This window comes from Lepus europaeus, chromosome 17 (assembly GCF_033115175.1).
Source record: "Lepus europaeus isolate LE1 chromosome 17, mLepTim1.pri, whole genome shotgun sequence".
Lineage (NCBI taxonomy): Eukaryota > Metazoa > Chordata > Mammalia > Lagomorpha > Leporidae > Lepus > Lepus europaeus.
In genome coordinates this window covers 84,419,613-84,563,791 of record NC_084843.1, presented here as the reverse complement: position 1 = coordinate 84,563,791, position 144,179 = coordinate 84,419,613, and the positions used below count along the sequence as shown (strand labels likewise).

At 43.2% G+C, this 144,179-nt stretch overlaps 1 protein-coding gene and 1 pseudogene across 1 annotated transcript; both read left to right on the top strand.

Moving 5' to 3' along the window:
- The first annotated feature begins 46,995 nt into the window (after positions 1-46,995).
- On the top strand, positions 46,996-49,402 carry LOC133775857 (palmitoyltransferase ZDHHC5-like; annotated as a pseudogene).
- Positions 49,403-77,508: 28,106 nt separating this feature from the next.
- Positions 77,509-131,438, top strand: LOC133775746 (zinc finger protein OZF-like). Its single transcript, XM_062214251.1, has 5 exons — positions 77,509-77,602; positions 98,390-98,441; positions 125,855-126,046; positions 126,272-126,364; positions 129,111-131,438. The coding sequence occupies exons 3-5, from the start codon at positions 125,893-125,895 to the stop codon at positions 130,289-130,291; spliced, it is 1,428 nt and encodes a 475-aa protein (XP_062070235.1). The 5' UTR covers positions 77,509-77,602; positions 98,390-98,441; positions 125,855-125,892; the 3' UTR covers positions 130,292-131,438.
- Positions 131,439-144,179: the final 12,741 nt, after the last annotated feature.

The following is a 144,179-nucleotide window of genomic DNA, read 5'->3' as shown; positions in this document are numbered from 1 at the left end:
AAGTTTACTCAGCAATGCAATGTATAAACCCACTGAGAGTCATTCGGAGTTGGAGTGCTGAGGAGTCATTGGTGTTTAGCCCTACCCAAAAGGTAAGGATAAACCCTGGGATGTATGTCATTTATGTGTGTGTTTACCTATTCAAATATCCCAAGATATCAATTACAGTTATTAAAAATATATTTTGGGTCCACTGCCTGCAGTGATGACACCCTATATAGGCACTGCTTCATGTACTAACTGCTACACTTTTTTTCTCTTTTTTTAAGATTTATTTACTTATTTGAAAGGCAGAGCTACAGAGAGGCAGAAACAGAGGGAAAAAGAGGTCTTCCATCCATTGATTCACTCTCTAGATGGCTGCAATAGATAGAGCTGAGCTGATCCAAAGCCAGGAGCTAAGAACTTTCTCCGGATCTCTCACTCAAGTGTAGCTGCCTGATGACTTGGGCCATCTTCTACTGCTTTCCCAGTCAGAGAGCAGGATCATAAGTGGAACAGCCAGGAATCAAACTGGCTTCCATATGGGATGCTGGTACTGTAGGTGGTGGCTTTATCTGCTACACCACAGCACCAGCCCCTTCTGCACTTCTGATCTAGTTCCCTGCTAATAGGCCTGAGAATGCAGTGAAAAATGACCCAAGGCTTTGGGTCTCTACACCCTTGTGGAGACCTAGATGGAGGTTAAGACTCCTGCTTCAGCCTGTGCTTTGACTCACTAGGATAATCCTCCACCTGTGGTGCCGGCACTCCGGGTTCTAGTCCAGATTGGAGCGCCAGATTCTGTCCCGGTTTCTCCTCTTCCAGTCCAGCTCTCTGCTGTGACCCAGGAAGGCAGTGGAGGATGGCCCAAGTGCTTGGGCCCTGCACCTGCATGGGAGACCAGGAGGAAGCACCTGCCTCCTGGCTTGGGATTGGCACAGCGCGCCACCGTACCTGCTATTTGGGGGCTGAATCAGTGGAAGGAAGACCTTTGTCTCTCTCTCACTGTCTAACTCTGCCTGTCCAAAAAAAAAAAAAAAAAAGACTCCTGCGTGTGTGTGTGTATGTTCGTAACTCTGCCCTTCAAATATATATATATATATGTATATATATATATATATATATATATATGTACATCAAGCTACTGCCTAAAAAAGAAAAGCACTCAAAATCAATGGCTGCCATTGTGGCACAGTGGGTTAACCTACCAGTTGTGATGCTGGAGTCCCATATCATAGTGCTAGATTAAATTCTAGATGATTGACATTTTACCCAGTTCCCTGTTGTTCCACCTGGGAAACCCGCAGAAAATGGCCCAAATACTTGAGTGTCTGACATTCATGTGTCAGAACGAGTTGGTGTTCCTGTCTGATGGCTTCAGCTAAGTCCAGCTTGGTTTTTGTCATCATTTGAGATGGGAACCAATGGATGAAAGTTCTCTATCAGTATGCCTTTCAAATAAATCATTAAAAATAAAAGAAGAATAAAATGCATGAATATTTAAGCTAAATTCTAGAGAGCATTTGATTAAATTCAGCATCTAAGCTTTAAAAAAAACTGTTAGCAGGCCAGCGCCGTGGCTTAACAGGCTAATCCTCCACCTTGCGGTGTGGGCACACCGGGTTCTAGTCCCGGTCGGGGCACCGGATTCTATCCCGGTTGCCCCTCTTCCAGGCCAGCTCTCTGCTATGGCCCGGGAAGGCAGTGGTGGATGGCCCAAGTGCTTGGGCCCTGCACCCGCATGGGAGACCAGGAGAAGCACCTGGCTCCTGGCTTCGGATCAGCGAGATGTGCCAGCCGCAGCTGCCATTGGAGGGTGAACCAACGGCAAAGGAAGACCTGTCTCTCTGTCTCTCTCTCTGTCCACTCTGCCTGTAAAAAAAAAAAAAAAAACTGTTAGCAGAGAAGTAAAATACCAGAATTTTCTTATTATAATTTGTCTCTGAGGAGCCCATAATAATCAGCATAATTAAGATAAGATAATGAAAGCTCTTTACCCTGACAAAGCTACCTCCTTCCATTCTATTTCTGCAACATTGTACTAAAACTGTAATCAGGAAAATGAAACAAAATGGAAGCATTAGATAAATTGATCAATTTTTAAACAACAAAATTTTATTTTGTATTTAGAAAACATTTATTTAATAAATACAAATTTTGAAAGTACAACTTTTGGATTATAGCAGTTTTTCTCCCCATAACCATCCTCCCACCTGTAAACCATCCCATCTCCTACTCCCTCTCCCATCCCATTCTTCATTAAGATTCAATTTTATTTATCTTTATATACAGAAGATAAACAGTATATACTAAGGAAAGATTTCAACAGATTGCACCCACACAGACATACAAAGTGTAAAGTACTGTTTAAATACTAGTTTTACCATTAATTCACATAATATAACACATTAAGGACAGAGGTCCTACATGGGAAGGAAGTGCACAGTAACTCCTGTTGTTGATTTAACAATTGGCACTCTTATTTATGATGTCAGTAATCACCCGAGGCTCTTGTCATGAGCTGCCAAGGCTATGGAAGCCTCTTGAGTAAACAAACTCTGACCTTATTTAGACAAGGCCGTAATCAAAGTGGAAGCTCCCTCCTCCATTCAGAGAAAGGTACCTCCTTCTTTGATGGCCCATTCTTTCCACAGGAATCTCACTCACAGAGATCTTTCATTTAAGTCATTTTTTGCCTTAGTGTCATACCTGGGAAACTCTCATGGGCTTTTTAGCCAGATCTGAATGCCTTAAGGGCTGATTCTGAGGCCAGAATGCTGTTTAGGGCATTTGTGATTCTATGAGTCTGCTGTATATCCTGCTTCCCATGTTGGACCATTCTCTCCTTTTTAATTCTATCAATTATTATTAAGAGGCACTGATCTTATTTATGTGATCCCTTTGACAATTAATTCTATCTTTATGATCAATTATGAATTTAAACTGATCACTTTGACTAGTAAGATGGCCATAGTACATGTCAACTTAATGGGATTTGGAGCCTCATGTCATGTTTCTAGCTCTACCATTAGGGGTAACTCCGAGTAAGCATGTGCTGGACTGTACATCTTCTCCCTTTCTTATTCCCACTCTTATTTTTAACAAGGGTCAATTTTCAGTTGAATTTAAATACCTAAGAATAATTGTATGTTAATTAAAGATTCAATTAATGGTGTTAAATAGAAAAAGGAAATACTAAAAAGAATAAAATAATAAGCTATTCCTCAACAGTCAGGACAAGGGCTGATCAAGTCATTGTTTCTCATAGTGTCAGTTTCACTTCTACAGGCTTCCTTATAGGTGCTCAGTTAATTGTCACAGATTAGGGAGAACATATATTTGTCCCTTTGAGACTGGCTATGTTCTCTAATAACTTGATGGTGTCAGATAGTAGGCTTAGATCTTTAATTCAGGTTGAGTGGACTTTTGTGTAAGATAGGGGTTTTGCTTCATACTTCTGCATGTGGAAATCCAGTTTTCCCAGCACCATTTATTGAATAGACTGTCCTTGCTCCAGGAATTGGTTTTAGCTCTTTGATCAAATATAAGTTGGTTGTGGATGTTTGGATTGATTTCTGGTGTTTCTATTCTGTTCCACTGGTCTATCCATCTGTTTCTGTACGAGTACCATGCTGTTTTGATTATAACTGCCATGTAGTATGTCTTGAAATCTGGTATTGTGATGCCTCTGGCTCTGTTTTTGTTGTACAAGATTGCTTTAGCTATTCAAGGTCTCCTGTGCCTCCATATGAATTTCAGCATCATTTTTTCCAGATCTGAGAAGAATGTCTTTGGTATTTTGATTGGCATCACATTGAATGTATAAATTGCTTTTGGGAGAATGGACATTTTGAAGATATTGATTCTTCTAATCCATGAAGATGGAAGATTTTTTCATTTTTTGGTATCCTCTTCTATTTCTTTCTTTAAAAGTTTTGTAATTCTCATCATAGAGATCTTTAACATCCTTAGTTAATTTTATTTTAAGGTATTTGATTTTTTTTGTAGCTATTGTGAATGGGATTGATCTTAGAAGTTCTTTCTCAGCCGTGATATTGTCTGTGTATACAAAGGCTGTTGATTTTTCTGCACTGATTTTATATCCTGCTACTTTGCCAAACTCTTCTATGAGTTCCAATAGTCTCAGTGGAGTTCTTTGGATCCCCTAAATAAAGAATCATATTATCTGCAAAGAGGGATGGTTTGACTTCTTCCTTCTCAATTTGTATCCCTGTAATTTTTTTTTTTCTTGCTGAATGGCTCTGACAAAATCTTCCAGTACTATATTTAATAGCAATGGTGAGAGTGGGCATTTCTGTCTGATACCACATCTCAGTGGATATGCTTCCAACTTTTCCCCATTCAATATGATGCTGGCTGTGGGTTTTTCATAAATTGCCTTGATTGTCTTGAGGAATGTTCCTTCTATACCCAATTAAACAACAAAATTTTCAATATATGTGATTGACTCTACAATCTACAGAGATAATCCAAAACAAACTATAAACTGATAAGAGAATTAAGTGATATTAGTGAGTACAAGATCAATATATATCAAGTGGCTTTCCATGTAGCAGCAGGAAAAAATAGAAAGCCATTTTAAAGGACAAAATACAGACTAGAAAACTTCTATAGAGTATCTCTAAATATTTTTCAAATCATTAAAAAAAATCAAAATGTCCTAAAATAAAGTTAATTCAAAAACATGAAGAAAATGAAAAGCTTAGAATTCATTAAATTTTGAGTAAATTTCATCTCTTGTAAAGGAGTTTATTGGAAGCTCCAGGTCATAAGATCCCAGAAGAATCACAGACATTGGAGGGTGGGAGAGATCCCCAATATCATGTGGTTGAGTCATCAGGAAAGTGATAGCAGCCCCTGCTCTTAGGAGAGCTAGGCTCTAGGAGGGTGAGCACCTCCAGACCTGAGCCCAAGACTCAACCCTCACTACCCCCATCAGCATAGCCTGGATGAATGGCTTGCCTTTTCCCCACCCCTCACATAAATGTAGTAGGTACGACTCTGGTTGCATCTTCTCTGACTTGATGCCTGCTCACTGGCTCAGCAAACTGTCCAATCAGACACACTGGATCAACAATGAAGAGCAACATGAAGTCTTTTTCTTCATGCTGCTAAATACAGCTTCTCCAGTCTGCTGCTTAAGGGGGTTCCACGAGGCTCAGTCTTTGTCATCTGTGAAGTTCTCTCACTACAAGAGCCATCAGAAGGATGCCTGGACAGCTCAGAATCTGGAGTATGGTGAGTTTGTGGGGTTAGTTGCCTCCTACTTGCAGGATGGCAGCTAGCATGGGACACTGGATATCTTCTCAATCCTGAATGTGGTGCCTTTGGCTTAGCCCTAAAGCTCTGTATTTTTCCAAATTGTGTGGTTAGAATATCCAGGTTCTCAGGGAGAATCCTGATTTCGTGCATGGAATTTGGGGGAGAAGCCATGATGTGTGGGATCCCCTGTCCCTTGTTTCTCCCCCTGGATGATGTAATTCCCCTCAGTTAGGAAACAGGTCACTAAATCCACAACCCAGTCCTCTTGGCACAGCTCTTCCTAAGGGTGTGTGGCTCTCATGCTGTGGTTGCTGGATATGAGCTGAACCTGGGGCAGGGATTTCAGAGACAGCCCAAGCAGCTGCCAAGAATCCTTTCTTGGGGACTCACCCTTTTCTCCCTGCCTTGGCATCAGCTCCCTCTGAATATTTGTTGATACAAAGAAATGGTATTTGCAGGGGAGTTGAGAAGTTCCAAAATGGCTTAGATTGAGAAGGCACCTGCACAACCAGCTTTTACTATGCCCTTATTATCCATTGTACTAGTGCTATCATTATTTTAATGTAACCTAAAGTGTAACCACGTTAGCTTGTTAGGCAACCATTAGTAAAAAGAAGCAATGCTAGATGTCTTTGACTTTAATATATGTATTATGTTAATGTTGAGCTAAGTAATCCAGTAACTATATTAAGTTGATTATTGTATGACCCGAACCGCTGCCCATTCCTGGCACTCGCTATCATACACTCCCCTTCCCTCCATCTGGCCAGCTGTGACCCTACCCTGACCCAGGTCCAGGAATGTAAAGTAATTATCTATACCTATAGGGTTCAAAGCTTTAGATAACAACCAGCCACTACCCCGGAGTCAGCAGCTGTGATGTTGGGACTTATCAGAAGTGTCAACTTGATCTACAGCATCCCCTTAACACTTGCTTGTACGTGATAATAAAAACTCTCTAACAATTAGGCTCAGGGCTTCTCGGGTGGGGTTCCTCTCCTGGAGGCACTGAGAGGCTCGAGTTCAAACTCATAATAAAAACGACCCTGCTTATTAGCTTCAACTTCAGTCTCTGGTGGTGTGACTTTCGGGGGACCACGGAGGACTTGGGGGCATAACAAATCCTGGGGGCTCATCCGGGAATCGCCGAAGCCCCCCCAGACACCTTGTTGAAGGGTCGTGGAAGGACGGGTCTAGGTGAGTTTGCTGGCATTGTCTTTGTGTAGTCGACTGTGTTATCTGAGTTGCCTATAGGTTCTGTATCTGGGCCATCGAAAAGTCCTGGCGGACGTGCTATAGGACTGTCAGCAGGGCCATTGGGAGACGTTCCTCGGACCCCATCTGGGACTATCAGTGTAAATTGTAGTCCATCTGGTCTGGCAGAGACTGCCCAACGCGCCTGCGATCTGTATCTGTGTGTCAGTGTGGTTGCTGTTCTGCCGAAGGCTTTCAGTTTGAGACTGTTACTTTTCAGGTTACTGCCTTTGGATGAGAAAAGAGGACAGCCACTCTACATGTTCCTGCTTTGTTCCTTTATCTGACTAATCTAACCCTCCTTCTGAAAAAAAAAAAATCCCCCCCTTTTAACCAGGGATTGTAGGTCCACGATGGGGCAGACGCAGACCACCCCCCTCACCATCATAATGGATCATTTCAGAGACGTGAGGAATAGAGCTTCTAATTATGCGTGGAAATCAGGAAGGACAAACTTGCCACTCTCTGTAGGTCAGAGTGACCAGCTTTTGGTGATGGATGGCCTCCAGAAGGCACTCTCGACCAATCAGTCATACGAAGGGTTAAAGAGAAAATCTTTCTCTCAGAACCGAATGGCTACCCAGATCAAATCCCCTACATTCTTGTCTGGCAAGATCTAATAAATAACCAGCCAGCCTGGCTGGCACCTTTCCTTCCCGCAGCTAAAATCCTAGCTCTACAGCCCACAGGAGTGGGTAAGTCAGCAAGAACCACACCCCCAAGGGAGGCTGCTGCTAAACCCCGAGCCACTAAACCCTCAGCCCCTTCTTACCATCCTGCCTGACAGCTCAGACCCCCTACCCCTTGATCCTCCTCCATACCTTCTGCCTCCCCTAAATCCTAGGCCTGCAGAGCCAGTGAACGAGGGAGCACGGGCAGCCCCACTGGAGGGAGAGAGGGAAGCAGGGGCTGACTCAGAGGGACCAGCAGAAAGGACGAGGGGTTGCACCCAACGAGCAGCGAGCCCACGCCATCCTGACTCCACTGTGGCCCTACCATTACGAGAAATCGGGCTGCCCGATGGCACCGGGAACCCAGACTTCAGTATTGGCCCTTCTCCACCAGTGACCTCTATAATTGGAAGACACAAAATGCCCATTTTTCTGACAATCCCAAAGATTTGATTTCTCTTTTAGATAGCGTTATGTTTACTCACCAGCACACCTGGGATGACTACCAACAACTTCTCCGAATCCTGTTTACCACAGAGGAGCGAGAACGAATCCAGTTAGAAGCCAGGAAATTGGTTCCTGGTGATGATGGTCAACCCACTGCCAACCCAGATTTAATCAATGATGCTTTTCCTTTGACCAGACCCCCACAAGATGGCTGGGACTACAACATGGCAGAAGGTAGGGGACGGCTACAGGTTTATCGCCAGACTCTAATGGCAGGTTTCCGGGCAGCGGCACGCAAGCCCACTAATTTGGCTAAGGTATATGCAGTTAATCAAGGAAAGACAGAGTCCCCTTCAGGGTATTTAGAAAGATTAATGGAAGCCTTTAGACAGTTCACGCCTATGGATCCAGAGGCCCCCGAGAACCAAGCAGCAGTAGTTATGTCGTTTGTAAATCAGGCTGCTCCTGACATTAAAAAGAAGTTACAGAAACTAGAAGACCTGGAGGGAAAGAACATTCAGGATTTACTTAGGATTGCTCAGAGGGTTTTTAATAATAGGGATGCCCCCGAAGAAAAGCAGTTGAGGGCAACAGAAAAGATGACGAGAATACTGGTGGCTGCAGTTCAAGGGAAGCAACCCACACGCCCAAAAACACCCTATACAAAATTAGATAAAGACCAGTGTGCCTATTGCAAGGAGATCGGCCATTGGGCTAGAGACTGTCTGAAAAAGAAAAGGGCTGAGCCAGGCCGATGGCAGGAAACACCTTCCACGCAACCCCCTGCTGTACTAGTGACCCAAGATTCTGAAGATTAGGGGGGACGGGGTTCGGGTCCCCTCCCCGAACCCAGGGTAACTCTACAAGTGGAGGGGAATCCTGTCCAGTTTTTAGTAAACACAGGAGCCCAGCACTCAGTTCTCACTAGCCCTAGAGGGAAGCTATCAGCCACCTCTTCTTGGGTGCAAGGAGCCACAGGAATCAAAAAGTACCCGTGGACAACTAAAAGAACTGTGGACTTGGGCACCAACAGAGTGTCCCATACTTTCTTGGTCATCCCTGAGAGTCCATACCCCCTTCTGGGGAGAGACTTACTAACTAAAATAGGAGCCCAAATTTGCTTCCTACCTGATGGGCCAAAGGTGACGGATTCACACGGTGGACCAGTTTCAATATTAACTTCATCCCTGGAAGATGAATACCGCATTCACCAACAACCTGAGGAGCCTGGACAAGAAATTGACAAGTGGGTCCAACGCTTCCCAGAGGCATGGGCGGAGACTGGGGGAATGGGACTGGCTGCCCACCGACCAGCCATATTCATAGAGACAAAACCTGGGGTGGATCCGGTCCGGGTTCGACAATACCCTATGCCCCTAGAAGCAAGAGTGGGAATTACACCCCACATTCGGCGCCTCCTAGACCAGGGAGTTCTGCGACCATGCCAATCGGCCTGGAACACGCCTCTATTGCCAGTGCATAAGCCCACCACGGGGGACTATCGGCCTGTACAGGACTTGAGGGAGGTTAACAAAAGAACTATTGATATCCATCCAACAGTGCCAAACCCCTACACCCTCCTTAGTGCTCTCAGTCCTGAAAAACAATGGTATACTGTTTTAGATCTAAAAGATGCTTTCTTTAGCTTACCCCTAGCACCTAAGAGCCAAGAGTTTTTCGCCTTCGAATGGATGGACCCAGAGAGAGGCATCAATGGACAGCTAACTTGGACACGGCTGCCACAAGGGTTTAAATACTCTCCCACCCTATTCGATGAGGCTCTTCATGAAGACCTGAGTGAGTACCGACAGACACACCTAAACCTAACCCTCTTACAATATGTAGGTGATCTACTGATAGCAGCACAGACCCTCGAGGAATGCACCCGAGGAACGGAGGACCTCTTGCACACTTTGGGGAGCCTGGGCTACAGAGCATCTGCTAAGAAGGCCCAACTCTGCAAGACTGAGGTAACATACCTGGGGTACCTATTGAAAGGGGGGCAACGATGGCTGACCCCTGCACGCAAAGAGACTGTGCTCCGAATCCCACAACCGCAATCACAACGACAGGTTCGGGAGTTTTTGGGGTCAGCCGGGTTCTGCCGATTGTGGATCCCTGGGTTTGCTGAGTTGGCCAAACCCCTCTACCTGATGACAAAAGATCAACAGCCCTTCCAATGGACAGAGGAGGCTGAGCAAGCCTTTCAGCAGATAAAAACAGCGCTGCTCTTGGCCCCGGCACTGGGACTCCCTGATGCCTCCAAGCCTTTTCAACTATTTGTGGACGAGAGCAAGGGAGTAGCTAAGGGAGTCCTGACTCAGCCCATAGGCCCTTGGAAACGGCCTGTAGCGTACTTATCAAAGAAACTTGACTCTGTAGCCGCCGGATGGCCCCCTTGTCTCAGAATGATAGCAGCTACTGCCCTGATGGTAAAAGATGCAGACAAGCTAACCATGGGGCAAGAACCACACCCCATGCTGTTGAAGGCCTCCTAAAGCAGCCTCCCAACCAATGGCTCAGCAATGCACGGCTAACACACTACCAAGGGCTGTTGCTGAACCCTCTCAGAATTTTCTTTCAGCCACCAACCACCCTAAACCCTGCCTCCCTGCTCCCTGACCCAGATCTGGAAGCTCCACTCCATGATTGTGTCGAGATGTTAGCCCAGGTGCATGGAGTAAGGGAAGATCTACGGGATCAACCCCTGCCCAACACTGAGGTAACCTGGTTTACTGACAGGAGCAGCTTCGTGCATCAAGGACAGAGGTATGCGGGGGCAGCGGTGGTTTCAGAGACTGAGATAATATGGGCCGAGCCCCTGCTGGCAGACACCTCGGCACAGAAAGCGGAACTGATAGCCCTAACCCAAGCTTTAAAACTGGGAAAGGGAAAAAGACTTACGGTCTACACTGATAGCCAGTATGCCTTTGCCACTGCCCATATACATGGGGCTATATATCGTGAAAGAGGTCTCCTGATAGCAGAGGAAAAAAAAAAAAAAACAAAGAAAAAATCTTAGCTCTCCTAGCTGCTTTATGGGAGCCAAAAAGATTGGCAATTTTGCATTGCCTGGGCCACCAGAAACCTATAGACCCCATGTCAAGGGGCAATTATTTCGCTGATCAGACTGCTAAGAAAATAGCTATGTCCCCAATTCAGGCTGTAGTCGTGCAACAACAATTCCCTGATCCAGGACCCAGGAACTTGCCTCCAACGCCCAAGTACACCGAGGAAGATCTGCAATGGGTAAAAACACTCCCTGAGGCACAGCTCCTTGATGGGTGGTGGAGAGACTCTAAATGTCGCATCATACTCCCCGAAAAACTAGGAGAAAGAGTATTACAAAAAATCCACCACAGCACTCACCTACGCACCAGGAGGATACAGGACTTAATGAGACAAATGAAACTACGAATAAAAGAGGCCCCCAGCAAAACTGACCAAATTGTTGTCAAATGTAAAGTCTGTCAACTCACTAATGCAGGAAGGAATGTTCAGAATTCTGGAACAAGACAGCAAGGAGATAAACCAGGAGCCTATTGGGAAGTAGATTTTACTGAGGTAAAGCCAGAAAAGTACGGGTATAAATACTTATTAGTTTTTGTAGATACCTTTTCAGGATGGGTAAAAGCCTTTCCCACTAAGAATGAAACAGCCCAGGTGGTGGCCAAAAAGATACTGGAGGACATCTTACCCAGGTATGGATTTCCAGTAATGATAGGCTCGGACAATGGACCGGCATTTGTCTCTAAGGTAAGTCAGGGGTTGGCTTCCATACTCGGGGCGGATTGGAAATTACATTGTGCATACAGGCCCCAAAGTTCAGGACAGGTAAAAAAAATGAACAGAACATTAAAGGAGACCTTAACCAAATTGACCATGGAGACTGGCACAAACTGGGTAGCCATCCTCCCCTACGTTCTGTATAGGGTTCGCAATTCCCCATACAAACTAGGGCTTACTCCCTATAAAATTTTGTTTGGCAGGCCACCTCCCATTATACCTAATCTTAAAGAAAATCTGATTAAAAATGACGACGATTTTGAACTCCTGTCTTCACTCCAAATCCTGCAGGGGGCCCACGAACAGATGTGGCAAAAACTGAAAGACCTGTACGAGACAGGGCCTCCTCCGGTGCCCCACAGCTACTGGCCGGGCGACTGGGTGTTCGTGAAGCGCCACCGATGGGAAAACTTGGAACCCAAGTGGAAGGGACCCTTCCAAGTCATCTTGACAACCCCCACTGCCCTCAAGGTAGACGGAGTGTCCTCCTGGGGTCATCACACTCACGCTAAATCAGCGGACCCATTCCAGGACCTCATAGAACCTCTTACATCCAAGTCGACTTGGAGGGTCGACAAAGCCCAAGATGAAAGTCACCCCCTGAAGCTTAGATTGTGTCGTATCCCGCAGGCCACTGATCACCCGAGAAATGAGTCCTGACCTCATAATCCTACTGATTCTGTCTGTGGGGGGAAGAGTGACTTTGGACATCATTCCTCACCAACCTCCACCAGGCTACTGGACCTTGAGTGTGACGGGAAGAGTAATTGACCGCTATAATGGCACAGGACAGCCCACGTTCACCGTAGATCTCTGCACCCTGTGGCAGGAAGTGGACACGAGGCTGATCTCCAGGCCCGGAGTTAAGACATTTACCTCACTAGCCGATTGGCATTGGAATCCCGGGGTAAGGTTGGTGGGGTGTGGGCAAACTGGTATAGAGGCCAACTTACAACAAACTAAATGGTATGTCTGTCCTGCAGAAGGCTCCCCAGGCTGTGGGGGGGGGGGGGCAGGCGATTATTACTGCCATCACTGGGGATGTGAGACAATAGTCCCATGGTTGACTCCTAGGGACAAAAATCTGGAGATGGCCAGAGTGGGTGGGTCAAGTCCTCAGGTGGGAAAAAGAAACCCAATCCAAATTAAGGTAAAAACATGGCAAGGAATACAGAATTCTCAACGGGTTAAGGGGAAATCATGGGGACTGAGACTATATGTCTCCGGGTCTGACCCGGGCATTCAGTTTACAATCCAGTGGTGGTCTCAACCGAGCCTCACAATTGGGGTGGGGCCGAATAAGTTCCTTATTCCCGAGCCTGAGCCCTCACCGACCCAAAGACCCAGACCCAACACAAGTCCTCCTCCCCAGGTAAAAAAGGGCAAGGACCGACGCATTATGACCAGCTGAGGCAAAGGTTCAAAATCAAAAGAGGCACGCAAAGACAGGGCCCGACCTGCCTCAGCCAGTAACAGAAAAAAGTCAAAACCCCAACAATCTGGTCCGCTGTGGCGACTCTTAAATAGTGCTTATGTGGCCCTGAACGCTTCTTTCCCTAACTTAACTAATTCCTGCTGGCTATGTTATCAGGCCTCGCCACCCTATTATGAGGCGTCAGCCGTGACAAGTCTCTCACTCTCTGGGACAACCCAAGAGGGCTGCCGCTGGCAGAGACAGATGGAATCTGGGACCACCTTACAGGTTGTGCGAGGTCGTGGAACATGCATATCCCGCACGGTTTCTGCTGGATCCATGTGTAATCACACTGTCCTCAGCAACGCCTCCCTGTTCTACCCAGCACCGGGAAATACGTGGTGGGCCTGTAATGCTTCGGGAGTGACCCCGTGTGTGTCAGGGACAGTGTTGCAAAGCAATAATGAATGGTGCCTTCTAGTTAGATTGTACCCTCGAATAATATATCATCCCTATAAGGAACTCCTGTCCAGCCTGAGGCCCACCACGTCACTCAGCAGAGTGCCGGGAAGTGGCAACTGCTATAATCACAGTAGCTGGACTGTTAGGGCTGGCAGGGACAGGGTTGGGAGCCACTGCCATAGCCAGGCAAGGAAGCCAGTATTCAGCTCTCCGAATGGCGATAGATGAAGACTTAGCGAGAATTGACCGATCTATCGCTGGCTTAACCAAGTCTCTCAGATCCCTGTCAGAAGTTGTCCTCCAAAATAGGCGAGGACTGGACTTGCTGTTTCTACAGCAGGGAGGACTGTGTGCTGCCTTGGGGGAGGAGTGTTGTTTCTATGCCGACCACACAGGAGTAGTAGAGGACTCCATGGCTAAAGTACGTGAGGGGCTAGAAAAAAGAAAACGAGAAAGGGAACAACAAGAGGGATGGTTTGAATCATGGTTTAATTATTCTCCTTGGCTAACAACTTTATTATCAGCTATAACTGGCCCTTTACTTCTGTTAATAATAATCTTAACCATAGGCCCCTGTGTTATCAACAAACTAGTAACATTTGTTAAAGACAGGATAAACATGGTCCAGCTTATGGTGCTGCGGACACAGTACCAACCCTTAGATAAACAGAAATTATAAAGCTTAAGGCCTATAAAAGAGCCAAGATTGGCTCCAAATAAGTCTCATGTGAAAGGGGGGAATGAGAAGGCACCTGCACAACCAGCTTTTACTATGCCTTTATTATCCATTGTACTAGTGCTATCATTATTTCAATGTAACCTAAAGTGTAACCACGTTAGCTTGTTAGGCAACCATTAGTAAAAAGAAGCAATGCTAGATGTCTTTGACTTTATAATATGTATTATGTTAAATGTTGAGCTAAGTAATCCAGTAACTATATTAAGTTGATTATGGTATGACTTGAACCGCTGCCCATTCCTGGCACTCGCTATTGTACACTCCCCTTCCCTCCATCTGGCCAGCTGTGACCCTACCCTGACCCAGGTCCAGGAATGTAAAGTAATTATCTATACCTATAGGGTTCAAAGCTTTAGATAACAACCAGCCACTACCCCCGGAGTCAGCAGCTGTGATGTTGGGACTTATCAGAAGTGTCAACTTGATCTACAGCATCCCCTTAACACTTGCTTGTACATGATAATAAAAGCTCTGTAAAAATTAGGCTCAGGGCTTCTCGGAGGGCTTCCTCTCCTGGAGGCACTGAGAGGCCCGAGTTCGAACTCGTAATAAAAACGACCCTGCTTATTAGCTTCAACTTCAGTCTCTGGTGGTGTGACTTTCGGGGGACCATGGACTTGGGGGCATAACAAGATCAAATGTGATACCCACTGAAAATCTTTCTCTGATATTTAGGTTTCATGTCATTTGGACCTGGTTTAGGTCATTTGTTCCTGTACCAAATGGTGTAGATAATATTTCTAAAAAGATTTTTATTTATTTATTTGAGAGGTAGAGTTACAGAGAGAGAGGGAGAGACAGAGGGAAAGGTCTTCCATCCTCTGGTTCACTTCCCAAATGGCTGCAACAGCCAAAGATGGGCTGATCTGAAGCCAGGAGCCACAGAAACCCCTGGTGCAAATGACAACAGAGAACAAGAATCATAAAAATAATGCAACACAAAGTATTTCTGCCAACTGAATCTGAAATGAAGATGTTATTTTCTTTTTACGTGTGTATATTCAACTCCTTTACTAGGATGACTAAGTTATTTTCCAAACTAAATGCTTAAGTAAAGCTTTTATTCTTGCCAGTCCCAATTGAGAAAAAAATATGGTTAATTAAGATTATTAAGAGGAAGAAGTAATTCTGGTATGTAGATAATTTTCAAAAGTAATAAATATTTTAAATAGCTGTTACAGAAGTGACTTTATTCTGTCTCATGATTTTTGTTATATATGTGTATATGTTGTATATTATGCCTTAATGGTAAAAAAAAAATTCCTTTAAGAGCTCTGTTTTAACTGACATAGGTAAATGAGTGCTCACATAAGTTAAAACTATTAAATTAACCCAAATATCTTTTGATTCTGTAGCATCAAAATAAAAGTGGAGTAAGTATGGCAAAGAGCTAATTGCAGATCTCTTGCTTCTGTACATATTAGCTTTGCTTGCTAAAGGCTAAGGGTGTGTAAGACCCCTTAAGCAGGTGTCCCACAATCCGGACCCCCAGAAACACAATCTCCACTCCAATCGCTGCAATAGCAAGAGGAAGTTTATTGCATTTGCGCAAATGGGCCGTCTCAAAGCACAACAACACCCTCGGGTGCAGTGCAAAAAGAGAGGCCCCGATCATCAATCGCACAGAGTATTTAAGGCTTAAAACCACAATATTAGCATATTTCCACAGTATTACAAAAAATCACAGGGTAAAGGGACTTTCCAGGGTAAAGAGGAACAAAGTACAGGGGGTTTCCAAAAGGGAACAAGTTACATGCTGTACATGCCTTGGGGTTTTCCAGTTTTTTTACTTGAGCAAGCAAGGATAAGGGGTCAACGTGGTGTTACAGGACATAGGTTGGGTACATTTTCGGTTAACTTCTGTCTTTATGGTTCCTAAAAATTTAACATAGTTCCTAAAACGATTATTACATGCTACAAGTTCAGCTAAAATTCAGTTATCTTATGAAAGCATTTTGCAAGCCCAGCCATTTTGTACAGAAGCAGAACAGTATGCAGTTAGCTCAAGCAACTCCATTTGAAATCTAACCAGTTTCATTCTTTCAGGTGTATCTTGTGAAACTATGTGGGACCAAATTCCAAGAACTGAGGAAGGGCACAACCCAAGTGTTCTGCCTAAGTTGACAGAAATGCACCCTGCACTGTAAACTTCCTTCTGTATCTTGGATTTGTTATCATTCCTGGATTTGTTATTGTTAACTGTTATCTTACAACCATATTCTGGGTTTTTTTATTGTTCACTGCATACCAGGGGTTCAAAATTGTGAGCCCTAGTGTACAGTATACTATAAAAAGCTGTGTAACTTGCTGTTAGGACCTGCACTCTGGTAAGGGGTGTCGGTCCTGACCCATTGCCTTATCTCTCATTTTCAATGAAATTTGTATGTGACTGTCACTGGTTTTTGTAATATTCTATTTTAGCTGATGAGTGGATGCAACAATTTATGTGACCTAAGTAAGTATCAGATAGATTGCTTTTACCTTGTTGATAGATATAACTAAAACTATTTTCAGAGTCATTGAAATATTTTGTGCCTGAGTTTGCTGGCCAAGCAAAAGTTAAACATATTTTTTTTGGATACTCAACATCATGAAAGTTCAATTTTGACCTAAGAATAAATGATGCATATTAGTGGAATAATGTAATGTTCATTAATTCCTGTTTGAAGTAAAATTTAACCTCTGGGGTTGTTATTTGGCAAGACATGGCTCAAGATTATAACATACTAGTTTAATATTTTAGTTTCTTAAAAAATTGTAATTTTTAGCAAGAAATTGGTAAACATAAAAGGAATCTTTTCAAACTTTTGTACCATTTGCTTTTTTTTAAGAGCTTATTTATTTATTTATTTATTATTTGAAAGTCAGAGTTACACAGAGATAGGGGAGGCAAAGAGAGAGAGAGAGAGAGAGAAGTCTTCCATCCCCTGATTCATTCCAAATTGGCCACAATGGCTGGAGCTGCACTGATTGGAAGCCAGGAACCAGGAGCTTCTTCAGGGTCTCCCATGTGGGTGCAGGGGCCAAAGGCCTGGGGCCATCTTCTACTGCTTTCCCAGGCCATAGCAGAGAGCTGGATTAGAAGGGGAGCAGCCGGGTCTCAAACCAGTGCCCATATGGGATGCTGGTGCTTCAGGCCAGGGCATTAACCTGCTACACCACAGCACCAGCCCCTGTACTGTTTGCTTCTTAAAAATTGTAAAATACAATGGACTTTTTTGTTTACATAAATCATTGATATAAGACAAACCATTTTAGACTACTTTAAAATAATTTAAAATTCTATATGTTCTTTTACTAAAATACTTTGCTCTTATTTTAGAGGCTTTTTAGGATTATTTCAAAATGCAAATTAAGGAACCAATAGGTAGGGAAGAGAAAAATGAGGATGAGAATTGTTTTGGCACCAAGATGTGTTTCAAATAACAAAGTAGTAGCTTCAGGATCTGCAAGAGAGAAGGCCCACACTTCTCAGAATGAAAAGTCCTTGCCAAGGTCTCGCATGCACCTAAAGGTCAGTCAACCAGTGAGGATCAGATGCACCTCAACCTTTAACCCCCATGCCCTGTATCTATAAAAGGAGCCCTCCCAACCTCTGATGCATGACTTCCCTGGCCCCCACTCTGTTGGAACTGGTGAACCTTGCCCGGGAGTGGAATCCCAATAAAAACCTGAAAACTGATTCATTTGGCAGGGAAGATTTGTTATGCACCAGACACCTTGCACAAAGAATGCAAGTGATATTTGTCCTAACATGAAGTAAAACTGGTGTTTGGTAAGGAGAGAGAGGAACAAAGAAGAACAAATAACTTAAGCAATATAAGGGAATATAAGAATGTTACAGATGTGTAGCAGATAATTTTGTGTGAGATTGCTTTGGCTGAGATTAGAAGGGAAGGTTCTAGTCCTGGCCAGGGCTCCTGATTCTGTCCTGGTTGCCCCTCTTCCAGGCCAGCTCTTGAGAAGGCTCCTGCAAAACCAATTTTTACTATGCCTTTATTATCCATTGTACTAGTGCTCTCATTATTTCAATGTAACCTAAAGTGTAACCACGTTAGCTTGTTAGGCAACCATTAGTAAAAAGAAGCAATGCTAGATGTCTTTGACTTTATAATATGTATTATGTTAATGTTGAGCTAAGTAATCCAGTAACTATATTAAGTTGATTATTGTATGACCCGAACCGCTGCCCATTCCTGGCACTCGCTATTGTACACTCCCCTTCCCTCCATCTGGCCAGCTGTGACCCTACCCTGACCCAGGTCCAGGAATGTAAAGTAATTATCTATACCTATAGGGTTCAAAGCTTTAGATAACAACCAGCCACTACCCCGGAGTCAGCAGCTGTGATGTTGGGACTTATCAGAAGTGTCAACTTGATCTACAGCATCCCCTTAACACTTGCTTGTACATGATAATAAAAGCTCTGTAAGAATTAGGCTCAGGGCTTGCGGGGGGGGGGGGGGGAGGGAGGGGCTTCCTCTCCTGGAGGTACTGAGAGGCCCGAGTTTGAACTCATAATAAAAACAACCCTGCTTATTAGCTTCAACTTCGGTCTCTGGTGGTGTGACTTTCGGGGGACCACGGACTTGGGGCATAACACTCTCTGCTGTAGGCCGGGAGGGCAGTGGAGGATGGCCCAAGTGCTCGGGCCCTGCACCCCATGGGAGACCAGGAGAAGCACCTGGCTCCTGCCTTTGGATCAGCGCTATGTGCCGGCCGCAGCACGCCGGCCACGGTGGCCATTGGAGGGTGAACCAATGGCAAAGGAAGACCTTTCTCTCTGTCTCTCTCTCTCTCTCACTGTCCACTCTGCCTGTCAAAAAAAAAAAGAAAGAAATTATTTTTATGAGTTTCTCAAAACTGAACATTGTTATATAAGTACAAAGACAGAACCATGGATTTGGTCAACATGCTAACGCAGTAAAGTTATTTAAAGTATATATATGACTTATATGTGTATATATATCTGTAATATATATGTGTGTAATATATATATCTGTAATAATATATATATCTGTAATAAGTCATAGTTTCATTTTGAAATCTATTTTTAATGCAGTTTCCCTTTTTAGTAGTTTCTACTTAATTGATGATTTTCTTTTGTCAAATTTCTAGGCATCTCCTGTAAGTTATTTCTTCCTCCTTGGTTCTGACTGTTGTGACTTGACATTAAAACCATTTTATTTTAGAAACCTAAGGTTATAGGATAACTTGGTTCTTCTGTCTTTTTGTTAGGTAGGAAGTCAGAAATTAACCTATGTTAATTTGTGTGACAAGGGTCTAAGGAAATTGACATCTACAGCAGTCCAGCATTCCCATTTCAAAGTCACCAGTAACATTCCAGGTGCTGTCCAGTATCTGCACTTCAAAGTCCTGCCCACAGGCCCTGATAACCTTCCAGGGGGTCCTGCCTCTTTTACCTGGCCTGATAAGCATTCTTCCTCTCAAGCAGGCACCCTAGAGAGAAGCCCCTTGGCCAAGCAAGCCAGGATTCCCCTGTCTCACTTTAGTAGGAAACTCAGAAAGGAATTTTTTGTATTTACACCTAAGAAGTCCTTTTTGTTCTGGAGAAGAAAGAAACAGAAAAAAGGCAAAAAGGCAAACCTTAGAATTGATTAGTGCATCCAGTTGCTAGGAGAGTTTACTACAAGAGGAGTTCATTTATTTACTTTTAGGAGCTTCTGGCTCAGGGTTCAGGGCCTGGTCAGGCCCAAGTTACAAGATGGAGGCCTAATTTAAAATAGTTGCACCTTGATCCAGGCTCAGGATAGGCAAATTCTTCCTATTCTCATGATAAAACTAGAAGCTCAGAAAGGTGGGATCATTACTTCATTGCTATTCTCATGATAAAACTAGAAACTGGTGGGGTGGAATCACCACTTCTGTCTTGCTAAAAGACAGGTTCCCGGGAGAAGCAAGCACCTTGCCCACTCTTATAAGGACTCCTCATTAGTCCTTACACCAGCACCTCCTTCCTATAACCTCTTTTACAGCATGGTAATACTGTAACCACAATAAGTGCTTTTTCCCTCTTTCTTACTGAAGGCACCCTACCTTCCCCTAATCTTGTGAGTAATATTTGCAGAAGAATTTCAGAAGCCTACTGAGAAAAAGGAGGTGATTTGAAAGGGCAGGCTTTTGCACCCACTGACAGAGAACCCTCCTCCAACTGAGGCAGAAAGCACCTCCCACCTGACCCCCTGGACTCCCCTCACTGGCAGGTGGGACCTTCCTCAGAACAAAGCCTGAAAATCTACATAATTGTCAATTGAATAGACTCATTGTTTTATTTCAATCCTGGCCCTCCAATTACCCCTGTCCCTTTAAACATCCTCTGTGCTGCATGGTTTGGTAGCAAAAGGCTTCTTTGGATTGGGAGGACTTTCTTTCCTGAGACTGCTGCTGCCTTCTGGAAATACAGCCTTTCCTCTGGTCAGGACTCAGCTATGGCGAATTGAAGCATCAAGAGCCGGATTATGTGTCTGGTAACAACATTGGTGAGCTAGCACAGAAGTCTGGGTGTATTTTTCTATTCTTTTTGTTTTTTAAAGATTTTATTTATTTATTCAAAAGTCAGAGTTACACAGAGAGGAGAGGCAGAGAGAGAGAGAGAGAGATGGTTCACTCCTCAGTTGGCCATAACAGCCAGAGCTGCACCAATCTGAAGCCAGGAGCCATGAGTTTCTTCCAGGCCTCCCATGCAGGTTAGAGGCCCAAGGACTTGGTCCATCATCTACTGCTTTCCAAGGCCACATCAGAGAGCCGGATCAGAAGAGAAGCAGCTGGGACTAGAACAGTTATGCCCCAAGTCCGTGGTCCCCCGAAAGTCACACCACCAGAGACCGAAGTTGAAGCTAATAAGCAGGGTCTTTTTTATTACGAGTTCGTGTCAATATTATGAGTCAGTGCCTCCAGGAGAGGAAGCCCCCTGAGAAGTCCCGAGCCTAATTCTTACAGAGCTTTTATTATCATGTACAAGCAAGTGTTAAGGGGATGCTGTAGATCAAGTTGACACTTCTGATAAGTCCCAACATCACAGCTGCTGACTCCGGGGGTAGTGGCTGGTTGTTATCTAAAGCTTTGAACCCTATAGGTATAGATAATTACTTTACATTCCTGGACCTGGGTCAGGGTAGGGTCACAGCTGGCCAGATGGAGGGAAGGGGAGTGTACGATGGCGAGTGCCAGGAATGGGCAGCGGTTCGGGTCATACAATAATCAACTTAATATAGTTACTGGATTACTTAGCTCAACATTAACATAATACATATTATAAAGTCAAAGACATCTAGCATTGCTTCTTTTTACTAATGGTTGCCTAACAAGCTAACGTGGTTACACTTTAGGTTACATTAAAATAATGATAGCACTAGTACAATGGATAATAAGGGCATAGTAAAAGCTGGTTGTGCAGGTGCCTTCTCAGAACCAGTGCTCACATGGGATGCCGGCACTTCACACCAGGGCAGTAACCCACTGAGCCACAGCACTGGCCTCTGGAATGTATTTTTCAAGTGGCTTAACCTTTTCACATTAGTAAGAAGAGCAATAGCCACTTGTAACTCCACCCCAGAGCTGCTTTTGAGCTAACGCTTAGGCTGGGACTCTGGGGACATCCCAGCAGCTTCTGAGAGCACTCTTTCTGGAACTTCTTTTTATCTTCCCGCTGTGGCATTAGCTACCTTGTGGGGAGTCAAAGGCTCCCATTTTTGCATGGTGTCAACAGCTCTGAGATTGGGTAAGTTGAACCAGGGGCATACCTGAAATTTCTGTCTCTGCTGTTTGGGTTCATGGCATTTGGATCTGGTTTAGATCATTTTTTGTAGTACTGGTTTGTGGGAGATGGAATCTAAGATTTTTTTTTTTTTTTTTAAACAGGCAGTGTTAGACAGTGAGAGAGACAGAGAGAAAGGTCTTCCGTGAGTGCCAGGAATGGGCAGCGGTTCGGGTCGTACAATAATCAACTTAATATAGTTACTGGATTACTTAGCTCAACATTAATATAATACATATTATAAAGTCAAAGACATCTAGCATTGCTTCTTTTTACTAATGGTTGCCTAACAAGTTAACGTGGTTACACTTTAGGTTACATTAAAATAATGATAGCACTAGTACAATGGATAATAAAGGCATAGTAAAAGCTGGTTGTGCAGGTCCCTTCTCAACAGCAGAGAGCTGGACTAGAAGAGGAGCAACCAGGACAGAATCTAGCACCTTAACCGGGACTAGAACCCAGGGTACTGGCACCACAGGTGGAGGTTTAGCCTAGTGAGCTGTGGCGCCAGCCCCCAGGATTCTAAGATTTTTACCTCAACCTCCCTGTCGGGTAATTTGGATATTTTTGGAAGAGTTCTCATTTGGTTGTTTGTATGAGAATTTCTTCCTCTGATGAAATACGAGTGGTTCAGTTTAATTTCCATCCAAAAGCACCTTGAGTTGCATCGTGGCTGATTGGGCAGCTTATAGTTACAATCCTATTACTAAGAAGAAAGTGGTGTTCTATTGTAAAACTGCATGGCCTGTGTATGTTAAATTTAAGAGAAGGTGGCTGTTAAGTGGAATTTTTTAATGTTTATTTTATTTGAAAAGCAGAGTTACAGAGAGGTGTGACAGGTCCTATTAGGAAAAGAGGCACAGAATAGAGAGGAGGCAGTGTATGAATTTATAGCCAGACTGAATTTATTCAGAGAAAATACATCCTTAGAGATGAGTGACCAACTGCAACTGCCCATGTGCCATGATGGAAGACCAGACAGAAGGCCCTGACCCCCAGGGGCCAGGCCTTTTTATATTTTAGGGAGCTGGGGATGGGGGTGTGGTAGGGGGCAGCAGGCAGAGGGGAATTCCTGGAAATGTCTTTCAGGTTTTCAGAGCTACTGGTCTTTCAGGTGGCTGTAAGGGGTGGAATATGGAGACAAGTGTGTGAGACCTGGCTGGTGCCGTGGCTTAACAGGCTAATCCTCTGCCTTGCGGTGCCGGCACACCGGGTTCTAGTCCTGGTTAGGGCGCCAGATTCTATCCCAGTTGCCCCTCTTCCAGGCCAGCTCTCTGCTATGGCCCGGAAAGGCAGTGGAGGATGGCCCAATTCCTTGGGCCCTGCACCCGCATGGGAGACCAGGAGAAGCACCTGGCTCCTGGCTTCAGATCAGCGAGACCCGCCGGCCACAGCAGCCATTGGAGGGTGAATCAACGGCAAAAAGGAAGACCTTTCTCTCTGTCTCTCTGTCTCACTATCCACTCTACCTGTCAAAAAAAAAAATTATATATATATAAAAAAAAGAATGTGAGACCCAATTGACGTGTTTTCTTTTCTTTTTCTTTTCTTTTTTTTTTTTTTTTTAAGATTTATTTATTTACTTGAAAGAGTTACACAGAGAGAGGAGGAGAGGCAGAGAGAGAGAGAAGGCTTCCATCCTCTGGTTCACTCCCCAGATGGCCACAATGGCCAGAGGTACACTGATCCAAAGCCAGGAGCCAGGAGCTTCTTCTGGGTCTCCCACATGGTGGCAGGGGCCCAAGGTCTTGGGCTGTCTTCCACTGCTTTCCTGGGCCATAGAAGAGAGCTGGGTTAGAAATGGAGCAGCCAGGACTTAAACCGGTGCCCATATGAGATTCCTGCACTGCAGGCAGTGGCTTTACCTGCTATGCCACAGTGCAGGCCCTCCAACTGACTTTCATGGAAAGAATACATTCCAGTGTTTATCTCTTTTGGGCAATGAGAAAGAATGACTGAGGCTTATGTCCTTGCTCCTTGTTCCATCAGGTCCTTCATCTACTGGTTTACTTCTCAGATGGCTGCAATGGCCAGAGCTGGGCCCATTTGAATCCAGGAGCCAGGAGCTTTCTCTGAGTTCCCCCACACACACCCAGTGCAGGGGCCCAAGGGCCTGAGCCATCCTTCACTGCTCCCCCAGGGCCACATCAGAGACCTGGATCACAATTAGAGCACCCAGGACCAGCCCTAACAGGATGCTGGCACTCACTGCAGGTGGCTGCTTTACCCAATATGCCACAGTGTTGGCCCCTGTTACCTGGATTTCTAACAGTAGAGGTTTTGTGAGAGATGTGGTAAATGGGATGGAGTAAGCATTTAAATCGTTAAACCTTCCAGCAACTGTGTCTGTGGCTATTGATGCCCAAGGAGACAGGTTAGGAGTTCTTCTCAATTTAGAAAAAGCAGGATCTTCAGCTTTGCCTCAGCCTAATGGTTGAGCAGAGACCCTGGGACTCCCTGATTGCTTAAAAACTCTATTGTAGGGGCCAGTGCTGTGGCTCACTTGGTTAATCCTCTGCCTGCAGCACCGGCACCCCAGGTTCTAGTCCAGGTCAGGGTGGGGGCTGGATTCTGAATGGGTTGCTCCCCTTCTAGTCCAGCTCTCTGCTGTGGCCCAGGAAGGCAGTGGAGGATGGTCCAAGTACTTGGGCCCTGCACCTGCATGGGAGACCAGGAGGAAGCACCTGGCTCCTGGCTTTGGATTGGCAAACTGGCCGTATCGGCCATTTTGGGGGTGAATCAATGGAAGGAAGATCTTTCTCTCTGCCTCTCTCACTGTCTAACTCTATTTGTGGAATAAATAAAAGTATATTAAAAAATCTATTGTAAATTTCCACAAATGTCTCTGATAAAATTGACTGTGAAGAACAAGAGTTAATAGTGCAATAAAAGATGTTTGACTAACAGAGTGCCTACTGTATCTGAAATGAAGATAGAATAATCTTTACATATGTTAGTGTCCAATACCATTACTGGGACTAGAGTTGTTTTCCAAGTTAAACACTCAAGTAAATTTTTCAGGTTTCAACTGAGGAACAATAGGGTTAACTGAGGTTACTAACAGCAGGAAGTAATTATATTCAGTTCATTGGAAATTTCAAAAAGGAATTGTAACCATACTCAAGCCATCTTCCTTCCCTTTTCGTTTTCATATTTTATATAGCAAAAACCATTTACTGATATTCTGAATTACCTGAATTACTCTGGTGAATAGTAGCATTTGTATAACGGTGGACTTCTGCCCCAGCTAACAAAGAAGCCTTCACCCAACTGATGCTGAGCCCCCTGATTAAGAGGGCTCCATCATGGGGCTGGCGCTGTGGTGCAGCATGTTAACACCGTGGCTTGAAGCACCTGCATCCCATATGGGTGCCGGTTTGAGACCTGGCTGCTCCACTTCCAATCCAGCTCTCTGCTATGGCCTGGGGAAGCAGCAGAAGATGGCCCAAGTCCTTGGGCTCCTGCACTCACGTGGGAGACCCAGAAGAAGCTCCTGGCTCCTGGCTTCAGATAGGCACAGCTCTGGCCATTGTGGCCTATTGGGGAGTGAACCATCAGATGGAAGATCTCTCTCTCTGCCTCTCCTCTCTGTGTGTAACTCTGACTTTCAAATAAATTAATCTTTTAAAAAAAAAGAGGTCTCATCAGAAAAAAGCTTTGACATTTACATATTGTCAATTAAGGTGACTCATTGTTTTATTTACCTCCCCCTGAAGCTACCCTTGTCCTTTAAGAAACCTTTTAGCAGTTATGGCCTGGGATAGCAGTAGAAGATGGCCCAAGTCCTTGGGCTCCTGCACCCAAGTGGGAGACCCAGAATAATCTCCAGCTCCTTGCCTTGAATTGACACAGCTCTGGCTGTCGCAGCCAATTGGGGAGTGAACCTTTGGATGGAAGACCTCTCTCTGCCGCCCCTTCTCTCTCTGTGTAACTTGGACTTTCAAATAAATAAATCTTTAAGAAAATTACCCCTTTGATGAGATAGAACATTTTATATCAAGAACTCTCTCGGGGCTGCACTATGGCATATAGAGCTGGACCTCCACCTGTAGTGCCGACATCCCATGTGGGCACCATTTCATGTCCCTGTTGGTCCTCTCCTGATCTGGATATTTGCTTTGTGGCCTGGGAATGCAGTGGAGAATGTCCAGGGGGGCTTGGGACTCAGTACCCATGTGGAGGATATGGGGGAGGCCCTGTACCCTGGCTTTGGATCAGCCCAGCCCTGGCCACTGTGACCATTTTGGGGGTGGTCTAGCTGGTGGAAGACCTCTTGTTTATGGCTCTGTCTCTCAAATGAATAAAAAGAGAAATTTCTTTCCCCAAGATGCCAGCTTGTAGAAATAAGCTCTTTCTTTCCTCTTTTTTTTTTTTTTTTTTGACAGGCAGAGTGGACAGTGAGAGAGAGACAGAGAGAAAGGTCTTCCTTTTTTGCCGTTGGTTCACCCTCCAATGGCCACCGCGGTAGGCACGCTGCAGCCGGCGCACCGCGCTGATCCAATGGCAGGAGCCAGGTGCTTATCCTGGTCTCCCTTGCGGGTGCAGGGCCCAAGGACTTTGGGCCATCCTCCACTGCACTCCCTGGCCACAGCAGAGAGCTGGCCTGGAAGAGGGGCAACCGGGACAGGATCGGTGCCCCGACTGAGACTAGAACCCGGTGTGCCGGTGCCGCAAGGTGGAGGATTAGCCTAGTGAGTTGCGGCGCCGGCCGTTTCTTTCCTCTTACCAACATTCATCTGTTCAATTGGCTACCCACATGGTGAGCCATAAGGACCTGATTAAAAGATTTAAAAACAGTTGCAGAGATTTCTATATTTTTCTGTGTCATAATGTATGCTATGCATTATATATATATATATATATATATATATATATATATATATATAGTATGTGTGAAAGTTTGTTGTGCTTATTTTTGTTATTTAAAATCAAAATGTGATTTTCACCTAAGCACAAACAATAGATGAAAGAATGATGCGGCCCTGGTGCCGTGGCTTAACAGGCTAATCCTCCGCCTTGCAGCGCCGGCACACCGGGTTCTAGTCCCAGTTGGGGTGCCGTATTCTATCCCGGTTGCCCCTCTTCCAGGCCTGGAAAGGCAGTGGAGGATGGCCCAAGTACTTGGGCCCTGCACCTGCATGGGAGACCAGGAGGAAGCACCTGGCTCCTGGCTTCGGTTCAGTGCGGTGCGCCGGCCGCAGCAGCCTTTGGAGGGTGAACCAATGGCAAAAAGGAAGACCTTTCTCTCTGTCTCTCTCTCACTATCCACTCTGCCTGTCAAAAAAAAAAAAAAAAAAAAAAAAAAGAATGATGCAATGTTCATTGTTTCCTATAAAGTCCAATTTTAAAGTTGTTCTTTGACAAGATATGACTTAAAAGAATAGCCATACTTATCTAATATTTTAGCTTTTCAGGAAATCTAAGTATAATTGCTGCAAAATGAATTAATGGTCTTTGCTGTGGCACCTTGTGCATCATCAGGTCCCTGTAACCTAAGGGATGTCTCCCTCTCATCATCTTCCTGAGAAATAGACTCAAGTATACACTGACTGGAGAGGAGATAAAGAAGATAATGTATGCAGTGCTGGGTCAGAATCCACAGCAAGGTTCAAACTGATGTTGCAAGCCTTGCTGGATTCATGGATATGTGTGAGATGGAGCAAACATCAGCATTGAACATAGACAGGTGAGCATTTCTGCCTGATCTTTGACACCAAGGGGCCATCTTACTGTTCACTACATCACAGAGGAAGCCATGGTGGCAGACATGAGCTGGAGGTGGTGGCAGACACGAGCTGGAGGTGGTATACAAACTGAACACACACTGAAGAGAATGCCCAGTACAAGCTGTGCAAGGTGAGGAGGATGACTGGGTACAAAGGGAATCCCACCCCTGATGGCTTATGATGCTTGTGCCATGTGCAACCCAGATCCTCTCCTCAAGGTGATCACAGTATGGATTACTGATCTGGGGACCCTATCCAATTTTTTTTTTTTTTTTTGACAGGCAGAGTGGATAGTGAGAGAGAGAGACAGAGAGAAAGGTCTTCCTTTTTACCGTTGGTTCACCCTCCAATGGCCGCTGCAGCTGGCTCATCGCGCTGGCCCAAAGCCAGGAGCCAGGTGCTTCTCCTGGTCTCCCATGCAGGTGCAGGGCCCAAGCACTCTGCACTCCCAGGCCACAGCAGAGAGCTGGCCTGGAAGAGGGGCAACCGGGACAGAATCCAGCACCCCAACCGGGACTAGAACCCGGTGTGCCGGCGCCACAAGGCAGAGGATTAGCCTGTTAAGCCACAGTGCCGGCCAACCCTATCCAATTTGACATGAGGTAATAGACCTCAGGTTTCTCTGCCCAGGGATAAGAGCACCTCTGACTTACAGTGGCTGCAGAGAGATAAAGCAGTGTTGCAGCTAGAGAGGCCAAGGGCTACTCTGCTGTAAGATGACTTTTCTTTGCTCCAATAAATGATAAATGCTCATTTCAAAAATAAATTGCTAAATGTAGAAGATAGATTTTTCTAAATACATGTACTCTTGGCTTCTTAAAATATATAGAAGGCATTGGGCCTTTTGGTAATTGTTTTCATAAGTTGTTAACATATAACTGTTCAAAATTACCTGCCAAGTTTTCACTAAACAATAAGTTACCAAGAATAAGAAAAATTTTTTAAAGATTTACTTATTTAAATATTTGCAAAGCAGAATAAGAGAAAGAAGGAGAGGGAGAAGAGAGAGAAAGGGAGAGAGGTCCTCCATCCACTGGTTCACTCCCCAGAGTGCTGCAATGGCTGGACCTTGTAGATATCAAGCCAGAAGCCAGGGGCCTCCTCCCACTCTCCCACATGGGTACAGGAGCTGAAGGACTTTTGGCCACCTTCCTATGATTTCCTAGGTCATTAGCAGGGAGCTGGACTGGAGTAGAGCAACCAGGACTTAAACCAGTGCCCTTATGGGATGCCAGAACTGCAGCATTGCAGGTGGAGGCTTAACCTACTATGCCACAGCACCAGCCCCAATAAGAAATAATTCTAAGTCAACATCCCAAAGTTTAGAATTTTTGAAAGATTTATTTATGTATTTGAAAGGCTGAGTTAGAGAGACAGAGAGAGACATCTTCCATCTACTGGTCCAACCCCAGATGTCTGCAATAATCAACACTGGGCCAGACTGAAGGCAGGAGCCTGGTGCTCCATTCAGGTCTCCTACATCAGTAGCAGGGGCCTAAACACTTGTGCCATTTTCCTCTGCTTTTCCCAGGCCATTAGCAGGGAGCTTGGTCTGAGATAGAGCAGCTGTGACATGAACCAGTGCCCATATGGGATGCCAGATCACAGGTGGTGGCCTTACCCACTATATCACACTTCTAGCACGGACATTAAAAATTTTCAAAGAACAGGCAGCTTCATAGGTTAAATGCAGTCTATCATACCTGCATCCCATATGAGTGCTTCTTTGAGTCCAAGCTGCTCCACTTCTAATCTAGCACCCTGCTAATGTGCCTGGGATAGCAGAAGATGGCTCAAGTGCTGTGACCCCTGCCACACATGTGGGAGAACCACATGGACTTTCCTGGCTTCTGGTTTCAACCTGTCCCAGCTCTGACTGTTGTAAGCAGTTGGGGAGTGAACCAGATAGACAATCTCTTTCTCATTGTCTTTATTTTTCTGTAACTCTGTCTTTCAAATAAATAAAACTAGGATTTAGTCCCCTATGTTAAATCAGTAAAGCTTTTTTTTAGAAAATATAAATATTAATGATAAATATTTGCTAGAGGTTTTCAATATTTGATTTTAAAGTCTAATAACTTCCTAAAAAAGATTTATTTATTTGAAAGACAGAGATACAAAGTGAGAAAGAGGAAAAGAAAGAGATCTTCCATCCAATGGCTCACTACCCAAATGGCCTCAATGGCTGGGGGTTGGGTCAGGCAGGAGCCAATAAACAGGAGCTAGGAGCTCCTAGCTGAGTCTCCCACACAGGTGCAGGGACTGAAGTACTTAGGCCACCTTTCTCTGCTTTTCCCAGGTGCATTAGCAGAGAGCTGGATCAGAAGTAGAGCAGCTGAGATTGAATTGAGCCAGTATCCATATGAGATGCTGGCACTGAGGAGGAGGCTTAACCTTCTACACCACAGTGCCTAAAATTTTGAGAGAGATAGAGGGGGAGGCAGACTGAAATATCTTCCATCCACTGGTTCACTCCCTAAATGGCTGCAATGGCTAGAGCTGAGCCAATCCAAAAGAGGAGCCAGAAGCTTCCTTCCATTCTCAAGCACATCTTGCACTGCTTTTCTAGGATTAACCTACTATGCTACAGTACCTGGCCCCTCTAATAACATTTTCAACCATCTTCTCAACTGCAACTTCTTAAAATTTCCATTTGGTTGATTCCTTTCAAACAACTAGTCATCTCAAGCTATTTTCTCCCCCTTTATTGTTGTTTAGTTATGGTCTGTCATTAGAAATACTTGTCTTTTATTTATTTGAAAGGCAGAGTTACAGAGAACCAGAGGCAGAGACACAGAGCTGTTAACTCCCCCAATGGTCACAATAACTTGAGCTAGGCAGATCCAAAGCCAGGAGCCAGGAAATTCTTCCTGGTCTCCTACAAGGGTGCAGAGGCCATGGGCTTGGTCCATCTTCTGCTGCTTTCCCAGGCACATTAACAGGGAACTAGATCAGTAGTAGGGCAGCCAGGACTTGAACTGGTACTCCTATTGGATGCAGGCCCTGCAGGCAGCAGCTTGACCTGTTATACCACAGTGGTGGCCCCTGGTTCTAGTCTTAAGTGGTTTGTTTTCTAGGTTTAAAGATTGTCCTGAAATTTCTCAGATTTTTCAACATGTTGGCAAACTGTGTTTGTAAACAAACATAAGGATTTACCTTTTCCCTGCTCAATTCCTCCAAAAGTCAAAAACTTTGGAATACTTTTGGTTTTTCATGGTAATGTGACTGTTCACATACTTTAAATAAATATGTGTTCTCTTTATAATAGATTACAATTTGAAATATTGGTGTATCTAAAAATGATGAAAAAAGTTTCTGGTTTTAAGGATTCCCAGACTTTTGGGTGAGTAAATTGTTATTCTTTAAAGATTTATTTAGGGGCGGTGCTGTGGTACAATGAGCTTGAGCTCTGGCCTGCAATGCCAGCATCCTGTATGGATGCCAATTTGAGTCTGGGTTGCTACATTTCCAATCCAGCTCCCTGCTAATGCTTCTGGGAAAGCAGTGAAGGATGGTCCAAGTCCTAGGGACCCTGCACCATGTGGGAGACCCAGAGGAAGCTCTTGGCTCCTGGATTTGGATCAGCTCAGCTCTGGCCATGTTTATGGAGGTGACTCAAATACCTGAATCATCATCTCAGGATGAACATTAACAGTAAGATGGATCAGGTAGGGTAAGCAGGCTCCAACAAGGTGCTCCAGTGTGTAATGATGTTATCACAAGTGTCATTTCTTACCCTCAAACCTCCCTGCAATGTCCACAGTAAGCAAATCTATTTTAATGGAGCACATTTGTGGTTGCTTGTGTTGCAAAGTTTAGAAATAGGGAAAAGATAGCAGAAGGCAGCCAAATTTGTTTTCATTTTTTTAATTTTTAAATTTTTAAACTTTTATTTAGTGAAAGAAATGCATAGCAGAGTGAGAACCCTATCTACAGTAGAGAGGCAAATTTGGATTCATGCTGAGTACTAGGAATTACTGTACAAGAAGGCACACTCTCAAAGGTAAAATACATTACAAACTATGTTGGTATCATATTTATGGTCATTCCTGGGCTAGAACAAGGGAACTGGAAAATGTCAGGGGTCTGTGTGGTAGAAAATTATGTCAAGATTTGGATACAGGGAGGAGTGTCGCATGGAACAGTTACAGAAAGCTGTGCTAGTAGATTCTGTCAATTTTTCCTACACATATAGTTGTGGCCAAAAACTAATTTTCAAGCTGCATACTTTTAAGGAATTTGAGATACATAAAAGCAAGAGATGTTTTAAGGAAAACAGTACTGCCTGAGTAATTTCCTGTGTAATGTAGATTCTAGTGAAAGCATAATTTGTGTGTGTGTGTGTGTGTGTGTACTGCTACTTATTTGAACAATTGTGACAAACATTATAAATTCTTTCTATATGATTTATTTCTGTATTTGAAAGGCTGAGTTGCAGAGAGAGAGAGGTCTTCCATCTGCTGGTTCACTCCCGCATGTCTTCAATGGCTGGGGCTGGGCTGATCTGACGCCAGTAGCTTGGAGCTTCTTACAGGTCTCCCATGTGAGTGCAAGGGGCCCAAGGACTTAGGTGTTCATCTACTGTTTCCCAGTCCATAGAAGAGAGCTAGATCAGAAGTAGAGTAGCTGGGGCTCAAATTGGTGGCCATATGGATGCCCACACTGTAGGAGGTGGCTTTACCCACCACTCCACAGTGACAGCCCCTGACAATGTTTTTTTTATAGAATTGTTAATAAATTAATATTTTTGTTAGCCTAACGATAGTTTATATTTAATCAACGTGATTGGTAGGCTTGTGTGTGCTCTTTTGGCATCTTCTCTGTTTTTCCCATGTGTAAAGATTATATTCCCCCACAGGGAGGCTACTTCATTTTTGTCACTGAGCCAATATGCCCATTTTTCTATATACTTTTACTTCATGATCTTGATTAGCACAGTATAATCTATGAAGAATCTGGACTTTTTGTCTGACCCCTCCCTCTAAGCAATTTCTCTTGCAGATAAGATTCTAGAGACATCTACATGTGACCAAGACCAACAAAGATAAATATATTGCTGGTAAGTTGCTTATTCATTCCTCAGCTTCTTTCACATTTAAGAGCTTCATGAAATTTTGTTAAATAAATTTGAAAAGCATAAAGAAATATAATTCAGAATCAGGATTCATATAAGAAAAAGTAAGCATGGTTACAAGATTTAAAGCCATCTGAGCTGAATTCACATTGGTCTCAATTTTTTTTTTTTTTATTGCCACAGCTACAAGACTTTTTACATGGTTTGAATTCAAACTTCATCAAGAATTTGCTACATCAGAAACAATTAATTAAAAAGGTAATATTTTGGGTTATTAAAGTAGAGTGTCTTTAAAGGCTTTTTGGAGGCTGAACTTGCTTCATGGATCAGATCAGAAAATGTATATAGGATAGAATCTATTGGAGGTCCTTAAATAACTCTCCATAGTTTTATCACAGTGATTCTACAAATGCAGGATTACTTCAGACTCCACAAAGTTATGTTTCAGGCAAATTATTCCATTTATCAATGGCATGAACTATAGTCAGAGCCCAAGACAATTCTCTAGTCTTTGACTTGAATCTTTTGCCGTCTTGAAGTATTTATATACTTGAGAGAGAATGAGAAGTAGATGGAAATATATAGAGACCTTTTTAAAAAAATATTTCATTTATTTATTTGATGGGCATAGTTACAGGGAGAGGAGAGACATACAAATTTTTTATCCATTGGTTCAGTCACCAAATGGCCAAAACAGCTGGAGATGGGCTGATCCAAAGCTAGGATCCAGGAGCTTCCTCTGGCTTTCCCAGTTGGGTTTAGGGGCCCAAGGACTTGGGCTATCTTCCACTGCTTTTCCAGGACAAAAACAGAGAGCTGGATCTAAAGAAGAGCATCTGGGGCCAGTGCTGTGGCATAGTAGGTTAAGCCTCTGCCTGTGGCCATATAGGCACTGATTTGAGTCCCAGTTGGTCCACTTCCAATCCAGCCCTTTGCTATGGCCTGGGAAAGTAGTCAAGGATGACCCAACTCCTTGGGCCCCTGCACCCAAGTGGGAGACCTGGAGGATGCTCCTGGCTTCTGGCTTTGTATCGGCTTAGCTCCAGCTATTGCAGCCATTTTGGAAGTGAATCAGCAGATGGAAGATTTTTTTTTCTCTCTCTCTCTCTCCCGCTCTCTCTCTGTAACTCTACTTTCAAATAAATATTTAAAAAAGAAGAAAAGCATCTGGAACACAAACTGGTGCCCATATGGGATGCTGGCACCGTGGGTGGAGGCTTAGCCTACTGTCTGCGTTATGGAATGAGAGAGAGAAAGAAAGAGAGAGAGACAGAATCCTTCAATCCATTGATTCACACCCACAACAACCAGGGCTGGGACAGGGTCATAGCTGAGAGCCAGGAATATAGTCCTAGCCTCTCATGTAAGTTGCAGAAGCTTAATTTCTTGAGTTGTCAACACTCACTTCTATTGTCTAAATTTACAAAAATTGTGACATTGTAGTATAGTGAGTTAAACAGCTGCCTAGGATTTGAGCATCCCTTATGGGTTCTGGTTTTTTCCTGATTGCTCCGCTTCCAATCTAGCTCCCTGCTTAGGGCACCTGTGAAAGCAGCAGAAGATGGTCCAAGTACTTTAGCACCTGCCACCCATGTGTGAGACCCAGATGAAGCTTCTGGTTCCTGGTTTCAGTCTGGCCCAGCTCTGGCTGTTACAGCCACTTGGGGAGTAGAGCAACAGATGGAAGATCTTCCACTGCCTTCTGCTCTCTCCCCAAAACTATGTCTTTCAAAACAAAAAATTAAATAATTAAAAATACGTAAGATGAAAAACACATAATTCATTCTTTGCTTTTAAATATTACCACCAAGTAGTCTTGACCCAAATCATCAAAATGAAAATTTTCCTGGAATGTTCCTTTCATATCTTTTTTCCTTAGAAACCTTTTCTATAAGGAAGACAAACTTCATGTATTTCATAATTACAACTTTAAGGACGTAGTGATTCTTCCCACCATAGCCACCCTACCACCCACACTCTTCTAACTCTTCTTCTCTTCTATTATCATTCCTAAGATCTATTTTCAATTAACTTTATACCCATATGAGTAACTCTATACTAAGTAAAGAGTTCAACAGATAATGTGAAAAAAGTTGTTCCTCAATAGTCAAGACAAGGGCTGTTCAAAGTTATTGCTTCTCAAAGTGTCAATTTCATTTCTGTAGTTTACCTTTAGGTGTGCTATTAGTTATCACAGGTCAGGGAGAATATACGTTTTTTGTCCTTTTTAGACTGGCTTATTCACTAAGTATGATGTTTTGAGGTATCTCCATACTGTCCTCCATGGTGTCTTTACCAGTTTACATTCCCACAAACAGTGGATTAGGGTTAACTTTTCCACACATCTTTGTCGGTGTTTGGTTGATTTCTGTGTGAATGCCATTCTATCAGGGATGAGGTAAAACTTCCTTGTGGTTTTGATTTACATTTCTCTGTTGAATGGTGATCGCGAGCATTTTCTCATGTATCTATTGGCTATTTGGATTTCTTTTTAAAAATACTTGTTGGAGTCCTTTGCCCATTTCTTCACTGGGTTGTTTGTTTTGTTGCTGTGGAATTTCTTGAGCCTTTATATATTCTGGTTATTAATCAATTATCAGTTGCATAGTTTGCAAATAATTTCTCAAATATTGTCAGTTGGCTCTTCACTTTGATGATTGTTTCTTTGCAATACAGAAGCTTCTCAATTTCATGTAATCCCACTTGTCAATTTTGGCTTTGATTGCTTGTGCCTCTGCAGTATTTCCAAGTAGTCTTTTTCTATGCCAATGTCTTGCAGGGTTACCCCAATTTTCTCTAATAATTTGGTATCAGGTTGTTATTTAAATCTTTAATCCATTTTAATCCATTTTGAGTGGATTTTTGTGCAAGCTGTAAAGTAGAAGTATTGCTTCACACTTCTGCATGCAGAGATCCAGTTTTCCCAGCACTATTTGTTTAAGAGACTATCTTTCTCCAGGATTGATTTCTGCATTTATATTCTGTTCCATTGGCCTATCCATCTGTTTTTGAAGAAGTACTAGGCTATTTTATACTGCACTATAATATGTCTTGAAACCAGGGAATAATGCTGTGATACAGTGGGTAATCCTCCACCTGCCGTGCTGGAATCCCATATGGGCACCAGTTGAAGTCCTGGCTGCTCCTCTTCCAATCCAGTTCTCTGGTATGGCCTGGGAAAGCAGTAGAGGATGGCCCAAGTGCTTGGGCCCCTGTGTCCTCAAAGAAGACTCAGGGCCAGCACCGTGGCTTAACAGTCTAATCCTCCACCTTGCGGCGCCAGCACACCAGGTTCTAGTCCCGGTTGGGGTGCCGGATTCTGTCCCAGTTGCCCCTCTTCCAGGCCAGCTCTCTGCTATGGCCCAGGAGTGCAGTGGAGGATGGCCCAAGTCCTTGAGCCCTGCACCCGCAAGGGAGACCAGGAGAAGCACCTGGCTCCTGGCTTCGGATCAGCACAATGCGCTGGCCACAGCGGCCATTGGAGGGTGAACCAACGGCAAAAAGGAAGACCTTTCTCTCTATCTCTCTCTCACTATCCACTCTGCCTGTCAAAAAAAAAAAAAAAAGACTCAGAAGAACCTCCAGGCTCCTGGCTTTGGATTGGTCCAGCTTAGGCCATTGTGAACATTTGGGTAATGAACCAGTGGATGGAAGCCCTCTCTCTCTCCTTCTCACTGTCTGCAACTCTACCTCTCAAATAAGCCACCAGCTTTGTTTTTGGTGTATAAGATTGCTTTAGCTATTCAGGGACTCCTGTGTTTCCATATGAATTTCAGCATCCTTTTCTATATCTGAGAAGAATGTCCTTGGTATATTGATTCTGTATATTGAATCTTAGTATATTGAATCTCTAAATTGTTTTCAGTCTTATGGAGTTTGATATTGATTCTAACAATCCATGAACATGAACAATTTTTCATTTTTTGTCTCATTTCTTTAATATTTTGTATTTCTCATCACAGAGATCTTTGACATTGTTGCTTAAATTTATTCCAAGGCATTTGATTGTATTTGTAGCTATTGTGAATGGGATTGATGTTAGAAGTTCTTTGTCAGCTGTGGTATTGTCTGTGTATACAGAGGCTATTGATATCTGAGTGTTATCTTACATCCTGACCTAATCCACTCTGATTTTTAAAATATTATTTATTTATTTATTTGAGAGGTAGAGTTATAGACAGTGAGAGGGAGAGACTGAGAAAGGTCTTCCTTCCGTTGGTTCACTCCCTAAATGGCCACAATGGCTGAAGCTGTGCCAATCCGAATCCAGGAACCAAGAGCTTTTTCCCAGTCTCCCATGTGGGTGCAGGAGCCCAAGCATCTGAGCCATCTTCTACTGCTTTCCCAGGCCATAGCAGAAGCTGAGTTGGAAGAGGAGCACCTGGGACTCAAGCTGGCATCCATATGGGATGCCAGCACTGCAGGTGGGGAGGATTAACCTACTGCACCATGGCTCTGGACCCTCCAATCTGATTTTGAAAGAGAGTCCCTAGAGATGGGAGGACAAACAGACTAGATTCCAGACGTTATGTCAGAAATTTGATGGTCTTGAAACAAGAGAATGTCCTCAGAAGAAATCAAAACTTCAGGCAGCATAGTGTCAAACTACAAGAAACTAAATTTCTGTTATTTTAGTCACATAGTCTTTAGTACAGTGTTATGGAATTTTCTCACCCAAAATTAAATCATACCTCATGTAGTTGTCAAGTTTTTATACATTTGATGTGATCTTTGGATTCCATTTTAGCCTTTTTTTTTTTTTTAATTTTTTGACAGGCAGAGAGGATAGTGAGAGAGAGAGACAGAAAGGTCTTCCTTTGCCGTTGGTTCACCCTCCAATGGCCGCCGCAGCTGGCGCGCTGCGGCCGGCGCACCGTGCTGATCCGAAGGCAGGAGCCAGGTGCTTCTCCTGGTCTCTCATGGGGTGCAGGGCCCAAGGAATTGGGCCATCCCCTGCTACTTTCCAAGATGCATTGCCAGAGAGCTGGATTGGAAGGGAGCAGCCAGGCTTCCATATGAGATGCAGATGCTACAGGCTGATGTGCCACAGCACAAGCCCAAATCACTAATTACAACTTCAAAATATTTCAAAATGTCTTCAAAAGCAGAGGTGTTGAAATTAATATAATATAATCATGGCTGGTGCTGTGGTGTAGTGGGTAAGCCACCACCTGCAGCACTGGCATCCCATATAGGAGCTGGTTCATATTCCAGCTGTTCCACTTTCAATCCTGCTCCCTGTTAATGCACCTGGAAAAGCAACAGAAGATGGCCCAACTGCTTGGGCCCTGCCACACACATGGAAGACCCTGGTGAAGCTCCTGACTCCTGACTTCAAACCTGCCCAGCTCAGGCCATTTTGATCATTTGGGGAGTGAGCCAGCAGATGGAAGATCCCTCTTTATGACTCTCTCACTCTCACTCTCTAACCTTGCCATTCAAAAAAAATCTTTAAAAAAATAACGAAATTTATATCAAGTTATACTTGTTATTTGTACACAAACCTTAATGTTTTAACATCTTACTTTCTGTATTTATTAAAAGCAAACTTTTAAATAATGCTTAAGATAACTCCTGGGAGTATTTTATTTTCATTAGTGAGATTTTCCAAATTTGACAATTTTTGTCAAAGAAATTTCAGTTTTCCTTACCTTCAGAAGAGGGAATTATTAGCCTGGGTAGAATTTGATAAAGCAGTTATGTTGCCACTTGGGACACCCACGTTACCTACAAGAGTGCCTAGAATAGACTCCTGGCTCTTCTAATTCCATCATCCTGCTAATGTGCACCCTTGTGGGTTAAAGTACTTAGATTCATGCCATCCATGAGAGAAACCTAGAATGAGTTCTTGGTGCCTCACTTTGGCCTCTATGCCCCAACTATTGTGGGCATTTGGGGACTGAACCAGCAGATGGGTGATCTCTGCTGTCTCCTTTAGTCTATCTGGAATTCAAAGAAAAAATTAGTTTAAAAATGTAAGGGAAATGGGATTTGGCATAATGATTGGAGCACTCCTTGAGAAGCCTATCTTTTATGTCAGCGTGCCTGGGTTCAAGTCCCATCTCTGCTCTTATTGCAGGACATACCTCCAATCTGGTTGGTGGTGTTGCTATAGAACCCCTAACCTGTATATACTTGCCCAACACACAGTAAGCCAATCACTGACATTGGTGTGGTGGAGTAAAGAAGCATTTATTTTAAAGTCCAGAGCAAGGAGCTTAACTCCAGGGCTCCTCGTGAAGTTAGAGGCAAAGATCCTTATAGATTGAAATTAGAGGCAACAGATGCATCTTCAGCTGTGTCCAATTTCCTGATTGGTTCGTGGTGCTTTTGAACTTCATCTACTCGTTGAAGATGCCATGGTCTTTAGGGAATTTTAATGGCGTTCAGATGGACTTCAGTTAATCTGGGAGTTTACATACAATTGATAGTTATTTGCTGCCCCAGACTGGGATGTTTCCTTACCTAGATGTAGAACTCCTCTAAATAAACCCATCCAGACAATATTGGCCAGTAGGGTTTTATCTGTTGCAGAAAAGTGACTTCTTGTGTGCTGTGATTAGAGGCTTGTCAGGCTAGCTGTATCACTCCCTCTCCCTCTCCCTCTCCCTCTCCCTCTCCCTCTCCCTCTCCCTCAATTTGGTGAATTATTTGGTACAGTATGCATAAGGATGCTTTGGTCTAAGGGAGACAGAGAAGATGCTTGGTCCTGCTTTTGTTCTATAGGGGTTTTGTTTTAGATGATTTTATTTTTTGTTACTCCTCCATCCTTGGGGAAAGGGGACAATGACTGGTCAGACTGCTTCGTGAAATATGTGGAGGTATTTTAAGGATGAAAGGAGAGGAGGTTGTAGGTTGTAAGCAAATTATTATTTGCTTACTTAAAAGTTAATACAGAGAGAGAGAGAGAGAGAGAGAGGGATCTTCCATTTGCTGTGCTGTTTCACTTCCCCAGGTGGCTGCATCAGCCAGGGGCACAAGTACTGAGTCATCTTCTGCTTTTGCAAGGCCATTAGCAAGGTGTTGGATTGGAAGTGGAGCAGCCAAGACTAAAAGCAGTACTCATATGGGAAGCTGGGGTCATAGTTGGCAATTTTACCATGCAAGACCTCTGTCTTAAATGAGTCATAGTATGCGATATAACTATAAAACTTGTTCTCAGACGGCACCCCAGGTTCTAGTCCCAGTCAGGATGCTGGATTCTGTCCTGGCTATTCCTCTTCCAGTACAACTCTCTGCTGTGGCCTGGGAGTGCAGTGGAGGATGGCCCAGGTCCTTGGGCCCTGCACCTGCATGGGAGACCAGGAGGAAGCACCTGACTCTTGGCTTTGGATTGGCGCAGCACACTGTCCACAGTGGCCACTTTGGAGGTGAAACAATGGAAAAATGAAGACCTCTCTCTCTCTCTAACTGCCTGTCAAAAAAAATTTTAAAAATTAAAAAAACTTGTTCTCAGTTTTTTTAAAAAATATTTAATGTATGTATCTGCATGCAAATAGTTGAAATCTTTACTTAGTGCAGAGCTGGTCTTCTGTGTATAAAGTTTATTGAAAATGAATCCTAATGGAGAATGGGACTGGGAATTGGAGAGGGAGGAGGAAAAGGGTAGGGGGTAGAGGTGGGAGAGTGGGTATGGTGGGAAGAATCACTGTATTCCTAAAGATGTACTCATGAAATTTATACTCACTAAATAAAAGGTTTCTTAAAAAAAAAAAAAAAAAAAGATAGGCGAGTCCCATTGCTCCCAGATCTTCCCTTAAGCTAGTAAAAATGACTAAATAAAGAGTGAGTCCTTAAGATAAAAAAAAAGACACTTTGAATATAATTTGCTAATGCCTTATATGCAAAATCACATTCTCCAGTCCTATGTATAGAACGAAGATGAATAGCCAAGTGTTCATACAAATAGAACAGAGATATGGACTAGCTTCAAAGAAAGTTTGAGAAACTCATAGATTTCTGAATATCTCTTCCATGTTTCTTGAACCCAAGGAAGTCCCAAAGTGTGTCTTTAATTTTTATTCCAGTAGAAACCCAGACCATCAACATCCCTCTTTCCTAACTCAAGTCAGTGTGAGTATTCACCCTTACCTCGTCTGAGACATAAGGCCTAGGTGAGGACTTTGAGCTTAACCTTCTGTTCTACGATACCTGGTAACAGTGCTGTTGCTTCCAAAGATTCTGGAGGAGTTACTGCTGTTTGTTCAATGGTTGAATCTTATCTTTGAAGCTGTTTCCACCCTTTATTGTTCAAGGTCTGTAGTCTCTAAAGCAAAGGGCCTTTCTTCCAAGGGCCATTTGGGTGCTTATAATATCATGCACAGAAAATACAAATTTATCAACTTAAAATTTAGTCTGTATATATTGAATATCAAATCCCATTTGTAGTTGCCTTGGCAGGGTCAGACCAAATGATTTTATGGGCTTTATATAAATGGCTAGGGCATGGATGTCTTCCAGCCCTGCTAAAGGGGCATTAGAATAGCCTGCTGGGACACATTTATTCAATACACGTAATCATTCATATTTATTGTCCCCAGATTGGCCTATGGACAATGTGGCTGGATTAAAAAAAAAAAGCTATTTTTTAAGTAATATTTGAGTTATCAAATAGTATGCTTAGACTCTCCCAAATAGCCAGAAATGAGCCAGTAGCCTTCCTTTTTCCAGAAGTGAGAGCACACACAGTGAGCAGTATGCAAAGTGGTAAAAAACTGTCCAAATGTGAACTATTGTGTCTAATTAAGTGAACAAGTGGCTGTAATTCTTCGACATATCAGTGAGCCTTGGGTGACCATGTCCACATCTTACAATATCAGTCCCTTTATGTTTTTTAAGATTTTATTTCATTTGAGAGGTAGAATTACAGGCAGTGAGAGGAAGACACAAAGAGAAAGGTCTTCCTTCATTTGGTTCACTCCCCCAAATGGCTGCAACAGCTGGAGCTGCGCCAATCCGAAGCCAGGAGCCAGGTGCTTCTTCCCAGTCTTTCATGTGGGTTCAGGAGCCCAAGGACTTGGGCCATCATCCACTGCCTTCCCAAGCCATAGTAGAGAGGTGGATTGGAAGAGGAGCAGCTGGACTAGAACTGGCACCCATGTGGGATGCCAGTGCCACAGGCAAAGGATTAATCTACTGAGCCACGGCGTTGGCACCAGTTCCTTTATGTTTTTTGCTGGAGCTACAAGTTGGGGCTTTAACCCACTGTGCCATAGCACTGGCCCCTCCATTACCACTTTATGGGGTTTTAGTTTTTTTCTTTCCCTCAAAGTTCTGAAAATTATTGTCTAACGTAGCCAAAAATCTGTATTTAAAAACATTTTCTGTAAAATTGATTACAAGTCTTTAAATAAACATGCTTAAATTATGAAACTAATTAATTGACATGAGCCACTTATGTTCATTCCATACAGGATGTTACAAAGCAACCAAAGAGGGGGCCAGCATTGTGGCATTGCAGGTGAAGCTACCAACTATGATACTGGCATCCCATATGGGTTACACTTCAAGTCCTGGTTGCTCCACTCTGATCCAGCTCCCTGCTAGTGCACCTGGGAAAGCAGCATAGGATGGCCAAGTGTCTGCGCTCCTATACCCATTGGGAGAACTTGAATTAAGATCCTAGTTCCTGGCTTCAGCCTGGCTTAGCCTTGGCCATTGTGGCCCTTTGGGGTGTGAACCAACAGAAGATCTCTTTCTCTCTTCTCCTCTCTGGAATTCTGCCTTCAAATAAATAGATACATCTTTTAAAAGGAAAGAAAGAACCTGAAGGATTTTACACACCTATTGTCCCTTTTAGGACTCTAGGTCTCCATTTTATGATGATAATCATCATGACTAGTAACAACACAACAGGATTATCAGATTTTAAAACTTATATAACTTCTAGGACATTTATATCAATGACATATCTATATAAATATAATTTAACATTGAGCATAATTTCATGACAGTACTTTCCTAAAATGCAAGTTGCATAATAAGCTATTACCTCTAAAAGATAAGATCTATATCCTTTGACACATCAAGGGTTCCTGCTGGAAATCTCAAAGTGAAAAAATTTAGAACCTTGATTCTGAGAAAGTCTCAAGTATGCCAAAAGGTCTGAAAATATTTGGTCAAAATAAGCTCCCTTATAATTTTGAAATAGCATCCATTTACTTAGTGTGATTCAACCAGTTCTAAACCAGATTTATTCATAAGTCTTATGATTTTATAAAGTAAGTATATATACAACTTTTAGCTCTTAAGACTCAGCTTTTTCCAAACAATTCTGATTGTTTGCTAAGGCACATTTGTGGCTTTTGGTCAGTCACCAAAGTGGAAGTAAAAACCTTGAATAGAAAATAGCACATAAAATAACCCCATTACTTGGAAAAATTTAAGAGTCACAAACAGGAAGGAGAAGAAAGATTAAAGAAGCTGACTAGAAAGGTCACAGGTGGCCAAAAACTAAGCAAGAATTATTAAAAGGAGATGCTGCAGTTTTTTTTTTTTTTTTTTTTTTTTTTTTTTTTTTTTTAAGATTCTAGGGCCAGCACTATGGCGTAGCATGTAAAGCTGCCATCTGCAGTGCCAGCATCTCATTTGGTCACTGATTTGAGTCACAGCTGCTCCACTTCTGATCCAGCTCTCTGCTATGGCTGGGAAAGCAGCAGAAGATGGCTCATGTCTTTGGACCCCTGCATTCATGTTAGAGACCTGGAGGAAGCTCCTATCTCTTGGCTACTAGTTTCAGTTCGGCTCAGCTCTGGCTATTGAAGACATCTGAGGAGTGAACCAGAGGATGGACGATCTCTCTCTCCTCTGCCTCTCTGGAACTCTGCCTTTCAAAAAAATAAATAAGTCTTTTTAAAAAAAACAGATACCAAAATTAAAGTCCAAGGCTATTTCCAGATATTTACTAATAAATCAATATGCATGTATTTTAAACAGCTTGTTTAAAAAAGCATCAAATTCTAGTTTTATTTCAGTGTACCTTTGATATTAATTTCCAAATTTTAGAAAACAATGTAAATTTTTAAAATTATAATTGGGCAGGCATTGTGGTATAGTAGATTATGCCCTGTCTGAGATGCCTCATCCCAGAGTGCTGGTTTGAATAATTGCTGTTCCACATTTGTAAAAAAGAATTTATTTATTTATTTATTTATTTATTTGAAAGACAGAGTTACAGAGAGAGAGAGATACCAAAAGGCAGACATATTTTCATGCAGTAGTTCACTCCCCAAATGGCCACAGAATCTGTGGCTAGCCCAGACCAAAGCCAGAAGCTTCTTCCAGGTCTCCTGATGTGCTTGTAGGGTCTCAAGCACTTGGGTCATCTTTTGTTGCTTTTCCAGGTGCATTACCAGGGTACTGGACTGGAAATGGAATAGCTGGGACATGAACTACTGCTCATATGGATGCCACCATCTCAGCACTGTGCTACAGTGCTAGACCCTGCTCCACTTCTGATGAAGCTATTAATGCACCTGGGAAAGCAGTGGAGGATGGCCCAAGTGCTAGACTCCTTCACCCATGTAGGAGAGTTGGATGAAGCTCTTGGCTTTCACACACACACAATTTTTACAAGATTTATCCTTTTCAAACCTTTTTTTAAAGATTTATTTTATTTATTTGAAAGAGTTACAGAGAGAGGTAGAGACAGAGAGGTCTTCCATCTGCTTGTTCACTCCCCAGATGGCCACAACGATCATTGCTGTGCCAATCCAGAGCCAGGAGCCTCCTCCAGGTCTCCTACACAGGTGCAGAGACCCAAGGACTTGGGCCATCTTCCATTGCTATCCCAGGCCATAGCAGAGAGCTGGATCAGAAGAGGAGCAGCCAGGACTAGAACTGACACCCATATGGGATGCCAGTGCTTCAGGCCAAGGCATTAACCCACTGTGCCATAGTGCTTCAAACCTTGTGTTATGTGCTCATGCTTTCTGGAACTTATTTAAACCTTCAGTTTTTGCCCTATTTTTTCCCTTACATTCTAGAGTATTACAGCCTTTCTGCCTTATGACAAAAATTTTATAGACAACGCCTTTTCTTTAGCCAAAAATTTCTCTTTCCTCCTTAATATTTCTCACCAAAAACACTGTGAGGCTTCCAGCTTCCTTTTTATTCATTTCTCCCATCTATTCATTTCTTTAATTTACATTTTGAAATAATTCACTTTTTAAAAATTTATTTGTTTGAAAGTTAGAGTTACAGAGAGAGAGAGAGCATTTCCATCTGCTGGATCACTCTCCATATGCCCACAGCAGCCAGCACTGAGTCAGAGTGCTTCATCTGAGTCTTCCAAATGGGTGCAGAGACCCAAGCACTTGGGCCACCTTCTTCTTATCATCAGCCATTAGCAGGGAGCTGGGTAAGAAATGTGGAGCCAGGACTCGAACTGGTGTCCACATGGAATAATGGAATTACAGGAGGCTGCTTTAGCTGCTATGCCATTATTTTGGCCCCAAAATAATTCTTTTTTTTTTAACTTTTAAAGATTTTATTTATTTATTTGAGAGGTACAGTCACAGACAGTGAAAGGGAGGGAGAGACAGAGATGAAAATCTTCTGTGTTGCTTCACCTCCCCCTCAAGTGGCCGCAATGGCTGGAGGTGAGCCAATCCGAAGCCTGGAGCCAGAAGCTTCCTCCTGGTCTCCCAAGTGGGTGCAGGGGCCCAAGGACTTGGGCCATCTTTTGCTTCCTCAGGCCATAGCAGAGAGCTGGATTGGAAGAGGAGCAGCTGGGACTAGAACCCACACCCATGTGGGATGCCGGCACTGCAGGCAAAGGATTAACCTACTATGCCACAGTAATGGCCCCATCCCCATTCCAAAATAATTCTTTAAAAATTTCAAAATTAACACAATTTTCAAGGTGCAATAAGATATAAAATTTCATATTACTTTTAAACCATCTTGAATTAGTTTTAAAGAATATAAGATGTTAAGAGTACTTTACTTTGAGAGCACAGAAGGGGTGGGGGCTATGGGTGGATGGGAGAGTGAGCAGGGGTGGGTGCAACTGCGTGACCCGCATGTGCTGGGGGCAGGGAGCCAATGGGAATGCTGGGAGGGCTCGAGACTTGGCTGTGCACTGGCTCACTGAGAAGCCTAGCCAAACGGAAGTGTGGAGGAGTAGGGCGGGTGTGCAGCATGTAGCGTGCAGCGTGCAGTGTGCATGGGCCCTGCGCTGCCTGTCAGAGGCTGGACAGCACTGCCAGGAGGCCACTTTGACATGATGGCGGCAGTGATTTGTGCTGCTCCAAGGGGGGGGGGGGCACCCACCTGAACTCTGTGTCTTGAAAGCCTAAGATTGAAGAAGAAAGACCAGACACATTGACTAACCTGGAAACAGGGACATCTTTGGAACTGTGCCTTCATCACGAGTTATTTTTTAAAGTATCAGGTGGTATTGATGTCTTCATCTTATTCTGCTTATTGGAAAGAAATGGCTTCAAGGATTTTAAGTTTTCCTTCAGTTTTGCATGAACTCTATAGGAAACAGAGCCCTTGAAGGGCTTGGGAATAACAAGAAGAGATTGAAGACAGACAAAAGTATTTACAACTCAACTTGTAACAGCTGTGGTCCAGCATTAGCCATCAAGAGAGAAATAAATAACATTAAACAGCCATTGCAGACTACAAACCCTGGTGATGTCAAGGGATGGGAGTGGTGGCATTGAAAAGACTGCCTAAAACTGACAAGGACTACAGTAAAAACAGCTCTTTCAAACTGGAAGGGGCCACAGGTTCCTTCATGGATAAAAATGCCCAGTACACACCTCTCCTAGGTGCTGCTCACATTTTGTGAAAGTGTCATTGTGGAGGTACTATAGGATCTCCTCAGGAATTTTTCCCTGCTCAGAATTATCTGCTCTGCCTTGATATTTTCCCTTTATTTTATTTTATTTTATTTTATTTTATTTTATTTTATTTTATTTTGAAGAGCTGCCTCTGTCCATGAGCTGTACCTTGATCTGTCTGACTGTCCATGTTCTCTACCTACAGCCATTTGTATGTGTACAACCTATGGTTTGTCTCCAATTTTTAAGTTGTTCAAGTTGTGTTTTTTTTAAAAGATTTATTTATTTATTTGAAAGTCAGAGTTCCACAGAGGGAGGAGAGAGAGAGAGAGAAGTCTTCCATCCATTGGTTTACTCCCCAATTGGCTACAATGGCTGGAGCTGTGCCAATCCAAAGCCAGGAGTCAGGAGCTTCTTCCAGGTCTCCTATGTGGGTGCAGGGGCCAAAGGACTTGGACCATCTTCTACTGCTTTCCCAGGCCATAGCAGAGAGCTGGATCAGAAGTGGAGCAGCCATGACTTGAACCAGTGCCCATATGGGATGTTGGCTCTGCAGGTGGTGGCTTTACCCGCTACACCACAGCACCAGCCCAAGTTGTGTTTCTTAATCTCTTCTGCTTTGTTCTGGGGAAGTGGTTATTCATCATTTGTAATCACCTTTCCCCCTCCCATATACTTTCCTTCATTTGAGAAATTTTGACCTTCAGTTTTGTTTGCGAGGGGGAAGGGTGATAATTCTTAATTTTTCTTTTCATTTTTTTTCTGTACTCTTCTCTGTTGGTTCTCTTATCCCATTTTCTTATCCATTCTGCCGCTGTGTGGGCCTGGGCTATGCGGCAGGGCAGATGTCCCTTCAGAGCTCCAACATGCCCGCAGAGTCTAGAAAGAGATTCAAACCCCGAAACACGTCCTGGCCTCAGCAGCCGCTATCTTAGTTGGAGCTACAACACTCTTCTTTGCTTGTACATGTCCAGGACTAAGCCTGAATGTGTCACCTGCAGTGCCCATCTACAATGCATTTATGTTTCTCTTTGTTCTGGCCAATTTCAGTATGGACACCTTTATGGACCCAGGCATTTTCCCTCAAGCTGAGGAAGATGAGGACAAGGAAGATTTTCGAGCTCCCCTTTACAAAACATTGGAGATCTAGGGCATCCAGGTGTGCATGAAAGGGTGTGCCACCTGCCGCTTCTACTGCCCTCCTCAGTGTTCCCACCGCAGTGTCTGTGATAATTGTGTGGAAGAATTTGATCATCCCTGCCCCTGGGTGAACAACTGTATTGGTCACCAGAACTACTGTTATTTCTTCCTCTTCTTCATTTCCTTGACAGCCCATTCTAAGAATGTATTTGGCTTTGGCCTCCTTTATGTTCTCTACCACATAGAGGAACACTCAGGGGTCTGCACAGCTGTCACCATGGCAGTGATGTGTGTGGCTGGCCTATTCTTCATCCCTGTAGCTAGCCTCACAGGGTTTCATGTGGTGCTGGTGGCCTGGGGACACACAACCAATGAACAGGTTACGGGTAAGTTCCAGGGAGGTGTTAACCTCTTCACCAATGGCTGCTGTAACAATGTTGGCCTTGTAATTTGCAATTCTTCAGCACCCAGATATTTGGGAAGACCAAAAAATTAATTAGACTTCCCTTCCTTCAGCCAGAAGTGTCAGATGACAGATTACTGTGACGATCATGGGTAATGGCATCCAGGGAGAGCTCAGGAGAACTAAATCTAAGGGAAGCTTGGAAATAACAGAGAGCCAGTCTGCAGATGCCAAATCCCAGCCTCCTCCTATGCCAGACCTGAGCAGTTACACGGGACTGCGAACACACCTCAGCCTGGCTAATGGAGATAGCAGCCTTTTGGGCAAGGACAGCTCCCCCACACCAACCATGAACAAGTGTTGGCCAGATTATAGTAGCAGCAGTACTTCAGCTGCCCTGCCTCATTCCTCCAGCACCAAGTTAGTCACGGGGACAGTTTGAAGGAGCCAACCTCAGCAGCAGAGAGCAGCCATCATCCCAGTTACCACTCAGAGCCCAGCTTGGAACCACTTCTGTTCTCCCACCTTTGGCAAAAGCTTTCACTTTGATCCACTTTCCAGTGGCTCTCGTTCCTCCAGCCTCAGGTTGGTCCAGAGAATAGGATTTGTGCTGGACCAGTTGCAGTCCATTCATTCAGAGAGCACCATTTCCACCTCATGTAAGAGCCTGGCCAACCAGACATGCAATGGAAGCCTATCTTATGACAGCCTGCTCTCTTCAGACAGCCCTGATTTCAAATCAGTACAGGCAGGGCCTGAGCCAGACCCGGCTTTAAGCTATACCTCTCCCTTCCTGTCAGCCTGCCTGGCCCAGCAATGGGAAGCCAAAAGGCATCCACGTTTGGTGCCAACAGGTCCAACATGAGAGCCCTCACCAGTTCCTTATGACAATCTGTGGTGCCGCATTGTGGCCTCCCTCCAGGAATGAGAGAAGCTGCTGCACCATTCAACACCTGGCTCAGGCCATGCCCTTCATATGAGTTCCTCCTCAGATGATTTAAAGAGATCACCACTGGGCAAGACTCCATTTGGATGCCCAGCTGTCCCCTATTTTGGGAAGCCAGAAAGGCTAAGGGGTGGGGACTAGGGTCCCTTGAACCAGGTCCAACCACCCTATATCTGAGCCGTTCAATGTCTTACAGCAGCCAAAAAGCCCCACCTGGTGTCTCTGAGATAGAGAAAGTGGCCTTGCAGCCATAACTGATGCCTAAAGATGAAGTGCAGCTCAAGGCCACCCACAGCAAATCCAACAGGCAACCCAAGAGCATAGGCTCAGCCTCCCCTGGCTGGGCCAGCCATCTGTCAGTAGCCCCACAAGGGGAGGAGTCAAGAAAGTGTCATGAGTGGGTGGTACCACCTATGTGCCTTCAGCACCTCCATGCCTACACCAAAGGGCCCCAGGGGCCACCTTCCTTCCCTCAAGGGGCTCCTCTCTCCTGCACAGTTTTTAAAACGCCAATTCCCAGAGGATGAGCATTTTATAAAATGCAACAGGGTTGGAGAGTTGGGGCCTGAGGCTGGGGTAGTAGCTTCCCCCTTTTACCTTTTTAAGACCACCTTTTCCCTAATCCCTGGACCAGACTCAGTGGACATTTGTGCAATTGCTTGCCCTGGAGGGAACCAGATCATTTTCTAAACCACAAATTATTTTTTTATTATTGTTACAGATTCTATTTTTTCCTCTTCAATGTTACCAGCTATGTGTGTAAATATCAAAGAAATTATAATATATCTATCCTGGGATGGGAAAATGAGGGAGGGATATGTAGAAGAAGGAGGATCTTACTGTTCCTGGTCCTCAGAAAAGCAGGAAAAGAGGGGAGACACCAGAATCTTCCTTTCCCCCCATGGTTCCCTCTCTTGTCTGTTACTAAGAGAGTAGTAGAACCCCCTGTTGATGCTAAGTGATCAGGAAAGAAACCTGGGGAGAAGTGAGTCTGAGTTCTTGGTTAGAAGAGAAAAGCACTTTTGGAAAGTTAGTTTTCTAGGCTTATTGGCATTTACTTTCCCCAGGAAAGGGGTCAGAGCTTCATGACATTGGTGGTGGCAGTAGGAGGGGGATCAAGAAAAGCATCTGGCCTAATTCAAATGTTATTAGAAAATCCCCCCTTCTTGGGAGAGAGGGATTAAGGTGGCTTTATTATGTGAGCCCCTCAGAGCTTCCCCTAGCCTGCAGTTAACATGATTTTTCCAAGGATAGGAGAGAAAAATCCAAAATGCAATATTTTTCATCATATGCCAAAAATGAGATAGAGGAAAGGAGTGTCAGGCCTAGGCCCCTCCAGATGTCCCCTGGGGGTTACCCCTCAGCCCACCTTAGTATGGTGCTGGGTGAGGGGATACCTGGGTTCTAATCTCTGAATAGGGGAGACCCCAGCCTCTTCACAGAGTCCCTTTCATTTTTTATTCTGATTAGCCATTTTAAACTGACAAATAAGAGAAATCCTGATCTATTGGCAAACAAAGAGTACTTAAGTTTATATTTAGAAACATATCATTTGCTTTACCCAGTTTGTACTTAACAGCAATACCTAGATGTCTTAAGAAACTAAGATACTATATAACTAAAGCTATAATTTTTTTTTCACTACCCCAGAGTCAGTGATTGACTTGCTATGTCTAAGGCAAATGAACCCATTTGAAGTTACAGAAGCAATTCCTCCAGGCAGTTTTGGGAGTGTTCAGCAGCAACATTTTTTAAAGATTTATTTATTTTTTTAAAAGAGTTACAAAGAGGCAGAGGCAAAGAGAAAGAGAGGTCTTCAATTGGCTGGTTCACCTCTGCCAAATTGTCGCAACTGCTGGAATGGGACCGATCCAAAGCCAGGAGCCAGGAACTTCTTCTGGGTTTCCCACATGGGTGCAGGGGCCCAAGCACTTGAGTCATCTTCTATTGCCTTCCCAGGCCACAGCAGAGCTGAATCAGAAGTGGCGCAGTCCGGACTTACATCAGTACCCATTTGAGATAATGGCACTGCAGGCAGTGCTTTTACCAGCTACGACTCAGTGCTAGCTCCTCAAAACTACAATTTTGAACAATTTTCTTGTGAAAGAAAACTCAAAAGGCTGATACCGATTCATTGTACTTAATACACAGAACATAATTTTAACCTTTCATTCTCTTTCCATATTTTGGCTGACACTCACTGGCTGCTGGTGTTTTGAATTACCTATGAATAATGGTGTTTGCATGGAAATTTCAGGAGCCCACTGAAAGGAAATGACAGAAGGCAGACCTCACTGATAGCTCATGAGAAAATATGTAACCACCGACTGCAAACAACTGAACTCCATTACCAAGAACCCTCTACCCAGACCATCTGTGGAGTTAGAGAAAGGGAGAGACTGAGAGAAAGGTCTTCCATCTGGTTCACTCCTCAAATGGCCACAACAGCCATAGCTGGGCCAATTCCAAGTCAGGAGTTCCTTCTGGGTATCCCACACGCGTGCAGAGGCCCAAGCCCTTGGCAAATCTCTACTGCTTTTCCAGGTCACAACATAGAGCTGGATCAGAAGAGGAGCAGCCAGGAATAGAAATCATGCCCACATGGGATGCAGACACTTGAGGTGGTAGCTTAGGCCACTACATCACAGCCCCAGCCCCACTCAGAGGTTTTTTAAGTGGCCATTTCTTATCAGTCTCAAGGAGGCCAAGCAGCATTATAGTAAAACATTTTTCTTTTGTAGTTTCCAAATATAATTTATTAATTTTGCAAAATAAGTGCTAAGGGGAAATAAATATAGAGCTCTGATCACAATTGCTGCTTAGGCCAGACCTGTAAAAGAACCAAGTTAGAAAGCAATTTCTCAGGGCAGAGATCTCTAGCTACAAAAAAGAGAGCTCTCTTTTTATTTTATATCATTTTATTTTATATTTTTTATTTATTTGAAAGTCAGAGTTACACACAGAGAAGAAGAGGCAGAGGGAGAGAGAGCAGTCTTCCATCCACTGGTTCACTCCCCAATTGGCTATAACAGCCAGAGCTGTGCCAATCTGAAGCCAGGAAACAGGAGCTTCTTCTGGGTCTTCCACACAGGTTCAGGGGCCCAAGGACTTGGGTCATCTTTTACTGCTTTCCCAGGCCAGAGCAGAGAGCTGGATCAGAAGTGGAACAGCCAGGACTTGAACCAATGCCCTTATGGGTGCCAGCACTGCAGGCAGCAGTTTTACCTGTTGCACCACAGCACGGGCCCCAGGGAGAGCTCTCTTAAATGCAATGTTCCAGGGTCAGCATTGTAGCATGTTGGTAAAGTCGCTACCTATGGTGTCAGCTACTTCACTTCCAATCCAGCTCCATGCTAATGTGCTTAGAAAAGCACCAGGAAATGATCTATGAATTTGGATTCCTGAACTCATGTGAGAGACCTGGAAGAAGAATCTCCTGGTACCCAGTTTTGGACCAACACAGTTCTGGCCATTGTGGCCAACAGGGGAGTGAACCATGGATGGAAATTCTGTCTCCCTCTCTCTGTACCTCTGTCATTCAAACCAATAAATAAATCTTCAGTGTCCAGTAACAGCTGAACAAAATATTAAGAGAGATATCCTAGTAGCACCATGTACAAGTTCGATACCTACCAAATACATTTTCTAGATTTCAGTTTGAATTTAAATCTGGTTTCTACCACTCTGAAACACCTTCAGCCAATGACACCAGGTCAACAATTAGTTGCTCAGGTTATTTCTGATTCAAAGAAATATTCAGGAAGCAGCAAGACAGCTCATAGGGGTGATTTGTACCAGGGGTTGGTTTGCCTACTCTGAACTGTACTCCCTTCATGATTGCTATAGCTGTCTTTCAAAATAAAATAAAATAAATCTTTAAGATAAATTGAAAAATCCAGAATCATGGAGCAAATGAGCTTTAAGCACCAGAAAAGTGGTGCTTCTAATATAAAAGTATTACACATTAGGAGCCAGGGCTGTGGTGCAGTGGGTTAATTCCCTGGCTTGAAGTGCCAGCATCTCATATGGGTGTTGGTTCTAGTCCTAGCTGCTCCACTTCTGATCCAGCTCTCTGCTATGGCCTGGGAAAGCAGTAGAAGATGTCCTTGGGCCCCTGCACCCACGTGGGAGACCTGGAAGAAATTCCTGGCTCCTGGCTTCAGATGGGCACAGCCCCAGCTGTTGCAGCCATCTGGGGAGTGAACCATTGGATGGAAGATCTCTCTCTCTCTCTCTGTGTCTCCTCTCTCTGTGTAACTCTGACTTTCAAATAAATAAATCATTTTTTTAAAAAAGTATTAGACATTAAAGCATGAAATATGGATATGCAATGTAAGATAATTATAAAAGAGATGTATACACTTGCTGACCATTCTAATAAGAGACATAATAAACTCTAAAATAAAGTTACTACAGATTAATGACATTTTAGAGTAATAAAAGGGTCAATCAACCTGGATAAGATTTTAATTCTAGATATGCATGTATCTAACAAAGAAGCCCAACATTAAATGAAAGAAAATAACAAAATCAAAGAAAAAAGGCTGGTCAAGACTAGTGTTAGGAAGGAGCACTCTGGCACAGAGAGTAAAGTCACCACTTGTGGCATTGTTTTAGTCCTGTCAGTTCTAATGATGCAGCTCCTGGCTAACTCACCTAGGAAAGCAAATGAGGATGGCTGGAGAACTTGGGCCTCCACATCCATAGGGGAGACCTGGTAGAGTCTCTTGGCTCCTGGTTTTGGATATGCCCAGCTCTTGTCTTTGTAGCCATTTTTAAAAAGATTTATTTATTTATTTGAAAGACAGAGTTATGGAGAGTCAGACAGAGAGAGAGAGGGAAAGAGAGAGAAGTCATCCATGTGCTGGTTCACTCCCCAGATGGCCACAATGGCTGGAGTTGGATGCAGGGGCCCAAGGACTTAGGCCAGCTTCTACTGCTTTCCCAGGCCATAGCAGAGAGCTGAATCAGAAGTGAAGCAGCCATAATTCAAACCAGGACTCTTATGGGATGCTGGCACTGCAGGCAGTGGCTTTACACACTATACCACAACACTGGCCAGCTTTGCAGCCATTTTGAAAGAATAAGCAGAGGAACATCTCTACCTCTCTCACTCTAATTCAACATTACATATAATAATTTTTTAAAAATTAACATTAGGAGACAAATATGTCACTTTTTATAATGGACAGAACAGGTTTGCAAAATATTGGAAAGGATAAAGCAACTTGACCATGTACTTTTTTTTTAAGATTTGTTTTTTATTTGAAAGTCAGAGTTACACAGAGAGAGTAGAGAAAATCTTCCATCTACTGGTTCACTCCCCAGTTGGCTGTAATGACTGGAGCTGTGCCGATCAGGAGCCAGGAGCTTCTTCCAGGTCTCCCATATGGGAGCAAGGGCCCAAAGACTTGGGCCATCTTCTACTCTTTCCCTGGCCAGAGCAGAGAGCTGGATTGGAAGTGGAGCAGCTGGATCTTGAACTGGTGCTCATATGGGATGCCGGTGCTTCAGGCCAGGGCATTAACCCACTGTGCCACAGTGCCGGCCCCTTGACCATGTACTTGAACAAAAGAATACACATTCTGTTCAAGTGCTGCCACAACACTGTCTACAGAAGACATTTTGCTAGATCACAAAAGAGCCTAAATAAAATTAGAAGAATAAAAAGAAAAAAAGAACATTCTATGACCACAATAGATTCATCTTGAATATTAATAACAGAAGGACATTTGAGAAGTGCACAAATATGTGGAAAATAAGAACAAACTCCTCCTGGCTTCAGATTAGCACAGCTCTGGAAAAAAAAAAAAAAAACACACACTCCTAGGAACTACAGAAACAAATCACAAGGGACATGAGCAAATGTTGTGAAATGATTGGAAATGAAACGGCACATAAAAAAGGAATGGGATAGAGTTGAAGCTGGGGTTAGAGGAAGATGTCTCTCCATTCCTGTAGCTTTATAAAATGGGAAATTGTGACCACTTCAACTTTGCTATTCATCATTGTGTATGGTCTTTAAAGTTTGTAAACAATTTGCCAGTATCTGCCAAAACCTTTATTGGTTCCACCAGAGGGCTAGCAGGGGGCAGCAAGCCACCGTTAAACAATGAGCTTTGCACCAAAACTCACCCTGGGGGACCCATGTGGTGGACAGGCTTACTACTACCAGTGATGTAGGTACTGCTCCTCCAGGAAAAACAAGAGCATTTTTCCCTCAAGACTGAGCTAAAATACGATTGCAGCTTCTGGAAGACTTGGGCAGTTTCCACATGTAGGTAAAGATGCTGAACATGACCTTGATGGCTTAGGAGAAAATATATTTCTTGTCCATGATGTTTCTCACTTTTAAAAAACATTTCATAGGGCCAGCACTGTGGCATAGTGGGTAAAGCCACCACCTACAGTGCCGGCATCCAATATGGGCATCGGTTCATGTTCTGGCTGCTCCAGTTTCAATCCAGCTCTCTGCTATGGCCTGGGAAGGCAGTAGAACATGGCTCAAGTCCTTAGGTCCCTGCAACTGTATGGGAGACCCAGAATAGGTTCTGGCTTCTGGCTTCAGAGTGGTGTGGCTCCAGCTGTTGCATTCATCTGGGAAGTGAAGCAGTGGATGGAAGACCTCTCTCAACCTCTTTCTGCCTCTTCCTCTATAACTCTCTCTTTCAGATGAATAAACAAATCTTAAAAAAAAATTCCATTTGAAAGGCAGAAATACAGATTAAGAGACAGACCCTTCTCCACCAGTGACCTCTATAATTGGAAGACACAAAATGCCCGTTTTTCTGACAATCCCAAAGATTTGATTTCTCTTTTAGATAGCGTTATGTTTACTCACCAGCCCACCTGGGATGACTGCCAACAACTTCTCCGAATCCTGTTTACCACAGAGGAGCGAGAACGAATCCAGTTAGAAGCCAGGAAATAGGTTCCTGGTGACGATGGTCAACCCACTGCCAACCCAGATTTAATCAATGATGCTTTTCCTTTGACCAGACCCCCACAAGATGGCTGGGACTACAACATGGCAGAAGGTAGGGGACGGCTACAGGTTTATCGCCAGACTCTAATGGTGGGTCTCTGGGAAGCGGCACGTGAGCCCACTAATTTGGCTAAGGTATATGCAGTTAATCAAGGAAAGACAGAGTCCCCTTCAGGGTATTTAGAAAGATTAATGGAAGCCTTTAGACAGTTCACGCCTATGGACCCAGAGGCCCCCGAGAACCAAGCAGCAGTAGTTATGTCGTTTGTAAATCAGGCTGCTCCTGACATTAAAAAGAAGTTACAGAAACTAGAAGACCTGGAGGGAAAGAACATTCAGGATTTACTTAGGATTGCTCAGAGGGTTTTTAATAATAGGGATGCCCCCGAAGAAAAGCAGTTGAGGGCAACAGAAAAGATGACGAGAATACTGGTGGCTGCAGTTCAAGGGAAGCAACCCACACGCCCAAAAACACCCTATACAAAATTAGATAAAGACCAGTGTGCCTATTGCAAGGAGATCGGCCATTGGGCTAGAGACTGTCCGAAAAAGAAAAGGGCCAAGCCAGGCCAATGGCAGGAAACACCTTCCATGCAACCCCCTGCTGTACTAGTGACCCAAGATTCTGAAGATTAGGGGGATGGGGTTCGGGTCCCCTTCCAGAACCCAGGGTAACTCTACAAGTGGAGGGGAATCCTGTCCAGTTTTTAGTAGACACAGGAGCCCAGCACTCAGTTCTCACTAGCCCTAGAGGGAAGCTATCAGCCACCTCTTCTTGGGTGCAAGGAGCCACAGGAATCAAAAAGTACCCGTGGACAACTAAAAGAACTGTGGACTTGGGCACCAACAGAGTGTCCCATTCTTTCTTGGTCATCCCTGAGAGTCCATACCCCCTTCTGGGGAGAGACTTACTAACTAAAATAGGAGCCCAAATTTGCTTCCTACCTGATGGGCCAAAGGTGACGGATTCACACGGTGGACCAGTTTCAATATTAACTTCGTCCCTGGAAGATGAATACCGCATTCACCAACAACCTGAGGAGCCTGGACAAGAAATTGACAGGTGGGTCCAACGCTTCCCAGAGGCATGGGCGGAGACTGGGGGAATGGGACTGGCTGCCCACCGACCAGCCATATTCATAGAGACAAAACCTGGGGTGGATCCGGTCCGGATTCGACAATACCCTATGCCCCTAGAAGCAAGAGTGGGAATTACACCCCACATTCAGCGCCTTCTAGACCAGGGAGTTCTGCGACCATGCCAATCGGCCTGGAACACGCCTCTATTGCCAGTGCGTAAGCCCACCACGGGGGACTATCGGCCTGTACAGGACTTGAAGGAGGTTAACAAAAGAACTATTGATATCCATCCAACAGTGCCAAACCCCTACACCCTCCTTAGTGCTCTCAGTCCTGAAAAACAATGGTATACTGTTTTAGATCTAAAAGATGCTTTCTTTAGCTTACCCCTAGCACCTAAGAGCCAAGAGTTTTTCGCCTTCGAATGGATGGACCCAGAGAGAGGCATCAATGGACAACTAACTTGGACACGGCTGCCACAAGGGTTTAAAAACTCTCCCACCCTATTCGATGAGGCTCTTCATGAAGACCTGAGTGAGTACCGACAGACACACCTAAACCTAACCCTCTTACAATATGTAGGTGATCTACTGATAGCAGCACAGACCCTCGAGGAATGCACCCGAGGAACGGAGGACCTCTTGCACACTTTGGGGAGCCTGGGCTACAGAGCATCTACTAAGAGGGCCCAACTCTGCAAGACTGAGGTAACATACCTGGGGTACCTATTGAAAGGGGGGCAACGATGGCTGACCCCTGCACGCAAAGAGACTGTGCTCCGAATCCCACAACCGCAATCACAACGACAGGTTCGGGAGTTTTTGGGGTCAGCCGGGTTCTGCCGATTGTGGATCCCTGGGTTTGCTGAGTTGGCCAAACCCCTCTACCTGATGACAAAAGATCAACAGCCCTTCCAATGGACAGAGGAGGCTGAGCAAGCCTTTCAGCAGATAAAAACAGCGCTGCTCTCGGCCCCGGCACTGGGACTCCCTGATGCCTCCAAGCCTTTTCAACTATTTGTGGATGAGAGCAAGGGAGTAGCTAAGGGAGTCCTGACTCAGCCCATAGGCCCTTGGAAATGGCCTGTAGCGTACTTATCAAAGAAACTTGACTCTGTAGCCGCCGGATGGCCCCCTTGTCTCAGAATGATAGCAGCTACTGCCCTGAGATGGTAAAAGATGCAGACAAGCTAACCATGGGGCAAGAACCACACCCCATGCTGTTGAAGGCCTCCTAAAGCAGCCTCCCGACCGATGGCTCAGCAATGCACGGCTAACTCACTACCAAGGGCTGTTGCTAAACCCTCTCAGAATTTTCTTTCAGCCACCAACCACCCTAAACCCTGCCTCTTTACTCCCTGACCCAGATCTGGAAGCTCCACTCCATGATTGTGTCGAGGTGTTAGCCCAGGTGCATGGAGTAAGGGAAGATCTACGGGATCAACCCCTGCCCAACACTGAGGTAACCTGGTTTACTGACAGGAGCAGCTTTGTGCATCAAGGACAGAGGTATGCAGGGGCAGCGGTGGTTTCAGAGATGGAGATAATATGGGCCGAGCCCCTGCCGGCAGACACCTCGGCACAGAAAGCGGAACTGATAGCCCTAACCCAAGCTTTAAAACTGGGAAAGGGAAAAAGACTTACGGTCTGCACTGATAGCCAGTATGCCTTTGCCACTGCCCATATACATGGGGCTATATATCGTGAAAGAGGTCTCCTGACAGTAGAGGGAAAAACCATAAAAAACAAAGAAAAAAATCTTAGCTCTCCTAGCTGCTTTATGAGAGCCAGAAAAATTGGCAATTGTGCATTGCCTGGGCCACCAGAAACCTATAGACCCCGTGTCAAGGGGCAATTATTTCGCTGATCAGACTGCTAAGAAAATAGCTATGTCCCCAATTCAGGCTGTAGTCATACAACAACAATTTCCTGATCCAGGACCCAGGAACTTGCCTCCAACACCCGAGTACACCGAGGAAGATCTGCAATGGGTAAAAACACTCCCTGAGGCACAGCTCCTTGACGGGTGGTGGAGAGACTCTGAATGTCGCATCATACTCCCCGAAAAACTAGGAGAAAGAGTATTACAAAAAATCCACCGCAGCACTCACCAAGGCACCAGGAGGATACAGGACTTAATGAGACAAATGAAACTATGAATAAAAGAGGCCCCCAGCAAAATTGACCAATTGTTGTCAAATGTAAAGTCTGTCAACTCACTAATGCAGGAAGAAATGTTCAGAATTCTGGAACAAGACAGCGAGGAGATAAACCAGGAGCCTATTGGGAAGTAGATTTTACTGAGGTAAAGCCAGAAAAGTACGGGTATAAATACTTATTAGTTTTTGTAGATATCTTTTCAGGATGGGTAGAAGCCTTTCCCACTAAGAATGAAACAGCCCAGGTGGTGGCCAAAAAAATACTGGAGGACATTTTACCCAGGTATGGATTTCCAGTAATGATAGGCTCGGACAATGGACCGGCATTTGTCTCTAAGGTAAGTCAGGGGTTGGCTTCCATACTTGGGGCGGATTGGAAATTACATTGTGCATACAGGCCCCAAAGTTCAGGACAGGTAGAAAGAATGAACAGAACATTAAAGGAGACTTTAACCAGCTTGACCATGGAGACTGGCGTAAACTGGGTAGCCATCCTCCCCTACGCTCTGTATAGGGTTCGCAATTCCCCATACAAACTAGGGCTTACTCCCTATGAAATTTTGTTTGGCAGGCCACCTCCCATTATACCTAATCTTAAAGAAAATCTGATTAAAAATGACGACAATTTTGAACTCCTGTCTTTACTCCAAATCCTGCAGGGGGCCCACGAACAGATGTGGCAAAAACTGAAAGACCTGTATGAGACAGGGCCTCCTCGGGTGCCCCACAGCTACCGGCCGGGTGACTGGGTGTTCGTGAAGCGCCACCGACGGGAAAACTTGGAACCCAGGTGGAAGGGACCCTTCCAAGTCATCTTGACAACCCCCACTGCCCTCAAGGTAGATGGAGTGTCCTCCTGGGGTCATCACACTCACGCTAAATCAGCGGACCCATTCCAGGACCTCATAGAACCTCTTACATCCAAGTCGACTTGGAGGGTCGACAAAACCCGAGATAAAAGTCACCCCCTGAAGCTTAGATTGTGTCGTATCCCGCAGGCCACTGATCACCCGAGAAATGAGGCCTGACCTCATAATCCTACTGATTCTGTCTGTGGGGGGAAGAGTGACTTTGGACATCATTCCTCACCAACCTCCACCAGGCTACTGGACCTTGAGTGTGACGGGAAGAGTAATTGACCGCTATAATGGCACAGGACAGCCCACGTTCACCGTAGATCTCTGCACCCTGTGGCAGGAAGTGGACATGAGGCTGATCTCCAGGCCCGGAGTTAAGACATTTACCTCACTAGCTGATTGGCATTGGAATCCCGGGGTAAGGTTGGTGGGGTGTGGGCAAACTGGTATAGAGGCCAACTTACAACAAACTAAATGGTATGTCTGTCCTGCAGAAGGCTCCCCAGGCTGTGGGGGGGCAGGCGATTATTACTATCATCACTGGGGATGTGAGACAATAGCCCCATGGTTGACTCCTAGGGACAAAAATCTGGAGATGGCCAGAGTGGGTGGGTCAAGTCCTCAGGTGGGAAAAAGAAACCCAATCCAAATTAAGGTAAAAACATGGCAAGGAATACAGAATTCTCAACGGGTAAAGGGGAAATCATGGGGACTGAGACTATATGTCTCCGGGTCTGACCCGGGCATTCAGTTTACAATCCAGTGGTGGTCTCAACCGAGCCTCACAATTGGGGTGGGGCCGAATAAGTTCCTTATTCCCGAGCCTGAGCCCTCACCGACCCAAAGACCCAGACCCAACCCAAGTCCTCCTCCCTGGGTAAAAAAGGGCAAGGACCGACGCATTATGACCAGCTGAGGCAAAGGTTCAAAATCAAAAGAGGCACGCAAAGACAGGGCCCGACCTGCCTCAGCCAGTAACAGAAAAAAGTCAAAACCCCAACAATCTGGTCCACTGTGGCGACTCTTAAATAGTGCTTATGTGGCCCTAAATGCTTCTTTCCCTAACTTAACTAATTCCTGCTGGCTATGTTATCAGGCCTCACCACCCTATTATGAGGCATCAGCCGTGACAAGTCTCTCACTCTCTGGGACAACCCAAGAGGGCTGCTGCTGGCAGAGACAGATGGAATCTGGGACCACCTTACAGGTCGTGCGGGGTCGTGGAACATGCATATCCCGCACGGTTTCTGCTGGATCCATGTGTAATCATACTGTCCTCAGTAACGCCTCCCTGTTCTACCCAGCGCCGGGAAATACGTGGTGGGCCTGTAATGCTTCGGGAGTGACCCCGTGTGTGTCAGGGACAGTGTTGCAAAGCAATAATGAATGGTGCCTTCTAGTTAGATTGTACCCTCGAATAATATATCATCCCTATAAGGAACTCCTGTCCAGCCTGAGGCCCACCACGTCACTCAGCAGAGAGAGCCGGGAAGTGGTGACCGCTATAATCACAGTAGCTGGACTGTTAGGGCTGGCAGGGACAGGGTTGGGAGCCACTGCCATAGCCAGGCAAGGAAGCCAGTATTCAGCTCTCCGAATGGTGATAGATGAAGACTTAGCAAGAATTGACCGATCTGTCGCTGGCTTAACCAAGTCTCTCAGATCCCTGTCAGAAGTTGTCCTCCAAAATAGGCGAGGACTGGACTTGCTGTTTCTACAGCAGGGAGGACTGTGTGTCGCCTTGGGGGAGGAGTGTTGTTTCTATGCCGACCACACAGGAGTAGTAGAGGACTCCATGGCTAAAGTACGTGAGGGGCTAGAAAAAAGAAAACGAGAAAGGGAACAACAAGAGGGATAGTTTGAATCATGGTTTAATTATTCTCCTTGGCTAACAACTTTATTATCAGCTATAACTGGCCCTTTACTTCTGTTAATAATAATCTTAACCATAGGCCCCTGTGTTATCAACAAACTAGTAACATTTGTTAAAGACAGGATAAACATGGTCCAGCTTATGGTGCTGTGGACACAGTACCAACCCTTAGATAAACAGAAATTATAAAGCTTAAGGCCTATAAAAGAGCCAAGATTGGCTCCAAATAAGTCTCATGTGAAAGGGGGGAATGAGAAGGCACCTGCACAACCAGCTTTTACTATGCCTTTATTATCCATTGTACTAGTGCTCTCATTATTTTAATGTAACCTAAAGTGTAACCACGTTAGCTTGTTAGGCAACCATTAGTAAAAAGAAGCAATGCTAGATGTCTTTGACTTTATAATATGTATTATGTTAGATGTTGAGCTAAGTAATCCAGTAACTATATTAAGTTGATTATTGTACGACCCGAACCGCTGCCCATTCCTGGCACTCACTATCGTACACTCCCCTTCCCTCCATCTGGCCAGCTGTGACCCTACACTGACCCAGGTCCAGGAATGTAAAGTAATTATCTATACCTATAGGGTTCAAAGCTTTAGATAACAACCAGCCACTACCCCAGAGTCAGCAGCTGCGATGTTGGGACTTATCAGAAGTGTCAACTTGATCTACAGCATCCCCTTAACACTTGCTTGTACATGATAATAAAAACTCTGTAACAATTAGGCTCAGGGCTTCTCGGGGGGCTTTCTCTCCTGGAGGCACTGAGAGGCCCAAGTTCGAACTCGTAATAAAAACGACCCTGCTTATTAGCTTCAACTTCGGTCTCTGGTGTTGTGACTTTCGGGGGACCACGGACTTGGGGCATAACAAAATGTCTTCAAAAGCAGAGGTGCTAAAATTCACATTATGCTCAGTTTATATATATTATTTGTACCCAAACCACAATCTATTAGCTTCTTACTTTCTTGAATTTATTAAAAGCAAACTTTCAAATAATATATTTAAAAAACTACTGAGTGTATCTTATTTTTCATTTGTGAGAATTTCCTTGTTTAATTTATAATATTTGTCAAAGAAAAATCAGTTTTCCCTCTTCTAAGTAGAGAAAGAGCTCATGAGGGAAAATATCTCAAAAGAGTTTGCTGGGATGAAATTTGGCACAACAATTAAGCTGTCACTTGGGGCACCCACATTTAGCTACAAGAGTGCCTAGGACAGAGTCCTGGCTCTTCTCCTAATTCCATCATCTTGCTAATGTTCACCCTTGCAGGCTAAACTACTCAGATTCATGCCAGCCATGAGAGAGACCTGGAATGAGTTCTTGGCTCCTGGCTTTGGCCTCGCTCAGCCCCAGCTATTCTGGGCATTTTGGGAGTGAACCATCAGATGGATGATCTCTGCTGTTTTCTTGGTCTCTCTGGCATTCAAATAGAAAGATAATTTAACAAACTTTGGGAATGGGATTTAGCATAGTGATTGGAGCGCTGCTTGAGATGCCTACATTCTATGTCAGCATGCCTGGGTTCAAGTCCTATCTCTGCTCCTATTGCAAAACAATCCCCCAAAATGCATTGGCAATGTTGTTATAGAACCCCCTAACCAAGACCTACCCCATGGCATAGTGGGTAAAAATCACTGCCTGCAGTGCTGGCATACCATATGGGAACTGGTTTGAGTTCCAGACACTCCACTTCTGCTCCAGCTCTCTGTTATGGCCTGGGAAAGCAGTGGAAAATGGCCCAGGTCCTTGGGCACCTGCACCCACATGGGAGACCCAGAAGAAGCTCCTGGTTTCAGATTGATGCAGCTTCAGCCATTGCAGCCAATTAGAGAGTGAACCAGCAGATAGAAGACCTCTCTCTCTCTCTCTGCCTCTCCTTCTCTCTCTGTGTAAATCTGAGTCTCAAGTAAGTAAATAAATCTTTAAAACAGAAACAAAAAAACCCAAAACAAAACAAAAAGAACCAGCTAACCTATATGTGCTTGCAAAACACACAGTAAGCCTATCACTGACATTGAGTGGTGGTAGCTTGAGGTATTTATGGCAAAGTCCAAGGTAAGATGAGAACATTTTGCTTAACTTCAGGGCTCCCCAAGAAGTTAGAGGTAAATGTTTTTATAGATTAAAATTGAGGCTGACAGGTGCATGTTGAGCTTTGTCCAAGTTCCTGATTGTTCAGTGGTGCTTGTGATCTTCCTTTTATTGGTTGGGGATGACATGTTCTTTAGGGAATTTTTATGATGTCCAGGTGGGCTTTAGTTGGCCTGGGGTTTACGTGTAAATGGTAGTTATTTACTTCCCAGATTTGGATTTTTCTTACCTGGATCTAAAACTCCCCTAAATAAACCTTTTCAGAGAATTTTGGCTAACAGGGTTTTATCTATTGCAGAAACAAATGACTTCTTTTGTCCAGCGATTACTAGCTTGTCAGGCCAGCTGTATCACTCCCTTTTTTGAAAAAAGATTTATTTATTTACTTCGGAGGCAGAGTTTACAGACAGGGAGGGAGAGGAAGAGAGAGAGAGAGAGAGAGAGGTCTTCCACCTGTTGGTTCACTCCCCAAATGGCCACAATGGACAGAGCTGAGCTGAGCTGAAGCCTGGTGCCAGGAGAGTCTTTCCACATGGGTGTAGAGGCCTAAAGACATGGACCATCATCTGTTGCCTTTCAAAGCCATTAGCAGGGAGCTGGATCAAAAGTGGAGGAGCTGGGACTAGAACCATCACCCATATGAGATTCTGGCACTGCAGGTAGAGGCTTAGCCTACCATGCCACAGCATTGGCCCTAAATTTTTTTGATACCATAAAGGCAAGGAAACTTTGGGGTAAGAGACACAGACAAGAGGATGAGCCCTGACTTTGTATTACAGAAGTTTTTTCTCAATTGCCCCTATTTCTTGTTATTTCTCAAACCTCAGGGAAAAGGAACAATGACTCTGACTGGGGTATTGTAAGAATGAAAGGAGACAAAGTTTTAGGTATTTCTTTTATTATTTATTTATTTAATAGTCAAGTTAACAGAGAAAGAAGAAGAGACTAAGATTTTCACTGCTGGTTCACTTCCCAGATGGTTGCATAAGCCAGAGATTGATCATGACAAAGCTAGGAGCTTCTTCAGGGTCTTCCACATGAGTGGTAGGGGAACAAGTCACCTTCTGCTGCTTTTGCAAGGCTGTTAGCAGGGAGCTGGATCCGAAGTGGAGCAGCTGTGACTCAAACCAGCACCCATATGGGATGCCAAGTAGTAGTTGGATGTTTTACCTGGTACACTACAACCCCAGCCCCTGTAGGCATGGCTTTAAACAAAGTTTCTAGTCTCAGGTTTAGCTGTAATGATGCATTATGAGAATTATTGCACAGCCAGTTTCTCTGCAGCTTGTTTTTTTTTTTTTTTAAAGATTTATTTATTTATTTGAAAGGCAGAGTTACAGAGAGGCAGAAGCAGAGAGAAGTCTTCCATCTGCTGGTTCTCTGCCCAGATGGCTTCAATGGCAGAAGCTGAGCCAATTCAAAGCCAGGAACCTTGGAGCTTCTTCCACATCTCCCACACAGGTTTAAGAGCCCATGTACTTGGGCCATCTTCCACTCTTCTCCCAGGCCATAGCAGAGCATAGATTATAAGTGGAGCAGCTAGGACTTGAACCACTGACCATATGGGATGCTGGCACTATGGAGTAGTGGGTAAAGCATCTCATATGGGCACTGGTTCAAGTTCCAGCTGCTCCAATTCCAATTCAGCTCTCTACTATGGCCTGGGAAAGCAATAGAGCATGGCCCAAGTCCTTGGGCCCTGTACCTGCTCAGGATACCCAGAAGAAGTTTCTGGCTCCTGATTTGGGTTGGCCCAGCTCTGACCATTGTGGCCATTTGGGGAGTGAAACAATGGGTGGGAGATCTCTCTCTCTCTCTCTCTCTCACTCTGCTTTTCAAATAAATAAGTAAATAAATAAATCTTTTTTAAAAAAGATTTAGCCTGCTACAGGTTTATTGAATTTCAAGTCCCATTTGCAGTTGCCTTAGGAAGGTCAGACCCATGGGCTTTTTATGAATGACATATGGAATGGGTGTTCCCCACCTTTGCTAAAGGGACATTGGTCAGATCCAGCCAGCTATGACACATTTGTTCAATATCATATAATTATTCACATACATATGTCCCAGAGGGGTCTCATGGCAAGGTGGTTGGATTAAAAATGATAGCTTCAGAGTAACATTTTGGTTACCAAATAGTATGGCTTAATATCTTCCAAGTAGCCTGAAATGAGCCAGTAACCTTCTCTGCTCCAGAAGTGGAAGCACACACAGTGAATTGTATGTGTTGTGGTGGTTGGCCAAAAATGAACTACTCTGTGTCCTGCAGTACACAAGTGACTGTTATTCTGAGACATATCAGCCAGCCTCATGTGGCAATGCCCAGGCCACTCTTACAGCATCAGTAATTTTATTTTTCCAAAGTTTGAATTAGTACTCTGCATCCTAATCCCAGTTTCTCAGGAACAACAATGTCAAAGAACTTCCTCGGAAGTTCACTGTGGGTGCTGTACAAAATTTCTAGCATTAGGTATGAGAATACTAAGTATCACATCAAGTTAGCATCTCTCCTCTAAAATGGGAGCCCTCTCTAGAGGATATTGTTCTGACAGAATATTTTGTTATAGTTACCATCAAACAATAATTCATTTTAAAAATCCTTCCTCTATAACCACCATGCTTCATCTAATTTGATTTACAATTGACACTAATGACTCATTGCATCTTGATTTTTATTTCCTCCTTGTGACCAAAATCCATTTCTGAAAATGCAGCTGATCATGTTCCAATTTTTCCAGGTTTTATTTGACCTGGTTTTTGACCCAGACCCATGTCAAGAGAGAAACATTTGATGAGAAGGGGTCAGTGTGAACACATTTTTAGCCAACTTTGAGCAACAATGAGGGTTTAGAACGAGTGGTCTACAGGCTAACTTCACTTGTAGTCCATTAATAAACTTAGCTGTATCTGTTATGTTCACTATCTCAAAGTGCTAGGCCAGGAGTATTTTGCTGGGAATTATACTTCTGAAAAATTCTGCCAGGCAAGAGGCACAAAGCTTAAAAGAATAATATATAACAATGCTGGCCCTGTGGAGTAGTGGGTAAAGATGCCACCTGAAATGCTAGCATCTCATATAGGCACTGGTTCATGTTCTGGCTGCTTCACTTCTGATCCAGTTTTTTGCTATGGCCTGAAAAGGCAGCAGAAAATGGCCCAAGTCCTTGGGATCCTGCACCCACATGGGAGACCTGGAAGAATCTCCTGGCTCCTGGCTTTGGATTGGCACAGCTCCAGCCATTACAGCTAACTGGGGGAGTGAACCAGTGGATGGAAGACCTCCATCTCTCTGTCTCTCCTTCTCTCTCTATGTAACTCAGACTTACCGGTAAGTAAATAAATCTTTTAAAAAAATAAAAATATATAACAAAACTGAAGAAGATGACAAATTGAGTTGTCATCTTAAACAATGAACAGAGTTACAAAGTAATAGCAGAATATTATACTATAATTCACATTATAAGGAAACTAGAAATGTTGATTAATCATACATTAATAAGCCCCATACAACATTTTTTTAAAAAAGGATTTATTTATTTATTTGAAAAGCAGAGTTACATAGAGGCAAAGGCAGAGAAAGAGAAAGTCTTCCATCCACTAGTTCACTCCCCAAATAATCGTAACAGCCAGAGATGGGCCAATCCAAAGCCAAGAGCCTTGGAGCTTCTTCCAGTTAGAGGAATTAATTAGGTGAAAGGGTGAACACTCCATCTATATACAAAAGTATATCAAAGCTTAATAAACAATAGAAAGTACAGATATATTCCAGAACTTAGATGAAACATTCAAATACAGAACCAACAATATTTTAAATAAAAACATAAACCATAAATTTGTTTGATTTATTCAATCTTATGTAACTAAAACTTGATTGCTCTCCTTTAGAATTTAAGTGCTTCTTTTTTTTTAAAGATCTATTTATTTATTTGAAAGTCAGAGTTACACAGAGAGGAGAGGCAAAGAGAGAGAAAGAGAGGTCTTCCATCCAATGTTTCACTCCTCAACTGGCTGCAAAGGCTGAAGCTGGGCCGATCCAAAGCCAGGAGTCAGGAGCTTCTTATAGGTCTCCCATGTGGGTGCAGGGATCCAAGGACTTGGGCCATCTTCTACTGCTTTCCCAGACCATAGCAGAGAGCTGAATAGGAAGTGGAGCAGCCAGGTCTTGAACTAGTGCCCATATGGGATGCTGGCACTTCAGGCCATGGCAACCCACTGTGCCATAGCACCAGCCTCTTAGCGCTTTTTTTAAAAAAGTTTTTTTTTTTTTCCCTCAGAGTTCTGGAAATTTTTATCTGTCCCGTCCCGTGGGACGTCAACTAGGGCCAAGTACCTAGAATGGGGAATGAAAGGGACAGGAGACACAAAGATGGCAGCAAGACTCTTGTCTGTTCAAGCTGCGATTTTTATTTTTCAACCACACACTTATATATCATAAAGGCAGGGTGTCGGGCGGGGGAAGGAGGGGTGTTTAGGAGGGCAGGATGTTGGGTGGGGGAAGGAGGGAGAGTTTATCTTGTAGCTGCAAGGCTTGTGAAAGTAGGGGAAAGGTTACAAGCGCAAGTAGGGAAAAGGTTACAAGGTCTTAAGGCACAAGGTCACACAAGGTTGCGTTATCAGTACTCTCTGGTCTGGGCTATTTTAGCCCTGCCTCAGTAGTTTTCCACTAAGAGGTCACATGCTGTGTGGTCCCTGACATTTATCAAAATTAGTCAAAAACCTGTATTTAAGAACATCTGGGTCTGACATTATATCTTAACAGGTAAAGTTACTGCCTGCCATGCCAGTATCCTATATTGGGTGCTGGTTCAAGTCCCAGCTGCTCCACTTCAGATCCAGCTCTCTGCTGTGGCCTGGGAAAGCAGAAGATGGTCCAAATCCTTGGGCCTCTGCACTTATGTAGGAGACCCAAAAGAAGCTCCTGGCTCCCGGTTTCAGATTGGCACAGCTCTGGCCATTCTTCTGGGAGTGAATCAGCAGATGGAAGACCTCACTCATTGTCTCTGCCTCTCTGTAACTTAGGTCACATATAAGGACTTTTGAAAGTTAATCTTGGGCCAGCACTGTAGCATAGCAGGTAAAGCCATCTCCTGCAGCTTTGGTGTCACTATGGACTTTGGTTTGAGTCTCAGCTGCTTCACTTGTAGTCCAGCTCCCTATTGATATGCCTGGGAAGGCTGTGAAGGATGGTCTAAGTGCTTGAGCCCCTACAACCAAGTGGAAGACCCAGAAGAAACTCCTGGCTTTGGATCAGCCCAGCTTTGACCGTTGCAGCCATTTGAGGAGTGAACCAGTGGATTGAATCAATCTCTCTCTCTCTAACTCTGCCTTTCAAATAAGATAAATAAATCCTTTTTTTTTTTAAGAAAAACCTTCTGGAGTGTGTAGAGTATGTACAATCAACCAGACTCTGACAAATCCAACCAAAAAGTAACCATCATCATTAAGAAATGCTTCCAGGTTTGAATTCTGGCCACTGCTTAGCAAAAGCATCTTGGGTAATCTCCATTCTTCTTCACTTGGAAAATGATGACAATAATAGTATCTAGTGCCTAAGTAAAAATGAAATAGGACAACAGATTTAAAACACTAATAGCCAGGCTGGTGCCGCAGTTCAATAGGCTAATCCTCCGCCTTGCGGCGCCGGCACACCAGGTTCTAGTCCTGGTCAGGGTGCCAGATTCTGTCCTGGTTGCCCCTCTTCCAGGCCAGCTCTCTGCTGTGGCCAGGGAGTGCAGTGGAGGGTGGCCCAAGTCCTTGGGCCCTGCACCCCATGGGAGACCAGGAGAAGCACCTGGCTCCTGCCATCGGATCAGTGCGGTACACCGGCCGCAGTGCGCCAGCCACGGCGGCCATTGGAGGGTGAATCAAAGGCAAAGGAAGACCTTTCTCTCTGTCTCTCTCTCTCACTGTCCACTCTGCCTGTCAAAAAAACCAAAAACAACAACAACAACAAAACACTAATAGCCATGTCTAGCATATAATGACTCAATGAATACTATTTTATCAATTTTACTACTACTGTGCTATCAGATTATATCCAGTGGGCCACACTTGAGTTCCCATACTCTGAGTTTATAAGCCCAATCAACACATCATGCAGCTGCAGAGACTTGATGTCTCCTGTATCCCTCCCCAGAGTGCTCTAGACCTCATATAGGACAATGCATGGTGAATGCATGGCAGAGTTGCCAGTGAACATACAGCAGTGAGAAGACCCCCTGCCTTACAGAACAGTGTTTTATATAGATCAAAGTGGTCTGAAAGGGCTTAGCGCTTTGAACTAAAGCTGGGCTGATGAGAAAGAGGGAGAGTTTGGGCTAGATTTCAGGGTCACTTGAGATAACAGTGCGAGCTGGAAGAGGTTCAGGCTGAGGCTGGACTATGAAACTGAGCTGCTGAGATATGGGGAGATGGTTTGAGAGGAGTGAGAGAGATCTTGGGCTGATAGCAGGAGTCTTCTGATAGTAACGTGTCCAAAAGTTAAGGCAGGACAGGCCTGGTTAAAGTAGGATGGAGCTGTATTAGCAAGGCAGAAAAACAGGGGCCTGCTTGTTGCTACGTAAGAGCTCATCCCATGGATCCAAGGCTTTTGTCCTTGCTCCATCTCTTTGTATGACAAAGTCAGAACAAAGCATGCTTTGATGAAGGTGATTTCCAGTACAAATTCTACAGTAAAAATTTATCCAATCACAATCAGATAGATTTCACTCTTTAGCTAAAGGTATTCATGTGTGGTACCTTTTAGCTGGGAATCTGAGGAAATGTCCAACCAGGGTAAATGCCATGAGTGGCCATAGACTCTAGTAGAGACAACAGTGTGCACCACCAGTGAAAAAGTCCAGCTCCAATTACAGAACTCCAAATCCCCAATGAGGGGCCACACAGTTAGCATCTTTCAAGTTCACAAGGTGTACTTACATTTTGCAAGAACTCTCAGTCAAGCCTTAAGCTATGTGTATGTTTTAAGTAAATATCATTTGCTATACCTTTTGCAGGAAAGACAAACAGAAAATTAGCCACATTGGGCTCTTCACTCACAACTTCCAATATCACTACTACCATCAATTCTCATTTAAGAAGAGGTCACTTGGGGAAGGGGCAACAGGGATGTATTATCTTGCTGTCTCTTTGCTGTTTCTAGCCTGCAAATCTCTCCTCCAGTACTCTAGTATTCCCAGGTAAGACGTCAGATTGCTTCACTTGCTCACTGGTCTGTCTTTGCAAATCCCATGCTGCACTCTCCCTGTCAGACCCTCATTCAGATCATGCACTGGGGTGACCATATTGGCCAGCATCCAACATTGCAGGTACTGTTGGCACTAGCACCCACAACCTGCCTACATTAACCAGAATCTCATCTGGCAGCTTCATACTGTCACCCCTCTCCCACGTTGTTGTGGGTCAGAGGAGCATAAAGAGAAAGACATGGGGTCAGGAGACCAGCTCACCTTCCCAGGGCTGTCCCTGTCACATCAACCCCTGAAAGTGTTGTTGCTATGGCAACTCTCCAGTCTTGAAGCTAGTGCTTCAGACTTCCTCTGACTGTAGTCCCCATGTAATCCCTGGCCTCAGCAGGCACTCCAGATGCAGATTTGGTCCATGCATACTGAAGTGCTGGCCAGGCAGAGGCAGGGCTAGCTCAAACTCCTGCCTGTCACCCATTCTTTGTGTGTCAACAGCTGGAGCCAGCACCATGAGGCCACAAATATCTTCACACCTCTGTGCCCTGCCTACCCTGTTGGCAAATGTGCAGTGAGGCCAGCCTCTGAGGCTTCTGCTGTATCCTTGGACAAATGGGTTCTAGTGGGGTGGGGCTTTTTCTCCTCATATGGTTTTGAAAGTGTCAAGGTAGTGCTTGCCCACCTCTAGTCTTAGGGCATTTGTCATTTTCTGGGAGCTTATACTCAGGAGGTTGGCAGCTGGGCACTTCTGAGCTGTGAAAGGGATTATTTATTTATTTATTTATTTTTATTTGTTTTAAAAACATTTTATTTATTTGAAAGAATTACAGAGAGAGGTAGAGACAGAAAGAGAATTCTTCCATCCAATAGTTCACTCCCCAGATGGCTTCAATGGCTGGAGCTGCACCTGCTGGAGCTGCACTAATCTGAAGCCAGGAACCAGGAGCTTCTTCCAGGTCTCCCACATGGGTGCAGGAGCCCAAGGACTTGGGCCATCTTCTACTGCTATCCCAGGCCATAGCAGAGAGCTGGATCAAAAGAGGAGCAGCCAGGACTCGAACCAGTGCCCATATGGGATGCTGGTGCTTCGGCCCAGAGATTTAACCCACAGCGCCGCAGCACCACAGCACCAGCCCCTATTTATTTTGATTTTTAAAAAGAACTCTTAGGTTGAGTGTGTCCAAAATCCCCTGCCTCAATTTTCTCATGTGGCAGTATACCCATAAGGTGAGTATTGACTCATAAGATGAGTCTTCTGTTTAGAGGACACTTCAAGATTCTGTCCATTCAATAAGTCATTATCATCTGCCCTCTGTTGTGGGTGTGTGGGAGATCTGGTGGCAGGAGAGCTTAATGCAAAAATGAAAATAAAAGAGCCTTACCATGAATGAGGAAACCTCAGGGTAAAACAATTCTGGCTTCAAATGGAGGACCTCCACAGTCCCTCTGGTCAACCACAGCCAGAGATGAATTTTTCTTTCTTGTTATGCCTCTCTACAGACATGAGCACCAGGAAAGAAGCTAGGACATCTCAGCCTGGTACAGGTTAATGACAGTTTGACAGCCTCCCAGTCAGTCAGGATCCACTCTCTGTCCCCAGCTTCAGTTACCAAGCCTCTGCCTATCACCTGCCTATTTTCTTTTCAGACAACTGTGTCATTTTTGGACTCTGCTTCCTCTGAGATTTGACCTTAACCCAATTGTTCTTACCTGACACTGACATGAAATCCACAAATGATGTAGCAATTCTATTGTGCACCTACACCTTTTATCACACTGTTTTATAATTGTCTATGTCCTTGTCATCTATATCCCAGGACTGAAGTGTCTTTAGTCACATCATTCATGTTGTATCAATTATACCCAGGAGAGTACCAGGCATAATGCAAATCATCCCTGTCTCCCTTCCTCCTTGCAGGGTCTTAGTCCACCCGTACAAGATGGACTGGGTCCGAGGAAAGGTGAGTGTGCCGCTCGCCCATTCCCTAGCCTTCCAATCCCGGAGACAGACGCAGCGGGGAGCCAAGTCTAGTAGCAAGAACTCATTTACTTTGTGCGTAACAGTACCTTTTATAGCACAAAACTGCAGAGTCATTGGGGCAGGGCTAAGGACCAACCAATCACTTAAAAAATCACCTTACAGGGGGATTTCTACAGGACTAGCCATATGTCTATATACTTGTTACTAGTTTTGTTACCTCCCCTGATGTTGTGCAATTAGTTTTAGTGGTAAACAACTTTGGATTCTGCCCATCTTACTTCCTCTGGGTGCCATCTTACTCAGCTCCATTTCATGCAGCTCAGGTGGGGACACCCAGGGGCAGGTGCGCATGCGGAGCCCCCGGGCCTGGCCTGGCCATGCCATGGCCACGCTCATGCCCCGCACCTCCTCTGCTCCTTATGCCCATAGTGTTAGATGCTCTTGGTTTTTTTCCTCCTCTTCCAAACCTCCCTCTGCACACTACTACCATGTTTAGACCCCCACACACCATGCCCCTCTACCTCCTCTGAACCCATGTGTTCTCCAGTTCCAGTGTCTCCAAACAGAAAGATATAGCAAGCGAGTGAGGCTTAGTTGTACCCATAAAGCCAAGTTCCTGTGCTCTATTATCACTAGATGAATTGTGGATGGTGGCCTTGAATGTGTTGATTCTGCTCAGTTCTGATGGCCCCATGACAACTCAGAGCATGGTAGTCTCCCAGAAATCAAAATGCCTGCCTGCATATTACATTCAGCTAGGGACCACAGATCTCTGCATCAACATTCTTGGAGCCTTTTCCATTTATTCACAGTTCATACCTACTGCTTTCTTCTTCTCTTTGTGCCAGTTTAAGAGCCATGATGCTGAGCCAGTGGCAGGACACCTCACTTGGACTTTATAATGCATATTTTGACTATTCTGGGAACATTTTTACTTATGTTCTGCTTCATTGTACTTTGAGTACCTGAGATTGCTGGACACATGAACTGTGACTTAGTGAGGTATTCAAAATTCAGCTATGAATTATGTAATTTTGTGAGATTTTGAATTTCATTTTTATTTAGGTTGTTCTTATAGCCACTGATTATATCTTCTAGTTTCTTTTTTTAAAATAGCTTCTCATCAGCATTTTTTAAGATTTTATTTATTTATTTGAAAGGCAGAACTACAGAGAGGCAGAGGGGGTGAGAGGGAGAGAGAGAATCTTTGATGTGCTGGTTCACTCCCTAGATGGCTGTAATGGCTAGAGCTAAGCTGATCTGAAGCCAGGAGTCAGGAGTTTCTTCTGGGTCTCCAACATGGGTTCAGGGTCTCAAGGACTTGGGCCATCTTCTACTGCTTTCCCAGCTCACAGCAGAGAGCTGGATCAGAAGTGGAGAAACTGGGACTTGAACTGTTGCCCATATGGGATGCTGGCCCTGCAGGCAGAGACTTTACCCACTACACCACAGTGCTGACACCATGTCTTCTAACTTCTAAGTAACTGCATCATAGTGAGGACCATTGTATATGGTAGCAGTTAACATGATAGGCTTGATGATTTACAAAGGGCTTATACATAAATGTTATGTATAACCCATGAGATTGTGTTCTAGATTTATGCAAACTTTGTAAGTTGATTGGGGGTAGCCTTTTGTTACTGATGAACATTAATGTGGTGAGAACATCTTGTCCTTTAAAAATAAAATCTGAATTAAGATTTACACATGAGTTTCCATCTGCCTTCATCCACCATATTAAGCATTGAACTCCCATTGACTCTACATGTAAATCTCAATGTAATGTTTGCCTTTTCTTCATTCTCACTGAAACAGTACCTCTGCATGGGTCCTACTAAATTATCTTTAATAGACTTCAATTTACCTATCTTTTATTTTCCTTACCTTTGTGTCCAAAGCCTTTTGTGATTCAGCCCACTCTCCCTGCCTGTACCTGGTTGTTCAGTTTCTCTTAGTTCAATTTCTAAGGAAATCAAGTGGCTGCTAGTTCTTTCCACACACAACACAGAAGATTCCTCAATAAATGCTTATTAAGTAAATGAATGGAGGCCGGTGCCGTGGCTTAACAGGCCAATCCTCCACCTTGTGGCACCGGCACACGGGGTTCTAGTCCCGGTTGGGGTGCCGGATTCTATCCCGGTTGCCCCTCTTCCAGGCCAGCTCTCTGCTATGGCCCAGGAAGGCAGTGGAGGATGACCCAAGTGCTTGGGCCCTGCACCCACAAGGGAGACCAGGAGAAGCCCCTGGCTCCTGGCTTCAGATCAGTGCAATGAGCTGGCCGCAGCGGCCATTAGAGGGTGAACCAGCGGCAAAGGGGAAGACCTTTCTCTCTGTCTCTCTCTCTCACTATCCACTCTGCCAGTCCAAAAAATAAAAAATAAAAATAAAAATAAATAAATAAATAAATAAATGGAATGCCTTACATGGCAAGAGTGAACATTTGACCTGTTGGCCTTGATGGTTCTTGTTTATACACTTCAACCCTAATTGCCACACTCTTCAAATAGATTTCTGTTTCCTTGTTTTCTCTACCAGACAGTTCTTGGGAGTTACAACTCTTATTTGCTTGTTTCTATATCCTCATTTATTCATTGAACTAAGAGACTTACTCTGTCTAGATGCTGAGTTAATTTCAAGGCAAACGTGTTTCTTGGCCCCATGAAATTTTCAATTTGGCAAGAAAGAGCAATCTACCCAAAGAATATTGCCTGACATAGTAAAGACTAGTGTGAAGTCAATGGATAAAGATTTAAGCATTCCTAATCCAGCAACAACTCTAATCCCACGAACTAGAATTGACAGAAGCAATCACAAACATAGAACTCCATGTCATCCATTTATCCATTTGCATTTCTACTTAAAAATTTTAAAAAATCATACATATATTTAAGATTGCATAATATATATATGCTATCTTGATAATAAACATAAGAAAAAATGAAAATGACCGTGGAATAATAGCAACTTTGAATTGCCTTTGTTTTTAGACAAGTTATAATCCTATGTTGTTCTCTACAGTGTATATTATTGTTGTAGGTACTCTTGCTCTCTCTCATTTTTTTTTTAAGATTTATTTATTTATTTGAAAGTCAGAGAGGCAGAGAGAGAGAGAGAGAGAGAGAGAGAGAGAGGTCTTTCATCTGCTGGTTCACTCCCCAACTGGCTGTAATGGCTGGAGCTGTGCCCATCTGAAGTCAGGAGCCAGGAGTTTCTTCTGGGTCTCCCACATGGGTGCAGGGAGCCAAGGACTTGGGCCATCTTCTACTACTTTCCCAGACCATAGCAGAGAGCTGGGTCCAAAGTGGAGCAGCTGGGACTCAAAGCAGTGCCCATATAGGATGCCAGCACTGCAGGAGGCAGCTTTACTTGCTTCACCACTGCACCAAGCTCCCTCTCTCTCACTTTTTTACCCCAGATGACAAATCTGGGGTTTTAGAAACTGAGCCCCAAGACAAAAGAATTTCTTAGACCAGTATTATATTTTAGTTAGCCTTTAACCTAGACCTTTTAAAGGTACTGCCGTGGGCAAATTCTAAACTCTTTGCACCTCAGTTTCCCCTTTGTGAACTTCTGATTATACTGTCCCCAGAATTAATCTAAGGTATCAATGCTATGAGGTAAGGCATTTAGTCCCTTAATCTTGCTCCTAGGAGATAATTAGCAATGTTAGTTCTATATCCAGTTCCCTTCTTTGTTTCTATGCTTGAGGAATTAAAAGATGGTGTAAAATGATTTGAGAACTATAAACATCAATAAAACACAAATAAAAATTGTATTATCAAATCTGCATGTTAAAGTATACCCTCTACACCTCTGCTAAAAGGTATATTGCTTTCATAATCATTTTTTATTTGAGAGAAGTTTCCAGGAACAATGCAACAAGTAAGATTTTTCTGGAAGAAGACAGAGGTTATGAAGGAGCCAGGATTTGGGATCAGTTACAGAAGTGAGTGCCATGCTTTAAGATTTTATTCAGGAAAGAACACCAACTGATCCTTGAGATTTTGGGGTGGGAAGGAAAAGAAGGATGGATGTGAACAGAAGCGAATGCCCTCTGCTGGCCAGTATTTCTCCATCCACCCCACACTGAAGCCCTTGGGGATCGCCCGCTGGTCTCTAGAAATGCGGGGCCTGGACTCCATTTCCCAGAGTCGCCAGGTGTCCTGACGTATTCTACGTTCCGAATGCCTGTGCGTGTGGACGTGCTTGCCAGTGACTGCCCTCTGGCTCGGAGTTGAGAACAGAGGAAGTTTATTCACAGATCGGAGTCAGCCTGAGAGGCCACGCTGCTCCTTCTCCCGCATTCACTGTGTTTCTTGCTCTGCCCGTACAATCCCAGGAAGTCTGCGGAAACACCCTGAGCCGGCCACCCGCTGCTTCTTGCCTCTGAATCTGCCGCCTGTGGGTCCCACCTGCCGGGGACTTTTTCTGCCCACACTATCCGCTTTGCTCCCTGAAGAAGAGGGACGTGCTCCCGGGACTTTCCACGGCAAGTATGGAGAACAGAAGGGGGCACAGATGTGTGTGTGGGAGAGGGGTGGGCAAGAGGGCGGGTGGCGGCTCCGCCACATGACTCACTTGCTTCTCAGTGATCCTGGTGGCTTCCCAAGGCATGGTCAGGGCTGGGACCTTGGCTCTCGTGTCTCCGGCCGCCACTGCCCAGTTTCCCAGTGCCCAGCCTGTCCGCGTGTTACCTTGCTCAAATTTTCCTTAATGTGCTTTTTTTGGTGGTTACAAAACAGAGCACCGGTCAGGGCAACTGCACTAGCAAGGCAGATGAGAGGACGAGGGGGTAGGGTGGGGGGTGGGGAGGGGTGGGGGTGGGGGTGGGGAGGCAGTGAGGCTGCCAGTTCACTCTGTTGAAATAAGCGCGGCTCCCACTTCCGGTGAGTCACAGAATGCCTTCTGGCTGCTGCTTCAGCGGGGCGGGGCTCAGTGGCCTTCTGAGGAGTGCAGGAGGCTGCAGGGGTGGGAAGGAGGGTCAGAATAGGAGCTGCTCCATGGCCCCCATTCTGCACCTCATCGGCCATTGGCTCCCCCACGGAAACACCTGGCAGCTGTGCCCCTGCCTGCTGAGCTTTTCACCAGAGGGTACTGCGTGAAGGGTGTTCAGTAACTTTGCGGATTGATCCTCCTTCCGTGTTTAATTAACAGACTTTTTTCAGTCTGGAGTTTGAGGCCGTAGAATCTTAGCTGATGATTTAATTGGCTGCTTTTCAATTTCTGTCGTCAGCCCTTCTTCCTCCTGTTAGGAAGGAAGTCAACAGTTATTGCCTGTTGCTGACCCCTTTACAAAGTGAGAGTGAACTGTGTGGGTCACAAGCGGAGCTATTTTAGTCTGGATTTGCATGAAGTGGAGAACTATAAAAACAAATACAGAAAAGTAGCACTTTCTCTGCCCAGTTCTTTAGTCACCCTGTGCTCCACCAAGCTGATTATCTTACAGTCCATACTTTTTTTTTTTTAAAAAAAAGATTTATTTATCTGAAAGTCAGAGATACAGAGGGGCAGAGGCAGAGAGAGAAGGAGAGGTCTTCCATCTGCTGGTTCATTCCCCAAATACCTGCAATGGCCAGAGCTGGGCTGATCTGAAACCAGGAGCCAGGGACTTCATCTGGGTCTCCCACTGGGTGCAGGGTCCAAGGACCTGGGCCATCGTCTACTGCTTTCCCAGCCCATAGCAGAGAGCTAGATTGGAAGTGGGGTAGCTGGGACATAGAAAAAACTCCCCTCTCCCTTTGAAAAAAATTCACCTGGCATGGCCCATATGGGATGCCAGCACTGAAGGCGGCAGCTTTACTCACTCTGCCACAGTGCTGGACCCCACACTGAATTAATTAAGAAGTCCAGTTACTTGTCTTATTTTGGGTTCTGTGTTTAACCCATGACATTTTTTGACATAGGACGATATTAGTTCTACAGTTTCATAATGATCGAGGTCTGTGGAAGCATCTATACATGTTGTTAATGTGAGGAGGGGTCAAAAAGAAGAGGGGAAAGAAAAAAAGTTCAGCTCTCCCCCCACAGAGATGTAGAGTAAAAGATGTGACCTTGAAAACTATTGCTGAGTGAGTTTCAGTGTAATGCAGTTTTCACATGAATAATTGAGTGATTCCAGTGTTCCAATAGAATGTCATTGTCACCAGATTATTAGTTTGTGAAATTCATTTAGCATAATCAGGTCATCTAGGAAGTAAACATAGAAAGTGATTTCTGGATAGAGGGTGTTAGGGTGACAGCATTTCTCCTCTCAACTCCAGAGTGTTGCTTTTGACCTTTTCTCTGGTGCCCTCCCGATCGCAGTGCTTGTGAATGGACAAGCATTTTTGTGTTTCTGGCGGAAAGAGCCGCTTCACACCCATGAAACAACTGTAAGACCACTTTCTGAGCAACCGTGTTGTTTGCCTGTTAATATGACTTGGAAAAAGCTGAGAACAGGATGCTTAGACTCCTCAGGCTAACTGGCTGTCCTTGGCACATCATTCCCTTCATAGCTATAGGTTTCTGGCAAGCTTTATAAAATGTGTAAGAGAGAAGTATTTTGTGTGAGATACATAAGCTGGTAATGAAGTAACATCTTGACAGTAGGGACTCCATTTTGGAGCCCCTGAGACTGCATCTTGAGGAAGCACCCACCCCCAACCATGAGACTCTGGTCTGAAACTATGATCTAAAGCACCATGCATTTGTGTCCCTTCCTCCTTCTTTCCTTCAATGCTGGAGCAGCCTTAACAGAGTTAAACTGGGTAGCACTGGTTATTTTGGCTTTGGGTGCTTGGAAAGCAAGAGAAATTATTTTTTCTGCAGAAAGGGATTGAGGAGGCAGTAGACAAAGTCAGCAGTAGCTTTCTTGGCTCCATTGTATGTCAAATTGAGTCAGAATTATTTGTGGTCAGTTTTTTTTTTTTTTTAATTTTTTAAAACTTTTTTTTTTAACAGAAAGGCAGAATGACAAAGAGGGAATTTTTTATTTGTTCTATTTAATATTATTCTTTTTTCTATTCTAAGAGAGAGATCTTCATCTGCTGGTTCACTCCCCAAATAGCCATTACAGCCTGTGCTGTGCTAGACTGAGGCCGGGAACCAGGAGCAAGATCTCCCATTGGAGGCCCAAGTACTCGATCCCAGGTCATTGGCAGGGAGCTGGATGGAAAATGGAGCCACCAGGACATGAACTGGTACTTATATGGAATGCTAGCACTGCAAGGGATGTTTTCAACTAGCTGTACCACAGTGTGGACCCCTATTTAAAACTTTAAAAAAAAATTATTTATTTGAAAGGCAGAGTTAGAGGAAAAGACACACACACAAACACACACACAAAGATATCAATCTTCCATCCACTGGTTCACATCCTCAGTGGCTACAACAGCCAGGGCTGGACTGGGACAAAGCAGGAGCCAGGAGATTCATCCAAGTCTCCCATGAAGGAGCAGGGACACAAGCACTTGGACTATCCTCTGATACTTTCTCAGGGAAAAAAGTATCCTCTGATACTTTCTAATCTCAGGGAGCTGGATTAGAAGTAGGGTAGCTGTTGCTCCTCTTCCAGTCCAGCTCTCTGCTGTAGCCCAGGAAGGCAGTGGAGGATGGCCCAAGTGCTTGGGTCTTGCACCCACATGGGGGATCAGGAGGGAGCACCTGGCTCCTGGCTTCAGATTGGTGCAGTGTGCTGGCCGTAGCAGCCATTTGGGGGGGGTGGTGAACCAATGGAAGGAAGACCTTTCTCTCTGTCTCTCTCTCTCTCACTGTCTAACTCTGCCTATCAAAAAAAAAAAAAAAAAAAAAAAAAAGAAGAAGTAAGGTAGCTGGGACATGAACCATAGCCCATGTGGGATGTCAGTGTCACAGGCAGTGGCTTTACATAATATGCCTCAATACTGGCCCGATGTATTCTGGAAACATATTTAAGGGTTATTAGAAGGCCAGTTTATTGCCATTAGATGCCATTCAGGCCTGTCCTACAGAACCATTTTGAAAAAAGTAACATTTCTCACGTGATTGAATGTCAGTCTACAAGACTGCTCCCAAAGGGAGAGAGCTTCAGGGGCAAAGGGGGCAGTGATGTAGAAAGGGAGTAGGAGTGAAGGATGAGGGAGGAGGTGGAGGTCAGTAGAGAGGATGGGAAGTACTCAAAAGCAAAAACTAATAGAACACAGGTCATTTGTGCAGATGACCAAAATTAACCATTTATATTTTAGTTTTTTAAAAAAATTAGTTAATTTCTAACATAGTTTCTGATATCGTTAACTCACATTTCAGTTTTTTCATATGATAATGTTTATAAGCAGTAGAGAATGGGTATAATTAAATGCAAAACTATACTCCTATATAAGAAATTTGTATTAGATGCCAGCACTGCAGGCAGTGACATTATTTCCTATGAAATTATTCCCATGTTTTCTGATTAACATTCCCTGTTGGTTTAAGAGGATGGCAGGTTGGGAGACCAGGGAAATAGCGAGCACCTATTTTCTGTTCAGCTGTGCTGAGCGGCAGTGACACTAACAGGGACTCATCAAGGAGTCTAACAAGGAAGTTAGTCTCATCAGGGGACTAACAGGGAAGTTTGTGAGCAGGAAAACTGAGGTTGGAGGGTGAGAGAAGGCAGTGTAGAAGGTAAGTAGAGAGGAAATAATTGCAGAAACATATTCACAGATTAGTTTGGCAATACAGCCAAGTGTGATCAGAAACTTAAAATAGGGAAAGAAAAGAGAGAGCAGAAAAATGGGAAATTGGAAGCATCTGAAGGAATTTTGACTCTGATCACACACACTTTTGGAAGGTGTGGGGAAACAGGCCCTTGCACTCATATTGGCAGGAGAATAACACAGTACTTTTTGGAGGATAATTTGGCAGATCAAAGTTCTTTAAATGTAGATGTCCCTGGCTAGGATTCAACTGCAAATTTATCTTACATATATTTGGTCAAATACATAAAGACCAAGTCAGTTCTTTGTAGTATTGTTCAAGATGGGAATAAAACAGAAGCAGCCTAAATGTATATTGACAGAGAATTGGTAAAATGCATTATGGTATATCTGTACAGTCAAATACTAAATATGTAATTGGCCTGAAAAGTGATGTAGGGACAGAGTACTTATATGTAAAACAAAGTACAGAAAAAAATGCCCTTCTGTTAAAAAAACAAACACATGCACATGTATCTCTTTTTATAAAGTGTTATTTACTCATTGTCATTTCATTCAGAAGGCAGAGAGACAATCAGGCAAGGAGAGCTTTTCCATCTCTCCCTGTGAATCTGCTGATTCACTCCCCAAGTGGCTGCAATGGCTGGGGCTGAGCCAGGCCAAATCCAAGAGCCAGGAGCCAGGAGCCAGGAGCTTCAACCAGGTCTCCCACAAGGGTTCAGGGTGCCAAGGACTTTGGCTATTTTCCACTGCTTTCCCAGGTACATAAACAGAGATTTGGAGCAGAAGTGGAGCAGCTGGGACACAAACTAGTGCCCATAAGGGATGCCAGCATTGGTGACTTAACCAATTTATGCCACAATGCCAGCCCTCTGCATATATATCTTTATGAAGGCACATCAAAAATTCATGAGAAATGGAATTAAAGATGACATTATCTTGGTGCAAAACTTGCAATTCATTCACTTCTTTTCATAATACACACTACACAAATGTTTTTGAACCCTTCTTGTATGCATGGACTTTGAAATTAATTACAAGGGCCGGTGCTATAGTGCAGCAGGTAAAGCTGTCACCTGCCATACCCACTGGGCACTGGTTCAAGTCCTGGCTACTCCATTTCTGATCTAGCTCTCTGCTATGGCCTGGGAAAGCAATGGAAGATGGCCCAAGTGCTTGGGCCACTGCACCCACATAGGAGACCTGGAAGAAGCTCCTGGCTTTGGATCTGCTCAGCTCCAGCCATTGTGACCATCTAGGGAGTGAACCAACAGATGGAAGACCTTACTCTCACTCTCTCTGTCTCTGCCTCTCTGTAACTCTGCTTTTCAAATAAATAAAAATAAAAATTTAAAAGACATTAATTACAGCAAAAGACTTAATCATTTGATTACATTTTTCATGATACTTTAAAGTATTCTTGTATATATGCATACAGAAGTCTCAGAAGATAATGTAAGATACAGTTAAGAGTAGTTTGTTCTGGGAAATATGACTAGTATAGAATGAAGGGAGTCATGCTTTCACTTTATACTCTTCAGTCTTTATTACCTACTATGTGCATTGTTACTAAAGATGTACTTTTAAAGGTAGATAGAGAGAAAGGGAGAAGTTGAGGGAGCGAGGGAGAGAGAAAGCTTTCATCTACTGTTTTATTCCAGAGATGGCTTCAATATCTAGGGTGGGCTAGGATAAAGCCAGAGACCAGGAAACCCTATGTGGGTCTCCCACATAGGTGTGGGGATCTAAGCACTTGGATCACTGTCTGTCTTTCCAGGTGCTTTACCAGGAAACTGGATTATCAGGAAGCTGGAACAGGAGAGCAGGCAGGACTCATATCAGGCTTTCTGTTATGGGATACTGGTATTCTAAGCAACAGCTTAACCTGTAGAATCACAATGCTACCTCCATGTATTATTTTTATAATGAAAATGTGTAGATTTCAATTTTTTTTTTTTTTGGACAGGCAGAGTGGACAGTGAAAGAGAGAAAGGTCTTCCTTTTGCTGTTGGTTTACCCTCCAATGGCCGCCGCGGTAGGCGCGCTGTGGCCGGCGTACCACGCTGATCTGATGGCAGGAGCCAGGTGCTTATCCTGGTCTCCCATGGGGTGCAGGGCCCAAGGACTTGGGCCATCCTCCACTGCACTCCCTGGCCACAGCAGAGAGCTGGCCTGGAAGAGGGGCAACTGGGACAGGATCGGTGCCCCGACCGGGACTAGAACCCGGTGTGCTGGTGCCGCAAGACGGAGGATTAGCCTAGTGAGCCACGGCGCCAGCCTTAGATTTCAATTTTTAAATGATAATTTGTGGTTACACAAGATAGAAAAAGTATATTATGCAATAACTGAGGAATTGAAAATGAAATAAAGACTTTAGTTAATGATATGTCAATATCAGGGCCAGTGTTGTGGTACTATGGGTTAAGCCACCTCTACATTCAAGCAATCCCACCTGTATGTTGGTTGCAGTCTCAGCCGCTCCACTTCCAATCCAGCTCCCTGGTAATGATGTGGAAAAACTCAAGGTAGATAGATAGTTCATGAGCTGAAAGCTATATCTCCTCCACCCCCAGGTAATCCTATCAACCCACATGTCAATCAGACTATGTAAACACTGCCCTGTTGGAAGCTCATAAGAAGCTTGGTGAAGGGGAATGCATGCTTGTTCTCGTGGACACAGAAGAGCCTGGTATGGAAGTCTTTCTTTCCCCTTCCTGCCACATTCTGCCTTAATAAAGACTATTTGTTCCTATGTATTCTTCTCACTGTAAATTAAGCCTCATCATGCTGCATGTTGTATTTGTGCCTGAATTTAGAATTCTTCTCTAAGTAACAGGCAAGATCATGAAATTGAAGTTTGAGCCTAAGCTAGTCCACAACACTAATGCACCTGGGAAAGTAGCCCAAGTGCTTGTGTCTCTGCCATCCATGTGGGAACTCAGATGGAGTTCCGGGCTCTTGGCTTTGGCTTATGATGGAACAAGAACATAAGCTTCAGTCATCTTAGGTTCCTGTTACTCCTGCCTTCTTTCAAGAGACCAGTTCAGTCTCACATCCTATATTGTTTCCACCTCACCCCCTACGTTCTTCTCCAGGTTTGAAAACCCTTGAAAAACCTCATCTCCACCTGGTATTCTCCACCTCTACCCTAACCCACCTAAGATATAATAAGGCCCAGGCTACCGGGGTCTGGGACTTCAGCCACATGTTTGGTCTTTGTGCACATTGGCAGCTGGTCAACTTCTGCAAGTTCGTTTTCTTTGAATAAATTCAGTCTGACTGTGAGTTTGTATCATTTCCTTATGTGTGGTGTGCCATGTGAGGAGGGGAGTGAGGGAATAGCAACTGGCCCCAATCAACCCCTCCTGTATCTTTTTGGTAAGAGCTGTGCATATCAACCTTTCTCCAAACTGTCTTCTCCTTTCTGAATTCTTTTCCCTGTTTACTGTCTCTGCCCCCTCCTTACCTTCTCTTTCCCACAATCTCCTTTTTCCCTTCTGACTCAGATGGCCCTGAGAGATGCTCTCCAGAACACTTTCTCATCTGCTTGCACTTTCTCATTGCTCAATGCATTCACAGAGCCTTTGCCAGATCTCATCACTGCATGCCACAGCGAACCTAATTCTCAACCCTCTGGATTGGTAAGAGAGGTCTCTGTCACCTCAGGCACATTGGGGTGATGCTCATGATGGCTTCTTCCTCCCTTTAGGGCCTGGGGTATTTGGTTGGGCCAGTTTATGCCCCCTCTTAGGGCCTGGCATGTTTAGTCAGTTTCCTTCTCTTGGGGGAAATGCTTATCTGTAACAGCTTAAAACTGGGATGCCGGTCTAAGCTTGGGGATTCTCATTGTCTCCTCTTAGAGAACTCAGAACTTAGGTGCTTGGTTGTGGTGACTTTTTCCTGAGGGACACCCTGTGAAAGGACCTTCTTCCCTCAGGCCATATTTTGCTTAATTCATGGGTTCTAAATTTCTATTCCCCTCTAGCCTGCCTCTTTTTTTTTTTTTCAAAGATTTTATTTATTTTATTTGAGAGTCATAATTACAGACAGAAGGAGAGACAGAGGGAAAGGTCTTCCTTCCATTGGTTCACTTCCTAAATGACCACAACAGCTGGATCTGCGCCAATCTGAAGTCAGAAGCCAGGAGCCTCTTCCTGGTCTCCCACATGGGTGCAGGGGCCCAAGGACTCTGGCCATCATCGACTGCTTTCCCAGGCCATAGCAGAGAGCTGGACTGGAAGTGGAGCAGCTGGGATTAGAACTGGCACTCACATGGGGTGCCAGCACCTCAGGTGAAGGATTAAATTACTGTGCCATGGCACAGGCCCCTCTAGCCTGCCTCTTAAAGACTTTTGGAAGAAGAGCCTGAATGGGAAGATAAAGCAGAGGTGATTAATCACCGTCTGCACTAAAATTTGGCCTCCACATAAATTGAACAATGATTCTAAAATGGGCAGAATTTGACATCTTCATCTCAAAGTTCTCTAAGTCTTTAATAACTTTATACAGAGAAATGGCAAGTTGTCAGAGGTCCCCTAATCCAGCCTTTTTCCTCCTTTGGGATCAACTTTCCTCACTCCAATTTCTCATAGAAGAAGGAGGCCTGGGGCCTCCCCTTCAATCTGTCACTTCTCCCCCTCCACCTGAGAAGCCAGCATCTCAGGAACACAGCACTCCACTCACTCCACCCCACCCTATCTCACAGCCTCCTCCTCTTCCCTTTCACCAGGGGCAGCAGAGGCAGTTGCTACCCCTCCACATCTTCTCCCCTGTATTCTCTTTATCCTGTTCTCCCCAAGGGAGAAAAACTTCCCTGTAAGCCCTCCCTCATCCCACCCCTGAGATCCTGACCCAGCAGAGGATCCTCTCCCCTACTTGCTCCAGGGCCCTCCTGAGCCTCCATCTGGTACTTCCTCTCTGGCGGGCAACCTAATTCCCCTACATCCAAGCTTTTGTCCTCCTCCCAAGGTCAACATTCCTCATTGCAAGCCCTCAGCAGGAGAAAGGATTGGAGCCACCTCTTGAATCCTTTCCCTTTCCCTTTCACTCTTCCCTCAGGTCGCTGCCCTCTCAGGACATTTTACTTTTTACTTTTACTTGCCCTGTCCCCCTGTCTGGCTCTTCCCCTCCCCTTCCCCCCAGCAGCAGCCAAAATCACCTCTCCTCTCTTCCTGACCCCTCCTTCATCTGCCACTCTCCCCCTGGGTGCAGAAAGAGAGTGTAAAATCTAGCAGAATGTTTATTGCTCTGGAAAGCACTCTCTCCGGGACATCCCAAACTCCTAAGACAATGTACTGTAAACTTCACCAAGGAGCTTCTCTCTCATACCTGCCCACCTTATCAGACTCCATGTGGCAAGCTGCACCTCTTTCAACAAGCAGCTTAAGAAAGGATTCTGTCTGCTGTTTAAATGCAATGAAGCCCAACTTCAACATCCCCACCCTCTGTCATGGGGAGCTCAGTCTCTCTTCTCCCTTTATCAGCCTCCACCACGTTATGTTGAGAAAATAAGGCAGGAAGGGGTTAAAATGGAGTTGCTTGTGAGCTAACTGCATATTGTTTTGCTTCTGTACAAAACGGCTGGGCTTGCAAAATGTTTTTTTAAGATAACCAGACTTTAGCTGACCTTGTGAGCATGTGATGATTGTGTTAATGCTTTTATGAGATAATGGAGCATGTGATAATTATTTTAGGAGCTATGTTAAGTTTTTGGTCATGATGACCCCGTGTTTGTGCTTGCTCAAGGACTATGTTCCTTTATTTTGGAAAAACCCTTTATCTTGTGATAATTCGTCATGCTGTGGTTTATCGTGATCTTAAGTAATGCTGTGGAGATATGCTAATGTTGTGGTTTTAAAATAGACTCAATACAGTTTAAAATCTAAGATGTCTTTGGTAAATAACAATCTGATGCATAAAATTTTGGTTCAGCTGTAAAAATCAGCTGGACATTGGGTTTAAAGGAATTTCTCTCTTGAATCTAGGAAGATTATTGCCTTAAAAATTAGCCTATTAATTTGCCAAACTTGTTTTCTGACTGGTTTAACAGCTGATTTCTTTTTTTTTTTTTTGCCAGAGTGTCTTGGCTTTCCATGCCTGAAATTCTCTCATGGGCTTTTCAGCCAGATCCGAATGCTTTAAGGGCTGATTCTGAGGCCAAAGTGCTTTAACAGCTGATTTCTAACTAGAATTCCATATAAATGTAATTTTGACCTTAATTCAGATAAAAATATGGTATAATATCAGTGTCTTAAGTCATCTAGGTGTAAACTTGCTAAAGGTAAATTGATAAAGGGGCTGGCGCCATGGCTCATTTGGTTAGTCCTCCACCTGCAGCACCGGCATCCCATATGGGCACCAGAATCTAGTCCTGGTTGCTCCTCTTCCAGTCCAGCTCTCTACTGTGGCCTGGGAGGGCAGTGGAGGATGGCCCAAGTGCTTGGGCCCTGCACCTGCATGGGAGACCAGGAGGAACCACCTGGCTTCTGGCTTCAATCAGCATAGCTCCGGTCATAGTGGCCATTTTGGGGGTGAACCAATGGAAGGAAGACCCTTCTTTCTGTCTCTCTCTCTTACTGTCTAACTGTATCTGTCAAATAAAAAAAAAAAAAGGTAAATTGATAAGGGTAAATAAGATAAATATGTCTAAATGTAAGCTTAGGTACTTTTAGCACCTTACTTTCTTTAAAGAATTATTTTATTTATTTGAAAGACAGAGTTACAGGGAGAGGTACAGCCAGAGAGAGAGAGAGGTCATCCATTCCACTGGTTCACTCCCCAAATGACTGCAACAGCCAGAGCTGAGCTGATCTGATCTGAAGTCAGGATCCAGGAGCTCCCACTTGGGTTCAGGGGCCCAAGGACTTGGGCCACCTTCTACTGCTTTCCCTGGCCATAGCAGAGAGCTGGATCAAAAGTGGGGCAGCCTGGACTCGAACCGGCACCCATGGGGGATGCTGGTGCCACAGGTTGGGGCTTTAACCTGCTGCACCACAGCACTGGCCTCTATTTTGTAATCTCTGGTTTACATTCTTTAAAAAAAAATTGAGTTTGTTAACAAATATGTTTCTATAAACTGTTCACATATGAAAAATTATTCAAGACTGTTTAAAATTAATGTTGAAATTTTCTATGGTCTTTTATTTAGAAAATGTCTTAATTTGGAGATTTTTAAAGGATCATTTCAAAATGTAACTCAAGGAAATCAGCAGAACTATTTGGGAATTGTCTTAATTTCTAATTCTGAAATAGATCAAAAGCATCTCCTTTTAATAGTTTTTTGTTTAATTGGTGACACTGTCAGTTTTCTGCCAAATTTAGTAAGCTCTCTTCTCTTTTTCTGTTAAAATTGTTTCAAATTATGAGATGATTCCATGTGCTAACTCATTTAAGGTTTTAATTTTCCATTTTAGTGAAAGGCCAAAGAGATCAATTGTTTAAAGACACCTGAGTCTTTATTAATAAGAGTTGTGGTTTGTTTGAATATATGCTCATTATAAAGCATTTGAGGGATCACTTTTGAACAACGATAAAGTCTGGTCTATCTTGTATTAAGATGTTAAAGATCCCATTTCTGCCAGACATTTTAAGCCTTCTTGGCATCTTTTCAGGCATTCAAAAAATAAAGTTCCAAATTCTTTGGACTTTGATATGAAGTGGTGCTAAATGTTAAGTTATGATGATGTAAAATGCTATCAATACAAATGTCCAAATGTTACAAAAGTCTAACCATTTTGTCATGCTGCTATCAGTCATGATGGTTATCTTAATGAAAACGGCTTAGAGGCCTAAGAGATAAATGTTTTATGAAATCTTGCAGATGCTTTCTAAAATACTGTCTGGTATAGGCAATCACCTCTTCTTTTTAGTTAATGAGTTTGTAATTTTAACCATTTATAATTTTAACTATTTAAAGTCTTTCATCATTCACTTTTTATATTCTCCAAGTACTAAAAATCAGATTTACTGCTCATGGAAATTAAAACATTGTTGGCTCTATGTTTAAAATGTGTCCTCTTCAAGGTTATGAAAGACTTTTATTGTATTCAATACTTTGGGACAGTTGGGTAAACAGATAATGTCCAATAATAGACTACAGGTTCTCACTAAGAAATGGTATGGTTAATTCAGGTTACTAAGAGCAGGAAGTAATTCTAATTGGTTGTTGATGATTTTTAAAGAGGCAGTTAAAGGGGCCAGTGCTGTAGTGCAGTGGGTTAAAGCCCTGGCCTGAAGTGCCGGTGTCCCACATGGACACTGGCTCTAGTTCCGGCTGCTCCTTTTCTTTTTTTTCATTTATTTTTTATTTTTATTTTTTGACAGGCAGAGTGGACAGTGAGAGAGACAGAGAGAAAGGTCTTCCTTTGCTGTTGGTTCACCCTCCAATGGCCGCCGTGGCTGGCGTGCTGCAGCTGGCACACTGTGCTGATCCAATGGCAGGAGCCAGGTGCTTCTCCTGGTCTCCCATGGGGTGCAGGGCCCAAGCACTTGGGCCATCCTCCACTGCACTCCCGGGTCACAGCAGAGAGCTGGCCTGGAAGAGGGGCAACCGGGACAGAATCCAGTGCCCTGACTGGGACTAGAACCCAGTGTGCCAGCACCGCAAGGCGGAGGATTAGCCTAGTGAGCCACGGCACCGGCCTGCTCCTTTTCTGATCCAGCTCTCTGCTATGGCCTGGGATAGCAGAGAAGATGGCCCAAGTCCCTGTGCCCCTGCACCCATGTGGGAGACCCAGAAGAAGCTCCTGGCTCCTGGCTTCAGATTAGCACAGCTCTGGCTATTATGACCATCTGGGGAGTGAACCAGTGGATGGAAGACCTGTCTCTCTGGCTGTACCTCTCTCTGTAACTGTCTGTCAAATAAATGAAAATGAATCTTTTAAAAAAATAAAAAGGCAGTTAAATATTTTAAAAAGCTTTACTGAAGCTGTTTTGTTGTTCTCTCCTGTAATGCATGATATGTGGTATAAGTTTGTATATATTGTATGTCTACATGGGAAATTTATTAAGAGTTCTGTTACAATTGATTTACACTTGTGTTATATATTCAAGAAATAGTTTCAGCTATATATACTGTTAAAATTTATAGAAGGCATTGAACCTTTTGGTAAATGTTTTCATAAGTTAACAGTTAAAATTGTTTGCTAAGTTTTCACTTGATATTAAGTTACTAAGAGTAAGCAATCTGGGTAGCCTGACTTATTCCCTCATTTCTCTATTCTCTTCAAGGTAGGAAACTGATTTTGTTCTGAAGGACTCTCCATCAGGATGTACAGTCTGATATTTAAGCTTTATAAAAAGGATGGCTAACAATTTTCTGTAATAATATCCTGACCTCATACAGAAGAAATTTTTATTTTACAGCTGGATTTATTTTGCCATGATCACAGTAAACATTGAAAACCTTCCTTTTCAAACTAAACTAAGGGAGAAAGGATCTTAATAATTACTTCAAAATATATGACAGTTTAGATAGGATGGTCTTAATGTTAGATCTTACCTAGAGGGACATACCTTTCCCTACAGGCAGAATTTTATCTTTTTTATCTTTTTATTTTTTCTAAAGGTTTATTTTTATTTTATTTATCTGAAAGAATTACAAAGAAAGAGAGAAGTCATCCATCTGCTGATTCATTCCATAAATAGCCACATGAGCAGAACCATTCCAAAGCCAGGAGTAGGAGCTTCTTCCCAGTTCTCCCACATGGATTCAGGGACCCAAGGAGTTGTGCACCCTCTGCTACTTTCCCAGGTGCATTATCAGGGAGCAGAATCACAAGTGGAGCAGCTGAGATTTGAACTGGTATCCATATGGTGAGCCAGCTCTGTATGCTGGGGCTTTAACCTGCTGTGCCACAGTACCAGCCCTGAAAAACACTGTGATAACATGCCTGTGAACACAGAGATCTAGCTCTGGCCACCAAAGACTAGGGATGGGATTGACCACCCCCTTGGCTGACATTCCCAAAGACTGCCTCTGTAGTCTACTTTAACAGAGATTAGGAGGAAGAGGAGTTATTTAGGCAGTGGGAACAGTGTAAGGATAGATGGCAGGCCAATTAATGGCTGCCTTACATAATAATCTTCTACCAAGGAGACCCAACAAAGCCAGTGTACCTCAAATGGCACTGATTGGCAATATGAGCGATCTGGGCATTGGGCAAGCAGCAGTCATGCTACAAGATGACTCCTGAAGGGGCCTGTCAACTGGAAATGGAACTGCCCTGGAGGTTGAAGGACTCCTGGGTCAGAGCTGCAGACCCTGTTCGCCCTCCCTAAACTGAAAAAGCCCTTCACTCTTCCCAACTTCCAAGGTAACCAACATGGTTGAAGGGATGACCTAGGATCAGTAACATTGCAGGCAGAGCTCTAAATTTCTTTTAGAAATGTCACCTATTAAAACACACCTATTCAGGCCAGCTCTCCTCCCAGGCCAGCTAGGTAATAGAAGTCAACAGGGTGTCTTCCCTAAGGAGGTTCACACCTCATTTTATGATGTCACTTCCAGTACCCCATGTGAAGAGATAAGTCTGGGCCTCACTTATACCTGGCCAGGCCTTAACATCAACCTGATAATTATCAAGCCCTTCTTGTCAGTTTCCATTTATCTCTCAATGGGAAAACTCCCTCTTGGTTTGGACAGCACCTTTCTTAGATACTCTAATAATGTCTGTTTTGGTCTCTGTGTATCTAATTTTCTTGTTAGATTCATTTTCTCCAGACATACAACAGAGAAATTCTAGATGGCCATGCACATGAAACCTTGAATGGAGACAGTTTCTGTGAGCTGGCACTGCAACCCCCTTGAGAAGCTACCTTCTGGAACCCTGTCTTGATCACAGGTCCCTACTTCACCCCTATTCAGTTTGAAGAAAGCAGAACAGTCTTCGCCTTAACCCTTGACAGCAGCCATGGTTTCCATAAACAAAGGGAGGAAATGAGGGACCCCAGGACTAGAAGCAGGCCAGACTAACTCTACCCCACAGCTCCTTGACTGCACATACACACTAAATAAAACGGAGCACTCAGGCGTACATCTATCTTCACATTAACTGGGCAGGACTCTTATATCCCTCTTTGTTCTCATTTCAGCCATCTTTCCCACCATGGGCAATGTTTCTAATTTCTCCTTTTATCCTCATAATCATAATACTTCCATTATTATCATGTATAATTAACATATTTCAAAAGTCTTTACAGGAGCATATGACTGCCAAATCCTCAGCAATTATGCAGGAAAAACCCAAGACTGCTCTTCTTCAATCATTCCAATCCAGAGTATAGATACCCACCTTATGTCAATGGTTCATATCAGCAGGAAGTAGCCAGAAAGAAACTGGCACCCCATGTCCTTGTCTACAGTCAGAGTTGGGACTGATGGAACAAGGACATAAGCTTCAGTCATTTCAGGTTCTTGTTACCTCTGTCCGTCCTTCCTTCCTTCCTTCTTTCCTTCTTTCCTTCCTTTCAAGATGTATTTTTAATCTGAAAGAGTTACACAGAGAGAGAAGGAGGGACAGAGAGAGAAAGAAAGAGGTCTTCCATCTGCTGTTTCATTCCTCAAATGTCTGCAATGGCCAGAGCTAAGCTGATCCGAAGCCAGGAGCCAGGAGCTTCCTCCAGGTCTACCACATGGGTGCAGGGGCCCAAGGACTTGGGCCATCTTCTACTGCTTTCCCAGACCTTAGCAGAAAGCTAGATCAGAAGTGGAGCAGTCAGGACTCAAACTGGTACCCATAGGGGATGCCAGCAATGCAAGTGGTGGCTTTACCCACTATGCCACAGTGCTGCCCAACCCCTGCCTTCTTTCAAGAGACCAGCTCAGATCACATCATGTATTATTCCCCACCCCACCCTGCATTCTTCTCCAGGTTTGAAAGCCTGTGAAAAACTTGAAAAACCTGCATGCAGAAACTCACCTCCACCCACTGTCCCCATCTCCATGCTTAGCCCACCTAAGATAAAAGGCCCAGCCTGCTGGGCTCTGGGCCCTCTGCCATGTGTTTGGTCTGTGTGTATATTGGCAGTTGTTTGACTTCTGTGAGTTTATTTTCTCTGAATAAATTTGATCTGGCTGTGAGTTCATACCCTGTCTCCTCTCTGTGCCCCTTTCCTTACAGCTTGTTTCAGCCCCAGTCGTTGCAGCCATCTGGGCAGTGAACTAGTGGATATGTAAGACCCTAAATTTGGTGTCCCACAGAGAGAGAGACCCCCAGAAGCACGAGTTCCACTCCAATCGATGCAAAGGCAGAGGAAAGTTTATTTCATTTGCAAATGGGTCGCCTCAGTAGAGAGAACGACCTCGATCATCAATCCCACAAAGTATTTAAGGCTTAAAACCACAACATTAGCATATCTCCACAGCATAACAACAGCATGACCAAAGATCACAAGATAAACCACAGCATGACAAATAAATCACAAGGTAAAGGGTTTTTCCAGGGTACAGATCACAAGGTACTCATGACATAGGTTGGGTACATTTCCGATCAACTTCTGTTTTTGTGGTTTTTAAAACTTAAAACAATTATCACATGCCACAAGTTCAGCTAAAGTTCAATTATCTCATAACAGCATTTTGCAAGCCCAGCCGTTTTGTGCAGAAGCAAAACAATATGCAGTTAGCTCAAGCAACTCCATTTTAACCCCTTCCTGCCTTATTTTCTCAGATAGAAGACCTCTCCCTGCCTGTAAAGCTGTCTTTCAAATGAAAATAAATCTTTAAAAAAGAAGATATATATAAATAGTACCACATTAGTTGTCATAAGTGTACTATGTTAATATAAGATGCTAGTAATAGTGGAAACAGGTGTGGGTATCTGTAAACACTTTTATCTTTGTAATGTTTTCTGTGAATCTGAAAAATATTCTTAGAAAGCATTTATTTTGAACAGATATCTTAGAAATCTGTGTTATGGGGAAGGGCCAGAACCTAGCATTTAAAAGTTCAAAATTGAAGGATGAATTAATGCAGAAAAATGGTTCAAGAACCATTCTGCTGGATCGAGAACCAATTACTAATTGCTTATGCTTCTCTGAAAGGTTAAATGGGTGGTAGTGAAGTCACAGTTTTTCAAAAAGCACTTGATTTTTGTTAGTAAAATTATTAGTTTTATTTTTTAATATTCTTTTTTTAAGATTTATTTATTTATTTTAAAGATTTATTTCTTTATTTGAAAGTCAGAGTTACACAGAGAGAGGAGAGGCAGAGAGAGAAAGAGGTCTCCCATCCACTGGTTCACTCCTCAACTGACCACAATAGCTGGAGTTGCACCAATCCAAAGCCAGGAGCTAGGAGCCTCCTTCAGGTCTCCCACACAGGTGCAGAAGCCCAAGGACTTGGGCTGTCCACTGCTTTCCCAGGCTGTAGCAGAGAGCAGGATCAGAAAAGGAGCAGCTAGGGTTTGAACTGGTGCCCATATGGGATGTCAGCACTGTAGGCAATGGCTTCGCCCACTACACCACAGTGCAGGCCTCTATTTTATTTGAAAGAGAGAGTTACAGAAAAATAGAGCCAGCAAGAGAGAGGTCTTCCTTCTTCTGGTTACTCCCCAGATGGCTGCATCATCTGGAGCAGGGCTGATCTGAAACCAGGAGCCAGGAGCTTCTCCCAGGTCTCCCACAAAAATGCAGGGGCCCAAGGACTTGGACCATCTCCTAGTGTTTTCCCAGGCCACAGCAGAAAGCTGGATCAGCAGAGAAGCAGCCAGGACTCAAACTGGCACCAGTATGGGATGCTGACACTACAGGCTGCACTTTAACCTGCTGTGCCACAGTGTTGGCGCCACAAAATTAGCTTTCTGAATAAGTTTTTTCTTTTTAAATTAAGCAATAGATATTTAAATTTCATCATCCAAAAATCACAGACTCATGGGGAGCTACATAGTGAATAGAGTTTAAAAGGGAAAGCCTTGGGGTGAGTGTTGTGTTGCAGTAGATTAAGCTGCCACCTGGCATGTCCTCATCCCATGACAGAGTACATAGAATCTAGTCCTGTCACCACTCCAGTCCAGCTTCCTGCTAATGCACAAGAATGAGAAGCAACATGTGATGTTCCAAGTACTTAGATTCTTTCCACAAACATGAGGACCTGGCTCCTGGGTCAGCATGGCCCATTTCATTTGGGAAGAGAAACAACAGATGGATTGTCTTTCTGTATCTCTTTGTTCATTTTCATCTTTTGTTCACTCTTTCAAGTAAATAAATGAATGCAGGAATAAAGTTTTTTTTTTTTTTTTTAAATGAGGAGACTTAAAAGTGGTCAAATGTTTGCTATTTTTTTTTTTATGTGAACAAAATGGGGTGGAAGGAGCAGATGTGTGTGGTCCGTGTAATTCCATTTAAGCAGCTCTGTGAGTGGTCATTTCTATGAGAACTTTTTCCTTCAAGATGGCACCATAGGAGGCAGACCAGGAAACTGTATCCCTGGCCATCTTCCAAATTAGAGCACTTTGCTCATCATGCACTATCAAGTCCAATTGTAGCCACTGTCTGAGCTCTTTGCAGGATTAAGATTGAGAAACAGAGACTTGCCATTGACTCAGTATGATATGTGCTCATCTCTCTTCCTGCCTTTGGTTAAGACCAAATGTAAAAAATTACCCCTTTGAATCAATTTGTATTCTCACCAGGGATCTCTGGACCCTATTACCAGTTGGCATTGGCAACTAGCTGAAGAAGGGGGATCCTTGATAGTTTGGGTACAATCATTGCATCCTGGAAATCTCCTCTCCCTTGGCTTCTGGAACACTTTACTACCATTGTCTACTTCTTTAGGACTCAAACATAGGTTCTCCTACACATGATGAGTAACTTGTTACCCACTCTTCCAAATATCTATATCTTCTTCTTTTAATAGAGTTCCATTTTGTCTACTCCATTAAAATATCAAGGATAAGTGTTTGCTAACTTTTCTTTTGATAATTTCCCTAGAACTTAAAATATACATTTACAACTCAAACTGACTTTCAATTAGCAGTACACTATAGGGCACTAACACTATTATAGTTCTATAGTTTCTTTTAAGAACTTTTACTTTTTTATTTGAAATAGTTGCAGAGAGAGAGAATCTCCCAACTGTTTGTTCACTCCCCAGATGGCTACAATAGTTAAGGCTGGGATAGGCTGGATTCAGGAGTCAGGAGCTTCTTCTGAGTCTCCCTTGGGAATGGTAGGAGCCCAAACAATTGGGCCATTTTTGTTGTTTTTCTTAGGCTATTATCAGGGATCTGGATTGGAAGTGGAGGAGTCTGGCACAAATCAGCACCCATATGGGATGCTGCCATTGCATATGGTGGCTACACTACTACATGCTGCTTGCCCTGCTCTAATTTCTTTCAGCTATTGGAAGCTACAACTATCCAGTTCATTTTTTTATATTATTGCTTTAATTAAATATTTATCCATTAAATGAGGTAGAAATAAGTTAAATATTTTATTATACTTTTTTTTTGAGAAGGAATTTCATTTGTTCTTGCTAAAGATAACATTTTGGGGAAGGAAGCAAAAAAGTATTTGTTAGAGGGGCTGGAGCCATGGCACAGTAGGCTAATCCTCCACCTGCAGTGCTGGCATCCCATATGGGTGCTGGTTCTAGTCCTGGCTGTTACTCTTCCAATTCAACTCTCTTCTGTGGCCTGGGAGGGCAGTGGAGGAAGGCCCAAGTCATTGGGCCTCTGCACCCATGTGGGAGACCAGGCAAAAAGCACCTGGCTCCTGGCTTCGGATCAGCACAGCTCTGGCCATTGTGACCACCTGGGGAGTGAACCAGTGGACAGAGGACCTTTCTCTCTGTCTTTCCTTCTCACTGGCTGTAACTCTATCTCTCAAATAAATAAAAATCTTTAAAAAAATTATTTATTAGAATCAAGGCCCTCCAGCCAGAGAGGCATGGAGTGGTGCTTCCAAGAGAGGAAAACCCAAAGGGGACTGGTGGCACTTGGCTTTAACTACAATTTTGAAGAAAAAAAAAGGAAGAAAATAAGGCAATCAGATTGGCATGTTACCAGGTGGAGACAAAAGCCATCAAAAGACCTCATTTACAATTCTCCATCCTGCCTGGCCTGCTAAGGGTGGGAGCTCAGGAGGAGTTGCTTTGCTATTCTCATGGTAAATTTGGAGATTCCAAAAGAAGGAATTCCATTTGTTCTTGCTAAAGATAACATTTTGGGGAAGGAAGCAAATATTTTATACTCCCAATTCCTTCGATCATCAGTTTCACAGAGTATTTAAGGCTTAAAACCACAACATTAGCATATTTCCACTGTGTTACAATTTCATTGGGTAACCTAAAGGATTACAGGATAAAGGAAGAAGTTACATGCTGTACGTGCCTTGCGGTTTTTATTTTTAGCTTGAGCAAGCAAGGGCAGGGGTCGTCAAGCCGGGTATGTGGTGTGTGGTAACTTGTAGGGTTGTAACAGGATATAGGTTGGGTACATTTTCTGTTAACTTCAGCCTTTATAGTTCCTAAAAACGGTTACAACATTGCAAGCTCAGCCATCTTATGAAAGCAATCACATTTCTTGCAAAATTATTGCAAGCCCAGCCAATTTGTACAGAAGCAAAACAATATGCAGTTAGCTCAAGCAACTCCATCTTAAACTTAACCTGCCTAATTCTTTCAGTTGACCCTACTTGGCCATCCCCTCGACAGCAGTGGTTCCTTTGGAAGTTGGGGTAAGTGAAGGGCTTGGCTTTTCAGCTTAGAGTGACCAAGGCTTGTGGCTCTGACCTGGATTCCTTTGACTCCAGGGCAGGTCAGTTTCCAGTGACCCAACTCTTAGCTGCCAGGGCATTTCATAAGCTGACTTCTGCTGAAGCCTGGCTTTCCACTTCAAAAACCAATGCAGTGGTCTGGCCTGTTGGGTCTCCTTGATGGCAGATTGCTGTGTAAAGCAGCCATTAATTGGCCTGCCACCTACATTTACATTGCTTCTGCAGCCCAGATTCCTCTTTCTCCTGATTTTTGTTAATGCAGAGGAAACATATTAGCCCAAAGGAAACCTTTAAGAGAATGCAAGTCAAGGGGGTGTGTCACAAGCCCTACTGTCATGCAGCTCGACAGTAGCAAGTACAACATATGACTTGTCAGTCACAGGGAAGAAAGGAACACCAGGACACAAGACTGCCTTTCCAATGAAAGATTTTTATTGCTCACACACCAGGGACACACCAGGGATTTATCACACTACTCATCTGCTTATTTATCAGGGCTAAAACATTATCAATATCAATCTATATGCCTAATAATGCTAACATACCTAATACACTCAACTCTATTCATAGCAATATATTATGCTTACTCTATATCTAACAATGTGCTTAATAACCTATGTCTAACAGTCTATAACTCTATACTTAGCAGTCTATAGCTTAATGATCTATGTTCTAACTTAACCACTATACCTACTATAACAACACAATCTTAACACACAGTCCTAATCATACTAATAGCAATAACTAACAATCCATAATCAGTAATCAACAATCAATAATCAAACATCAATATCACACTTAATGTTTCTACATTGATCACGAGTGAATACATCATTGACATGACATTACAACATGTGCTTGGTGCATGTCTAGGTTCGTATCACTGTCACGAACGTGTTTCTCCTATGGGGAGTGTACAATGTCCAGAGTTCAATGTCCCAGCAGGGACAGATCTCAGATCAGTCACTTACAGGCAGTAGGCTTGGAGTTCTTGGGCGAATGGTGAAGTGCTAGGTGATGGGAAGTCAATAAGGTGGTAAGGTGATGCAACGATTTGGGTGGCATGCCGACAACTCTGCTAATCAGGCACAGCAGCGAGGTGGTGAGATGGTGAAGTGGTGGCCCTGCTGGTCAGGCCCAGTGACAAGGTGGCAATGCAGCAGCTCTGCTGTCCTCTTGATCCCGTCATCACCTTGTGCTGCATAGCAAGAGAGCTAGCAGGCTGGGTCTTCAGCTCCAAGTACAAGGAGATCCAGAGGTTCACACATACACATAGACAGTGGGGTATTACAGCTCAGGGACAGCTCTGCTGGTCAGCTTGTGCCACTACCTGCTCCATGCACAGTAGCAGGCTGCCTCTTCAGCTCCAGATGTGGGGAGATCCAGAGGTTCACACACACCAGGCCCTTTGTTTGGCAGCAAAGCTGCAGTGTTACAGCAGTGTACAGCTAGGTTTGATTACAGCTCAGGAACTAGACAAAAACAGGACAGCTCATGTGGCTAAGGCTGCTCAGGAAACTTCGGCTGGAACGGCTCAGGAACGGGTGCAGCTCCGGAAGCTGTGGCTCGGGAGGTCAGCTCTTTCTGCTCAGGTCAGCTCTCTTCAGTGGCAGCTCGGTGACAGCTCGTCTCAGCTCCGCTCTTTTTCTTCCACTCCCAGTGGTTTACATGCACCAGGCCATGATCCTTGAAAGGATGGAGAGCAGTGCAAGGGCTCCCCTTTTTGTCCTCATTTTCTAGCAGTCCTCCAGCTTGTTGGGTGGTCAAATAATCCAATCAATACTGTTCCCACCTTGCTTATGTTTGAACAGTCCAGTCAGTGTGGGTAGAAGGGTATTGTCCTTAGCACACTGTTATCTGACTGCCCAGAGATGTCTGTTTGGTATGATTAGGAGTGTCTCCCTAGCAGGTGGTAGGCCAAAATCAGTTCCTGGCTATTCATGAGTGACTCCATTCTACTTTCATTTTGTGGCTAGGGGTAACTTTTACTCAGTGTTTTACTGTGGAGTTTCCACAGTTCGCCCCCTTTTGCTAGTCAGGTAAGGGTGATCTGTGGCTTTATTTTGGGGACTTTCTGTGGGATTCTCCACAGGGTACTTCATCCCTCATCTTTGGTGGCCTAAACTAGAAATCTGTAGTTACAGGCAAGATCTGATAGTGGTATTCTTTGAGGTGGACAATGCCCATGAGGAAAGCTATGTAAAAAATGATGACTACCTTATTTATTAAATTTTAATTCACTAGTCAAACTCTCTCCCTTTGGTTAACAAAGAAAAAGGGAGGTTTTGCTGTTTACTCTGCTTAAATCATAATTTAAGCTTCTCATTTTGGTTATTACAGAAAAGTGTCAGCCATCCGTTTTATAAGGTCTAAAAATTGAATCGTACATTCTAGAGAGTTTTGCAGAATAGAATTAACTTCCTCTCTTTAAGAGGAATGTGGGAACAAGCTAGGCTTCCCAGATTGCTTACTGACAATAACAATATCAAATGAAAACTAGCAAACAATTTAAACTGTTAAATAACAACTTATGAAATCAATTACCTGAAGCTCCTATGCTTTCTATAAATTTTAAGACAATAATGTACATATTTGGAAACATTGCTTAAATATCTAACAAGTGTAACTTGTTTGACCAGCAAACCCAAGTGCAAACATGTCAACAAATTTGAAACATATGATACAAAAATTTAGGTCACACAAACCAAAAATGTATCTCTGATTAACTTAGTTTGGATTTGAGTGATTTTTTTTTTAAAGATTCTTTATTTATTTGAAATTCATTGTTACACAGAGGAGAGGCAGAGAGAGAGAGAGAGAGGGAAATCTTCCATCCAATGGTTCACTCCCCAGTTGGCCACAATAGCCAGAGCTGCGCTGATCTGAAGCCAGGAGCCAGGAGCTTCCTCTGGGTCTTCCATGCAGGTGCAGGGGTCCAAGGACTTGGGCCATCTTCTACTGCTTTCCCAGGCCATAGCAGAGAGCTGGATCAGAAGTGGAAATGGAGTGAACCCCAAATGGGATGCCAGTGCCTCAGGCCAGGGCGTTAACCCAATGCACCACAGTGCTGGCCCCAGATTTGAGTTATTTTATCTCTAAGCTAATTAAAACAGAACCCTTAGTACATTTCCCATGTAGACATACAGTATGTATACACATGAAACATAAACACATAATAGAATAAAGGAGTTTCAGTAACAGTTTTCTAAGATCGTTAGCTGATTTTTTTTTACTACCATCAACCAATTAGAATTACTTTCTGCTCTTAGCAATATGAATTAACCATACATTTTAAAGTTGGAGAACATTATTGGCTTTATCTGTTTACAGAACTGACCCAGAGTATTGAACACAATAGAGGTCCGGGAAAAAGAAATCCTTTGGAATCTGAAAGGACACATTTAAATTTTTTATTTATTTATTTTTTATTTGACAAAGTTAGACAGTGAGAGGAAGAGACAGAGAGAAAGGTCTTCCTTCTGTTTATTCACTCCTCAAATGGATACTACGGTTGGTGCTGCACCTATTGGAAGCAAAGAGCCAGGTGCTCCTCCCTGGTCTCCCATGCAGGTACAGGGGCCCAACCACCTGTGCCATCCTCCACTGCCCTCCCCAGCCACAGCAGAGCTGGATTGGAAGAGGACCAACCGGGACTAGAACCTAGTGCTTATATGGGATGCTGGTGCTGCAGGTGGAGGATTAACCAAGTAAGAAATGGCACACATTTAAACACAGAACAAACAATGTTTTAACTTTATGAGCAGAAAGTCTGATTCTTAAGGTTTGGAGAATACAAAACTGTGGATGCAGAGGCTTTAAATAGCCATGTTTACAATTATAAACTCATTAACCAACAAGAATAGGCACTTGCTTATTCCACACAGTGTTTTTGAAAGCACCTGTATGATTTTGTCATTTAACCCTTTTTCTTTAAGATATTTATCATGTCTGATAACAACACAAGATCATTAGAATTTTGGACATTTGTATCAGTGGCATTTTACATTATCATAACGAAATTTATCACCACTTAACATCTTGACAGTATCTTCAATATAATCCAAATAGCCATATTAGTGAAGACTCAAAATATTTGGTTGAAATAGGATCCCTTTACATCATGACATAATATGGACCAAACAAGATCCCTGATACAAAATGATTACTTGGGACGTACACCGTGGTGCAGTAGGTTAATCCTCTGTCTGTGGCGCTGGTATCCCACATGGGTGCCAGTTCTAGTCCCAGCTGCTCCTCTTCCAATCCAGCTCTCTGCTATAGCCTGGGAAAGCAGTGGAAGATGGCCCCTGCAGTCCTTGTGCCCTGTACCCACATGGGAGACCAGGAATAGGCACTTGGCTCCTGGATTCAGATCAATGCAGCTCTGGCCATTGTGGCCATTTGGGGAGTGAACCAGTGTGTCTCCCTGTGTCTCCCTCTCACTGTCTGTAACTCTACCTCTCAAATAAATAAATAAAATCTTTAAAAAAATGATTACTCAAAGGCTTGAAAATAAGCACATGTTTAAATAACCCAGTCTTTAATAAAAAAAAAAAGCTCAGCTGTTTTGTTTTTAAACAATTAGGACTTTTTTTTAAAGGTTTATTTATTTACTTGAAAGAGTTACACAGAGAGAAGAGAGGCAGGGAGAGAGAGACATAGAGGTCTTCCATCTGATGGCCCACTCCCCAGATGGCCACAATAGCCAGAGCTGTGCCAATCTGAAGCCAGGAGCCAGGAGCTTCCTCCTGGTCTCCCACTGGGTGCAGGGGCCCAAGGACTTGGGCCATCTTCCACTGCTTTCCTGGGCCACAGCAGAGAGCTAGACAGGAAGTGGAGTGGCTGGGTCTCAAACTGGCAACCACATGGGATGGTACTTCAGGCCAGGGCATTAACCCACTGTGCCACAGCACCGGCCCCAACAATTAGGATTTAACAGAGACATTAAGAGAATACAGTAGATAACTTTAACAAAACACAAAATCTGTCTTTGGGTCATCCCAAGAATCATAAATAAAACATATAATTTTTTTTAAAGATTTTATTTATTTATTTATTTGAGAGGTAGAGTTACAGACAGTGAGAGGGAGAGACAGAGAAAAAGGTCTTCCATCCGATGGTTTACTTCCCAAATGGCCACAACAGCCAGAGCTGCACCGATCTGAAGCCAGGAGACAGGAGCTTCTTCCAGGTTTCCCATGTGGGTGCAAGAGCTCACAGACTTGGGCCATCTTCTACTGCTTTCCCAGGCCATAACAGAGAGCTGGATGGGAAGAAGTGAAATGCCTGATGAACGACTACCCCCAAGAATCAGAGACCACCAGAGTCCAAGATTGAAGCAAAATTGCAGGGGTTGTTTATTGTGAGTTTGAACTCGGACCCTCCTCACCTTCCCAGTAACAGTGGTACGGCAAAGGAGAACCCCCAGCCCAGTTTACGCAAAGCTTATGTATTTCAGTACAAACAGGTGTATACGTAAGCACTTTCTTATTCCCTATTTGGCTTTTTCTATGAATTTAAGCATTTCATTGGTGCTTTTAAAAGTGAAAGCTGCTGTCTAAAAAAGAGGAAGTGAAGAAGTAACCTTAGACAATAAAAACTGTAATATGCACTTGTGGTCTCTGATCTTACATCTCCAGGAATTGTTTGCCATTTTTCAGTTCTGGGAATTTTGTCTGCAACCGGGGGACTTTTGGTCTGTAACCATCTGCAACCAGGGGACTTGTGAAACCAGGAGCAAGCAAATGCACAGAAGCTAAAACTGCATCGCAAAAAGGTGGGGCAAGTAAGCAAGCAGTGTTACAGAAGCCAAAACCGCAAGGGTGCTTGTTGTGAAGTGCTCTTTCATTCCCCCCTTTCACATGGAGTTTGGATGGACCCGATCTTGGGTCTTGGTAGACTTACAATTCCTGTTCCTCCATAAGTTGGTGTTGGGTTCGCAGTACTAGAAGTTGAGTGGAGTTAACTCTATTTTTAACAAATGCAGTGAGCTCTTTCAGCAGAACAGCTGGGACTGAAACCGGCACCTATATGGGATGCCAGCGCCACAAGCAGAGGATTAACCTACTGCACCACAGTGCCAGCCTCTAAAAAACACATTAACATGTGGAATTATCCCATAACTTGGAACAATTTTAACAGTCAGAACTAGGGAAGAGCCAATAGCTTACTGGAGCTAATTAGAAAACTGACAGAGTCACCAATTATGCAAAACTATTAAAAGGAGATGCTACAGTTTTTTTAAAAAAATTTTTTTAACATTATTTTAGAATATTTACTAACATGAATTGCAAAAACCTTATTGCTTTAACAGAGGATCAGATTCTAATTCTATGTCAAAGAAAAATAGATTAACAGCTTTTGTATCCAAAAATTTCTTTCTTTCATAACCTTCTGTGACTTCCACACACCTTCCTCAACTTACTTGAAACGTGCTATCATTTCCATTCCAGTCTAGAGTAAACTAGCCATCAGGATAAGTAATTCTTACAAACCATGTCCTTTCTTTATTTAAAAAAAAAAAATTTTTTTTTTCTTAACCTTCCTTTCTATACTTGTAATGTTTTTTAACTGCTAACTTCCTTGGTTTACATTTTGAAATAACCTGTTAAAAATCTCCAAATTAGGGGAACATTTTTAAATAAGGTAACACATCAAATTTCCGCTTTAGTTACTTTAAGTGGTGTTGAACTATTTCATATGGACAATTTATGAAAATATATTTGTTAAACAAAACCAGAAAGTTTCCCAACAGTATATAAGTACCAAAGTTTACATTTAGACACATTTATCTCATTTGCTTTACCCGATTTACATTTAGCAATTACACTTAGATGACTGAAGATGTCATTGTACCTCATCTCCTTGGCTTTCCTCTGTACTTGTGATTACTCCTTTTCAGTTCATTTGGAGTGTGTCCTGCCTAAAATTAAATAGTGATATTGCTCAGATGTTTACCATTGCAGTGCTTGTCTTCACACTTTACCAATATGTGTAGTGCTGTGGTAATCTCATCTATTCCTCATAACTTTATACTTTGCATTATGTTAAAGAAATGTACATTCCTCCTGTACATAGATTTCATATATGCAACCGTGACCTTCACAGGTTCTGCAAAATCAACATGAGCAAAAGTAAAAGTAAAAGTCACTTCCCCTTTGGAAAACCTTATCTCAGAATATGTTACTGGCATTCAACCTCCTATAAAAGGCAAATATTTGGGAATCATCAATTATTCCCTTTTTGTCATTCACTTATATTCTATTCACTATTGATTCTATTCCTTAGCTATATTTCAAATGTCTTCATTCCACCAGCCAGTTGCCTGGCCCAGGCTTCCTTATATCTGCTGTCTCCTACAAATGGAATTGCAATAATTATCTAGCATAGCTCCCATTCTTGCTCTGAACTTCAATCCATTTCCCAAGAAAAAAAGTAAAACACAATAGCCGTCACTTTAGTTTACTTTCATACCTTCTCCTAAGGCACAGGAATCTTCCTCATCTCACTTCTGCCTACTTCTACAACTTCATCTTTGTCAGTGGCTCCTGACCCCAACTTCACTTTGATCATTTTGTACTTTGCTCAGTTCCTGGCCTATGTCTTGCCTTTAGCATACTACTTGGCATGTAGAAGCTCATGAAAAATGCCAGCCGCATAAATTAATTGATCATTGAATGGTAGTGATTCCTTGGAGTAACTTTAAAAAGAGACACAAGGAATAAAACAGACAAAACAAAAAGTATCCTCAGTATAAAGAAGGTGTACTATTTTTGCAAGCTATAGGAAAGAGATTAAATAGTAGTTTCACAGAAGGAAAGTAATGAGGTTGGAAAGTTTGTGGCCAGGCTAACTGGCACAGTTCAAGATCCTAACAAGCCCTTTAGAAAACGAGTAAGGTTTGCTTACATCCAGGTAGACTCTGCTCTCTGGAGGTGAACAGAATCCCCTAAACACACACTTGTTGCACAGACAAAAACCTGAGTCTTGCATTCACTCACAGGTATTGGAGTCTGATATTGTATTTTGATTTACTTTTACCTAATGGCTAATGACATTGAAATTATTCACATATATTTTAACCACTTACACTTTATCTAAGAAATGTATATTCAGATCCTTGCCCATTTTAACTTTTTTTAAAATTGTTTCTGAGTTTTTCTAGTACTATATAAGTTCTGGATATCAATCCCTGGTCATATTCAGATTTTCAGGTTTTTTTTTTTTTTTTTTTTGCCATTCTGTTCATTGTGTCTTCACTCTGATGATTACTTTATTGTAAAGAAGTATCTTTGATATAATCAAATTTCTCTGTTTTTGTTTTCATTTGTTGTTTGTTGATTTCTATATGAAAGCCATTCTAGTTGGTATGAAGTGAGACTTCATTGTAGTTTTAATTTGCGTTTCCAGATGGCTAGTGATCTTGAGCAGTTTTTATGTGCCTGTTGGCCATTTGAATTTCCTCCCTTAAAAAAAGCCTATTTAGGCCGGCGCCGCGGCTCACTAGGCTAATCCTCCGCCTTGCGGCGCCGGGACACCGGGTTCTAGTCCCGGTCGGGGCACCGATCCTGTCCCGGTTGCCCCTCTTCCAGGCCAGCTCTCTGCTGTGGCCAGGGAGTGCAGTGGAGGATGGCCCAAGTCAGGTTGGGTCCTGCACCCCATGGGAGACCAGGATAAGCACCTGGCTCCTGCCATCGGATCAGCGCGGTGCGCTGGCCGCAGCGCGCCTACCGCGGCGGCCATTGGAGGGTGAACCAACAGAAAAAGGAAGACCTTTCTCTCTGTCTCTCTCTCACTGTCCACTCTGCCTGTCAAAAAAAAAAAAAAAAAAAAAGCCTATTTAGGTACTTTGCCCATTTCCTAAGCAGATTTTGAGTTTCTTGAGCTCTATATAGATTCTGTATATTAATCTTTTATCAGCTGCATAGTTTGAAAATATTTTCTTCTTCACTTGCTGAGTGTTTCTTTTGCACTACAGAAGCATCTTAGTGTGAAATAATGTGTTCAATTTTGGCTTTGATTGCCTGTCCTTGTTGGGTCTTTTCCAAGAAATCTTGGCCTATGCCCATGTCCTGCAGGGTTTTCTCAGTGTTCTGTAGTAATTTGATGGCATTGGGTTGTAGATTAAGGTCTTTGATTAATTTTGAGTGGATTTTGTGTAAGGTTCAATGTAGGAGTGTTGTTTCATATTTCTACATGTGTAGATCCAGTTTTCCCAGCACCATTTGTTGAAGAGGTTGTCCTTGCTCCAGGGATTGATTTTAGCTCCTTTATCAAAGATAGGTTGGTTGTAGATGCATGGATTGATTTCTGGAGTTTCTATTCTTTCCCATTCATCTATGCGTCTTTTTTTTTTTTTTTTTTTTTGCCAGTATCAGGCTATTTTGATTATAACTGCCCTGTAGTATGTCTTCAAATCAGATATTGTGATGACTCTGACTTTGTTTTTGTTGCATAAGATCACTTTAGCTATCTGGGTTCTCCTGTGTGTCCATATGGATTTCAGCATCATTTTTTCTAGATCTGGTAAGTATGTTGTTGGTATTTTGATTGAGATCACATTCAATCTGTAAATTGCTTCTTGCAGTATGGACATTTTGATGATAGTGATTCTTTTTTCTTTTTTAAATCCTTTTTTTTCTTTTCTTTTTTTTTAATTTTTATTTATTTATTTTTTGACAGGCAGAGTGGATAGTGAGAGAGAGAGACAGACAGGAAGGTCTTCCTTTTTGCCGTTGGTTCACCCTCCAATGGCCGCTACGGACGACGCATCTCGCTGATCCGAAGCCAGGAGCCAGGTGCTTCTCCTGGTCTCCCATGCGGGTGCAGGGCCCAAGGACTTGGGCCATCCTCCACTGCCTTCCCGGGCCATAGCAGAGAGCTGGCCTGGAAGAGGGGCAACCGGGATAGAATCTGGCGCCCCAACCGGGACTAGAACCCGGTGTGCCGGCGCGCCGCAAGGCGGAGGATTAGCCTGTTAAGCCAGGACGCCGGCTGATGATATTGATTCTTAAATGCATGAACATAGATTTTTCCATATTCTGTGTCTTCTATTTCTTTCTTTAATGTGTTGTAACTTTCCTCAGTGATATCCTTGGTTAAATTTATTCCTAAAGCATTTAGCTTTTTGGGTAGATATGGGATTCATGCTTGAAGTTCTTTCTCAATATACATTGTCTATATACAAAGGTTGTTGATTTCATGTGTTAATTTTATTTTCTGCCACTTTACCAAATTCCTTTATGAGTTCCAATAGTCTGTTATATATATATATATATATATATATATATATATATATATTTTTTTTTTTTTTTTTTTGACAGGCAGAGTGGATAGTGAGAGAGAGAGACAGAGAGGAAGGTCTTCCTTTTTGCCATTGGTTCACCCTCCAATGGCCGCTACGGACGGCGCATCTCGCTGATCCGAAGCCAGGAGCCAGGGGCTTCTCCTGGTCTCCCTTGCGGGTGCAGGGCCCAAGCACTTGAGCCATCCTCCACTGCCTTCCCGGGCCATAGCAGAGAGCTGGCCTGGAAGAGGGGCAACCGGGATAGAGTCCGGCGCCCCAACCGGGACTAGAACCCGGTGTGCCGGCGCCGCAAGGTGGAGGATTAGCCTGTTAAGCCACGGCACCAGCCAAGTTCCAATAGTCTCTTAATGGATTCTTTTGGATACCCTATATATAGAATCATATCATCTGCAAATTGGGATAATTTGACATCTTCCTTCCCTTTTTCTTTTCCTTGCTGAATGACTCTGGTTATAACTTCCAGAAGTAAATTGAATAGTAATGGTAAGAGCAGGCATCCTTGTCTGGTTCCAGATCTTAGTGGGATTGCTTCCAACATTTCCCCACTCAAAAGATGCTGGCTATTGGTTTGTCTTAAATTGCATTGATGGTGTTGAGAAATGTTTCTTCTATACCCAGTTTTCTTCAGGCATTTATACTGAAAGGGTGCTGTATTTTATCAAATGTTTTCTCTGCATTTATTGAGATAAATATATGGTTTTTGTTCTTCGTGGTTTTTTTTTTGTTGTTGTTTATTTTATTTTATTTTATTTTTTTTTGATTTGCAAATGTGGAACCATTCCTGCATGTCAGGGATAAATCCCACCTGGCCAGGTGAATGATCTTTCTGATATGTTGTTGGATTTTATTGTCTAGTAATTGCTAATCAGGGTAATTGGTCTATAGTTCTCTTTATTGTATCTTTTTTTAGTTTAGTACTTAATGTGATGCTGGCTTTACAGAAAGAAATTGGAGGATTCTCTCTCTTTCAATTCTTTTAATAGCTTGAGAAGAATTGGAATTAGTTCTTTAGATGTCTGGTAAAATTTAGGAGTGAAGTTATCTGGTCCTGGGTTTTTTTTTTCCTTGGGCAGGTTTTTATTACTAATTCATTCTCTGTCTTCATTTTTTGTTTGTTTAGGTTTTTATGTGTCTTCATGGCTCAGTTTGATATACTTATGTGTCCAGTAATTTTGATTTCTTTTAGGTTTTCCATTTTGTTAGCCAAAATATCAGATGTTCACATTCTATATTGCAGTGGTAATCAGCGTTTTGGGTACTCTACTTCCAAACCAGTTTCCTGCTAATATCCTGGAGAAGCAGTGAATAATGGTTCAAATTCTTTAGTTTCTGTCACCTAAGGTGGGAGATCTGTCAACTACGTGAAAGACTTTAGAGCCTAATCCAGCCACAGCTGTTGCAGACATTTACAGAGTGAACCATCATATGGAAGATCTCTCCCCTCCCCTCCCCTCCCCTCCCCTCCCCTCCCCTCCCCTCCCCTCCCCTCCCCTCCCCTCCCCTCCCCTCCCCTCCCTTCCCTTCCCTTCCCTTCCCTTCCCTTCCCTTCCCTTCCCTTCCCTTCCCTTCCCTTCTCTTCCCTTCCCTTCCCTTCCCTTCTCTTCTCTTCTCTTCTCTTCTCTTCTCTTCTCTTCTCTTCTCTCTCCCTCTGTCTCTCTTTCTCTATCCATATGTGCCTCTTTCTTATTTACTTATTTATTTGAAAGTCAGAGTTACAGAGAGAGAGGGAGAGACAGAGAGAGATCTTCCATCAGTGAATTCACTCCAAGATTACTTTAATGGCCAGGGTGTTGCCAAGTTGAAGTAAGGAGCTTCTTCTGGGTCTCCTATGTGGGTGTCAGGAGTCCAAGTACTTGGACTATCTTCTACTGCTTTTCTCAGACCATTAACAGGGAGCTGCTCAGAAGTCAAATAGCTGGGATTTGAACTGGCACCCATAGAAGTTGGCAGTGTAACAGGTGGCAGCTTTGTCTACTGCACCACAACACCAGCCCCCCTCTCTGCCTTTCAAATAAATAAAATTTTTAAAAACCAAATGAAATGCTGGCACCGTGGCTTAACAGGCTAATCCTCCGCCTTGCGGCACACCGGGTTCTAGTCCCGGTTGGGGCGCCAGATTCTATCCCAGTTGCCCCTCTTCCAGGCCAGCTCTCTGCTATGGCCCGGGAAGGCAGTGGAGGATGGCCCAAGTGCTTGGGCCCTGCACCCGCATGGGAGACCAGGAGAAGCACCTGGCTCCTGGCTTTGGATCAGTGAGATGCGCCAGCCACAGCGGCCATTGGAGGGTGAACCAACGGCAAAAGGAAGACCTTTCTCTCTGTCTCTCTCTCACCATCCACTCTGCCTGTCAAAAAAAAAAAAAAAAAAGAAAAAGAAAAAGACCTTAAGGTAGTAAAAGTCTTCATGACTGAGCATTGGGGAATCTTTTTATGTGATCTACTTTTTTTTTTTTTTTTTTGACAGGCAGAGTGGACAGTGAGAGAGAGACAGAGAGAAAGGTCTTCCTTTTTGCCGTTGGTTCACCCTCCAATGGCCACCGCGGTAGCACGCTGCGGCCGGCGCAGCGCACTGATCCGATGGCAGAAGCCAGGTGCTTATCCTGGTCTCCCATGGGGTGCACTTTTTAAAAGATTTATTTATATACTTGAAAGGCAGTGTAATATTGTGTGTGGAAGAGAAATTGATCTCCTTTAGGTTTGCTCACTTTCCACATAGCTGCAATGACTGTGGCTAAGCCGGGCTGATGTCACAAGCCAGGAACTTCTTTCATGTCTCTTACATGGGTGCAGGGGCCATAGCATTTGGCTTATCCTGTGCTGCTTTCTCAGATGTAGTAGCAGGAAGCTGGATCACTTTGGAGTATTACTGTCTATGATACTCTTCTTGCAGTTCAAGGATGTAGAACCCATCTGGCACAAAGTCTCATTTATGTGTGGGCCAAGTATGACAGCTTCCAACTGTTCAAGGGTGAGGGAGGTGAGTTCTGAGATATTGTGGTAAAATAGGTTTTAAGCCATAACTCTTGGTTTAAGCTTTTGTTAGCAGAGTTTTATGTTGCCAATGATAATTCCAATGCCAACTTTGGGTCTCTGGAATGCAAACAATGAAAGCATGCAGACTAACAGCACACTGATGTCCAGCTGAACTTAAATGGCTTTTGCTGTTTATTAAAAGGGTGACCTGCAGTACCATGACATCTGGACATAGACAGTAGACATTGGAGGCCATCCCCTCTGCCACATGGAGTATGCCAAGTTTTGGTCTAATATATATATATATATTATATATTATATATATATATATATATGGAAATATATATATATATATATGGAATATATATATATATGGAAACTTTTCTTTCATAAATATAAATTTCATGAAATCATAGGTACAACTTTTGGAATACATCAGTTCTTCTTCCCATACCCATCACTCCACTCCCACTCCCATCCCACTTCCTACTCCCTCTCCCATCTCATTCTTCATTAAGATTCATTTTTAATTATCTTTATATACAGAAGATCAACTCTATACTGAGTAAAGATTTCAACAATATGCATCCACACAGACATTCAAAGTATAAAGTACCGTTTGAAGACAAGTTTTACCATTAATTCTCATAGTATAACAAATTAAGGACAGAGGTCCTACATGAGGAGCAAGTACACAATGACTTCTGTTGTTGGTTTAACAATTGACACTTGAGGCTGGAGCTGTGGCGCAGCGGGTTAATGCCCTGGCCTGAAGTGCTGGAATCCCATATGGGTGCCGGTTCTAGTCCCAGCTGCTTCCCTTCCAATCTAGCTCTCTGCTATGGCCTGGGAAAACAGTACAAGATGGCCCAAGTCCTTGGACCCCTGCACCCACATGGGAGACCTGGAAGCACAGCTGCAGCGAATTGGGGAGTGAACCATTGGATGGAAGACATCTTTCTCTCTGCTTCTCCTTCTCTCTGTGTGTAACTCTGACATTCAAATAAATAGATAAATCTTTGAAAAAAATTGACACTCTTATGATGTCAGTGTTCACCGAAGGCTCTTGTCATGAGCTTCCAATGATATGGAAGCCTTTTGAACCCACAAACTTCTTCATTATTTATGCAGAGCTGTAAGCAAAGTGGGTATTCTCTCTTCCCTTCAGAGGAAGGTACTTCCTTCTTTGATGGCCCCTTCTTTGCACTGGAATCTCATTCACAGAGACCTTTCATGTAGGCCATTTTTGCTACAGTGTCTTGGCTTTCCATGCCTGAAGTGCTCTCATGGGCTTTTTGTCATATCTGAATATCTTAAGGCCTGATTCTAAGGCCAGAGTGCTATTTAGGGTGTTTGTCATTCTCTGAGTCATTTTAATTCTATCTATTATCATTAGCAACATTTTGTCTTATGTATGTGATCCCTTTGAAATTTATTCCTTTCTTTATGATCAGTTATGGACATAAAATGATCATTTTAACTAGTAAGATGGCATTAGTACCTGCCAACTTAATGGTGTATCCTATATTAGGGCCTCAGTAGCCATGCTCCGATTTTACTGTTCTATATCCATGACCAAAGTCCTAGTAGACAACATGGTTTGGAGAATCACAGGCTCAAAGTGTATAGGAGAATACATTTCCACTATAGCGCAATTAATGGCCATCTAATTTAATTTTACTGGCACATAGCAAGGTTTCAAAAGAGGTAATTTTTTGGCATCACAGCCCTTGAGAACTAATGAACAGCACAGATGATCCCGAGAATTTGGAGGCATGTGAGCCCCTAGAGTTAAGAAGTCATTGAGAATACTAAAAACAGTGCCTATAGAATTTATTTTGACTGATTTCAGTACCTTTTGTTGGAGGAGGATCCATATAAGCTGCAATGATTTATAGCTGACAGATGGGGATAGTTGGAATAATCACATTTTTGTTAATTAAGTCTACGGTCTTAAATTTTAATGCATGAAGGCATTGAGTTTTGGGTTTTTGGGAGGTGGCATTTTATTTTAGTTTGCACCCTTGGATTCTATTTTCTCTAGCCAATTTGTAACTGAAAAATTTATTTTGTTACTCACTGTATTAGATCATCTCTGATTTCAGTGAAATTTTTTGAGTATATCTAACTATTGGGAAATTTAGAAAGTACGGTAGTTAAAGTGAGATGTGCCAAGTAAATTAGTTATTTTTCTTCTGATAAATATTTTGTAGCTTTTCAAAATTTGTATTGAGTACCCAGCTGAAGTTTAGTGGGATCCCAAAGTAAGAATGTTATTTGAGCCACACAACAGGGAACATCTATTAAACTGTGAATAACTGCGTATAGAACCTGGGAAAGTTTATGTATATCATATACTATATATGACCTAAGAATCAATGTCTTTTTTATTTTTTTAAATTATATTATTTAAAAATAAATTTTGGTTATGCAATTGGATCCAATTATGCACTTTTCAGAAATATATATATGTATATATATATACACACAACTAAAATTTATACATTTTATTTTCCTTCTTTAGATTTTTAAAAATATTTATTGGGGCTGGAGGTGTGGCATAGCAGGTGAAGCCTCCACCTGCCATGCTGGCATCCCAGGTGCTTTCCCGGTGCACCAGCAGAGAGCTGGATCAGAAATGAAGCAGCCAGGACTCGAACTGGTACTCATATGAGATGCTAGCTCCACAGACAATGGATTACCCGCTGTACCACAATTCTGTCCCTGTTAATTTACAACTTTTATATTTATCTGATAACTTAATGTATGGATCATGTAGGTGATGGCAGAAAATGCGGGCAGAGGTGGATATTCTTTAATTTGCTAGGGTCAGCATAACAAACTACCACAGGTTGGGTTGATTAATCTTAGAAATTTATTTTTATCATAATTCTGGAATTTTGAAGTCCAAAGTCAAAGTGTTAATAGATTTGTTTTTTCTTAACAACCTTCTCCCTGGCTTCCAGTCAGACATCATCTTGCTGTGTCATCTCATATTTCCTTTGTTCATGTCCATCTCATGTTTCTTCATGTATGGTCACCAGTATGGTTTAAGATCTCACACATTTGATTTTTTTTTTTACTTTAAGTGTGTCATTAGAGTCACCATCTCCAGATAGAGTCACACTGTAGGTTAGAGATTCAAGATAGGAAATTTTGAGAAACACAATTTCCTCCATCAAAATGGAAAGCACCCTCATGGGCAGCAAACTCTAAGTAGGACTTACTGTGTTAAGTGAGTGTTAAAGTTTATTTTGTTATTATTTTTAATACTATGTCCTATCTGGGTGCATGCATGTATAGAAAAAATTATCTGTGTATACCTACTCAAACTAATATAGATAACTGATAGTAGTGTACATGTAAAATCAATATAAAGGTTCAAAAGATATAATATTTGAAACACTAAAACTGAAGAGAACTAGGAAAATAATAAAATCCAAGCTCCATTGGGTGTATATATAATATATCCACTATTTTTTTTAAATAAACAGCTATGAGGAACATAACAAAGACATTGACACCTTACAATAATACAGATCAGTCTACATAATGGATCAGAAATATTCTAAATTCAATTCCACATAAAATATGACTTCTTGGGGTCAGTGCCATGGTGCAGTGGGTTTATCCTCTGCCTGAGGTGCTGGCATCCCATGTGGGCACTGGTTCTGGCCTCAGCTGCTCCTCTTCTCATCCAGCTCTCTGCTGTGGGCTGGGGGAACAGTGGAGGATGGCCCAAGTGCTTGGGCTTCTGCATGCATGTGGGAGACCAAGAGGAAGCACCTGGCTCCTGGCTTCAGATTGGTGCAGCTGCAACAGTAGTCGCCATTTGGGGAGTGAATCAATAGATGGAAGACCTTTCTCTCTGTTTCTCCCTCTCACTGTCTGTAACTCTACCTCTCAAATAAATAAATAAAATCTTGGCCGGCGCCATGGCTCACTAGGCTAATCCTCCACCTGTGACACTGGCACACTGGGTTCTAGTCCCAGTTGGGGCACCAGATTCTGTCCCAGATGCCCCTCTTCCAGGCCAGCTCTCTGCTGTGGCCCGGGAGTGCAGTGGAGGATGGCCCAAGTCCTTGGGCCCTGTACCTGCATGGGAGACCAGGAGAAGCATCTGGATCCTGGCTTTGGATCAGTGTAGTGTGCTGGCCACAGCATGCTGGCCACAGTGTGCCGGCTGCAGCAGCCACTGGGGTGTGAACCAACGGTAAAGGAAGACCTTTCTCTCTGTCTCTCTCTCTCTCTGTCTAAATCAGCCTGTCAAAATAAATAAATAAAATCTTTTTTTTTTTTTTTTTGACAGGCAGAGTGGACAGTGAGGGAGAGAGACAGGTCTTCCTTTTGCCGTTGGTTCACCCTCCAATGGCTGCCGCAGCTGGCGCGCTGTGGCCGGTGTGCCATGCTGATCCAATGGCAGGAGCCAGGTGCTTCTTCTGGTCTCCCATGGTGTGCAGGTCCCAAGCACTTGGGCCATCCTCCACTGCACTCCCTGGCCACAGCAGAGAGCCGGCCTGGAAGAGGGGCAACTGGGACAGAATCTGGCGCCCTTACCGGGACTAGAACCCGGTGTGCCGGCACCACAAGGCGGAGGATTAGCCTGTTGAGCCACGGCGCCAGCAAATAAATAAAATCTTTAGAAAATGTGACTTTTCCTCTGCATGATATATTCTACACTAATTTGTGAATATGGCTATTAATTCTTGAGGAAATCTATGTAGCATGTCTGCCTACCTAATATGGTTAATTCAGGGAACAGGCCTTTAGTGCATGTGGGTAAAGGTGACATTCAGTGTTACCTCTGTTTTTACAGAATATATTAGTGAATAAATTTATTAGAAAGTAAAACATGATTAGAAAATGCTGGTTTGTACATTAGTGTATATTTCCATTAGTGATGAGTAGCGGCAATTTTTTTTTTTACTTTGTTTTTCTTTAATAGAAACCTTCTCTTTAAAAAAATATAAATTTCATAAGCAATACTTTTGGATTATAGCAGTTCTTACCCCTATACCAGCCTTCCTACTCCCAAACCATCCCACTTCCGACTCCCTCTCCCATCCCATTCTTCATTATGGTTTATTTTTAAATATCTTTATATACAGAAGATCAACTTAGTATATACTAAGCAAAGATTTCAACAGTTTGCACCCACACAGACACACAAAGTATTGTTTGAATAGTAGTTTTACCATTATTTTGCATAGTATAACACATTAAGGACCAAGGTCCTACATGAGGAGCAAAAGCCAGATCCAAATGTCTTAAGGGCTGATTCTGAGGCCAGAGTGCTGTTTAGGACATTAGTCATTGTGTGAGTCTGCTGTGTGGCTTGCTTTCCATGTTGGATCATTCTCTCCTTTTTAATTCTATCTATTATTATTACCAGACACTTGGTCTTATTTATGTGACCGTTTTGACACTTAATCCTATCTTTAGGATCAGTTATGAACTTAAACTGATCACTTTAACTAGTAAGATGACATTGGTACCTGCTAACTTAATGGGATTTGGAGTCCCATGGCAAGTTTTCAGCTTTACTCTTAGGGGTGAATTCAGGGGAACATATGCCAAGCTATATATCTCCTCCATCTCTTATTCCCACTCTTATTTTTAACAGGGATCAATTTTCAATTGGATTTAAACACCTAAGTTTAATTATGTGTTAAGTAAAGAGTTCAACCAAAGATAATAAGTAGAAAAAGAAAATAATAAAAAAAAAAGGGGGGGGGGCTGGTGCTATGATGCAGTGGGTTAATGCCCTGGCCTGAAGCACTGGCATCCCATATGGGTGCCAGTTCTAGTCCCAGCTGCTCCACTTCTAGCCCAGCTCTTTCCTATGGCCTGGGAAGGCAATGGAAGATGGCCCAAGTCCTTGGGTCCCTGCACCCATGTGGGAGACCTGGAGGAAGCTCCTGGCTCCTGGCTTCAGTTCGATGCATCTCCAGCTGTTGTGGCCATCCGGGGAGTGAACCAGTGGATGGAAGACCTCTCTCTCGGCCTCTACCTCTCTCTGTGACTATGTCTTTCAAGTAAATAAACTAAATTTAAGAAAAAATACTAAAAAGAATAAAATAGTAAGCTGTTCCTCGGTAGTCAGGAGAAGGGCTGATCAAGTCATTGCTTCTCATAGTGTCAGTTTCACTTCTACAGGTTTCCTTTTATGTGTTCAGATAATTGTCACAAATCATGGAGAACATATGGTATTTGTCCCTTTGGGAATGGCTTAGTTCACTACATGTGATGTTTTCCAGATTCCTTCATTTTGTTGCCAATGACTGGATCTTTTTTTTAATTGCTGTGTAGTATTCCATACAATACATATCCCACAATTTCTTTACCCAATCTTCCATTGATGGGCATTTAGGTTGATTCCATTTCTTAGCTATTGTGAATTGAGCTGCAATAAATATTGAGGTGCAGATAGCTCTTTTATTTGACAATTTAATTTCACTTGGGTAAATTCCAAGGAATGGGATGGCTGGGTCATGTGTTAGGGCTATATTCAGATTTCTGAGGTATCTCCAAACTGTCTTCCATAGTGGCTTTACCAGTTTGCAATCCCACCAACAGTAAATTAATGTTCTTTTTTCCCCACATCCAGCATGTTGTTTGTTGATTTTTGTATGAAAGCCCTTCTAATGGGGGTGAGGTGAAACCCCACTGTGGTTTTGATTTGCATTACTGACAGCTGGTGATCCTGAACATTTTTTCATGTGTCTGCTGGCTGTTTGGATTTCCTCTTTTGAAAAAATGTCTGTTTAAGTCCTTGGTCTATCTCTAAATGGGTTGTTTGTTTTGTTGTTGTGGAGTTTCTTGGTCTCTTTGTAGATTCTGGTTATTAAACCTTTATCAGTGGTAGTATTTGCAAATAATTTCTCCCACTCTGTCAGTTGCCTTTTCATTTTCCTGACTATTTCTTTTGCTGTACATAAACTTCTCAATTTGATGTAATCCCAGTAGTTAATTTTGGCTTTAGATGCCTGTGCCTCTGGGGTCTTTTCCAAGAAGTGTTTGCCTGTGCCAGTATCTTGCAGGGTTTCTCCAATGTTCTCTAGTAATGTGATGGTGTCGGGTCAAAGGTTTAGATCTTTAATCAAAGTTGAGTGGATTTTTGTGTAAGGTGTAAGGTAGGTGTTGTACCTGAGCGAGTATGAACAAAGGAGCTCCACACATTGATAAAATTTGATGGTCCTTTATTTGCCGGCGGTGGAGAGTGGGCTCATGCCCTAAAGAACTCTCGACCCTGAAGCCTAAAGCAACAGGGTTTATAAAGGCAAAAACCACAAAATCGGGAGGGGAATTCATGGTTGCTAGGAACAGGGGGGAATACATGGTTACTGGGGTCAAGCTGACTAAAACCTATGCGAAACTAGTATCAATTATAATCTTGACAATACCAGTTACAATCTTATAATCCTGACATTAATCCAGGTATTGGTTTTAATTATATGTAGGACATAGACAAATTACATTTTTATCATTAACCCAGGTGCAACCTTTTTACTTTTAAGCTTGAACAATTATGCTAGGGGGTTTCTATGCTCTGCCAAGTGTGATGTAGTGGACTGCTATTGTTCTACTGTTTTAGATCATAGTTTCAGACCAGAGTCTCACGGGGGGGGGGGTGTTGGGGGTGCTTTCCCAGAGTGGAGTCTCAAGTGCTCCAAAATGGAGTCCCTACTGTCAAGGTGCTACTTCATAGGGGTCTTGCTTTATACTTCTGAATATGGAAATCTAGTTTTCCTAGCACAATTTGTTGAATATGCTATCCTTGCTCCAGAATTGATATTAGCTGCTTGATCAAATATAAGTTAGTTGTAGAAGTTTGGATTGAATTCTATTGTTTCTATTATGTTCCATGGGTCTATCCATCTGTTTTTGCACCAATATCAGGCCATTTTGGTTATAACTGCCCTGTAGTATGTGTTGAAATCCAGTTGTGATGCCTCTGGCTTTGTTTCGTTGTATAAGATTGCTTTAGCTATTTGAGGTCTCCTGTGTCTCCATATGAATTTCAGCATCATGCTTTCCAGGCCTGAGAAGAATATCTTTGGTATTTTGATTGGTATCTGATTGAATCTATAAATTGCTTTTAGAAGAATAGACATTTTGATTATATTGATTCTTCCAATCCATAAAGATGAAAGATTTTTCTATTTTTTGTATCTTATTTTTTTTAAATTAAACTTTTATTTAATGAATATAAATTTCAAAAGTACAGCTTATGGGTTACAATGGCTTCCCCCTCCCAAAACTTCCCTCCCACCCGCAACCCTCCCCTTTCCCGCTCCCTCTCCCCTTCCAATCACATCATGATTCATTTTCAATTCTCTTTATATACAGAAGATCAGTTTAGTATATATTAGGTAACGATTTCAACAGTTTGCCGCCATATAGCAACACATAGTGAAAAAAAAAATACTGTTGGAGTACTAGTTATAGCATTAAATAAGAGTGTACAGCACATTAAAGACAGAGATCCTACATAATATTTTTTTAAAAAAAATTAATTTTCTATGCCATTTCCAATTTAACACCAGGGTTGTTTTTTTTTTTTTTTCATTTCCAATTATCTTTATATACTGAAGATCGATTCAGTATATAATTAGTAAAGATCACATCAGTTTGTACTCACGTAGAAACACAAAGTGTAAAAATACTGTTTCAGTACTAGTTATAGCATCACTGCACATTAGATAACACATTAAGGACAGATCCCACATGGGATGTAAGTACACAGTGACTCCTGTTGCTGACTTAACAATTTGACACTCCTGTTCATGACGTCAGTAATCTCCCTAGGCTCTAGTCATGAGTTGCCAGGGCTATGGAAGCCTTTAGAGTTCGCTGACTTTGATCTTATTCCGATAGGGTCATAGTGAAAGTGGAAGTTCTCTCCTCCCTTCAGAGAAAGGTACTTCCTTCTTTGATGGCCCCATTCTTTCCACTGGGATCTCACTCACAGAGATCTTTCTTTTTCTTTTTTTTTTTTTTGACAGGCAGAGTGGACAGTGAGAGAGAGACAGAGAGAAAGGTCTTCCTTTTGCCGTTGGTTCACTCTCCAATGGCCGCCGCGGTAGGTGCACTGCGGCCGGCGCACCGCGCCGATCCGATGGCAGGAGCCAGGTGCTTATCCTGGTCTCCCATGGGATGCAGGGCCCAAGGACTTGGGCCATCCTCCACTGCACTCCCTGGCCACAGCAGAGAGCTGGCCTGGAAGAGGGGCAACCGGGACAGGATCGGTGCCCTGACCGGGACTAGAACCCGGTGTGCCGGCGCCGCAAGGCGGAGGATTAGCCTAGTGAGCCGCGGCGCCGGCCAGAGATCTTTCATTTAGGTCTTCTTCTTTTTTTTTTCTTTTCCATGATGTCTTGGCTTTCCATGCCTTGTATCTTATTTTTTTCTTTAAAGTTTTATAATTCTCATCATAGAGATCTTTGACATCCTTGGTTTAAGTTTATTCTAAGGTATTTGATTTTTTTTTTTTTTTGTAGCTATTGTGAATGGGATTGATCTTAGAAGTTCTTTTTCAGCCCTGGCATTGTCTCTGTATACAAGGCTGTTGATTTTTGTGTATTGATTTTATCTTCTGCTACTTTACCAAAATCTTCTCTGAGTTCCCATAGTCTATTAATGGAGTTCTTTGGATCCCTTAAAGAAAGAATCATGTCATCTGCAAATAGGGATAGTTTAACTTCTCCCTTCCCAATTTATACCCCTTTGATTTTTTTTCTTGCCTAATGGCTCTGGCTAAAACTTGCAGTACTATATTGAAATAGCAGTAGTGAGAGTGGGCATCCTTCTCTGGTACCAGATCTGAGTGGGAATGCTTCCACCATTTCCTCAGTAAATATGATGCTGGCTGTGGGTTTGTCATAAATTTCTTTGATTGTGTTGAGGAATGTCTCCTTCACAACCTAAATTGCTTAGAATTTTCATTATTAAAGGGTGTTGTATTTATCACATGCTTTCTATGCATTTATTGAGATAATCATATGATTTTTGTTCAGCAGTTTGTTAATGTGGTATATCACATTCATTTATGAATGTTGCACCATCCCTGCATACCAGGGATAAATCCCACTTGTTCTGGGTGGATGCTTTTTCTGAGGTGTTGTTGGATTCTAGTCACTAAAATTTTGTTGAGGATTTTTGGTTCTATGTTCATCAGGGAAATTGGTCTGTAATTCTCTTTCTCTGTTGCATCTTTTTCAGATTTAGGAAATAAGGTGGTGCTTATTTCATAGAAAGAATTTGGAAAGATTCCTTCTCTTTCAATTGTTTTGAATAGCTTGAGAAGAATTGGAGTTAGTTCTTCTTTAAATGTCTGGTAGAATTCAGCAGTTAAGGGCCATCCAGGTAAGAGGTACCTTTCTCTGAAGGGAGGAGAGAACTTCCACTTTGACTATGACCCTGTTGGAATAAGATCGAAATCTGTGAACCCTAAAGGCTTCCATAGCCTCGGCAACTCATGACTAGAGCCTAGGGAGATTACTGATGCCATAAACAAGAGTGTTAAATTGTTAAATCAACATCAAGAGTCACTGTGTACTTACATCCCATGTGGGATCTGTCCTTAATGTGTTGTCCAATGTGAAGTAATGATATAGCTAGTACTGAAACAGTATTTTTACACTTTGTGTTTCTGTGTGGGTGCAAACTGATGAAATCTTTACTTAGTATATACTGAATTGATCTTCTGTATATAAAGATAAATGAAAATGGAAAAAAAAACTTGGTGTTAAATTGGAACTTGCATAGAAAATTAATCAATTTTTAAAAAAAAATATTATGTAGGATCTCTGTCATTAATGTGCTGTACACTGTTATTTAACTAGTACTCCAACAGTATTTTTTTCACTTTGTGTTGCTATGTGAGGGCAAACTGTTGAAATCTTTATATATACTAAACTGATTTTCTGTATATAAAGAGAATTGAAAATGAATCTTGATGTGAATGGAAGGGGAGAGGGAGTGGGAAAGGGGAGGGTTGTGTATGGGAGGGAAGTTATGGGGGTGAGGAAGCCATTGTAACCCATAAGCTGTACTTTGGAAATTTATATTTATTAAATAAAAGATAAAAAAAAAAGAATTCAGCAGTTAATCCATCTGGTCCTTGGCTTTTCTTTCTTGAGACGGTCTTCATTACTCTTTGAATTTCTGTCTTGGTTATGGGCCTGTTTAGTTTTCTATGTCTTCATGGCTCAATTTAGGTAGGTTGTATGTGTCCAGGAATATATCAATTTCTGCTAGATTTCCCAGTTTGCTGGCATATAACTCTTTGTAGTAATGTCTGATGACTTTTTATTTCTGTGGTGTCTTGTTACATTTCCTTTTTCATCTCTAATTTTATTGATTTGGGTCTTCTCCTTTTTTTGGTTAGTTGGGCCAATGGTGTGTCAATTTTAACTCCTTCCATTCACCTTTTCTTCCTGGTGTCATTCTGGGCACCTCTAGATATTTCCAAGAGCAAAGAAAATTAATACATCACCTGTAAGTGGTTTTCTTTTTGCAAAAGATTTATTTTATTTATTTGAAAGCAAGATTTACAAAGATAGGTAGAAAGAGAGAGAAGAGAGGTCTTCCATTTGCTGGTTCACTCCCCAAGTGTCTACAATGACCAGAGCTGAGCTGATCTGAAGCCAGCAACCAGGTTCCAGGTTTCCAATGTGGGTGTAGGGGCCCAAGGACTTGGCCTATCTCCCACTGCTTTCCCAGACACAATTTTAGGTAATTGGATCAGAAGTGGAGCAGTTGGGACTTGAACTGGTGCCCATTTGGGATGCCAGCACTGTAGGTGCCACAGTGCTGGCCCTTGTAAGTGGTTTTCTTAATTATTCCTCAGCTTGTTTTCATTTTTCATTTTAGGAGATGTGTAATGTTTATTAATTAAAATGCAAAAATAAGTATAAAGTTTATTCTCAGGGAATATACACAAATAAGATTACTGATGAATTTGGAATGATTATGAAACATTGTCATCTAAGTAAGGCAATTTGGTATCTTTCTGTTGCCATAGGAAAACATACATTTGTTACATGTTTTGAGTTGAAACTTAGAGTACATTATGCTAATTTTGGGGGGGTCATGATATCTGAAACAATCTTTATTGTCACATAGATGATGTAGTGGGCAGTGTTTTAGTGCCACCCTGGAAATAAACATGAACATTCTGCAAGGGTAAGAGTTACCTAGTGCTAAAATGCAAATTAGTTAAGCTTGTTTTTGAATTGTTAGGATAATGCAGTCCTTAATAATTTTGAGGAGCTGAACTAGATTCAGGGATAGTATAAGGAATGTGTGCAGAAAATAATCTACTCCTGGTTGTTTTTTATGATTTATTTATTTATTTGAAAGACAGAGTTACAGAGATTGGGAGAGACAAGGAGAAAGAGATACCTTCCATCTATGGGTTCATCCCCAAATGGTCACAATGGTCAAAACTGGGCCAGGCCAAATCCAAGATCCTGGAACTTCATCTGAGTCTCCCACATTGATGGAAGGGACCCAAATATTCAGGCCATCTTTCATTGTTCTTTCAGGCACATTAGCAGAGAGCTGAATTGGAACTGGATAAGCCAGGACTCAAATTATCTGTTCACCTGGGTTGTCAGCATTGCATGTGGAAGCTTAACCTGCCACACCACAATGTTGCTGCTACTGTAGGTTCTTAAACAAATCTCTATGAATTTCTTTCAGTAAGTCACAAATGCAGATTGTACTGCAGATTTTCCCAAGCTCTGATTTTGGGCAAATAGTTATATTGTTTTCACTTTAATTTGATATAATGTATTTTTTCTTTTTTTTTATATTTAAGCTTCAATTTTATTTGAAGCCACAGAATTGGAAACCATGTAATATCTTTATTTTTTATAGAAACCTTTTATTTAATGAGTACAAATTTCGTAAGTAAAACTTCAGGAATATAGTGATTACTCCTACCATACCTGCCCTCCCACCCTCACTCCCACTCCACTTCCTCATCCCTCTCCTATTCCCAGTCCCACTCTCCATTAAGAATCATTTTTAATTAACTTTATACACAGAAGACCAATTCTATACTAAGTAAATATTTCAACGATTTGTGCACACACACACACATATACACAAAATATAAAAAACTATTTGAGAACAAGTTTTACAGTTAATTCTCATAGTACAATTCATTGACAGAGGTCCTGCCTGGAAAGTAAGTACACAGTGACTCCTGCTGTTAATTTAAAAATGAACACTCTTATTTATGATGTCAATGATCACCTGAGGCTCTTGACATGAACTGCCAAGGCTATGGAGTCTTTTGAGTCCACAGTCTCCATCAGTGCTATAATGTATTTTCATTTCTTCAAATGTTTCTCAGTAGAATATTCAGAGACAAAGCCAAAAGCTATTTTTTCTATTCTATGTCTTACTTGAATCTTCTCTTATTTAAAAATATTTATAAGCTTGATAGAGAAAGAAGTTGATGGAGCCTGAGAGAGATAAATAGCTCTCATGCACTTATTTACTCCTTAAATAACCATACCAACCAGAAGTAGTGCAAGACTGAAGCCAGGAGTCAGGAGTGGAGTCTAGGCCTCCCTCATTGGTGGCATCACCATTGCTTCACCATGTCTGCATTAGCTGGGAGCTGGAAACTTGAGCTGGCACTGGAAATCCAACCTGGGCACTCTGAGGTAGAGTATCTTGGTTAGCATCATAAACACTAAGCTAAATGCCTGCCCTCTCTTAAATTATTTTTTCTCTGCCATATTTCAATGACTGTGCATGGTATTTTCTTGGAAATTCTTCTCTGTTCATTCTCATCATAGATGATTTCTAGACTTTTTCCTTGAACACTTCTATATTCTTCTCCTTAACATAGCTCATTCAAGAGTCAATATTGTCCCCCTTTCAGCCTGCTGTGCAATTCCCTTTGACAGACATAGCCCTTTGTGATTTGAAACTCCTATTTCCCTCCAGCTTGGGCATTTTTCACTGCCTTTAGACCATAAGTTTGACTCCCTGTCAATGCCTTTCTGTTGCTGTCCAAATGCTTCAACAAATCTAAAATGAAATCATATTATTCCTTCTTCCTTCATACCCATATACAGGATACACAACTGAAAGTCTGTTTTGTGACAGAGTTGAGATGTTGACCAGAAGTCTTCAATTACAGGTGATGATAGAATTTAAAGACCTGGCTGTGTACTTTAGCTGGGAGGAATGGCAGAAAATGAGCAATGCTCAGAAAATCATGTACAGAGATGTGATGCTGGAGACCTACAGCAGCCTTTTCTCCTTGGGTGAGTGACAGCCATCACTCAATGGTAATAATTTCTTGCAAATGAATACTTTATAAAATTTAGTGATGGGCCGGTATAGAATTTGAGTCCATGAGTAATATGAATGTCTACCATCTAAGAAAGGTTTCAAATGGGAACTTTGTTGCATAGCCCATGGACCAAGCTATAGTTCTTTAAATAACCCAAGATAGTGATTTCACAGCCTTACATTGTTTTCATTAATAGGGCACTGCACTACCAAACCTGACTTGATCTTCAAGTTGGAGCAAGGAGCAGAGCCATGGATAGTGGAAGAATGCCTGAATCAAAGCCTTCCAGGTCAGTCTGCACATACTGGGCAGGGAGGCCAAGGCAGAAAGAGTGCAGCAGATGTTGAATGGTGCTGTTTCCATGGATTTTTCCCAAGTCTTACTCCTGAGGACAGCTGGTTTTGTGCATCAGATACATGCATTCTAGAATATCTAAGTATCTATTCTATTTCTATCTCTAATTCTTTTATTCTCGGTGAACATGTTCTTTGATTGAAAAATATTCCAATCCTTTTATGATGTTATTGAGGCTGTTTTCTAGGTTAGATACAGTCTCCAAATTCTAGCTTGTCATTCTCTACACTTTTATATCTTTCTGTCCTTGTTAATTTGACAACTTATAAAAACTTGTTTCTTACTCATTGCTCAGAATGAGTTCCCACTTATGGTTTTGGCCGGGAACAGAACTTGCTATTTTAAGCATCTTAGGACTAAACCAGTAAATGTGAACTTTTCTATTTCTTTGTTTCTTTCTTTCTTTGTTTCTTTCTTTCTTTCTTTCTTTCTTTCTTTCTTTTTTTTTCACATTCTTTGTGTCTCTCAAATAAATAGGAAAATTATAGGTTGCTGGAAACATTTGAAGAGTGATCCTGTGGCTGACAACCCTCTGTTTCATTCTCTCTTTGTGTCTCATTCTCTGTCTCTCCAACTCTCAGGTAAGTAAATAAGTAAACAGGAAGAGATGGTCAGAAGTACACCTCCCTGCTGTGACATCAGAAATCATGACGTTAAGCAGGAACTTGTATAGGAATGTGAGAATAAGTGATCCTAGACTCACTAGGAAAGTGATGAGATTTTGAGACCCAAAGTCAAGTAACCTCATGGGTTTATGTTGAGTGGCTCAGATTTATTAAAGACTGGAGTTTGAAGTATGAATTCTCTCTTATTTTTTGGTATCACTTAAAAACAAACAAGAAGATAAGAAAGGCACAGGAAATGGAGTTTTCTGTGAAAATAGGAGACAACTAATCAAAAACCTCCAGAAACACAATTTATAACAGATTAGTGTTTATAGAAAGAATTGAGAAGAGATAACCAGGGCTGGTGATTTCAGAATGATATATAAAACACTTTTCAAAGAAGGTGAACATATCCTGGATTGCAGAAACAGACTCTTTAAACTGGTAGAGGGGCTGGCACCATGGCACTGCAGGTTAAAGCTCTGGCCTGAAGTGCCAGTTTCCCATATGGGTGCCAGTTCTAGTCCTGGCTGCTCCTCTTCTGATCCAGTTCTCTGCTATGGCCCAGGATAGCAGTAGAAGATGGCCCACATCCTTGGGTCCCTGCACCCACATGGGAGACCCAGAAGAAGCTCCTGGCTCCTGGCTTTGGAGCAGCACTGCTCCAGCTGTTGCAGCCATCTGGGGAGTGAACCAGTGGATGGAAGACCTCTCTCTCTGTCTCTACCTCTCTCTGGTAACAATGTCTTTCAAATAAATAAAATAAATCTTTAAAAAATAAAAATAAAAAATTAAACTGGTATGAATTGTATACCCAAGGCAGTATATTGGGGCTTTTCTGTACCTGTTGTAGTTCTGAGTAGCTGAAGATGTCAGGTTTCCTTAGGAATATGGGGAAGCTGTCACTGAATGCAAATAAAAGTCAATTTTTCATTTAAAATATCTCATAAATGCTGTTTCCCTGGGAAGACTGAATATGAGAAAATCATAGTTTCAAATATTGTTCCTCAAATGTGGTCCTGTCTAGAGTACAGACACATTTCATTTATTTTAAAGATTTATTTCATTTATTTGAAAGACAGAGTTACAGAGAGAGAGAGAGAGAGGTCTTCCATCCACTGGTTCACTCCCCAGTTGGGTACAATGGCCAAAGGTGAGCCAATCTGAAGCCAGGAACCAGGAATCTCTCCTGGTTTCCCACATGGGTGCAGGGGCCAGGAATCTGGGCCATCTTCTACTGCTTTCTCAGGCCACAGCAGAGAGCTGGGACAGAAGTGGAGCAGCCAGGACTCCAACCGGCACCCATATGGATTCTGGTGCTGCAGGCCAGGGCTTTTACTTTCTGCACCACAGCATTGGCCCCACATTTCATTCTTCTCCATCTGCAGTAAATGAACAAATAAAACCTTCCCATATTTATGGTTGAAATATCAGAGAATCCCAAAACACAATTTTTATAAAAATATGCTGCTAGCCAGTTTGTGAATATTTCTAGTAAGTATTTGTTCATTCTTTAAAAATCTTCTATAGTTTCATCTTTGTTAAAGACAATGACAGTGAGAAGGGCAGAAGATCTTCTATTAGCTCACTCTCCAAATGCCAACAAAACTTAGGTCTTACTAGTCTGAATCCAAAAGTCTGGAATTCCATTTAGTTTTCTCTGTTGTATTACAGGGTCCTAAGCATGTGACCCATCATTTGCTGCCTCCCAGTTTACATAAGTAGAGAGCTGTATTGGAAGCAAAGTAGCCACAGCTCAAACTGTCAGTTTTGTTACACAGGCATCCCAAGCAGTGTATTAACACATCTGAATACAAAAGCCATTCTGCCATACTTGTTAAAAATTCAGGTAGTAAACAGGATCATGAGTGAACATTGGTAAATCTATTGGTACAATTGAATATATTAACATGTTAAGGAGAGAAAAAACAAATAATGGTCATAACTAAGTAACTTGTACTTATTTTGTTAAAATCTTACACCACTTGTTTAACAAGTAACTTCATTTCTTTAAATGAGTATGCCAGGAGAAACAGTTATATGTTATATGACATGGTTATTTTTTTCTCATTTCAGTTGCCATGAAAAGGGATGACCTGATTTGGACCAACCAGAAAAATCAGGACAAAAATCTGAGTCAGCATGTTATGAAAAATAACAAAACATCTACTCTCAAGAGAGTTGAATTAAGAAAAAAACTTAATTTAAGTTCAACACATCAGAGAATTCACACAGGGGAGAAACCTTATGAATGTAATGACTGTGGAAATGCCTTTCGTAAGAAGTCAGAACTCATAAAGCATCAGATAACTCACACAGGGGAGAAACCTCATGAATGTAACGACTGTGGAAAAGCCTTTGGCCAGAAGTCACACCTTATAAGGCATCAGAAAATTCACACAGGGGAGAAACCTCATGAATGTAATATCTGTGGAAATGCCTTTCACAGGAAGTCAGAACTCATAAAGCATCAGATAACTCACACAGGGGAGAAACCTCATGAATGTAATGACTGTGGAAAAGCCTTTGGCCAGAAGTCACACCTTATAAGGCATCAGATAACTCACACAGGGGAGAAACCTCATGAATGTAATGACTGTGGAAATGCCTTTCACAGGAAGTCAGAACTCATAAAGCATCAGATAACTCACACAGGGGAGAAACCTCATGAATGTAACGACTGTGGAAAAGCCTTTGGCCAGAAGTCACACCTTATAAGGCATCAGAAAATTCACACAGGGGAGAAACCTCATGAATGTAATATCTGTGGAAAAGCTTTTGGCTGGAAGTCAGACCTCATAATGCATCAGAGAATTCACACAGGGGAGAAACCTTATGAATGTAATGACTGTGGAAAAGCCTTTTGCTCTACATCACATCTCATTTCACACCGGAGAATTCACACAGGGGAGAAACCTTATCAATGTAATGACTGTGGAAAAGCCTTTGGCTTTAAGTCAGTCCTCATCAAACATCAGAGAATTCACACAGGGCAAAAACCTTATGAATGTGATAACTGTGGAAAAGCGTTTGGCTCTAATTCAGCCCTCAGCAGACATCAAAAACGTTTCACAGGGAAGAAACCTTACAAATGCATTCACTGTGGAAAATCCTTTTGCTTAAAATCACATCTCATTGCACACCGGAGAATTCACACAGGGGAGAAAGTTTATGAATGTGATGACTGTGGAAAAGCCTTTGGCTTTAAGTCAGTCCTCAGCAAACATCAGCAAATTCACAGGGGAAAAACCTTATGAATGTAATGACTGTGGAAAACCTTTGGTCTTAAGCCACAGATTATAAAGCATCAGAAAATTCACACAAGGGAGAAACTATGAATGTAATGACTGTAGAAAAGCATTTGGCTATAAGTCAAACCTCATAATGCATCAGAGAATTCACACAGGAGAAAATCATGCATGTAATGACTGGAAAATACTTTTGCTATAAATCACAGCTCATGAAACACCAGAGAATTCAGATAGGGCAGGAACTTTCTGAATGTAATAGTGAGGAAAAGTCTTTGGCCATAAGTCACATCTCGTAATCCATGACAGAATTCACACAGGAAGAAACCTTATGAATGCAATGACTGGAAAATCCTTTTTGCTATAAATCATAACTCATAATACAGGAGAATGCACACAAGAGAGAAGTTTTATGAATATAATGACTGAAAAGCCTTTGGCCATAAGCCAAACCTGATAATCTATCAGAATTCACAGAGGAGAGAAATTTCATGAATGCTAATTGAATTCTGGAGTTAACTGAAGTGCTATGAAATAGATGAGCACAATCTCTGGTGGTAGAAGTCAAAATAATGATCTGATCTGGGAAGCTGGACAGAGTGCTAGTGGGATCAACAACAGATTGATCAGATAGCTTCCTGGTACAGATCTAAGTATTAATATATGGCATTTCTTTCTTTAACAGCATGAATGTTGGAAAATACATGATCTGGTACGTCTTTAGAAGCCATTTCTTAAGTCTAGGTGAAATGCTAGAAAGTGCTGCTGAGTAGGTGATTAATGTGAGCCAGGTGGTCTATATATTGAACTCTGTGGTGCCAAGATATTGCTGTCAACTGATCTCCTGAGATTTGGAATCTGAGGTCATTGTGTATCACTGGATATTTTCATAACCTTGTTAACTTGAGTAAGCAGTAAGAGAGACTGGAATATTCAATACAAATTAAGAAAAGAGCTTTGTACGTTTCTTATACTAAAATGTGCCAGTTGATCAAGAACAGATTATATAGGTCCACTCAGTAGAAACCCAGTTGGTCACAAGATTGAATGAATGGAAAATTGTGAACAAGCTTTATATTATGCATTTATGTTTAAAGTTAATTGATTTGGGGAAATGTCTTTGTTTCAGTGCTTAATAAAGCACTTGGGATGTCCACACTCTCGTATGAATATGTAGATTTGTGTCCAGTTTCACTTCTGATTCTAGCATTCTGCTAATGCACATACTGGGAGGCTGCAGGTAATGGTTCTCTCTCACTGTCCACTCTGCCTGTCAAAAAAAAAAAGAAAAGAAAAATTATTTTTATGAGTTTCTCAAAACTGAACATTGTTATATAAGTACAAAGAGAGAACCATGGATTTGGTCAACATGCTAACACAGTAAAGTTATTTAAAGTATATATATGACTTATATGTGTATATATATCTGTAATATATATGTGTGTAATATATATATATCTGTAATAATATATATATATCTGTAATAAGTCATAGTTTCATTTTGAAATCTATTTTTAATGCAGTTTCCCTTTTTAGTAGTTTCTACTTAATTGATGATTTTCTTTTGTCAAATTTCTAGGCATCTCCTGTAAGTTATTTCTTCCTCCTTGGTTCTGACTGTTGTGACCTGACATTAAAACCATTTTATTTTAGAAACCTAAGGTTATAGGATAACTTGGTTCTTCTGTCTTTTTGTTAGGTAGGAAGTCAGAAATTAACCTATGTTAATTTGTGTGACAAGGGTCTAAGGAAATTGACATCTACAGCAGTCCAGCATTCCCATTTCAAAGTCACCAGTAACATTCCGGGTGCTGTCCAGTATCTGCACTTCAAAGTCCTGCCCACAGGCCCTGATAACCTTCCAGGGGGTCCTGCCTCTTTTACCTGGCCTGATAAGCATTCTTCCTTTCAAGCAGGCACCCTAGAGAGAAGCCCCTTGGCCAAGCAAGCCAGGATTCCCCTGTCTCACTTTAGTAGGAAACTCAGAAAGGAATTTTTTGTATTTACACCTAAGAAGTCCTTTTTGTTCTGGAGAAGAAAGAAACAGAAAAAAGGCAAAAAGGCAAACCTTAGAATTGATTAGTGCATCCAGTTGCTAGGAGAGTTTACTACAAGGGGAGTTCATTTATTTACTTTTAGGAGCTTCTGGCTCAGGGTTCAGGGCCTGGTCAGGCCCAAGTTACAAGATGGAGGCCTAATTTAAAATAGTTGCACCTTGATCCAGGCTCAGGATAGGCAAATTCTTCCTATTCTCATGATAAAACTAGAAGCTCAGAAAGGTGGGATCATTACTTCATTGCTATTCTCATGATAAAACTAGAAACTGGTGGGGTGGAATCACCACTTCTGTCTTGCTAAAAGACAGGTTCTGGGGAGAAGCAAGCACCTTGCCCACTCTTATAAGGACTCCCCATTAGTCCTTACACCAGCACCTCCTTCCTATAACCTCTTTTACAGCATGGTAATACTGTAACCACAATAAGTGCTTTTTCCCTCTTTCTTACTGAAGGCACCCTACCTTCCCCTAATCTTGTGAGTAATATTTGCAGAAGAATTTCAGAAGCCTACTGAGAAAAAGGAGGTGATTTGAAAGGGCAGGATTTTGCCCCCACTCTAACTCTAACCCTCCTCCAACTGAGGCAGAAAGCACCTCCCACCTGACCCCCTGGACTCCCCTCACTGGCAGGTGGGACCTTCCTCAGAACAAAGCCTGAAAATCTACATAATTGTCAATTGAATAGACTCATTGTTTTATTTCAATCCTGGCCCTCCAATTACCCCTGTCCCTTTAAACATCCTCTGTGCTGCATGGTTTGGTAGCAAAAGGCTTCTTTGGATTGGGAGGACTTTCTTTCCTGAGACTGCTGCTGCCTTCTGGAAATACAGCCTTTCCTCTGGCCAGGACTCAGCTATGGCGAATTGAAGCATCAAGAGCCGGATTATGTGTCTGGTAACAACATTGGTGAGCTAGCACAGAAGTCTGGGTGTATTTTTCTATTCTTTTTGTTTTTTAAAGATTTTATTTATTTATTCAAAAGTCAGAGTTACACAGAGAGGAGAGGCAGAGAGAGAGAGAGAGAGATGGTTCACTCCTCAGTTGGCCATAACAGCCAGAGCTGCACCAATCTGAAGCCAGGAGCCATGAGTTTCTTCCAGGCCTCCCATGCAGGTTAGAGGCCCAAGGACTTGGTCCATCATCTACTGCTTTCCAAGGCCACATCAGAGAGCCGGATCAGAAGAGAAGAAGCTGGGACTAGAACAGTTATGCCCCAAGTCCGTGGTCCCCCGAAAGTCACACCACCAGAGACCGAAGTTGAAGCTAATAAGCAGGGTCATTTTTATTACGAGTTCGTGTCAGTATTACGAGTCAGTGCCTCCAGGAGAGGAAGACCCCTGAGAAGTCCCGAGCCTAATTCTTACAGAGCTTTTATTATCATGTACAAGCAAGTGTTAAGGGGATGCTGTAGATCAAGTTGACACTTCTGATAAGTCCCAACATCACAGCTGCTGACTCCGGGGTAGTGGCTGGTTGTTATCTAAAGCTTTGAACCCTATAGGTATAGATAATTACTTTACATTCCTGGGCCTGGGTCAGTGTAGGGTCACAGCTGGCCAGATGGAGGGAAGGGGAGTGTACGATAGCGAGTGCCAGGAATGGGCAGCGGTTCGGGTCATACAATAATCAACTTAATATAGTTACTGGATTACTTAGCTCAACATTAACATAATACATATTATAAAGTCAAAGACATCTAGCATTGCTTCTTTTTATGAATGGTTGCCTAACAAGCTAACGTGGTTACACTTTAGGTTACATTGAAATAATGATAGCACTAGTACAATGGATAATAAGGGCATAGTAAAAGCTGGTTGTGCAGGTGCCTTCTCAGAACCAGTGCTCACATGGGATGCCGGCACTTCACACCAGGGCAGTAACCCACTGAGCCACAGTGCTGGCCTCTGGAATGTATTTTTCAAGTGGCTTAACCTTTTCACATTAGTAAGAAGAGCAATAGCCACTTGTAACTCCACCCCAGAGCTGCTTTTGAGCTAACCCTTAGGCTGGGACTCTGGGGACATCCCAGCAGCTTCTGAGAGCACTCTTTCTGGAACTTCTTTTTATCTTCCCGCTGTGGCATTAGCTACCTTGTGGGGAGTCAAAGGCTCCCATTTTTGTATGGTGTCAACAGCTCTGAGATTGGGTAAGTTGAACCAGGGGCATACCTGAAATTTCTGTCTCTGCTGTTTGGGTTCATGGCATTTGGATCTGGTTTAGATCATTTTTTGTAGTACTGGTTTGTGGGAGATGGAATCTAAGATTTTTTTTTTTTTTAAACAGGCAGTGTTAGACAGTGAGAGAGACAGAGAGAAAGGTCTTCCTTCTGTTGTCTCACCCCCCAAATGGCCGCTACGGCTGGCGCGCTGTGCTGATCTGAAGCCAGGAGCCAGGTGCTTCCTCCTGGTCTCCCATGCTGGTGCAGGGCCCCAAGAACTTGGGCCATCCTCCACTGCCTTCCTGGGACACAGTGTTATGCCCCAAGTCCATGGTCCCCCGAAAGTCACACCACCAGAGACCGAAGTTGAAGCTAATAAGCAGGGTCGTTTTTATTATGAGTTCGAACTCGGTCCTCTCAGTGCCTCCAGGAGAGGAAGCCCCTCCCCCCCCCCCCAGAAGCCCAGAGCCCAATTCTTACAGAGTTTTTATTATCATGTAAAAGCAAGTGTTAAGGGGATGCTGTAGATCAAGTTGACACTTCTGATAAGTCCCAACATCGCAGCTGCTGACTCCGGGGTAGTGGCTGGTTGTTATCTAAAGCTTTGAACCCTATAGGTGTTAGGTAGGAAGTCAGTTATGAGCTTATGTGTGTGTGACAGGCCTAAAGAGAAGACATCTATATGCATCTGCATCTCAAAGTCATCCTAACAATGTTTCAGGGGAAGCCCAGATTTCGCATCCTGCCTGCCCTGCCCCCTTCTACCTGATAACCTGCCAGGTGGAGGCCCTCACCCCTCCTGCTTCCTGCCTGATAAATCTTCCACAATCTCCCAGGTGCAGCCCAGTATCTGCATCTCAAACACCCTGCTCCCTTCCTCAGGTCTGATAACATTTGCATCCATAAAGTCCTTTGTTTCAGACCTTCAAGAGAAGTTTTTCTATTTACATCCAAAAAGCCCTTTGTTCCAAGAGGAGCAGAGGTGGGGAAGCAAGACCCATTTCCTTAAAAACCCCCAGCCTCAACTGGACTGCATGCTCAGCTCTCTGCATCTTTGCTGAGCCGCCCGTCTGGCCTGGCCGGGTGTTCTCTCCACTCACCCATGCAGCCCCCCCCCCCCCAGTCTGAGGGACTGGGCACTCTCTCTCAGGCCCTGTCTGGAGAGGTGCCCATCCATCCTTACAGATGTTCCTTCTTAATAAACCTTGCTGTTTTACCTCCCACTACTCTCTGTCTCACGCCTGAATTCTTTCTTGCACGAAGACAAGAACCCTGCAATTTCTCCGGTAACATAGGTATAGATAATTACTTTACATTCCTGGACCTGGGTCAGGGTAGGGTCACAGCTGGCCAGATGGAGGGAAGGGGAGTGTACGATAGCGAGTGCCAGGAATGGGCAGCGGTTCGGGTCATACAATAATCAACTTAATATAGTTACTGGATTACTTAGCTCAACATTAACATAATACATATTATAAAGTCAAAGACATCTAGCATTGCTTCTTTTTACTAATGGTTGCCTAACAAGCTAACATGGTTACACTTTAGGTTACATTAAAATAATGATAGCACTAGTACAATGGATAATAAAGGCATAGTAAAAGCTGGTTGTGCAGGTCCCTTCTCAACAGCAGAGAGCTGGACTAGAAGAGGAGCAACCAGGACAGAATCTAGCACCTTAACCGGGACTAGAACCCAGGGTACTGGCACCACAGGTGGAGGTTTAGCCTAGTGAGCTGTGGCGCCAGCCCCCAGGATTCTAAGATTTTTACCTCAACCTCCCTGTCGGGTAATTTGGATATTTTTGGAAGAGTTCTCATTTGGTTGTTTGTATGAGAATTTCTTCCTCTGATGAAATACGAGTGGTTCAGTTTAATTTCCATCCAAAAGCACCTTGAGTTGCATCGTGGCTGATTGGGCAGCTTATAGTTACAATCCTATTACTAAGAAGAAAGTGGTGTTCTATTGTAAAACTGCATGGCCTGTGTATGTTAAATTTAAGAGAAGGTGGCTGTTAAGTGGAATTTTTTAATGTTTATTTTATTTGAAAAGCAGAGTTACAGAGAGGTGTGACAGGTCCTATTAGGAAAAGAGGCACAGAATAGAGAGGAGGCAGTGTATGAATTTATAGCCAGACTGAATTTATTCAGAGAAAATACATCCATAGAGATGAGTGACCAACTGCAACTGCCCATGTGCCCATGATGGAACACCAGACAGAAGGCCCTGACTCCCAGGGGCCAGGCCTTTTTATACTTTAGGGAGCTGGGGATGGGGGTGTAGTAGGGGGCAGCAGGCAGAGGGGAATTCCTGGAAGTGTCTTTCAGGTTTTCAGAGCTACTGGTCTTTCAGGTGGCTGTGAGGGGTGGAATATGGAGACAAGTGTGTGAGACCCGGCTGGCGCCGTGGCTTAACAGGCTAATCCTCTGCCTTGCGGTGCCGGCACACCGGGTTCTAGTCCTGGTTAGGGCGCCAGATTCTATCCCAGTTGCCCCTCTTCCAGGCCAGCTCTCTGCTATGGCCTGGGAAGGCAGTGGAGGATGGCCCAAGTCCTTGGGCCCTGCACCCGCATGGGAGACCAGGAGAAGCACCTGGCTCCTGGCTTCAGATCAGCGAGACCCGCCGGCCACAGCAGCCATTGGAGGGTGAATCAACGGCAAAAAGGAAGACCTTTCTCTCTGTCTCTCTGTCTCACTATCCACTCTACCTGTCAAAAAAAAAATTATATATATATATATATATATATATATATATATATATATATATAAAAGAATGTGAGACCCAATTGACGTGTTTTCTTTTTCTTTTCTTTTTTTTTTTTTTTAAGATTTATTTATTTACTTGAAAGAGTTACACAGAGAGAGGAGGAGAGGCAGAGAGAGAGAGAAGGCTTCCATCCTCTGGTTCACTCCCCAGATGGCCACAATGGCCAGAGGTACACCGATCCAAAGCCAGGAGCCAGGAGCTTCTTCTGGGTCTCCCACATGGTGGCAGGGGCCCAAGGTCTTGGGCTGTCTTCCACTGCTTTCCTGGGCCATAGAAGAGAGCTGGGTTAGAAATGGAGCAGCCAGGACTTAAACTGGTGCCCATATGAGATTCCTGCACTGCAGGCAGTGGCTTTACCTGCTATGCCACAGTGCAGGCCCTCCAACTGACTTTCATGGAAAGAATACATTCCAGTGTTTATCTCTTTTGGGCAATGAGAAAGAATGACTGAGGCTTATGTCCTTGCTCTTTGTTCCATCAGGTCCTTCATCTACTGGTTTACTTCTCAGATGGCTGCAATGGCCAGAGCTGGGCCCATTTGAATCCAGGAGCCAGGAGCTTTCTCTGAGTTCCCCACACACACCCAGTGCAGGGGCCCAAGGGCCTGAGCCATCCTCCACTGCTCCCCCAGGGCCACATCAGAGACCTGGATCACAATTAGAGCACCCAGGACCAGCCCTAACGGGATGCTGGCACTCACTGCAGGTGGCTGCTTTACCCAATATGCCACAGTGTTGGCCCCTGTTCCCTGGATTTCTAACAGTAGAGGTTTTGTGAGAGATGTGGTAAATGGGATGGAGTAAGCATTTAAATCCGTTAAACCTTCCAGCAACTGTGTCTGTGGCTATTGATGCCCAAGGAGACAGGTTAGGAGTTCTTCTCAATTTAGAAAAAGCAGGATCTTCAGCTTTGCCTCAGCCTAATGGTTGAGCAGAGACCCTGGGACTCCCTGATTGCTTAAAAACTCTATTGTAGGGGCCAGTGCTGTGGCTCACTTGGTTAATCCTCTGCCTGCAGCACCGGCACCCCAGGTTCTAGTCCCAGTCAGGATGGGGGCTGGATTCTGAATGGGTTGCTCCCCTTCTAGTCCAGCTCTCTGCTGTGGCCCAGGAAGGCAGTGGAGGATGGTCCAAGTACTTGGGCCCTGCACCTGCATGAGAGACCAGGAGGAAGCACCTGGCTCCTGGCTTTGGATTGGCAAACTGGCCGTATCGGCCATTTTGGGGGTGAATCAATGGAAGGAAGATCTTTCTCTCTGCCTCTCTCACTGTCTAACTCTATTTGTGGAATAAATAAAAGTATATTAAAAAATCTATTGTAAATTTCCACAAATGTCTCTGATAAAATTGACTGTGAAGAACAAGAGTTAATAGTGCAATAAAAGATGTTTGACTAACAGAGTGCCTACTGTATCTGAAATGAAGATAGAATAATCTTTACATATGTTAGTGTCCAATACCATTACTGGGACTAGAGTTGTTTTCCAAGTTAAACACTCAAGTAAATTTTTCAGGTTTCAACTGAGGAACAATAGGGTTAACTGAGGTTACTAACAGCAGGAAGTAATTATATTCAGTTCATTGGAAATTTCAAAAAGGAATTGTAACCATACTCAAGCCATCTTCCTTCCCTTTTCGTTTTCATATTTTATATAGCAAAAACCATTTACTGATATTCTGAATTACCTGAATTACTCTGGTGAATAGTAGCATTTGTATAACGGTGGACTTCTGCCCCAGCTAACAAAGAAGCCTTCACCCAACTGATGCTGAGCCCCCTGATTAAGAGGGCTCCATCATGGGGCTGGCGCTGTGGTGCAGCATGTTAACACCGTGGCTTGAAGCACCTGCATCCCATATGGGTGCCGGTTTGAGACCTGGCTGCTCCACTTCCAATCCAGCTCTCTGCTATGGCCTGGGGAAGCAGCAGAAGATGGCCCAAGTCCTTGGGCTCCTGCACTCACGTGGGAGACCCAGAAGAAGCTCCTGGCTCCTGGCTTCAGATAGGCACAGCTCTGGCCATTGTGGCCTATTGGGGAGTGAACCATCAGATGGAAGATCTCTCTCTCTGCCTCTCCTCTCTGTGTGTAACTCTGACTTTCAAATAAATTAATCTTTTAAAAAAAAAGAGGTCTCATCAGAAAAAAGCTTTGACATTTACATATTGTCAATTAAGGTGACTCATTGTTTTATTTACCTCCCCCTGAAGCTACCCTTGTCCTTTAAGAAACCTTTTAGCAGTTATGGCCTGGGATAGCAGTAGAAGATGGCCCAAGTCCTTGGGCTCCTGCACCCAAGTGGGAGACCCAGAATAATCTCCAGCTCCTTGCCTTGAATTGACACAGCTCTGGCTGTCGCAGCCAATTGGGGAGTGAACCTTTGGATGGAAGACCTCTCTCTGCCGCCCCTTCTCTCTCTGTGTAACTTGGACTTTCAAATAAATAAATCTTTAAGAAAATTACCCCTTTGATGAGATAGAACATTTTATATCAAGAACTCTCTCGGGGCTGCACTATGGCATATAGAGCTGGACCTCCACCTGTAGTGCCGACATCCCATGTGGGCACCATTTCATGTCCCTGTTGGTCCTCTCCTGATCTGGATATTTGCTTTGTGGCCTGGGAATGCAGTGGAGAATGTCCAGGGGGGCTTGGGACTCAGTACCCATGTGGAGGATATGGGGGAGGCCCTGTACCCTGGCTTTGGATCAGCCCAGCCCTGGCCACTGTGACCATTTTGGGGGTGGTCTAGCTGGTGGAAGACCTCTTGTTTATGGCTCTGTCTCTCAAATGAATAAAAAGAGAAATTTCTTTCCCCAAGATGCCAGCTTTTAGAAATAAGCTCTTTCTTTCCTCTTTTTTTTTTTTTTTTTTTGACAGGCAGAGTGGACAGTGAGAGAGAGACAGAGAGAAAGGTCTTCCTTTTTTGCCGTTGGTTCACCCTCCAATGGCCACCGCGGTAGGCACGCTGCAGCCGGCGCACCGCGCTGATCCAATGGCAGGAGCCAGGTGCTTATCCTGGTCTCCCTTGCGGGTGCAGGGCCCAAGGACTTTGGGCCATCCTCCACTGCACTCCCTGGCCACAGCAGAGAGCTGGCCTGGAAGAGGGGCAACCGGGACAGGATCGGTGCCCCGACTGAGACTAGAACCCGGTGTGCCGGTGCCGCAAGGTGGAGGATTAGCCTAGTGAGTTGCGGCGCCGGCCGTTTCTTTCCTCTTACCAACATTCATCTGTTCAATTGGCTACCCACATGGTGAGCCATAAGGACCTGATTAAAAGATTTAAAAACAGTTGCAGAGATTTCTATATTTTTCTGTGTCATAATGTATGCTATGCATTATATATATATATATATATATATATATATATATATATAGTATGTGTGAAAGTTTGTTGTGCTTATTTTTGTTATTTAAAATCAAAATGTGATTTTCACCTAAGCACAAACAATAGATGAAAGAATGATGCGGCCCTGGTGCCGTGGCTTAACAGGCTAATCCTCCGCCTTGCAGCGCCGGCACACCGGGTTCTAGTCCCGGTTGGGGTGCCGGATTCTATCCCGGTTGCCCCTCTTCCAGGCCTGGAAAGGCAGTGGAGGATGGCCCAAGTACTTGGGCCCTGCACCTGCATGGGAGACCAGGAGGAAGCACCTGGCTCCTGGCTTCGGTTCAGTGCGGTGCGCCGGCCGCAGCAGCCTTTGGAGGGTGAACCAATGGCAAAAAGGAAGACCTTTCTCTCTGTCTCTCTCTCACTATCCACTCTGCCTGTCAAAAAAAAAAAAAAAAAAAAAAAAAAGAATGATGCAATGTTCATTGTTTCCTATAAAGTCCAATTTTAAAGTTGTTCTTTGACAAGATATGACTTAAAAGAATAGCCATACTTATCTAATATTTTAGTTTTTCAGGAAATCTAAGTATAATTGCTGCAAAATGAATTAATGGTCTTTGCTGTGGCACCTTGTGCATCATCAGGTCCCTGTAACCTAAGGGATGTCTCCCTCTCATCATCTTCCTGAGAAATAGATTCAAGTATACACTGACTGGAGAGGAGATAAAGAAGATAATGTATGCAGTGCTGGGTCAGAATCCACAGCAAGGTTCAAACTGATGTTGCAAGCCTTGCTGGATTCATGGATATGTGTGAGATGGAGCAAACATCAGCATTGAACATAGACAGGTGAGCATTTCTGCCTGATCTTTGACACCAAGGGGCCATCTTACTGTTCACTACATCACAGAGGAAGCCATGGTGGCAGACATGAGCTGGAGGTGGTATACAAACTGAACACACACTGAAGAGAATGCCCAGTACAAGCTGTGCAAGGTGAAGAGGATGACTATGGGTACAAAGGGAATCCCACCCCTGATGGCTCATGATGCTTGTGCCATGTGCAACCCAGATCCTCTCCTCAAGGTGATCACAGTATGAATTACTGATCTGGGGACCCTATCCAATTTTTTTTTTTTTGACAGGCAGAGTGGATAGTGAGAGAGAGAGACAGAGAGAAAGGTCTTCCTTCTTACCTTTGGTTCACCCTCCAATGGCCGCTGCAGCTGGCTCATTGCGCTGGTCCAAAGCCAGGAGCCAGGTGCTTCCTCCTGGTCTCCCATGCAGGTGCAGGGCCCAAGCACTCTGCACTCCCAGGCCACAGCAGAGAACTGGCCTGGAAGAGGGGCAACCGGGACAGAATCCAGCGCCCCAACTGGGACTAGAACCCGGTGTGCCGGTGCCACAAGGCAGAGGATTAGCCTGTTAAGCCACAGTGCCGGCCAACCCTATCCAATTTGACATGAGGTAATAGACCTCAGGTTTCTCTGCCCAGGGATAAGAGCACCTCTGACTTACAGTGGCTGCAGAGAGATAAAGCAGTGTTGCAGCTAGAGAGGCCAAGGGCTACTCTGCTGTAAGATGACTTTTCTTTGCTCCAATAAATGATAAATGCTCATTTCAAAAATAAATTGCTAAATGTAGAAGATAGATTTTTCTAAATACATGTACTCTTGGCTTCTTAAAATATATAGAAGGCATTGGGCCTTTTGGTAATTGTTTTCATAAGTTGTTAACATATAACTGTTCAAAATTACCTGCCAAGTTTTCACTAAACAATAAGTTACCAAGAATAAGAAAATTTTTTTAAAGATTTACTTATTTAAATATTTGCAAAGCAGAATAAGAGAAAGAAGGAGAGGGAGAAGAGAGAGAAAGGGAGAGAGGTTCTCCATCCACTGGTTCACTCCCCAGAGTGCTGCAATGGCTGGACCTTGTAGATATCAAGCCAGAAGCCAGGGGCCTCCTCCCACTCTCCCACATGGGTACAGGAGCTGAAGGACTTTTGGCCACCTTCCTATGATTTCCTAGGTCATTAGCAGGGATCTGGACTGGAGTAGAGCAACCAGGACTTAAACCAGTGCCCTTATGGGATGCCAGAACTGCAGCATTGCAGGTGGAGGCTTAACCTACTATGCCACAGCACCAGCCCCAATAAGAAATAATTCTAAGTCAACATCCCAAAGTTTAGAATTTTTGAAAGATTTATTTATGTATTTGAAAGGCTGAGTTAGAGAGACAGAGAGAGACATCTTCCATCTACTGGTCCAACCCCAGATGTCTGCAATAATCAACACTGGGCCAGACTGAAGGCAGGAGCCTGGTGCTCCATTCAGGTCTCCTACATCAGTAGCAGGGGCCTAAACACTTGTGCCATTTTCCTCTGCTTTTCCCAGGCCATTAGCAGGGAGCTTGGTCTGAGATAGAGCAGCTGTGACATGAACCAGTGCCCATATGGGATGCCAGATCACAGGTGGTGGCCTTACCCACTATATCACACTTCTAGCACGGACATTAAAAATTTTCAAAGAACAGGCAGCTTCATAGGTTAAATGCAGTCTATCATACCTGCATCCCATATGAGTGCTTCTTTGAGTCCAAGCTGCTCCACTTCTAATCTAGCACCCTGCTAATGTGCCTGGGATAGCAGAAGATGGCTCAAGTGCTGTGACCCCTGCCACACATGTGGGAGAACCACATGGACTTTCCTGGCTTCTGGTTTCAACCTGTCCCAGCTCTGACTGTTGTAAGCAGTTGGGGAGTGAACCAGATAGACAATCTCTTTCTCATTGTCTTTATTTTTCTGTAACTCTGTCTTTCAAATAAATAAAACTAGGATTTAGTCCCCTATGTTAAATCAGTAAAGCTTTTTTTTTAGAAAATATAAATATTAATGATAAATATTTGCTAGAGGTTTTCAATATTTGATTTTAAAGTCTAATAACTTCCTAAAAAAGATTTATTTATTTGAAAGACAGAGATACAAAGTGAGAAAGAGGAAAAGAAAGAGATCTTCCATCCAATGGCTCACTACCCAAATGGCCTCAATGGCTGGGGGTTGGGTCAGGCAGGAGCCAATAAACAGGAGCTAGGAGCTCCTAGCTGAGTCTCCCACACAGGTGCAGGGACTCAAGTACTTAGGCCACCTTTCTCTGCTTTTCCCAGGTGCATTAGCAGAGAGCTGGATCAGAAGTAGAGCAGCTGAGATTGAATTGAGCCAGTATCCATATGAGATGCTGGCACTGAGGAGGAGGCTTAACCTTCTACATCACAGTGCCTAAAATTTTGAGAGAGATAGAGGGGGAGGCAGACTGAAATATCTTCCATCCACTGGTTCACTCCCTAAATGGCTGCAATGGCTAGAGCTGAGCCAATCCAAAAGAGGAGCCAGAAGCTTCCTTTGGGTCCCCCATTCTCAAGCACATCTTGCACTTCTTTTCTAGGATTAACCTACTATGCTACAGTACCTGGCCCCTCTAATAACATTTTCAACCATCTTCTCAACTGCAACTTCTTAAAATTTCCATTTGGTTGATTCCTTTCAAACAACTAGTCATCTCAAGCTATTTTCTCCCCCTTTATTGTTGTTTA

Coding starts and splice junctions, on each gene's coding strand:
- LOC133775746 (XM_062214251.1), top strand. CDS start 125,893: ATGTTGACCAGAAGTCTTCAATTACAGGTGATGATAGAATTTAAAGAC. Junction 126,047..126,271: donor CAGCAGCCTTTTCTCCTTGG/GTGAGTGACAGC, acceptor TTTCATTAATAG/GGCACTGCACTACCAAACCT. Junction 126,365..129,110: donor CCTGAATCAAAGCCTTCCAG/GTCAGTCTGCAC, acceptor TTCTCATTTCAG/TTGCCATGAAAAGGGATGAC.